This window comes from Melospiza georgiana, chromosome 4, assembly GCF_028018845.1.
Source record: "Melospiza georgiana isolate bMelGeo1 chromosome 4, bMelGeo1.pri, whole genome shotgun sequence".
Classification (NCBI taxonomy): Eukaryota; Metazoa; Chordata; class Aves; order Passeriformes; family Passerellidae; genus Melospiza; species Melospiza georgiana.
Genome location: NC_080433.1, coordinates 18,958,897 through 19,060,934, shown reverse-complemented (window position 1 = coordinate 19,060,934; position 102,038 = coordinate 18,958,897). Strand labels below are relative to the sequence as shown.

Sequence of the window (102,038 nt, the reverse complement as noted above, 5' to 3'; positions counted from 1 at the left end):
CGGAGCAGCCGGGGCAGCCCGAGGAGATCCCGGCTCGGAGCTCTCCGGTGCCGGCTCCGGGAGGAGCTCGGGGGCTGCGGACAGCCCGCCTGCCCGTGCCTCCCCTCCTCGCTCCGGGCAGAGCCAGCCGCCCGCCTCCTGTCCCCTCCCAGCTGTGACAGCAACGCCGAGCAGCCGCCTCCCCCAGCCCCGTTAGAGCCGTCCTGCTGGGAAAGCCGCGGGAACTGGGCAGAGCAACGGGGGCAGGCTCGCACCCCTCAAATGGCTGTGGTGGAAGCTGTGAACCACAAATGTGAAGGAGTGAGGGATACTGGTCCAGTATCAGTACACTGGTATGTGTACACACACACACACACACACACACACACACATATATATATACACATATATGTATGTATGTGCTACAGAAGGATGTGAAACAGTTCTGGGCGGAAGAAGCAGATTGAAAGATGGGGACAGAAGCATGACCAAGGCATCACCAGTTAGCCAAATTCTTGTAATTACCGTCCTCCTTATGCCACCGCCAATGTCATTAAGTGTCACTAGGATTAACTTGGTTCCCTAGGTCTTTCTGATTAATTGACTTGCCCAATTAAGCAGGCCACAATTAAAAGGAAGATACTGTCATAAAAGCCTTAATTGTCTAACTTTTTTCCTGCTGAGCAGTTCTGAGTGCTCAATACCCCATTAAGAAACCCATCATCCAGTTTCCTCAGCAGTGGGGTTTGGGTTTTTCTCTTTTTTTTGGTAACATTAGCATCCATTTGCTGTGAGCTTCATTTCAGACAGCTCCAACACTGAGTGGGCATTTTGTTTCACAAAGCCCATGCACAACTTTACTTTGCAGAGCTATAGACCAGAGTAGGTGGTTTTTAGCAGATGGAGTTTTTCATAGAAGGTGATTGGTAAAGAAAAAAAGAAACAAACCTTGCACAATATTTTGTTACTGTGTAAAGAAAAGCCAGATTCTGCAAATACTTGGCCACATGCTTTGCTTTAACTGTATAGACAGTGCCAATCTTCATTTGGATGAATATATTTTTGCATATTGGTGATGCTGAAGTGACAGCTCGTTTCTATCTTCATCTCCACAGTAGTGCTGCTACAAATGTCAAGTGTCTGTCCCCCAGCAATCCAGGCAGGAAATAAATCCCAAATAAGAATTCCTTCAGGACCCACACAAGCTATTTGTGGTGCAGAGCTGTTCCTGGTCCCCTCAGCAGTGCAGTCACACCAGCATTGCCCCAGCATGATGGACAGGATGCAGTGGGAAGAGCAAGCAGTGACAGGGAGCAGGGGATGTGAGAAACATCATCATGCTCTGAGCTCTGAGTTTTGCTGAAAACACCCATGGGACAAGGGACCTGGGGGTACCAGAGCAATTGATACGGCTTTGGCCAGCAATCTGGGCCTGCTGAGGGCACACTCTTTGTGGGACACATGCATAAAGCAAAGACCACATTTTCTACTCTTTTATTATTTCACCAAAATTGAAATTATTTAGGCTAGAAGATAATATTACCCTTTTGGAAATAAAAACTGTACTTCAAAAGAAAATTAACACCTTTTCCCTCCAGCTGAGGGCTCAGGAAATTGTCATCAGGTCTTTGAACAGTTAGGAAAAATATAAATGAAAATGTGGCAGCTTTTATTTTTAAAATGCAAGATGAACAAGCTGGGCCCTCTTTACACAGCAGGTCCAAGTTTTCTCCTTTACATATCACATCCCTCCTTAGAACAATGGATAGTTCCTTTAAATCCTGAGGGGGGGGGGAAAGTTTTAAAATTGTTTAAGGCGGGATTGAAAACTGGTCTGAAGGAATTTTCTTTCTGGGTATTAAAAACACATAGTCATGGGGACTAAAGGTATTATTTCTTCAGAATGAATATATTTCAACTTACTGCTTCAGGTACTGAAATTCTGATGAATGCAGTCAGATCCCAGCAGTACTAAAGTGGCCCTGGATCTCAGCTGGCCAGATGCTGCAGACACAGCAGCCAGGGCTGGCACTGCCAGGCCTTTGGATCAGGCACAGGGAGATGCAGCAGCTGCATTTCAGGCTGAGAGAGGCTGCATGGCAGCAACAGCCTGTGCCTGCAAGACACTGCAACTCTGGGCCAGATGCAACCAGCACTGGGCTCCTGCCATGTCCTCCTGAGGCTGTTTTGGTGAATGGATACAAATAATTCCTGTATCAAATGAATTGTTCATCACAGTCTTAACAAGCAGTTTCAGAGTCCATAAGGCCAGACTTTCCATTGAAGGAATGGGCTAGGAGAGCACAGAGAGCTGAGCCCAGTGTGGCCCTGTGTGTTCTGGTGGGAATTTCCTTTGAGTGCAAAGGAAAGCAGGTGCTGCTTCTGCCAGGCACCCATCTCCTACGGGCTGCAGCCACTTCCAATCTCTGCACATCCTTCTGGCAGCTCTCCTCAAGGCTAAGGAAAAAGGGCTGCTGTAACCTTGTCCCCAGTTAGTTAAAACTTGCTCTAGTCCCACTGTGAATCACAGGTTGCCAAGGCTCAGAAGATTGCTGGTTTTTTTTACAAAGAGCTGCAGTGAGGGGAGAATTGACCTGAACAGAGCAACCCCACCTCTGGGGCTGCCATCCCAGCATTGCTCCTCCCTCCTCCCCTTTGAAACCCCAAGTGGGAAGCTGTAACCAGACCTGTGTATGGCTCCTGACTCTCTCCTGAAGTTTTATAAATGACACATTCATAAATCTGTACATGATAAATTAGGCTAATGACCTCTCCATGCAGGCTGCAATGCTTGCCCAAATTAACACATATCTAAATGCAGGAAGTGAAATTCAAATTTAAGGGGGAAGCACAGGGCCCCATCATCACAGGGCTGCACAGGTAAAAGGTAAAGCCCACAAAGGCTGGATCTCTGATGGGATTATGGAGCAGACAGGCTGTCAGCAAACATCACTCCCGTTCCAGGCCCCAGGAAGCTGGAGAAGGGATGAGCATGCAGGAGCAGGGAGATGACTCACACTGAGGGGAGTCAGGCTCCCTGCAGAGCTGCTTGTTGGCACTGCAAATCCACATCCAGAGAGAATTCCTCATCCACCAGGAAACTGTGGACAGGTGCTGCCAAGCTCCAGCTGTTTCCCATTAGCATTGGCTCAGGGGTGGGGTGGCTATAAATGGCCCAGGGCAGGGGGGAGTCTGTCTGTGGGGTATCTGGTCACTCCCTGGGGCACCCTCTGCTTTTACAGTTGTATGTAGCATGGAATTTTTTTTTCTCCCTATTGGTTGAGAAATTTAATGTAGAAGAGAGTGAGTGGAGGCTGTGTGTGTTATTCTTTAGTATGTGTTTCCCTGTGTGATGGGAATAAGGGATGGTGGAGCTCTCTTGGAAATTTACTGGCAAAGGTAGTGGCTTCTGATTTGTACCTGATTTATGCCAATAAGGCAAAAAGTAAAAATCTGTTTTTACTGGAGCAGTAGTGGAATGGCTTTGAACCTGGTAATTCTGGGGTGTTCTTCACTAACCAATGCTGTCTGGTTACTCTGATGAATGACCAAGGTTTCTGTGTGTGTGGGATTGCAGAGTGTGGTCAGCAGAACTCATGCCTTGACGAAGAAGGCAAGAAGATAGTTTATGTGTAAATAATGCTGTCTTTGTGTCTTTAACAAAACAGGCCAGTATCAGCTCGACCTGCTCTGTTTCATGTGCTAACATGGATGACTGGGACAACAACAATGAGTTCATCCAGCGGCTGGACTTTTCCAGCTGTGGTGAGGAGAGTGAAGAAAGAAGTGTAAATGAGGAGGACTCCCTGAGCCTGAGCCCCCCCAGAAGCTCAGAGTTCCAGAAATGGCAAGAGAGCAGTCCTCTGCCAAAAACCCCTCAGAGAAAGCTTAGTGAGATTTTCCTAGGCAGAACAAAAGCCTGGATGAGTCCCACCCTGAAGTCTTCCCCATCTGTGAGCAAGAGCTGGAGTAAACCTGAGACACCACTGCACATCACCTGGAAAAAGCTGCAGCTCTGTGACACCCCACACACTCCTAAGGTAATGGCAGGTCTGGGGTGCCTCTGTGGGAGAGAAATGCATCTCCCTTCAAGAGGCTCATGGTTTGGGGGCAGCTTGGAGGTGGGCAGCTGCACTTGCTGTTCTGTTCAGCACATTTCTGGATGCTAATGGGTTTTGTGTTGGAAATTGGAAATGGTGTTATGGCTGGGATGTGTACTTCACCTGGCAGGAGTGGTCAGCTCCAGCCAGCTTGTTGTCCAGTGTCACAGTGTTCCTTTTTGTGTGAAAGAGTTGCTCAGTGGATCTGAAGAAAGCAGGGCTTTGTTCTCAAGGCAGCAAATCTCTTATGGAAAAGGTAGCAAACCAATGGGAGCTGCCCCTCTTCACCTGTGTCACTGTCCTGAACTACAACTTAGCTACTGAGCCAGTTTCTTGTGAGAATGATCTCAGCCCCTGTTTTATACCTAACTTTTTGGAGAGAGTAGAATACAACTGCTTTTTGTCTTGAGTAAGCACAGGTGGAGACTTGGCACCAGCTTCTCTGTTCCCAGATGATTTCTGGTGTGTGCATGGCTCCAAGCAGTCCAGGCCTGCAGTGAAGTGTGGCTGTTGCTCTTCTCTCAATGTTCCTGCTCTGCTGATTGTTTGCTCCTTTGCTTAAGTGGCACACAGAAGATCTGTGTTTAATGCTTCTGAGCTAGGCTTTGACTTCTGTCCTCCTCCAAAAACCTGATTGTGTGGAGAGAAGGATGAACCTCTGGCCTCATATGATTGACTGTGTGGCAATCATACCTGAGGAATGGCATGCCACACTCTAGGGGAAAGCATCTAAAGGACATTCCTCAAAAAATTTCCTGCAGTGACCCCCTATAAGAAATCTCCCTAAATCTCAGCTTAACATAGGTGAGAAGTTGTCCTTGCTTTGGATGGAGTTAATTTTGTCCTAGTAACTGGTACTGCATTGTGATTTTGGGCCTAAGGACAGAGTTGCTGAAACATGGTTGTTGCTGAGTGGCGTTTACCCAAAGTCAAGGACTTTTCAGCTTCCCATGTTCTGCCAGTGAGCAGAAGCACCTGCAGCTGTGTGGCTCCAAAGCCAGGACAGCTGCCAGGAACAATCCAGAGGAAAGTTCATGCCATAGGATGTGATGCTCAACATATAAACAGAAGGAAATTAGCCAGGAGGGGCTGATTAGGGCCCAGGGATGGGCTGGACATCAGTCAGCAGGTGGTGAGCAATTGTGAATCACCTGTCTATCTTGGGTTTTATTTCTCTTTTCATAGCAATAATAATGATTATATTTTATTTTACTAATTAAATTGTTATGTTCCCAACCCACAGGCTTTACTTGTATTTCACTATTTCTGCTCCCCATCCCACTGAGGGAAGCATTGTAGTTGTGAGCAAAGGGTTCAAAAGCAGAGGGCTTAGTGGCTTGCTGGGGTTAAACCACAATAGAGGTGTATAAAAATATTTCCCAGAGCAGATGGGCTGCAGGTAGTGAAGGCTGCTTTCAGGGTGTGCATTGTGTACATGTTGGCTGGATGATTCAAAACATGCTGCTTGTAGTTTGTGATCTTGTAGCCCATAAGCAATCACATGAAATCAACCGATTATTTTCCTTTCTCTCCTGGGATAAAGGTCTTGTTTTCCAAGCATGCTGCAAAAGATGGGCTCCAAAGGGCCTAAATCTGCCTGTAGACAAATCTGGGAGCGTTGGCCTTAGAACATTTGAAAGTGATAGAAAGGATGGGAGAGCAGAGCCCAGTCTAAAACTGCAGGCAGAGCCACCAGATGTGAGTGGAGATGTGGCTCCAGGATTGTTATAGTGAGACCACTGTGGGATTGAAAATATATGAGTGCCTTGATCTTCAGCAGGGAGACTTCTGTGTTCTTAAAGGGCTTTTAACTAGAAGAAAACATGATGTTAAATAATCCTTTAGACTGTAAACCACTCTCTTGAAGCTGAAACAAATCAAAACCAAACATACATTTTTAAAAAGCTGATGCTTACTGGAGGAGTCAAATCAGAGTGAGTAGATTTTTGTCTTCAGCTCAAGACTGCAGAATATACTTTGTATGGACCAGTGAGTAAAACACAATAGCCTGTGCTCTGTGGCAAGGGGAACTATAGAAGATCCAGAGCTTCTTTCTGAATTTATATTTCTGAAACTGGTTTTTACTCATGAGGAGAAATGGGTTCATTTTGCTTTGCTATTAAAAAATATTTCTAGCAACTTCCCCTATCCTAATGCTGCCAAGTGCTGGGAAATCTGGCTGGTGTTCTAGCTCATCTCCTGACAAACCTGTCCTGGCTGAACAGACGCAATGGTCCACGCCTGGCAGAACTAGGTCTTCCATGTTAATGGAACATATGATGCAATTTCTACCTCTCTGTAGGAGGGAAAGGGGAGCAGCTGGCTCCTCTTGAGGACTGTGATTGCCAAAATGGCTCTGCAGGCATCGCCCAAGTGAGCAGGGAATAGACTATGAAAGGGCTTAACAAAGAATGGAATGCTTTGTGGAAAATGAAAACTGTGGGGACTAAACTAGGGACACAGGGATTTAATGGTTCAGCTCTGCCAAGGAAGGGAGCTGAGTTCTCCTTAAGTTACAGGAGAACAAGAATTTTATTCTGAAATAGCAACAAAAAAATGTCCTGGTTTATTTACCACTTATTTTTCTCTCTCTCAACACAGAGCCTGTTGTCGAAGACAGCTTTTCCTTCATCGGCCACAAAGGTCCCGGCCAAAGGCCTCCGGCACCTGAGGCTCACTCCCCGCGCTGACCTTGAGGACTCCTCCCACGCTTCCCTTGTCAACATTAACCCCTTCACACCCGAGTCCTATCGACAAACGCTCTTCCATCCCAATGGCAAGAGGAAGGCTGCAGGAGAGCTGTGAGTGAGCTCCTCTTGGGCAGCAGGCTGAAATCAGGCTGCTGGAAGGGGATAAGCAATGGAGATGTTCAGCATCTGGAATTATTTACTGACAATGAATCACCTGCTTCTGTAGTGTTCATTGGTGTAGAGTAAATGTTAGCAGAGGGATAAAGGTAACAGAAGTATAAATAAAAATCAGTCATTGCCTCTGTTCACAAAGGTAAGTGGGGAATCAACAGCTCTCTTTGGTGCTGTGGCTGCAGCTTCAGCAGGAATAAGGAGGAGAATGATGCCTCTGGACTGTGCCACTCTGTCCTCTGGGCAGTGCTGAAATTCCTTTGTGGAGGCCTCCCAAATGGGAACAAAGAATTCCCAACCTGGGACTGCAGTCTTTAAGAGCTCAACTAAAAACTTGTCTATCAACTCTATAAAATACATGATCGGACTGTGAAGCAAGGTTTGGAGGCTCATTTAAAATATATTTTAATTTCAAACCCAGCTGCATTGCTGCACTGAAATGATACAGTAGACTTTCCTAATCTTCTTTTATAGGAATGATCCTCATCCAGGAAGCCAGATTAAAAAGGAGCTCCCTACCAAGGTGAGTGTCTGTGCATTTTCCTCCCACAGAGTGGATAAGGTGTTTGTGAAAGCTTGGTGTTTGATGGAATTTATTCTGTTATTGGAGTAGAAACCATGGCACCATGCCAGATGATAAATACCTATGACAGAAAAGGTCTAAGCTGAATGTTTTGTTAACATTTGTTTGATATGACGAACTTGGAGAAGGTGGAGTTGTTTGTAACTGCAATAGCCAGGTTTATGGAAGGACAACGGTACCCTCTAGCCGAGGAGACTGGGACTGCAGGCAGATGGTCTCCCTGGAAAAACTGCACCTGCAGAGCAAATCTGCTACTAGGCAACATCCGGGCTGCCACAGTTATTGTTTTACCTAGAAGAAAGCCTCACGTAACCTGTGAATTACTGGAATATCATTCTGCTTGATTTCTAATGAGATGTATGTATGTAATATAGGTATAAAATTGTGTACTAGGAGGTATTTGTACTGCCAAGCTTTTAACCTAGTGTAAAATACAGCTGCCTTATGAAATGCAATCTGTTGGGAAGGGCTGCTGCTTCATGTGAGCCACATTTTACTGGCTGTGAGGACCAACTCTTACCTCCTCGTCTGTACCATAAACTGCAGCAATCACAGCAGTTTCTGTGGGAGCCACTGAGCAACATGAGCTGCTGTCCCTGTAAGGGATGGAGAAAAATCACTTAGACCACTCTTGTTGTTCACTTCATGCTCCAGTGCTTTTCTGTACTTACTTTCCCTGCCAGTAGGCATCACTCTCCCAGCAGTACCAGCAGTTCCTAGATCCCTAGTGGCCATTATTGTAGCAATAATTATGTTCCAGCAGTTCTGCCAGCTTTCAACTCTTTGTGGAAAAGTGTCTCTGGGTGAGATATCAGTGGGAATGCAAACAAATACACTGAGAGCAGCTAATCTGCCATTAGCCAACAGCTGGTGCTTCAAACCTGCAGAGCCTGAGCTGGTACAGAATGGCCTTGGCTGCAGGCAACCTCAGCCGCCAGGGCAGAGCTGCTCTTGCATAGCTGGGCTCACACAGAGCCAGCACACCAAGCTTCTCTCCTGAGCTCAAAATAGGCTCTCAAGTCCTGTCTTTAGGCCAACACCTTGTTATTGCCTACTGTTCATCCCTGAGTGACTCCATCAGCTGTAAGAACTGATCTGGGTTGTCAGGAGAAGGGATTTCATGGCAGTGACCCAAGGAGGTTTAGGCATATACACCCAACTAGACTAAATTTCTCCTTAACAATTTCTACCTCTATGGCTAACAACTCATGATTATATAAAACCAACCAGCCTTGCAACTTGGCCAACCCAGGGAAGGTGGCCTTAAAGAGGTCACAAAAAACACAAGTGGAAGGTGATTTCATGAACTGAAAATTTCTGTTTCAAGAACTGGCCACACACCTGCACCTAAGCCTGGATGAGCACCCAGAATGGGAGAGGGAGCAATGTGGGTGCTCAGTGACAGTGAGTGTTGCACACATCTATTGAGGCTTTCAGCTCCTGCTTGTCTCTGCTGTTTTTGCCATTTTGCAGAGATACACTCTGAAGGCGAGCAATATGGTTTCCCGCTACAAGAAGGAGTTCCTGGAACTAGAAAAAATCGGTGTGGGGGAATTTGGCTCTGTTTACAAGTGCATCAAACGCCTTGATGGATGTGTTTATGCCATCAAACGCTCCAAAAGGCCTCTGGCAGGATCCTCAGATGAGTGAGTGTGCTTGCTGGAATCTGCCAGTTGAAATGATGGGCATGTTCTTGAGAGGTGTGATGGGAAGGAGGGAGTGTGGATCTAAAAGTATCTGATGGGTGCCATGAGCAAGAATTGGCTACTGCTGCACACAAGTAACAGCTGGGAGAGTGGGAGAAGGTACCATACACAACTATTGGATGTAAATGTCTGGGGAAGGAAGAAGTTGCATGCACTGCAAAGTGAGGATACCTGAACACCTTGGGCCCATCCAGACAGTTTCTTTACAATAACTGTCAAGAGGTTTATTTGACAGACATACTGCTGTCCCTGCCTTGTGTATGGCCAGCACTACTCTTATCTGTATTGACCAGCTTGTGGTGTCCTGTAGCTAAAGCAGAGTCTTTGAAGCTGCTCTGCCTTTGCCTCTAACAAAAGACTTGCTCAGCAATTCTTTCCTTTAGCAGCTGCTCAGGGCATTTGGGCAAGGGCAGGTTTTGCCAGTCTGTCTGTCAAAACCTGAGAGAAAGGGGGAACAGAGGGGTTCAGGACTTTGACAGGGCTCCTCTCCTGGAGCCAGGTATCCTCTGTCACCTCGGCTGTTTCCCTGTGTCCCCCAGGCAGCTGGCCCTGCGGGAGGTGTATGCCCACGCCGTGCTGGGGCACCACCCCCACGTCGTGCGCTACTACTCGGCCTGGGCGGAGGACGACCACATGATAATCCAGAATGAGCACTGCAATGGTAAGGGTGCGCTGAGCTCAAGGCTGAGATCCCAGCATGGGCAAAGCTCCCTTCTTCTGTACCTTAATGTGGGTGTTGTGGCTTCCAACAAAGCAAACTGCCCTGGGGCTGCATTTCTGTGGAGAATCCAGTAAGGGCACGTAATATTTAGGTGAAGCTCTGAGTGATGCTAATGTTTAAGAAGCAGTGAAATGTTCTATTTCTGGGGTTTGAAAACTGTTTCTCTGTTTTAACTGGCCTGGAAAAGCCAGACTGATGCTTAGGGTTGTGCTGGGACTGTCCAGGTAACACCTGATATGAGTGACCCAAGAGCTGCTCACTTAAGGGCCATGTATCTTGGCAAAACTTCCTCTTAATGGAGGTGGGTGGTGACTAGATGAAGGCACCTTGAATCCTGACTAGAAAAAAGGGGCTTATAGCTGCAGAGGAATGGAGTAAATGATGAGGCGAAGTACAAATGGGGTGCTGCAGGCAGGGTGGTAAACTCCTACTGAAGTTTGCCCTTGGCAATACCACTACTTGAGAGAAATGGGGAAAGATGCCTTTAGCTACCAGAGTTGCTGAAAGCAAATATGTAATGCTCATCTTTTGACTGCAGCTGTAGTCTTGAGGCTTAATGAACAGTGGTGCCAGCTGTTTGGAGTACTGCTCTAAAATCTGGTGGAGGCAAACACAAAATGTGCTCGTTGCTGCAGCATCGGTGTATTGCTTGTGTTCTGGTGGCTGAACATCTGAGGCTGATGGAGATGGAGGCTATGATACTTCTTCCTCTGAAATATCCATAGTGTCTCAATGGAGACCCACAAAACTGTGTTGAATGTTAATGATTTTCAGTCAAAAATTTGCTAGTGGGAACTTAATTTCCTTGTTCCACCACTCCTACACCTGCTTTCTGCATCCAAGCACAGGAGAAGCAATTAATTTTTCTGTTGTTCACTTGCAGCAGCACCAGCATCGCTAACAGGTCAGCCTTCCTGGTAGGATGTAGAGCTGTAGGATGGGGCAGAACTGCAGCTGGCATCCTTGCTGGGCATTCCAGGGCAGTGGGGAGGCTGAAGCCAAGTGGTGATGGCCAAGTTTGCTCACTAGAGCACACAGAGCTGCTGGGGTTGGGGTTTGTCACTAGCCAGCCTCTTGTTCTGGACAGCTGAGCTGTTTCCAACATGCTGTTCCATAAACCCTCTGTCAGGTCTCAGACTGACTGCTTTCCCCTAGGTGGGAGTCTCCAGGATGCACTGCTGGAAAATGCAAAGCTTGGGCAGTATTTCCCAGAAGCAGAGCTGAAGGAAATATTGCTGCAAGTCTCCATGGGACTAAAATACATCCACAACTCTGGCCTTGTGCACCTGGATATCAAACCTAGTAAGTGTAGTGCCCTCCTCCTTTGTGGAGGGTTTTCCTAGTGATCCCTCAGGGGTAGGAGATGTAATAAAACCTTCTGAGTGGACTGACTGTAGTGCTCCAAAGAAAAGAGGACCTTGCCCTTGTCTTGTGTATGGTGTTTTGTTTTTTTTTTTATTTTTATTTTGATTTATGCCACTACTGCTGCTCTAAAACTGAGATTTTTCTGATAGCTGGCAGCATTTTACTCGTGTCTCATGACCTCTGTAATCCTAGCTCATGGGAATCACCTTCATACTGATGGAGCAAGTAGGGCTGCCAGGGAAGATGGGCACTTCCTTATTTACTGTCTTGTTGCACAACACTTGCCTTTTGTGTGTTTAACAACCTTGGGGGGATTAAGGTCCTGCAAAAATAGTAATAAGGTTTAACAAAATAATAAAAAGTAAAATAATATAAAAAAATAACAAGTGACAAAGTTTCCTCTCTGCAGGATGGTCACCTCCAGGGCAATGCTTCCCCTTGTCACAGAGTTAATATTTTTAGAGGGAACTCTTTTTTTTCCTGCTGAAATTATGCTTCTCCCATGGAGGGCAGGGGGAGGGGAAAGCTGATTTCACTGGGATATTTTATGCACATGATAAAATTGTCTCATGCCAGCTGTGTGGCTGGATGTGAGCCGGGCAGAAAGCTGACTGCTGGGTGGGAAGCAAGTGCATGATTGCTCTGGCTGCAAAGCTTAACTACTCTGACAGGTGGGATTTTGACCAAGTTGTCAGGCTGCTGCATTGCTAAACTTCTCTGTCTTGCAGGTAATATCTTCATCTGTCACAAGCTGGCAGTTTCAGGCCCTGCTGGGCAGGAGGAGAGTGACAGTGAAGATGAGTTCTCTCCTGGTGTGGTGTATAAGATTGGTAGGTTTTAGCCTACTTTACAGCTGGCCTAAGATTAGGGCTGCCTGAGACTGCTGTGTCCTGTGGCTGAAGGGACTTGCACACAGAACTGATAGGATGGTCATGAATGCCCCAATTACTCACCAGGATTAATTCCTCTAAGAAGACAAGTCACAGAAAATTCATGTGCTTGTTTCCAAGTGCAGATTCCTGAGTTAGGAGCAGGCTTGCTCTCTTACTCTGTATTTCTCTGTTGCTGCCTATAAAGTGCAGACTTTTATTGGAGAATCATCTCAGTTTGCTTCATTGCATTTCAGCTGCTTGCTCTTTGTCTCAGGTGACCTTGGACATGTGACATCAATAACAAACCCTCAGGTGGAGGAAGGAGACAGACGCTTTTTGGCCAATGAAATTTTGCAAGAGGTAAAATTGCTAGAGCTGGGTAGTGGGGAGAGATCAACTGTAAAGCAGTCATTAGTCTAGCTTGTTCCTCACCTTATCTCCTCTGACTTGTTCCTCACCTTATCTCCTCTTTCTTCTGTCTGGTCTGGCTGTGAAATCTGTGAAATTAGCACTTTATCATGAACAATAGTGGCGTGAGTCTTATCATGTAAATACTTAGTATGTAAATACTTCATAAGTAGCTGTCATTGGATTCTTGCAACTATTTCCCTTGAGGCATCAGTGAGACAAAACCTTTATCAGTTTTAAGACATTTGATTTGCCTATCCAGCGGAGATGAAACTACTGGATGTGATTATTGAGCAATATATTTACCCAGACAGATGCCTTGTAAAACAAACATTGAACAAATAGTGGTGGGAGGCACAACAGACCTCTTAAACTGACTGTGGTTTTGACACTCTGGCCAACAAATGAAAAGGGAATTGGAGTTGAACAACCAGCTTGGATGTGTTATTCAGTTCAGGTATTTAAGGGACAGTGTCTGTGGTGCAAGTGGGTTTAGGAATTGTTGGGCCAATGTGTCAGATGCAGCTTTCAGTCTGAGTTGGGCATGGGTGGCTTACTGGTGGAGGCTGGAGGCACACACGTGTTAGGCCATCCTCTGGAGTCACTGCAGTGATCCCAATGTGGCCTGCAAGGTCCTTATGGCTGGCTGAGATCCAACGTGCTGGTGGTTAGTGGCACTGCCTGCTGCAGGTGTTTTCATCCTGAAGAGCAGCAAGCAGCTCACTGGAGGCAGTGCTACATACACACACACTTGCTTGGCTGTTTCTTTTTGGGCTCATTCCCCAACTCACCTTTGCTTAGTGCAGCAAGGTGTTCCTTTCTAATGCCCTTCCTTCTCTCTGCAGCAATACTGCTACCTGCCCAAGGCGGACATCTTTGCCCTGGCCCTCACGGTGGCTCTGGCAGCTGGGACAGCACCACTGCCCCACAACGGGGCCCTGTGGCACCACATCCGCAAGGGCAACGTCCCACCCATCCCCCAGAAGCTTCCCCACCGTTTTCTGGAGCTCCTCAAGGTGAGGCAGTACTCCTGACAGGATGGTGGCTTTTGCAGCTGGCATGTGACAGGAATGTTAGACTCTGAGCTCCTTTGTCTTCCAGCTCATGATCCACCCTGACCCAGCACAGAGACCTTCTGCCACGGCTCTCACCAAGCACCCTGTTCTCCGTCCTTCCTCTGGAAAAGCTGTGCAGCTCCAGGAGCAGCTCAATATGGAGAAATGCAAGACTGCCATGCTGGAGAGGTAGGGCTGGCTTGGGCATGAAGGGGAGAAGGTTTGGGCACAACCATGCTGGTCACCAGCTTTGAGTGGAGGGTGGTAGTGCTGGGAGAACGCACGTGCAGAAATCCCCAGCCTGTTCCTGTGCCTGGAGCTGGGGGGATGATGGGGGTGTAAAACAGGGACTTGCAGTGCCCAGGCAGCAGCTGTGCTTCAGCTCTGGCTTGGAGGAGCTGGCTGAGTTGTAACAGTGAACTCTGCACTTCCTGCAACCACTGGTGGTGCAAAATGCTGATACAACCTGCAGCAGTGGGCAGATGAGGAATTGATAATGCACTGAGAGAGTGGGCTAAGCATAGAAGGAAGAGAAACATCAGGTGGTGGCACTTTCCCTTGTTCCCTCTCACTGCTGTTGGCAGCAGTGTTTTGGGGGGCTGGGATCTTATCTAAAAACTGCCCCACAACCCCTCTAAGTGCAGTGCTCAGCTGGGGAGGAGGTTTTCTGCATAGACAGAAGAGTGAATGCTCTGGAAGAACAGCAAGTACCAGAAAGGGAAGAAAGGCAATGGAAAAGAAGCATTTGCCATTATTTAGGTATTATATATTTATGAGATGACATTGATCTAAGTTTCAGCACTCACAACTATCTGAAACAATGAGAGAAAAACTGAGCCAGGTGTTCCCCATACTGGTGCCAGTGTGTTGCTGACCTGATACATGGTTTTCTTCTGGAAAATCTTAAGAGCTCCTACCTTTTCAAACAGACACTCTAGAGACAGCTACAGTAATCTTCATGTTACCCTCTGGGCTGAGAAACTGCCTCTTTCCAGCAGTGCTGGAGTACTACAGTAACCCTCTTGTGCAAGATTGTTCATAGCTTGCTTCTGTAGCTGCTGGGGGTTCATGCCCATGACATGACATGGTTTTCTTCCTTTCCTCTTCCCTCATCTCCCCCCTGCAGGGAACTTAAAGCAGCTCGCCTTGCCCAGAGCCTCATGAAGGACCAAGCCTTAGGAAGTGCCAAGTTACAAGAGTCTGAAACCTCTTCTAAGCAGAAGAGCAAGCGTCTGGTGGGAGGGAAGAGCTGTCGCTCCTTTAGCTTTACTCTGGGTTTCTGAATTTCTGTGGTGTCCAAAGACTGCTAAATGGCCCTGTGAAAGCAGAGGGTCTGCACAGACCAATGCCCCATATTCTCTCCCTATTTCTTTTTTTCTTTTGTTCCCCTATTAGTTATGATGAGATGGCTGAGAAAATGACTGACTTACAAGTGTTGGATAATGGGATTTAAGGTTGTCCTCGGTCTTTTACTTGTTTAATTTCTTGTGTAATGGGCCTTGCTAATAGACTCAGTGTAACTCTGCCATGACAAAAGAATGACACTTTCTCTACTCACTTCCCTCTTTCTTGAGTTGAGCCCTGTTATTGGTGATTTTCTTGTCTTAACACTTGGGCTGATTGTATTTTTAGAGGGATGGTGATGGCTGTGCAGGGAGACAGCAGCTACAGCTGGCCCCTTCTAGGAGCAAGCAGGCAGAGACTATGGCAGCCAGTTTTAGCTACACATCAGGAGCCAGGCTGGTTACACACAGCTGTCCTGGGGGCTCAGGATGCAGCTGAGTGGTGTTTCACTGAGGGGGGACACAGAGTCATAGGAAATACTTTGACTTAAGGAGTGGGAGTTGAAGAAAACCATTCATTGATATTTTTGTAACTGAGTGTGCTCCAACAGACTAGTCCCTGATACGCGACTCGTTTTCTGTCAATCGGGGAGAATTCCTTGTTCGCCTGGGGGAGACAGCTGCAGAGTGTTGGTAGCTGGGTCGGTCTTTACCCAATTCCCCTGCAGTACCTCGCAGGTGCTGCAGCTGCTTGCCTGTGAACTGCAGCCTTTCAGCAAAGATGGGGCAATTAGAGCTTTTACCGCTTTTTGGAGTTGTCCTTGTTGATGGCTGTATGTATTTTGTATTTGAGGTCTCATACACCCTTCCCACTCTCCCCGCTAAATGTAACTGTGGGGGTCCCTGTCGCTTGTTTGTGTTGGACAGAGCGCTGCACTGCTATGAAGGGAGCGCTTGGTAACTCGCTCATTTCCAGCTTTTACTGGTTTGTTTGACGATGTTGCACACGCTGGCTTTTAACTGTTCGATCCTATCGTTTCGTGCGAATAAAGCTTTTATCATTTTTTAACCGATGACGGAGTGATGCAATTTTGTTGGTTATTTTTTTTCCGTTCTGCGACCTCGGGGTCCCCCGAGGGCCGGGGCTGCAGACGCTGCCCGGCTCTGAGGCGTTTCCGCCCGGAACCCGCGGCCCGACCCCTTCCTGTTCCGGCGGCCGGGGCGCAGCGCGGCGGGAGCGGCGCGGGGTCGGGGCTCTGTGGGGTGCTGCTTCAGCCCTGCTTTTCCCTCCAGGTGCGAGCCCGGCGGCAGCATGTGGCGGCGACCGGCGTGGCAGGTAGGGCCGTGCGGGGCCGTGGGGCTCGGGGCGGCGGGGGAGCGGCGGCTGCGGCCCCTGGAGCGGCTCTCCGGACACGGAACAGCGCTCCGGGAAGGGGGAAGGGGAGGGGCGGACAGAGCCCAGCGCCCGGAGCCCTCGGCCGGCCGTGCCCGCTGGGCCGGGGCCCCGGCGCTGGGTCTGCCCTTGGGGAGAAAGTGTGAGCTCTGGAACCACCTGCTCGGGGAAATGAGCCCTTTTTCCAGTTTCTGCACGTGGATCTCTGGCAGAAGTGCTTCTAGGCTTTTTCCCCCTCCTTCTAGCATGGAATATTTGCAGTTCCAGTACAGCTTTCCCACTTACGATACTGAGAATTTTGTCCTCGACTTGCCTTGGGAACAAGGGTGTTAGTGCATCCGCTGCTCATTCCAGTGGATGGATGTACTTTTGGGGCACACCTTTGGTTAATCTCCGAAATGGAGCAGAACTCAGACCTGTTTGTTTCCAAAGGCTAAAGCTCAAACAACTAAACCCTCACTCTCCTACAAACCTCCTCCCCTCTTATTTACATGTTATAGAAAAGCAGTAGTTACCACACGTACCAAAAATAACTGCTGGAGGTGTACCTTTGGGCCACACTTTTTTTCTAGGCACTCTTTAACTTTGATTTAACCAGATGTTCTTTAAGTAATCTTACTTGCTTCATTTGGCTGAACAGATTTCTTTCCTCAGGTCCCCCATTAGTTACCTGGCAAAGAACTTACTTGCAGAGCCTTTGCAAGTGCTCAGAAGACGAGATATAAAGGCTTGTGAATGCTGTTCCTGGTTTGTGTCTTGGAAACTCACATTTCTCTGTTCCTTCAGGTGCTACGCCAGTTTGTAAGACATGACTCTGACACGGTTAACTCACTGGTACTTGAGAGATGTAAGTACCCCTGAGATGCAATTTAGTTGTTAGTCATGGTGTTTATCTCAGTTTTAGGAGATCTGGAATAGGGCAGGAGAGAAGCAAGTAGGAACGGTGGCTCCTCAGTGTGGCACCTAAGATTGTGTTGTTTCAAGCACAGAGACTCTTGAGTGGCTTCCTGCCTGGTCTCTGTCAGCTGAAGCAGCACTTTAGGGGGGAAAAGAAGAAAGCCCTGACCAAGACTGCCACTCTATAGGGCAGGTAGTTGTGCTTTATCTGTGGCAGTGGTTTGGCCCTGCTGTTGGCATGGTTTCTAGACCTGCCTTCAGGTGTCTTGTGTGCTTATTTCTCGGACTCCTGAGTCCCTGGGGCCCTTGTGTGTGTGCTGCTGCCCCAGCAGGGTTTGCTGCAGGTGTACTTCAGCCTTCACTATTCGCTCCACATGCTCATTGTGCACAAGGGATACTTCCCTGACCTCTTCCAGTTGTCCTTGAACGTGGAGAAGGGATAGACTCTGTCTGCCTAGGCCTGGTAATGGTGTAAAAACTGACTCTCATTCAAAGGATGGAGTGCAGCAATGCAACTTTGTTTCAAAGGTACTGCTGTGCACTGTGTTTTGTTGGTATGAAACAAAAGTCACATCAATGCAGTTTAGTCTCAAGTGATACATGGACGTGAAAGAGATGGAACAGAAAGAATAAGGAACCTTTGGCTTTTTAAATCAGTTAGTTCACAGTGATAATGACAGTACAGACACAGTCAACTATCTGCTGGGGTCTGAAAAAGCCAAATGTCACAAGAGCTTAAAAAGTGCTCAGGAGGTGCACAAGTTGTGATCCTGGCCCTTGAGAAAAGGTGCTGACTGAGGGCTTGCCATGTTTAGAATCATCATAATTCACCTGTGTGTTTGCTCTCTCTTGTTTCAGCCATGAATCGTGTTCAGCTGCTTGGTCGGGTTGGACAGGACCCTATCATGAGGCAAGTGGAAGGAAAAAATCCTGTTACCATATTTTCCCTTGCAACCAATGAGATGTGGCGGACAGGAGATAGTGAAGTGGGCCAGGGAGGTGAGTCTGCACAGCAACGTGTCCCAGGTCATTTGCACTGGCAAATCTGGGGTGCAGGAAGGCTCCTTTGAGCTCAGCAGAGATGCTGGGGCATTTGTGTGTGTCTCACCGATGGGGAAAAATTAATGGCATGAGCACTGTCTTACAGAAAAAGCAATGTCTTGGTTTGAACTGTGCTTCTGCACAAGAATTTGTTTGGCTATGGATGACTGGAACATTTAGTTCTGGAGTGAAGTGGGAGATGGCGTGCTAGTAAACTTCTGTTTTCAAATAATTTCTCATAATTTGAGAATACTGATGTGTTGAAACTAATTTCTGAGTCTTGTGTCACAAAGAGGATTTGGCATCCAGCTCTGTTACTTCTGTGTACCGCAGGTGATGTCAGTCAGAAGACGACATGGCACAGGATCTCTGTCTTCAGACCTGGCCTCAGGGATGTCACCTATCAGTATGTGAGGAAGGGGTAAGTGAATAACAAATGTGGGTGAGGATTTAATGCCTTAATAATGCGTTACTGTAATAATTATGGTGACCAGGAACTGTAATAAGATACAGGTGGCATAAAACAAGTTAGCAGAGCAGCTGCAAACAACTGATAGAAAAGTCTCTGTACTTTGAATCAGATCCTGAATTCAGCCTTTTCATCAGGAAGTGTAGTGATAAGACAATGAGTCATGGGCTCCAAGTGAAAGAGGGGAAATTTAGGTTGGATATATGGATGTAAACCTTACTGTCAAGGTAGTGAGGCCCTGGCACAGGTTGCCCAGAGAAGGTGTGGATGCCCCATCCCTGGAAGTGTTCAGAGTCAGGCTGGATGGGGCTTTGAGCAGCCTGATCTAGTGGATGGTATTCCTGCCCATGGCCAGGGGTTTGGAACATGTGGTCCTTAGGATCCCATTTTAAATTCAATCCCAAATGGATTACAGAGTGGAAAACAGCAGCACAGTTCTCTCACCAAAATCAAATTCTTGTCTTTTTTCAGCTCTCGGATCTTTGTTGAAGGAAAGATAGATTATGGTGAATACACAGATAAGAACAATGTGAGGCGACAGGCCACAACAATTATAGCAGGTAAGGAGTGAAGCACCAAGGTGCCTTTTGCTCTTTTAAAATGAAAAGAGGGTGGAGAACCTCTGAAATGAAGCTTGGTTTGTCTTCATTCTCAGTATCCACACTCAGGGATTTAGAGAGAATGGATAGTGTGTACCAGCAGATTTCCTCTGGCACTGCTTGTGAACACACAGAAAATGAGAGTATCCAGTTGCAAACTGTTGGTGTCATTGGCTTACCCCACAGAATGGTTAAGGAGTGGACTTGTGCCTTGACACACAACAAAGAAAAACTAGGAAACTCAACTTCTTCCTTGAGCCTTTAAATAGCCGGAGCATCCTGCAGCATCTTTATTGTGGATAGAGCTGCTCCTGTGTTGCTTTTGAATGAGGGATAAATTAATTGGGTAATAGAGCAAACATTTCTGTTACACAAGTATGTCTAAAAAAATAGGACAGGGGAAAAAAAGGAAAAACAACAGTCATGTAACAGTCATATTCCTGGATGTTTTTCTGCAGCCTCTTTAAAAGCTAGCAGTGCAATAAATTACTGGAAGGGAGAAGCAATTCTCTTTTTTAATTAGTATTCTTCTAATGGTTTCTTGTTCAAGAGGCCCAGCCTCAAGGCACTTTAGAAATTCCTTAGGTTTGATGAAGTAGGAGCTTCCCATAGTCCTGCAGGCTGTTGACATGGTATATTGTATAGTATGTAGTGCAGAGTGAATATGACAGAGGAAAAGGGAAATAAGCTGTAACCGATGGAGATTGTAGTCAAAGAATTAAACCATTATTTAAAAATGTTTTTAGTGTCTTTCACTGTTCAGCAGCTTTTCATCAGCTTTAGCACACTTGTTTCATGGTACATATGGCACCTTGAATTGTCTGCTTTCAGGGGAGATAGAGAGGGAACCTTGTATTTGACACTGTTTTATTAACTATTATTCTGTTCCAAAATCCACATCTTAGCAATTTATTTTAACACAAATACCTGTGCTTTGTGAAGGCTTGCAACAAGGCAAAACAATGCTCAAGATTAATTTTTTTAAATTTCTTTTCAGATAATGTGATTTTTCTGAGTGATGGCTCGGTGAGAGAAAAAGTGTGATGTCCTTAGTGCTTGGATCCAGGCCATTTCATTCCTTTGGTTTTTCTGTGCTTCATAATTCTGTAGTCACATATATTACTGTAGTTCCTTTAAGAAATAAATAAAATGTTTGTTACCTAGAGCTTATTTCTGTGTGTTTTGTTCTCCCATGTGCTTTCTCTCTGTTATCATCTTTTGGATTACTTTCTTTTTTTCTTCTTAAAAGAAGTACCCCAGGCATCTATATCAGTTCTTGAGCTGATGAATATATAAATAGGGAGTCACTCTTTGCATCCAGCCAATTTCAAACCTTCTGTCCTTGTCTGCCCTAATCTCCCTCCTGTCCTGTGGGGCCTGCCAGCCTGATCCCCTCTCACTTTTCACATCCCTCTGTTCTGTAAGTGTCATTCCCTGTTTTCCCTTCTCTAAGCCAGCTGGACAGTGAGTTGAAAGCAGAGCCATTGGCTTTGATTAGTGCTCAGCTGATCTCTGTCACAGACGCGGAGAAGGCTTCCTGTGCATTTGCATCTGCCCCTCTGCTGATCATAGGCATTGTCTGTCTCCAAACCCTGCTTAGGTCTTGTTTGTTGTGGTGTTTGCTGTAGGATGACATCAGCATTCCCATCCCGTCCCTCGACAGGGTGCTGTGCCCGTGCTTTGCCGTCAGGAGGAGCTGCAGGAGCGGCTGCCTTGGCTGCGCCTTCGGGAGTCGCGTGGAAAACACAAAAACATTCCGGGTCCGGGATTCGTAGGGTGGGAGTGGCCCTTGTGTCACTGCGTTTTGTTGTCACAGTGAGAGTTACTGTGTTATTGGCAAGAAGTTGCTCAACTAAAAGGTGTTTAATTCTACTACACAAAAAAGAGAAGGGGAAATTCCCACTGTAATACAACATGATGGAGCAGGGAAAGAAAAATATTAGAAGTGACAAATTCCTGCCTTCAGAGCTGGTGGGATTTTGTACCTCATCTCTCTCTGATCCCAGTGCAGAGCACATTAATGTCTGCAGCTCTTTCCCCTACAAAATGCTGGGGGGTTTTAATGCCCTGGGCACATTTTCTGACAAAAACTTCAGCATCTATTTCTGGTTGATGTTAAAGCTCTGACAAATATCTGAGCCCCTGTCACTGGCATACTGGGGTGTCAGATGTATTGCAAAGTCTTAGCTACTTCAGTGGGTTGTTATCCACGGGAGAATGTCTTTTTAAATATAAATCCTGACTTTAATTCCTTTAACTACTTGTTTAATCTGAGCCTGTTGTACTGCTGTGAGAATTGTGATGGTGCTTTTGCACAGTAGTGATCCAAGTAATTTGTGCACAAATTTTTCCTGATTGTCTTGAGCTTTGTGCTAGGAGGCCTAGAGCAGGTGTGCTGAGCTTCTGTTCACTCAGTGGTCACTCCATTTGCACTCTGCTGTGGTGGTGGAGCTCAGGGCAGTGCCTGTTTTGGGTCTGGGAGCTGCATTTCTCCTCCAGGCTCAGAGCAGAAGGGGCAGCAAGGATTCCCTTCACCACCACAATGGAGTGGCCAGAACTGCCAGAACTCTGCAGCTGCTGAATGGCTCCTGCTATCTCTGCCCCTGGCTCAAGCTGGAGACAGCAGAGCTAGCACAAGGTATTAGGATTAGGTGCCAGCAAGGAAAAATATTTACTCAAGAACTCAGAGTTTTCTTGCCCTTCCAGTTCTATTTAAAGTAGCTAGTACACTTTAAAGATTGCCCTGCTACAAAGAACACACACTGGCTTTGAGCACACACTGGAGGCAGTGTGCTGAATGTTCAGCACAGCTTGGCAGCAGGGCAGGCCTTCCCAAATGATTCTGCATTGCCCTAGTTACAGCAAAAATAACCCGTGGCAAAGGCTTGCTGTTCATCTTGTGTCTGCTCTGCCACTCTGGGGCAAAGTTAATCTGTAACTAAGTCATTTCACTTGTGAGAAAATCCTGTGAGAAATCAGCATTCCTATAGCATCTGCTTGGTTTCAGGGGTTTTTTTTTTTATGGATAGGTATTTGTTCTGTGAGGAAATGGAATGGGAATGGCATCACCTGAGTGAAATACAGTGATTCCTGGTTTGTAACTAGGCAATGAGTGTTTTCCCACAGTGTGCCCTAGAAAATGGCATTCTGCTTTTTCTTGTCAGTGTTAGCATCTTGTGTAAACCTGATGAGGCAAACCCTGGCTGCTTGCATCAACCAGGATATTTAGAAGCGTTTGACCTTAACAAGGAATTTATTTTATGTACTTATGGAGATAATTACAAAAGATAAATATGGGTGACTTTTTTTTTAAAATGTCAGCATGTTCACCAAGTATTTAGAGCGTTTCTGAGCAGCTCTGAGGCAGAGCTGTTCTGGTCTGCAAGGCAGCTCCATGGCACTCAGTTATTTCTGTCAGCCTGCTGTAAGGTGTAGGAACATTCTCTGCTTGTTTTTGTGGTTGGTTGGAGGAACACACCACATTATTGTGCCTGTGTCACACAGCAAAGAACCCTTTCAACTTTATTTCTCATTACTCTGCAGTAATTGCTCTGCCCACAGAAATTAGGAGGCATGAAGAAGTAGGAGAAGATGCTTCAGCCAAGGAAATCAAGTCCCACTTCACCAAAACAGCCCTCTTGCTCTCCTCCTGTGTGTTCTGTGGGTTGGAGGCACTGTGTCTGTTCCCAAACACAGCTCACACTTCAGTTCAAGGCCAGCAGTGCCTGTGGGGACCTGGTCAAAGCCCCTGCAGAGGGGCAGTGATTGCAAAGGCAGGAAAGCTGAATTTGAGCTTAGAGAAACCCCTGGGCACAACAGCAAGGAAGATTCTGGTAAAGGGAACCTGTATTTCTGTCAGTGTACCGATTATGTGGGTTTAGTAACAGGCTGTCTGCAGGGCTGGCTATCCCACTTTTTCATGTGTCAGAAAAGGAATGAAATGCCAGGATTGTGGGAAGAAAACTTTACTATTCTCAAACTCACCTTCTATTTTTAACTCTGAAATTTCTGTGGTGGAAGCCTTTTTGCCAAGTAGTTGAGCGTGTCTAAATGTACAAACTAAGGCTTGGTGTGTTTATCTTGGCAGTGGTGAGCTTCTCAGCACAGCAGTGTGATTTAAATCTCATTTACACAAGAAATTTGCTTTGTTAGTGCGAGTAAAGTCTTTGCACAACACACAAAGAAATAACTTTCACAGGGCTTCTCCTGAGACATCCTCTTGTGGGGAATGTGTGTCAGTGTGTGTGAGATTTTTCTTCTGCTTGTTGCTTGGTCCCATGTAAAAAGTTCAGCTCATTACCATGTCACAAAAATCTCCAGTAACTTCTGTGATTAGAAATTGGCTGCTGGTTTATTCTTTGTATTCTTAGACCTGAAATTTGTGTCCTGCACTCTTTAAGAGGTGCTGAGTCTGTTGAAGAAATCTCTAGCTGTGGCTGTTTTCTGTTGCTTTAAAAGGGTAAGATTTTTAAGGGTAGCTGGTCACAAACCTGGCAGTTTTCATCCTGTGGGCTCTGTTGCTGTTTGCTCTTTTCTTGCTGGTTGGTTTCTCAAACTGATTTGAACAGAGAGGCTGTAGAAAATGGATGGTTATCTTGATCCTGGTTGTCACAAGTCAGAAAAATGTCACCTGTAAATATTTAATGAACCTTTGTGCAGCTGATCTGATCAAGAACTGAGTAATGATGTGGTTGCAGGAGTTGTGGCTTCTGTGACCCGGATCTGCAAGGAGAGCACCTTTCCTTTGCCAGCTTTGTATTTTTCCTTGCTTTGTTCTTTGATGCTTTAAGTGATGTTTGCTTGGAGCTCTGCCTTAGCAGCCTCCTCTTTCTTAGTTGGTTTGGTTTTCTATGTTTTCTGTGTGGAAAGGGAACAGAATTCTCAGTAAACAAAAGCTGAGCTCTTCTCTTTCCTATATGTGCAGACAATAACTCCCCACCCTTTTATGTTCTTGTAGATTTTTGGTCGATTTTTGCACTCTCCTCCTGTACTGCAGGGTGAGTTCAAACCCACTTCAAAAGAGTGGGGTGAGGAAAGGATCTTAGACAAAAAAAGAAATCAAAAATGCTCTCAGAATTACATGACCTGGAACTTAATAGTATATTATAGCTGTTCTAAGAGAAAAGTAATGAAGCATGGAGAAACAGCCTTGTTTTTCAGCAGGCTGGTAACCAATGGAGTCCACCATTCAAGTCCTCCAGGGAGTATGGGATAAAGTTAGGATAGCTGTGTCTGTATCATGTTCTTGTAGGTTTGAAGGTGCTTTCCCCAGTGCCTGACTGCTGGTGTAGTGTCAGTCTGTGGGCAGCAGCATGTGACACACTGTGTTGTATCAGCACACTGAATAATTAATATTCTCTGGAAAGGATTAGTTTCCTCCACTTTTGTCTCTTCCTTCTTGGTGCCCTGTGTGTGCTGCCAGCAGAACCTTGCTATTTCAGATGTCCTTTCCCAAGAAGATCTGGTGCTGCAGCACAATCACATCAGTGTGGTCTCTGTGCTGTTGGCAGCCACCATGCACAGCAAATTGGTCACATTTCCTTACACAGTCTTGGGTCATTGTTTCAGAGATGTTGAAGCTCAAAACTTACATGTAGCCTTGAAGACTAATTTTAATAATGTGTCAGTGACTGGGCAGGATGCCCAGTTAGCAATATCATGTTTTATATTTATATTATAGCCCCAGAAACGGATAGTTTTGTGTGTCAAAATATTTCAGTGGCCAAAGAAGTCTTGCAGCACACTTATGAATTCTCAGCAGCTCTGTGTCTCACAGCAGCAGCTGTGCCTCAGTACCAATGATAGAGAGAGAGCTCCTGGGGAAGAGCAGAGGGGAGAGGGAGAAGCTTTACATGGTGCAGGAAGAGTGGAAACCCCTGGGAAAAGCAGCGTGCTGTTTACCCAGGGTGCCTCAGTTTGTGTGAGGGATTTACCCAAGGGGGAAGGACAGAAGTGTGTGCCTGTGCAACTTCTTCCTTAAATAAATATTTCTGCCTGAGAAATGTGTTAGGGTGAGAAAGTTCAGCCCAGTACTCAAACACCAGCCCTTGGGAGCCCCTTGTTCTCATCATGCTCAGCAAAGGAAGCTGCACTCACCCAGTCAGGACCACCCTCTTCTAAGGGGACCTTCATTCTTTTGGTTTACAAGGCAAACATGGGTCTCCCTTTAGACTTCTCATATGGGCAAAACATTCATTAATGCCCCAGCCCCAAGAAATTATCTAGTCCCAGCAGTGATTTTAGAAGGTGCTAATATCAGCCAGCAGGGTGATGGACAGCCTTTTGTTAAAGGGATTATCACAAGGCCTCAAAAGCTTTGAAAGGAAGAACACATCCAATGAAAACACGGAGGCTCCTGGACCAGGAACTGACCTTTACAGATTTCACAATCTGCATCTCTGGACTGGCACAATGGAATTGCTTTGATAACAGTGCCTGGCAGTACAAACAAGAAGTTTGTACCTCTGGTTGGGCTTGCCAAAGTGGAAGGTAGCAATTCAGGTAATTTGGCTTTTCATTGCTGCTGAAGGCAAATATCAGACTGACTTCTTTCACAATAACTAACTTAAAATAACTAATTTTTGCAGGTGATCTTAGATAGTGTAACTTCTGTTACACTTTTTTCCCCTCTAATCAAATTCCAGCAGTTTAATAAACTCTAAAGCTACAAACCTGGTGAAATCACCATAATTTTTCCTATTTTTGTTGCTGTTGTGCCTATTAAGAGCTGGGCAATCCTTCTGGCCTTGTTTTCCTCAGAGGGTTATTCTGGGCTCTGCAGAGCGAGGGCTGGATGAGGTGCTGCCTCTGTGAGTGGGTGGAAGTGGCTGCCACAGAGGTGATGTCTCAGGGGAGCTCTAGGAGAGCAGGAACACGCCAGGAATTCCAGTTCTGCTCTAGCACAGAGGTGATGTTTCAGGGGAGCTCTAGGAGAGAGGGAACACGCCAGGAATTCCAGTTCTGCTCTAGCACAGAGGTGATGTCTCAGGGGAGCTCTAGGAGAGAGGGAACACGCCAGGAATTCCAGTTCTGCTGTGCCACAGAGGTGATGTTTCAGGGGAGCTCTAGGAGAGCAGGAACACGCCAGGAATTCCAGTTCTGTTCCTCAGAATTCTGTTTCAGTTCTTGTCCTTCGCAGACAAGCCCTGAGCAATGCCCAGCTTTTTAAACCCTAAACATTTGGCAACTTGCCACTTTTGAAGAACAATGGACTGTCAGTCTTTCCCCGGCTTGGCAGCAACACAAGTCTCAAAATACCACCATTTCCCCTTGCCTGGGATTATTTTTGCCGCCGGTTGATGAGCGCTCTGGGACCGGTCTGAGGCAGGCACCAGCGGCCTCGGTGCGGCTGCCCAGAGCTGTGGAGTTGTGGTTATCGGAAGGTGCGTTCAGACCTGTCCACACCGAACGGGCACCCCGGGCAGCCCAGCCCTATCCTGTCCCGTCCCGTCCCCTCTGTCCGGGCCCCGCTGTCCCGGTGCCCCCGCGGGTCCCTCCCTGAGGGCGGCCCGGGGCGGGGCGCGGGGCGGGGCGGCGCGCGCCGGCCGCAGTCTTGTCGCTGTCCCATTGGTCGCCGCTCCCGCCGCTCCGCCGCGCTATTGGTCGGATGCGCCACGCCCACGTTCGCGGCCGCGGCCGCTCGGAGACCCGCGCGCCCATTGGCCGGCGCCCGGCTCTGCTCGCTCCCGATTGGTGGGCGGGGCGGCGGGGGCGGGCGCGGGTGACCCGCCCGGCCACGCCCGCGCGCGGCCGCCGGCGGAGGGGACGCGCCGGGGCGGGGGCGAGCGCGCGGCTCCGCGGCCCGGGGCAGCGTCCGGACCGACAGACAGACCGACCGAGAGACAGACAGACCGACCGACGGGCCGGCGCGGGTGCCTGCGGCCGCCATGGAGGTGTGCGAGAGCGGCGGGGAGCAGCCGCCGCTGCTGCACTGGGACCGCAAGCTGAGCGAGCTGTGCGAGCCCGCGGACCCCGAGACGCTGCTGAGCCGCACGGTGAGGAGCGGCGGGGGCGGGCGGCGGCGGGAGGCCGGGGGTGGGGTGGCTGGGACGCGTCCCGGGGGCCGTGGCGGGGTTCCTCGGGCTCCCCGTGCGTGCCCGGCGGGCGCCGGGGTCGGCACCGGGCGGGTCTGGCCAACAGGTGCTCCCCGCGCCCCTCGCCGTGACTGCACCCCCGGGCAGGCCTCGGGGTCCCCTGTGCGCCTGGGGGGGGTCTCAGCTCCCTTCCCTGCGGGCCTGGCTCCCGGTAACCGGGGTCCCGCAGCCCCCGCTCCGTCCGGCCGGGGCTCCCTCGGCTCCCTCGGCGTTGCCGCTGCTTCTCCCGGGCGGCCGCTCGGGAACCGCCGGCCGTGTCTTCCCCTCCAGGACCAGACTGTCCCGGCTCCATCCCGCTCCCCGAGCGCAGGAAGGAAGTGACACAAGTTTCGATGTTTTTGTTGTTTGTTTTTTTGGCTGGAATCCCCATATTTTGGCTTGCGTAAAACGCATAGTTAGGACAGTGGAAATGTGTCTGTTGGCTCGCTGTTCCTCAGGAGGCTTCTCGCAAGCAAAGCGATTTAAAACCTCTGTCGGTGTAAATCCCGAGTGGAAGTGTGCCGGAGCACCTCGGGACAGCGGCACGGAATTCTCCCCCGCACGCTCGGTGTGGCTGTCGGGCATGTGCTGGGATGGGGATCCAGAGGGACACGGAGGTGGGGACATCCACAGGGGATGTGGCAGGCAGTGCCCCGGGGATGGCGCCTGGCAGGGGCTGACACGGGCTCCGCGTCTCTTCCATCATCCCAAGAGGGTGATGTGCAAACGCAGCCCCGAGCGAGGCACCCGGAGCAGCGGGGATCCCGCAGCACTGCCCCGTGCTGATCTTGGCGCTGGTCGTGTAAGGCAAACAAGGAAAATCTTATTTGTGGTGTGTGGCAGTGCGGCTGATCCGGGATCGTGTCCGTCTCAAGCTCCAAGCCTCGTCCCAGCAGGAAGCGAGCCTGCTGCACGCCTGACGGGTCTTAAAACAGTGTTTGGCTTCTTTGTCTTTGAAAGTCTTGGGCTTTCTTGCGCAATGTGTGTCTTCTGGTAGATCCGGGGAAAGGCAATCCTGTTATGGTGGCTTGGGCTTTTAAAAGAGCCAGCAGGAGCACTTAGAAATAGAAAGCTCTTCCTTCAAACAGCTGTTTTCTTGTGGCTTTTTCTTCTTTATCAACAAGAATGTTGTGAATGACATGAGAGGCTCTTAGGAGAGTGTTTCCCTTCAGATTTTAAAGTTGTGCTGGCATACTTCCTCTTGCTCTGTTTGGATCCTTGTGATGAGAATGGAGTTGCCACTCTAACTTTTGTTTTCTTACTCAGTGTTCTCATGTCTTCTTTAATTGGTGCTTTGAAGGAGATCTTACACTTGGGCTAGAAATAGTGGCTGCAGTGGCATGGATATGTCTTTCCTGCCCTATTTCAAGGAGCCTGAGAATTAAGTGTGTCTTGATAAAGAAAACATCCTGTTTGTCTGGTAGTTGGAAATGGGATGCTTTTCCCTTTTCTGTTTTCAAGTTTTATTGGGGATTTTCAACTTTGAATGCTCTGATGATGAGCATTTTGTAAGGGGCAGTGTGTAGCTGGTTCTGCAAAATATTGGGCTGTGATGACTTTTGTTGGGAGTAACACTGACACTGATTTGTTTGTGTTTGCTGTCTTGCTGATTTGGTCTTTTTAGAAGTTTAGGATTTCTTCAGAGACCCTCCTGAAACCAGATAAAAAGCATTAAATCAATTTCTCTTTTTGGTTCTTGGAATTCTTCTGAAAGAAATTTCAGGAAAAAAAAAGTCCAACTAAATGCTATAAGGTAGGTGTAGTGAGGTATTGCAGTCTTTAAAGAAGAAAAGAGTGTTTATGAAATTGACATTCTTTAGAGTGAAAAATTTCTTTTGTGAATGTGCCCTGCCATGTGGACGAGAATACCATGAAACACAAGGTCTCTATTTACCTCTGGCCAAAACTTCACAGAATCATTTGAAAAACCCAAAACAAACAAACAAGCTCACTGGATGAAACATCTGTTCTTCTCCTTGGCTGTGTGCTTTCTGGGAGGACTGGTTTGACCTCGTTATTCTGCTGTTTGCAAACTTGCTGCAGGGTTTTTCTGGAAAGATTGGGATGATGATGAGACCATTCCCGTGCCCCCTGTGCAGGAGTGCCCATGTCCTGTGCTGGCTGTCACCCTCATAGCCAAGGAACATGGGTTCTACAGCATCTTCTGCTCCCCTCACACTTCTCAGGTGCCCCCTTAGCTGGATGTGTAGGTCTGCATCCAAGAAAACTTGGGAAAAGTCTCTGGGACAGTCAGGGCAGCCCTGGGAGCTAGAGTGGCAGGGATGATGATGATGATTGAGGGGAGAGCTTACCAGCAGGAAGAAGGGTCAGTGTCATTCCACCAGTGTGTACAGTCTGGTGAGGGTGAGAATTTTGTGCCAACTGCCTTTTGTGTATTTTGAGTTGAAATTTAACCTTTCTATGACCAAAAAGGCTGCCCCTGGCTCTTGTTGATTTGACACTAGCAGACAAGTGTGAAAGTATGCATACACTTAAAAACTTGACCTCTATTTTAAACTGTTCCAGCCTGCCTTAATTACCAGGGCTGAAATCCAAGCTCCTGGGGATTTACATTTCTCTTTAACAGCTGATGATTTCACCAGTGCCTGGAGCTGTGTGAGGAGCCCTTCCCTCACCCCACTGGTGCTGTCAGTGACACCATCAGCTGTACCTGGAGAAAGTGGGGCCTCCAGGAGCTCAGCTCTGCTATTGGCAGGCAGCAATCCTGGAGGTTAAAGTCTCATTAAAGTCCTCACCTGGATGCCAGATAGCTTTATAGCAGTTATTTTTCCAGAGTGGTTTCCCATGGAAGCAAAGGCTGAAAGGCTTCCCAGAGGCGTGTTCATGGTATGTGTCACATGTCTGCATTATATAATCTTCAGCTGTGCTCCAGCTTGTTGTGACTGTGTTGGTAGTACCATGTGCTGGCACTGTGCAAGGCAGTGTTGTTGTTATTATTATTATTAGTGTTATTATTGTTATTTTGTGCTTTTTTGTGGTGGTTGAACAGAAGGGAAACACAACAGCTGCCACTGCCCAAGGGGAGCAGCGGTGTGGCCAGGTGGCAAAACCTCCAGCTTCTTGCTGCTGCTGTTAATTTCCATAGCACACAGGTGGGCCTGGAGTGGGAGAGCTCTGCTGGGGCTCCCCTGGATTTGATTGTCCATGTGGTTGGACATGGCCCAGCTGGGACCCTGTCTTCTGTGACAAGTGCCACATCTGATGCAGATGGATAAGTCTGACAAACACGCCATGAAATGCCAGCTACCTGTCCCATGGCTGGATGGGGGCTTAAAGGCAGGTGGTTCTTGGACATTTAAAACCTCCTTATGTAATATTGAGGAGGCAGTTTTATTTCCCCCCTCCCCCCTTTTCATGGCTATTTTAACCCATGGGCAGCTGCTTCCAGATGGTAGCAAAATGCAGCAGAATGCAAGCATGGATGTGATCATGGCATGGCACATGTAGAACTGCAGCTGCCCTACAGGTATGGGGGCACAGCAGGTGGCTCAGATGTTTAGGACTAAATTCCTAGATGTCATGTCCTGGGTGTTTGGATGAGTGGTTAACTGGAAGGTGACTTCAAGTGCCAAGTGGCCCAAATGGGTTATTTGGTAAAGAGCCTGCCTGTTGAACTTGGAACTCATGAAAGCATTGAAATTAGTGAGATGTCACATTGCATTGAAATTAGTGAGATGTCACATTGCTGCTGCTGTTGCCTGGGAGGTGTCTGAGCCCTGTGATCCTGTTTCCATGTCACTGGGGATGCTGTGGGCAGCTCAGCCCTGGCTCAGGGGTGCAGTGTGGGCTGGAATGAGAGGAGGAGGTTTCCCAGGCTGCAGCTAGCAAGTTTCTGTCTCCCTGTGAAAGCAAAGCCAGAGGTGAAGGTTAATGGTCGGGGTTGTGATTGCCATCTAAGATGAGCTGGGGAAACTCTGAGCTGGCCTTTCCTCCCCATCTCAAACCCTTGAACCTCAGGGAGCTGGCCTGGTGACTCATTTCCTCTACCACACAAACGATGGCTGCTGCTGCTTCGTGTGTCTAATGACTTCTGCAGGAAAGCTGCTTCTGGATCAGCTGCCAGGGAGTGCCTCGAGCTTTTGGAGCAGGGCAGTCGTTATTTTAATGGATGGCAGGGCTTGGTTTTTGCAGTCTGTGTGTATTTAATTGAAAGCTGTGGTTGCTGCAGCGAGTGTGGATGTGGAGCTGGCTGTATCTTATTGTGTGGTGGCTGCATGTAGCTCTCTGGTGTCAGTATACTTGGATCCAATTTATGTTTCATTTTGGTAGGGGGAGAACGACTTCATTTATTTGCACGTGGGGTTTGGTCTGTTGCCCACAAACCATAAAGCTGAAATCCCTCATTCTTTCTTCTCTATACACCTGCAGCTGGCTTCATGTAAAATATTTATACAGCCAGTACTTGTAAAGATTTTTCCAAAATTGCAGTGAGGAGGGGAAATGAGAAAGTGAGATTTTTAAACAGTTGTATACAGAGCTCATACAAAGCAGTAGTGTTAAAATTTTGTCAACGACTTTCCATATCAATAAAAAAGTCAACATCACAACTGCTGAACAGCAAAATTAGTTGTACATGGTGCCTTGCACTGAAAACCATTTCTCCTCCTCATTTTCTTCCCAAATTTAAATAAGAAAGCCGTTCCAGTTTGCCAAGAGACATGTCACTTACTTGTAATGGGTCTAACTGATCTACAGTTCCCCTAAAAGCTGATGTAAACATAAGTAGGAGACCCTGAAACTTTACCCTGCTGTTTTCTGACAGTTAAAATTAGAAAAATGGGGGTATTGAGTTGCTGGCTGTAACTGTATAGTGAAGTGCTTGATCTGCAGTGAAGACAGGAGCTGGAAAAAATGTCTGTCCTGGGACCAACTTTGAAGCGTGGTAGATAGGAATGAGCCAGCATAATGTACAAACCCACTATTTATTCTTTTTCCTAATGGACGTGACTGTTGTGCTCTGTGCTCTGTAAATGTTTCCTTTGGAAAGGCAGTCCTTACACATGGAGCAGGTTGTGCACGATAGCAGGGCTGAAGGAATTTCACTTATGGTGTTACCAGACAGGGCTTTCCTGTGTCTGGAGCTGTTCAGCTTATCTGCAGGGCTGGTGGGAACTTGTGCTCTTTGCAGGTCTTTGTTTGCCATGTGAAGAGCCCCTTCTTAGCTAGGGCTGAGTGAATTTCCCCTTTCGTGGGATGGGGACTAATTTTTTATTGAAGCTGTCTTGCTTTTTTGGGATTATCTGTGTCTGTAGAGCAGGCCAGTGTGTGCTGTGCCTTGCTGGCTACTCCTCCCTCCACAGAGCTGCGAGCTCTGTGTTGCTGTGGGCTCGTTTTCTCTTGGTCACTGTGGGCTCATTTTCTCACTGTGTCACTGTGGCTCGTTTTCTCTTGGTCACTGTGGGCTCATTTTCTCACTGTGTCACTGTGGGCTCGTTTTCTCTTGGTCCCTCAGCTCACAAGGGACCAAGCAGCTCTGAGATACCTGGTTGTTGCTTTGAGGACACTTTGAAAGTAGCCCCTGTCTCTGACCAGGCAAGTTTTACTGCTGGCTTTGCACTTGCAGACAGGTGCTGCATTTTTGTGCTTTTTTGTATCCAAATATTGGTTATCAGACTTGCTGTCCCTACTGCTGTTTGCCCACCTTCCTCCCTGCATTCCCAAAAGCTGTTTTCCACTCTCTTCATAATACTTGGTTTAAACATCCATCATCTCTGTATCCTCTGTCTTTGGCTGCTTCTCTCGCTTCTGGAGAAGGATCATTTTGTGGGTGAGATTAGCAGTTACTGATAGGTGAAACTGCTGTCAGACACAGAGTGTCTGACCTGGCCTGGTGGCATTTGTCACAGGCTGTCTTGGCTGCCAACCTGAGCTTACAAGGTATCCCCTTTAACTCCTCTGATTCCCTAGAGCATCTTGCCCTTTTTCCAAGAGAAACAGGTTCCTGGTGGATCCCTGAAGGGTGCTCTAACAGCAGAACTCTTATTCTGTGTTTTCGGGAGGGCACATTCTTTTGTGCTGTTGCTCCCTATTCATCTCTTTGAATCATGGAAATGCCTTCTGGCTGTGTTTTTTTTGTGGGTGACAAGACCTGACAGTGCAGTTCTGCACCTGGATGTAACCACAGGCTGTTGTGGCAGCTGTCTGCGAGCTCGTCCTGTTTTGAAATGACGTTTTTTGCCAGAAGTGAGCTTTCAGGTTGTTCAGTTCCCTGACACAGCTTGCCCTGTAGCAGCCCAGGTACTGATGCTGATGTGAAAGGGCAGCTAGGAATATTTGGCTGGGGAAGGGGTAGTGGAACTGCATTTTGGGCTAAAGGAATGTGCAGTGGGAATAGTCAGAGTAGATTTATGAGTTGTGCTCAGATGCAAGCCTGATGTGCATGTGTGTATTTATGTGATACCAGCAGACTCTGATTTAGATGTCACTGGAAAGAACAGGGTTTGCCTGGAAGAGATATTTGTTCAAGGGTCAGTAGGAAAAAGGGTTGTTTGAGAAGGATGTGGGTATGTAGCAGAAAAACAGACAGACCTGATTTTCAAGGAAGCACTGATGTTGGATTGGTCCATGGCCCCATCACCCCTCCATGATGTCAAGTCCTGGTGAAAAGTGGAGACTGCCTTGGATGCTAAATTATTTTTATTTCATAAAAGCAAAAGGAATGGCATGCAAAGAATAAGCTTGGCTTAGGGCCACAATTTTGCTGGCAAATATGTTGCCCTTTCACCTCTCTGAAGTGAGTAATAGGCAGTAGAGAAGACAAGTGAAAAATTAAAATGGTGGGGTTTAACAAGGCATAGCTGAGGTGCACATTCAGTCTGAGATGCTGAGCTTCTCAGAGCAGGGACTTTCTCCTCATCCTCTGTCTGCAGGCTGTCAGACCCAGATCACAACTGCAGGAAAGAAAGTCACTGGATTGAGTGGAGTGCTCAATGTGTGCAGGAAGGATACACATATTCTACCAAATAATGAGCATTCCCTCTCCTGAGGGTGAGTAGGGAAGCAGAGAAGGCAATGTGGGAAAATAAAGTGTGGTTAAATGGGATAGACTTTAATTGCTAGAACTGTCCCCATAGGTGCCATCCATCCAAATGTGGAGCTGAATATTGCCAGTGACCTCTCTGTATCTTGGAAACTACTACCTTCTATTTTTTTGCCATCTGCTGCTAACTGGCTTTCAATCTTCTGTATGTGATCTGGCTCTGCTGTGGCGACAGGCAAAAATTTAATGGAAGAACGTGACACCCACTTCATCTCTCTCCTCTATGCCAAAGAAAAACATTCCTCTGCAGCTGTGCTGGGGCTGGCTTTGTCCTTTCATGCAATCTGTCAGTCATATGGGGTGAGAAATAGAGACCAGGCTTCTCTAATAACCCCTCAGGGAGCTTTGGGTGTCTTAGGGAGCTCCAGGCCTCCTTCCTTGCCAGACTGGATGTGTCCTGAGCAGCAATGCAGGGCGCAAATTGGTGGAAGCTCCTCTCCTGTAGTGCAGGGGCAAGGAGCAATGTTCCTGATGGGCTTTAGTGGCTCAGTTGGAGCTGGGCTTACTGCAATCCTGCAGCTCTGCTGGGGTCAGCCCAGGCTGTTTGGTGACTTGCAGCACTTGCTGCAGCTCACGTTGCCTGCAGAGGTAGGGAGTGTGCATTTGTGGGTGAGATGGGCTGATCTCCAGAAGACAGGAGGAAAGCCATTTGCTCTTTTTTCTGCACTAAGGATGTTGAGTGCTGCCCCTGATTTTGGATGGGAGCAGAGTCCGCAGCTGTGGCAAAATTCTTTGAAGCTCATGGTGACTTGTGAAGCAAGAGAAGCATCTTTCAGTTGCTATGCTTAGGAGTACCTGGTTTAATTTCTCTTCTCCAAAGTTTGGATGCTATGATGTAAATGTCTGTAGAAAAGAGTGGAAAAAGAGTTACCACAGCATGGCAGGAGGGCGAGAGGAAATGAACACCAGCAGAAGTGAGAGAGGTTCAGACTGGAAAGGAAAAAGGGCTTCACAGTGAGGATGACTGAGCACTGGAGTGAGAGCTGCCCAGGGAGACTGCACCACCTCCTTCCTTGGAAGTTTTAAGACCTGACTGACTGAGTAAGCTGGTCTTAGCTTAGTGCTGCCCCTGTTTGGGCAGAAGGGTAGGCTGGAGATGACCTGAGCCCCATTCCAGCTGGACCTGTGCTGTGGTTCGTTTTACAGCATCTGCACTCAAGGCACTGACCTGCTCAGATGGAGACAGGGCACTGCTGGGCAGCAGACTGGTTTGTTTCAAGGCTCTTTGTCTATGCTACCTCATACCTGTGTTATTTCCTTTCTGTGCATAACCCTGAAACTGTGGGTGTGGGAGAAGACCACATGGATGGTCTACATGGATTAGCTCATGTGAGTAGCATGGAGGAGGTTTTGTAGACCTAAAACCTGAAAAATACCCAACCAAAAAAACCCCCAAACTCCAGTCCTTGAATGCCAAGCAGATCTCTGTTCCTTCATCCCCAGCAAATTCTGTGCACAAGAGAATGCTTATTCCAAGGCTGCTTTTTTCTCCAGTCTTAGGAAAAAAATAGTTTCTTTTGTTGGTTTCTGTAATCCACCTGCAATGTTTTGGTTTTGTGGGGGTTATCTGAAGACGTGTGTTCTCATTTATGGAGCCTCTGGTACCCACAGGAGAGATTTGTGTAGGTGTAGAACCAAAACTCAGGAGCAGCAGAGAACTGATCCTGTCCTGGATTTTCTCACCACTGCTGGAGCAGTGATGGCAGGGTTCCTTAGAAAGCCTGGGGTGTTACAGACATGGTGATGCCTTCAGGAGGGGCCAAGACTGAGAGCTTAGAACTAAGGTTGCAGTATTTCCTGCAGCCAGACACCTGGCTTTCTGGGATCTGTCCTGGCTAGCAGAGGATGAAGACTGAAGGAAAATATGATGTCTGAACTCTCCACTTTCATAACTGCTAATATGAGGCAGCGGCTGACTTTGTGCAAAACATCTGTGTTTCTCATCATGGGTGTGATTGGCCTCGTCACCAGCACGGATGGTGTGTCTTGTTGGAGCTCCTTGGTGCTGCAGCTCCCTTTCCTCCTCCTCTGCTGGCTGTGTGACTCAGGCCTGGCAGTGCTGGGGCTTTCAGACAGGCTGGGAAGATGTATTTTTTTAGAAAAAGGGCATAAAGCAGAAGGGTTCTTTTTAGAAAAAGAAAAGCAAAGCAGACTGGCCCTGCCTACATACGGCTCTAATGCCTTGTGTGCTCCCTGGTGGAATGCCACAGGGACTGAGGGCTCTCTGGGGATGCCCATTATGGCTGGCTGAGAGCCATCTGCACTTCCTCTCACTGGGAAGCATCTCCCCCTTGCCTCTCCAGATGGAGAGAGTGCCATCCACACGATCCAGTGCCTGCTTGCCTGGCTGACCCCTTCCCTCATGGCACTCCTGCAGGGAGGCTCACTGGGAGAGGGCAGAGGCTGGCAGCTGCAGGGGGCTCCAGATGTGCATGGGTGCTGCTGCAGGGGGGCTCCAGATGTGTGTGTGCAGCTGCAGGGGGCTCCAGATGTGCATGGGTGCTGCTGCAGGGGGCTCCAGATGTGTGTGTGCTGCTGCAGGGGGCTCCAGATGTGCATGGGTGCTGCTGCAGGGGGCTCCAGATGTGCGTGGGTGCTGCTCCCTCGGGATCTGCAGCTCTCTCTGCTGGAAGGCACGGCTCAGGCACGACTGCCTGCAGGAGCAGGCATGGCAGGAATGAGCTTTGGCACTCACTGCTTTTAAGGCATGAGCTTTCTGGATGCAGAATTTGTCTCCTCCTTGAGCCTTAGTGCTTTTGCAGCTCTTTTTCAATTCAGCTCGTTTGCTTCTCATGGCTTTCAGTGGATGGTGTTGCTTGCCAGAAGGATTAAAAGAGAAAAAGTAGTATTTCTTAAGGGAGAAGAAATAGTATTTTTTAAAAGAGAAGTAGTATTTTTTAAAAGAGAAGAAGTAGTATTTTGTACTTGCCCAGGGTGACTTGTGACTTCTCACTTGGCTGGACTAATTCAGAGCAAAATTTCAGCTAAATGTCCATCAGAAAAGTGCTTTGGGGAGTCTGCTCTGTAACTTGGGAATGTTTCCTTATTGCCATTGCTTGTTTGTTGGGTTGTTAGAAATATGTTAGAAAAACCACAGGGAGAAGATGAACTTAATTTATGTTGCTGGTTTTTTTTCTCAACTACAAACACTGCCAGATCAAAATGAACACGAAAAGTGTCACTGGCTTTCAAAAATGTGCAGTAGTTAAAATCTTGATTACTTTTCTGAAAAGTTTAAAGCCGTTTTGTGTCCAGAACAAGCTTCTTAGCTTTAATTTAGCTTTGTTTTTTAGCTTTAATGAAAAAGAATCTTGCTTGGGAGAGCTTGCTGGCAGGATTAATTGGGGATGGGAAAAAACCCTACTATGTTTTAAGATGTGGTTTCAGTGCTCAAGGGGGACATGGTGTGGTGGCTGGGATGGAGCCACTGGAGCTATGAGGAAATTGTTTCAAATACACAGGCATTTGAGGGGGAAAAGGGAGCTTGGAAATGTAAGCAAGAAACAAGAGTCTGCAGAACCTTGCATTGCTGAAGAGGCGTCTGAAGCAGTTATTGAGTGCAGAAAGCTGTGAAGTCTGGGTGTAAAGGAGACTGGGCTGTGGCTGGGGATGGCAAATTAACAGTGCTGCTGCTGTTGTGGTGATCAAAGTGTTGAAAAGTATGGTTTGGGGAGATTGTTAAAAACCTGGCTCTTGCAGGTGTCAGTATGTCACAGTTTGGCTGAGGAGTTTTCAGTTCTTGACACCTGGATGTCTGAAAGAGGCTAATTTGGGAGATTTCCAAGGACAGCTGCAAAAGTAAGTGGTTGAAGTAGCAGGTTTGTGAGAAATTATTGCAGACATTAAATATGTATTGCTTTAAAGGTGGACAGGTGTTTGGAGGAGTTTGAGGAAATGATGTGATCAGAACAGTTTATATTAAGCTAACATTACTATTCTTGAGGCATCTTTCTCAGTTTCATGTGATGTATGTAATGTCATTTTCAGTAATTGTACCCGAATAGAGTGTCTGAAAACTTTGATTTCAGCTGTGGTTCTCATAACACAGAGATAATGAATATTTCTGTACTTGCAGCGTGATCCCTTCAGAGCTTTGTGCTTAGATTAAAATTATCATAAAGGGGATTATGAATCTTAAGCTATATTATGCTGTGCCTTTTTTAAACTGCTAATGTCCTCTGGTAGTACCTTTTCTCTTTTTGTCTAATCTAATGCTTATAGGCTAGAGAAGGGTAAAAATGAATTGTTGTGAGGTAGAGAAACTGATGATGATCAACAAAGAATATCCAAGGGGAAAACACAATGTTGGCAAGTGTAAGGGTAGAAAGGTGTCTACCTTTCTAAATGGTGTCATGTGAAAATTAGCCACTGTCAGTTATCAGGTTACAAAATGCCTTGGAACCAATAAATGTAGATAACTGGAAATCCAGATAGGCTGGAAGGTCCCAGAGGGGAAGTTTGGCTTGTTGACATTGATTTTTGTTGGGTCATGACATTATGAGGAAATACCTGAAAATATTCAATTAATAGAGTAAAGGGGAGGAGATTAAAACTATGCACTGGAGATCCTGGTACCAAAGATATGTAAAAATACTTGGAATCTTTTATTATTCCACTATTACAGAGTGCAATAATACAGATAGGATTTAACCCTAGTAGAATTTAAGGGAAAGCAGATATAGTTGGACAAACCTGGTTACATTCTTTGAGATGCAAAAAAAATGATAGTAAATGGAGAAATTTTGCAAGCAATTGGCTATTTATTTCATTGTATTGGCTGAAAGATTGTACCACAAAGTGTGTGGAATTAAAGGACTGACTCAAAGTATTGCTAACGGAGAATTGGTGTCAGAGGTTAGATTTATTGGGTTCTGCAAAAAGGTGCCAGAGAGGAGGCTTCTCAAGGTTTTCAGCCATGGTCTGGAAGCAAAGTTATGTGAGCAGGAACAAAAATATGTGTCTGCCTATGGGACAGGTGAATACATATTGGAAATCAAGACTTAACAAAAGAAGTGCTAAAATATGCTTGAGTTAAGGAAAATGCTCATTCCTCAGTCTTTGAGGCACACCCATGTTCTCTTCTGGCAGTTATATTTCAACAAATTATCAGATCCTATATAAGGATACCTCATGGAAACAGTGGAAGGGAAGATGGAACATGGAACAGGGAAGATTAGGAAGGTTTCATAGTCCTTTCTAGCTTGGAATGCTGTAAAACTTTATTGCTGGGTCTCTTGATTCTGGATACTTCAAGGCAGAACATACATCACATGCATCACAGCATTTGGCCATTTTCCTGAACTGTTGATTTCAGGGAAGTCTAAGTAAGTGCTTTAATTGCTTCAAACTGGTTTTGAACTGCTTGTGTTTATCATGACACCTCTTGGCACATATAAAGGAGGCAAATATGCAAGGCAGATGGAGAAGGATAAGATTTCTGCTAGAAAAAAGATGTTAGTCCCAAAATACAGGGCCACTTTTATGTATGTTCACTCTTGAAGCTGAGTACCAAAGGTGGCCATGATTGGTGTCAGCGTGCCAAGGGGCTTCAACCCTGACAAGGCAAGGGCAGAGAGGAAGCAGAAAGCAAGGCAGTTAGGGTGAGCTATGAGGGAGAAGGGAATGTCTGAGAACATGGGATAAATATACAGATAAAAAAAGCAAAGTTTGTAGCTTTCATTTTAAAGGTATAAGTAATGGAAAGGGGTGGTTGATATGGTACCAAGGTTTACCCCAGTGTTTACCAGTAGAAGATTGTTCTTGTCTCTCTGCCTCTGTGCATCACTCTACATGCCTGTACTTTTCTACACCATTGTGGGGGGGATAGAATGTGAGAAAATAAAGATAGTGCAGAAGGGATTCTCACCCCTGAGGAGTTACAGCTGTAGTAATTACCAAAGATTCGGGACAGACCTGCCCTTAACAGGCCACAGCTGTGTCCAGTAAGAGGTGTGCTACAAAAGATTGGGTTAGCTGGTTGAGAAGGGAGCTGCAGTTTGTTGGTTGGTGCTGTGAAGAGAGTTGAAATTTGTTGGTTGTGCTGTGAGATGAGATGGAGTTTGTTGGCTGGGCTGTGAAGAAGAAAGAGTCAATGCTATGCGGAGCTGCATATGAGAAATCACTAAGAAGGTATGGAACTTTTACAATAAGATCACAACACACCATCAGCTGGAACAAGCTTAAAATCCCTTGGCTGTGGCAGCCTTACCTCATTAGTGCCTGTCCAGAACTTCTGCAGCATTTTAACCAGCCTGGAGGTCTCTGTGTGATCCAGGGTCAGTCTCCTCATAGTTTATAGGGAAATAGTCTTTAATTTTGACATGCAAGTTGAAACAGGAGGAGAAGGGGGCCTGGGACATTTGGGAAGGGTTAATAATTTGTCTCCCTTGGCATCTCTGTATTTAGGCAGCTGGCAGACAGAAGTTACTGCCTTAAACTGCTTCCATGGCACAGCATAACCTTTTGTAGTGGTAATGCTGTTTTGGTTTTTCTCTGGAATATGCTAGAAGCAAAAATATTTTGTTCTAGTATAGTGTGGACAGCAGATGTGGTTTGAAAGTGTCCAAAAGCTGTATTGAAAACACAGCAATGACCAAGAGAGTGCCCATCTTCTCTAAAGCAGTGTTGCTTCTCCTTGTGGCACGAAGTCCAGTGTGCCTGTGGTGGTGGTGTGTGGGGGAATGCTGCTGCACTCGTGGAGTGGCCCCTTCTTGACCTGCTCAGCATGGAGTGCCTGCTGGAGAATGTCTGGCAAGGAATGGAGCTCCTCAGCCTGATGATCCTGTCAGGCTGGTCAGGCTCCAGCAGGAGAGGCTGAAGCTACGTGCTGCTGGGAGTCACCTCCAGAGCCTGTCTGGGGATGGGGTAAATGAGCAGTGCTGATTGTTCAGCACCACTTAATTTGTGGGGCAGGTTCTCCTCCTGTGACCACCTTCATCATTCTGCTGTGCAAAGGTAACCCGTGGCAGTGGAGCCACAGGACAGGACATGCCTGGCTTTTCAGATACTGCCAGAGGGCCTTGCAGGGGTCTCTCTTGGCTTACATGTCCTCTCTTGATTGAGCCCTTTCCAGCAGGTGTCCCAAAAATCCTCAGTTCTGCGAGATCTCCAACAAGGGGTGTGGTGTTTCAGGCAGGTAGGCTGCATTCCATCAGTTCAGTCAAGCAACAGGGAAAAAGGGGAGTCAGGATTCTGTGGAGATGGTAGGAAGTGAGTGAGCAAATGCCTGAGAAAACCTGGGCCAAGCAGGGGTGTGAAGAAGTGTGGAGGCAGATGGGGTGAGGAAATGTGATGAGTTGTGTGCAGCCCAGGCTGTGACATCAGAGGTCTGCACTGCGTGCCAAGGAGAGGTGGCTGTGCTGGTGCTGGGAAGCAGCTCTTTGACCAGCTCAGTCAACCGGCAGATGCTGCACTGTGTGTGAGCTTTGAGGCAGCACTGTGACAATCTGAAATGTGTCTGGGTGAGGCTTTGCTTCAGAGCTCTCTCATTAAGCAGAGATATTTGACACATCTTGGTCTGGAACTGTGCTCACACAGGAGCTGATCTTCCCTCTGGAGTTTGGAGGGGAGGGGGTAGAAGCAGCCCTGAGGTTACACATGGCCTGGTGCTGTTTCATAGCAGCAGGAAGGAGGTTGAGATTTTTTGTCTCTAAACACAATATCAAGAATTTCTCTGAAGTACAAGGGCACAATTAATATAACCAGCACTTTCAGGTTCCTCACTGTGCTTATTTGCCACACAGAGACACTTAAACCCTCTTTTGTTAGCTTAGCCAGGGACCAAGCAAAGACCAGGCTCCTTCAGCCCTCCTGTATTTTCCCCTGATTTGGTGTGAGGAGTGGTGCCTGTGGTTGCATTGCTCCTTTGGTCTTGTTCTTGGAATCTCCCTGCCAGCCCGGCTGTTTCCAGTCAGTGACGCAGCGCTTCAGGGAGCGGAGCCAAGGCAAACAGGGATGTTCCCACTCAGGGAGGGAGCAGGGAGCCTTAGGACCTCATGGGCACTGTAACTGCAGACAGTGCATTCAAATGCTTCAGGTCACTGGTAACCTCTCAGAGTCTCCTTTTTAACAAATTGTCTTTGTGACCTGGTTCCCTTATATCCTTGTGCTCCTTTGAAAACCAAACAGGAAAATAAGGTTGGGAAGGAGAGGGTTTTTCCATCTCTCTCTGGCAGGAAGGAAAAAAAAAAAGTTATAAAATGTCAATATTTACAATAGTTTTATGTGAGAAACATCTTTGCCTCATTTAGGTCTTTTCACTATAGCCCAGTGCACAGTTTCTCACACCTCCCTGAGGTGGGCAGGCTCATATGAAAGGGCACAAGTGTAACCACAACAGGGAGTAAAAAGGATTTCCATTATCTCACTGGAAAAGGGTATGGCCAGAGGATCTGTTGAGGGGATCCAGGGAAGGGGCAGAGAGATGTGGAAGAGCTGAGAAATGTGTGCTTTTTCAGCCAACTCCTGCCCTAGAAACCATACAGAGTAGGAAGGTGTCACTTCTGCTCCTTGCCTTGCTGGTAGGTGCTGGTGGTCTTGTGGAGCTCTTATTGTTAGGTTTTTGTGTATCTAACTCAGACCTGCCAGCTCCTGCTGAGTATGTTCAAGAGAAGAACCTCTTCCCTTTCCAGATTAAGCTTTGGGGAGCTCTTCAGGAGGTTCAGACTGAGGGACAGGGCACAGACTGACCAACAGTCAGTTTGACAGAATTTGGGAGGAAAAATTAGCAAGAAGCTCTCTTAGCTTAAATCTTTAATAAAGACTGGGTGCACCAGGAAGAGATTTAAGAAAGCAGAAACTGTCTGTAATTTCACTTAAAACAAGAGTTATCACTAGAGGAGACAGGTTCCTCTTATTCCATGTTTTAGTATATGCATGATGAACCTGTGACTTAGCAGCAGAATGTTTATCTGCAGGCTGTGCTTTGTTATCTTTGCCTGGCAGACATGATGCAGTTGTGTGTATTGATGCCCCTGTGAGGAGCTGGGTCTGCTGGTCAGGGGTACCTCTGGGAAGTCTGGGGTGCTTGCTTTGGTCAAAGGCTGACTGATAAAGTGAAGTACAAGCTAGCTCAGCCACTTTGGTTTGGATTCTGGCTGGGCTTGGAGGGGTTTAAAGACAGGGAAAGAAAAAGAAGACAAAATGTGCCTTTACCAGGAAGTCATGCAAACCTCAGAAGATCCAAATTTGATTCCCTCTTCAGCAGGGGAAGGCGTGTACTCAGCCTTAGCAAGAAACTGTCATCTGTCCACTGGTGTGTTGTTTTTCTTGGAGGTGTGCAGTATTTTGGAGACAGTTTCTGTATTTTGGGAAAAGAGTGGGAGTGCACCATCCAAAGCAGAATATATCAGAATGTGGCACTGGCACATTAGCTAAATAATGTTTAGCTAATGTAGCTTAAGTAACTTAAAGACATTTAAGTGTGGATGTTTTGCTTGGTTAGGATTATGCATGACCACAAGGAAGGTAAAGATCTTGCTCATTAATGCAGTGGGAATTTGCTAGATGGGAGCATATGTGAAGGAGAAAACATGAAAGTGTGAAACATTTTGAAATATATTCTTGTATGTGTAGTGCTTAAAATTTGACTTGATAACTCTGTAAGAATGAAATAATTTCTGTTATGAGTTTCTGATAGTTTTTGGTCCCACAGTGGTCTTGGGCAGCAGGGGAAGTGCTCTCCTCTGGAACCTGAGATGTGCAGGGCTCCTCCTGCTCCTTACACTTGGCACAGGTGCTGCTTTGCACCCCAGACACAGATTTGGGATCTTGTGGGAGGGCTGGAGCACCAAGAGCACTGCAGCAAGTGGCATCCCAGGCCTCTCAGGCTGTGTAAATAGGGAGGGAGGGGTTTGTACCTCTGAGTACATCTGTGCTGTGGGTGGATACAGGCTCAGCTGCAGGAGGGTGGCTCAGAGAATGTTTTACTGCTGCTGTCACAACTATATATGGAAAACCAGAAAAAAAACAAAACCAAACCCACTGCAGCGGTCAGGCCAAAAGAACTTCAGCTGAATTTTATTTTCCAATTGCTAAAGCATGGCTGGATTGTTTCTGTAGTAAGAAACAAAGTCAGGTACTTTGTGTCTGGTGGATGGCAGATGGCCCAGAGATGAGTGGAATGCTCAGTTTGGGGCTGATCTGTTGCCTTCATGAAGTATGTGGCTACCTAGAGTAATCATTTTTTGGTGGGATTTGGGAACATTACCTGCCAGAAGCAGATGCTCCCTTCAGTAGGAAGGGTTGAATAGTCCTGTGTGCGTGCTGTGACAAAACTGTGCGCAGGTTTTGGAGGAAGCAGCGTTGCTAGTGCCCTCCCAGAGCTTGCAGTGGCAGTCCTGTCAGTACAGCCTGCAGGATTTTGTGATTTATGGGAACTCTGACACCTCCAGCCGTTTGGTGACTCAGAGCTGGGGAGAGTAGCCTGTGAAATCTAGTCGGCACTGAAATTGTGTTGTTGCAACATTATAAGAGACAGTGTGTCCTGGTCAGGATGCACCATAGCCTGAGGCATTTCAAGTTAATCCATGAGATCATAAACATAGAGAACCACACAAACCACACATTCTTGTCTAGGAAAGAGCTGTTCACCCTGGAGATAGTACAGCTACTCAGTGCAAACTTGGACAAGATGTCCAGATCAATCTGCGTTTTTTTCTCATGTCCTATGACCGTGGCATGACAATTTAGTGAAATTGGACTTCAAAGTGCATCTTCACACAAAGAAATTTTGTGAAGCTTTTGATAGAGCTCAAATTGCTCATTCCATGAATTTAAGAAGAATTCTTAAAGATGTCTGTTGTCTCTACCATCTTGGGGCTGAAGACAGAGAATCTCTTTTCCAGACTTATACATATAGGGATAGGTAGGTTTGCAGATCCCTTACAGGAATACTCAAGTTTTTGTTGCATTTTCAATGCCAAATGCTGCTCTAGTTTGAGGAGGTCACTTCTTGCACTACTTGATCTGGAAAATAGATGCTAACATGCCTCACTCAGTTTTATGGAATAATTCTAGAAAATGAAGAGTTGCTCGTATTGTTGGCAAAGATCTGCTGCAAGAATATCAAGAATATGTGGTTGGGGATTTTTTGGGGTTTTTTTTGTTTTTTTTTTTTTTTGTTTTTTGGGGTTTGTCTTTTTTTGTTTGGTTTGGTTTGGTTTTTTGTTTTTAATGGAAGTGCATTTCTCACTTCAGTGAAGTTCTGTGCACCTGACCTCAGCCAGAATGGTCTAATTTTTGCAATTAAATCACCAAATTCTGTCATTTGTAACACCTGTAAAGGGAGCAGTGCTCTGTGCAACCTACATCATAATGTCTCATTTTATAAAGAATTACACACACCAGATGATGCAGGAAGAATGTATGATTTTTTTATCAGGGCACTGTAAGGTTCTGCATGAAAACACTGAATGATTTACATACTTCTACATTCTCTTATGTTTCCAAGAAGAAATAGGCTGTGAGGTGAGCTGCTGCTGTAAACAATGCAGTTCTGAGAGCTGGAGAGAAAAAAGAAATCCAAATTTTGCTTGAGCTGTACAGGGCTGAGTGCTTGGGCTGCTGCTGATCTGAAGTTGTGGAATCTCGCTGATCTCTTACATGAGGAAATCCTGATTGACCAAACAGGTAGAAATAAAGCAGAAATCACCCATGGGAGGGAGAGCAAGAAATGAACCACTGGTTAGGTGTTCTGGCTGTTCACTTCAGAGCTGCTGGCATAACTAAACCTGGAGTAGCTCCCTTGTACTGCTCTGCCAAGGTGGTCTCTGTTAGCTTGAATAACCCACAAATCCATCTTGGTGGAACTGGGTTGGAGCAGCAGGTGTGGAGTGAAGCTGAGAGAACAGTGACCTCTGGGAAGGATGGTGTCTTCTGTTGAATATGAGGAATAAACCAAAAAGTTTCTGGCAGAAGGGCACGTATCTCTGCATGTTATGGCTGTTAAACATTTTTATCTCAGAATTCCAGTAACACAGCAACACTAGGGTTTTCTTGGTGGTGGCCTTTTGCATGGTCTGCTGATGCTGTGGGAGGCTGACAAGAGGCTGAACTGCACCTTTTGGTGAAACAGATAGAATGGAAAGTCAGGCTATAAGAAATTGCATATTTATGAACTCCTTCTGCATTTGCAGTCTGTTGTGATGGCTTCAGATTGAGTTTTGCAGTTGAAATGTGCCTCTTTGTTGTGCTCAGCCTGAGTTTTAATGACAGAGCTGGCGTAGCAGAGTAGTTTGCATGTGACTTTGCCAGGACTTGCACAGTTTTCAAGATGTGCTCTCATCCATTGGATATGAGCAGCATTTAGACTCTTGAGCTGTTAAAGATAGGTTGCCAAAGTATGTTTCATAGCTTGATATTGTTATAACACTCCTTCCTGCATGTGGGTTTTCAGGCACGTCGAGGTTTTCTGAAATGTGTTCTTTCAGCTTTGTTCACACTGGTTTGTGTCGTCTGAGATCCCTGCTTTCTTCAGTGCTATCAACAGAGCAAAATGGTTTCTCAGAGTTTGGAAAAACCCAAGTGTTATCCAAAAATGAGGATAAGATAAAGTTGTGGTCATTTATGCTGAAGAGCATCCCTTCAAAGTCTAGGAACAGTCAGAGGAGCATTCCATCACAATAGAGACTGCCTTATAATTGCTCCCCTTCCCCATCCACTTAAAAGCAGAACTTGGGAAAGAAATAAGAAAGACCAAAAAGAAGCCGACCCCAAAACGCACCCAGCCAGGGCAGTCTGAGACGGTGGAAGCAGAGGCATGCAATTAAAAAAAGCTGCGTGCGCCGGCCCCAGACATTCCTGCAGCTGCAGGCTCCTGGCGCGGTGTCCGGGTGGGCTGGATCGCTGCCAGCCCTGCCTCGGCAGGGACTCAGCATGGGGGACAGGCGGGGGTTTCTGCTTTCCCAACAGGACCATGGGCTGCTCCTGCCTCTGCTCAGAAATGTCTCACTGGCCGTGTTTATGTGCCTTGCGCTGGAGGAAGAAAGAGCCTCAGAAATGCGTGTGGAAGCAGATGGAGCACAGCTCCCCTCCAGCAGAGCCCACCTCTGCTCTCCCCGCACAGTCCCCGCTCTGTGGGGCCGGGTTCCCAACAAATGGCTCTGTGTTCCCTTGGAGCAGGAGGGACAGGACAGGCCTTTGAGACCCTGCGACCACCGAGCCTGTGTGTGTGCATAACTTTTAACCAAACCCCGCTGGATCCATGTGGTTTCACTCTGCCCGAGGGATGATGTAAATCCAGGGAGGGGTTAGCACATCGGTTACTGGTAGAGTTAAATATAAAGGCTGAGAGCATGGCTGGGATGGTGGTGGGGTGGATTGTGGGGATGCTCTCGCCTCTTTCCAAGGACAACAACTCTGTGTTTGTGCTTTGGGCTGAGGCAGGCCTGGAGCTGCTCTGGGCACACACTTGGCCTGTCTTTGCACAGGGCTGCTTTTCCATGCTGCTGCCAAAGTTGTCCCTTTGGTGTCTCTGCTGGGGACTGTCATGGGAAGAGGTGCCTTATGCCCCAGTGTTTCAGCTTAACCCTACCCAGGAAGGTGAGTTAGGCACCTTGTCCCGTCCTGAGAACATGAGGGCAGGGGTGAAGGCCTGCTCCTGCCATCAGGAGAGTGATAGTCCTGCAGGTGTGTGGCACGTTGTTGTCTTAAACCAGGGCTGTTCTTCTGGACATTTTTCTAGAACTTGTTTATCTGAGTTTTTGGGCAGTGACTAAAGGGTTCGGATATCTTGGGGTTTGATAGGTATCTGATATAAAAAGCACAGCTCCCCTCCAGAACAGCCCACCTCTGCTCTCCCCGCACAGTCCCCGCTCTGTGAGGGCGCATTCCCAACAAATGGCTCTGTGTTCCCGTGGAGCAGGAGGGACAGGGAAGGCCTTTGAGACCCTGCGACCACCGAGCCTGTGTGTGTGCATAACTTTTAACCAAACCCCGCTGGATCCATGTGGTTTCACTCTACCCGAGGGATGATGTGAATCCAGGGAGGGGTTAGCACATCGGTTACTGGTAGAGTTAAATATAAAGGCTGAGAGCATGGCTGGGATGGTGGTGGGGTGGATTGTGGGGATGGTCTCGCCTCTTTCCAAGGACAACAACTCTGTGTTTGTGCTTTGGGCTGAGGCAGGCCTGGAGCTGCTCTGGGCACACACTTGGCCTGTCTTTGCACAGGGCTGCTTTTCCATGCTGCTGCCAAAGTTGTCCCTTTGGTGTCTCTGCTGGGGACTGTCATGGGAAGAGGTGCCTTATGCCCCAGTGTTTCAGCTTAACCCTACCCAGGAAGGTGAGTTAGGCACCTTGTCCCTTCCTGAGACCAGGAGTGACAGGGGTGAAGGCCTGCTCCTGCCATCAGGAGTGTGATAGTCCTGCAGGTGTGTGGCACGATGTTATCTTAAACCAGGGCTGTTCTTCTGGACATTTTTCTAGAACTTGTTTATCTGAGTTTTTGGGCAGTGACTACAGGGTTCAGGTATCCTGGGGCTAGATAGGTATCTGATACAAAAAACACCTGGAGTGTTCTGGGTGGCTGTTGGTGAAATATTGTCCCTTTCCCCACCATCCCCAGGACTCTTCCCCATCACAGGCTCACAAATGTGCTCTTGTGCCACCACTGGCAGAGGCTGAATGACCACAGGACCTTTTTGCTGCTAGAGGTTATCTTGCTGAGGATAAAGCTTGTGTGTGTCAGTAGAGGTGGCTTGCTGCTGGTCTTCCTGCACCAGTTTCACAAGTGTGCTCTTGTTTTTGGAAAGAAAAGACTCATTGCCATGGGAATTTGAGTGTTGAAGGACAAGATGTGGAGCTGTGCACATTCCTCTTCTGTTCTCCAGTTGTGTGTGTGGTTCTTGTGTATTCTTGTCTTATCACTGAAGGCTTCAGAAGGTTGGTGTTGTGGTTCTTCTAAGTTCTGGTAGGGACCCTCTTTGTAGTCCTCCTTTGATGCTGGATTTTCTTCCTAAACAAAACACCAACTTCAGAGGGTTCCAGAAGAACACCTGAATATGTGCATGGACATCTTTTGGCAGTGAGAGATTTCACTGCCCTTGGCTGGGTCTGTAGCTCATTTGCTTGTTGGCCCAGTTGCCCCTCTTGGAGGTGCAGAGTTGTGGTGTTGTCTGGTAATACACTGCATTGCCTGACAACACTGTGATGTGGTGTGAAAATCCTGTCCAGCTTTTATTCCTCTAGGTACAGCACTGTGTGTAGATCCTCTATCTTATCAACAGAAAAGCCAGGAATACAAATTTCTGCACATCCAAAAAGGCTGATTCTCAGCCTGTATCCTTGTTTACTGCTTGAACTTTTAAGAATGGGTTTACACCAGGATCAGGCAAATCATCTGCTTGAATAAGAATGGCTAGAGCACTAAACCTTTAAAAGCATATCAGATTGTTGCTGCTTTCATTTAATATTTTCATTTTAGTTAGGGAATATGCAGTTTGAATTGTTATTAGCATGGGAATCTGGTTTAAATCTCTTTCCATGTTCTGTCCTGACCTTTTCTGGCTGGTTTAACAAATCCTGTGAATAGGGGTGTAGGTCTAACTGCAGCTACATGCCCCAGAGATTGAAGTACTGTAGCCAGGATGGGGAGATTGATGATGTCTTCTACTCCTTCCTCCCCATCCCACCCACCTGATAGCTTGTAGAATTGCACATATGGGAATTATGCTAAAAGCTGGATGGTCCATTTAAATTTGTATTATCTCCATCCGTTTGCAGGCTTTTCTGGGTGTGCCTGGCTGTCCCCATAAACCTCAAACTGGAGGCTTGTGTAACAGAACCCTTTGATGGAACAGAACTATTAGGTCTTTCTGTAAAATGGTCTACTGTGTTCCTTTTACAAAAATTATACCCTACTGGACCTTTTTAAATGTTACTAGATATTTTTATTGCATTATTGGAAAAATAAAGATAGCTTAGTGGGGAAAAGAGGGGCAGCTGCTTTTTCCAAAAGAGTTATTTCTCTCTACTGTCCTGTGCTTGGGTTCCCATGCTTGTTACAACACAGGAGCAATTCAGCTTCCAGGAACCCCAAAAATACTGAGTTCTTCTCCTTTGGCATTAGTGCCAGCCATGCTCATTTTGACTTGCCAAAGACCAGATCTTCCAAAGCCCTCTGAAGCCACAACTTGTTGGTAGAACAGAGCAGTGCTTTTAATTCCCTTGCTGTTTTTGCACACCCAACACTTTTCTGGGGATGTTTCTGGACTCTGCAAACTCAAACATATTTCACGTTCTTTAGTTTCCTTTGTTAGACTTTGCAGCTCTTGCAACTAGAAAAAAAAATTAAAAATAGAGGTATAGAGAAGAAGATGCTCAGCAATTCTGAAAATCTGATAGTTTTAGTTTTGGCATGTCTTGAGTCTTTGTATTGTTATTGCACAAGATGTGATTTTTGTGAGCCTTGATTTATAAAATCTTCTAGTTTGTAAAACTTCAGTCTCTGGAGAAGAACAGAAGCTGCTGAAGGGTCTGGAGTACAGATCTGAGGAGTGGCTGAGGTTGCTGGGTTGCTTAGCCTAGAGAAAAGGAGGCTCAGGGGAGACCTTAGTGATCTCTACAACTACCTGAAAGGAGGTTGGGTCAGTGTGTTCTTCCAGGTAACAAGCAATAGGAAATGGCCTGAAGGCGTACCAGAGTAGGTTTAGATTGGATAATATGATAAAAAAAAATTGTGGAAGGGGCTGTCTAGTATTGCAACAGTCTGTTCAGGGAAGTGGTTGAGATTCTGTCTACACATAAACATTATGAATGTGAAGCTGTCTTGGTTAGAAGGACGTTGGAATGCTTTACACAGGAACCATTTGTTCTTGTATGTTAGTTTAATGAATTAAAACTTGTGTGGCTTTGATGTGCCTTTTTTTTGACAGAAGCAGAAGACACTCTGTGCTGACCTGCTGAACGCCAGGTACCACTTTCAGTTCACTGGGGCAACATCAGTTCAGTGCTTGATCTCCTGGCACACTGATGCCTGTCCTGGCAGCTTGGCTTGGTTTCATTTCATGATGCTGAATAGAAGTGGTGTGAAGTCAGTCCTGTCATCTGCAGCCAGCTCCAACCCCCACAGGAAGCAGCAGTTTTAGGATCACTTCTGTTTCTTCTTTTTTCCTTCTTTTAGTTAAAGAACCTTCCTGATACCACACATTTGTCAGTGTCCCTTATGCAACAGCTTTCTGTGTAAAATCCGCTGCAAGTTTCAAATTCCTCAAGAGTCCCATGGTGTTCTGGTCTCCCTCCCTCCCAGCCCAGATGGTCTGTGGCAGATGCTCATCTGAAATGTTAGAAAAATGATCTATATTTAATGCACACAGACACACAAGCCCCCACACACATACACATGTATATAAATCTATGTATATACTGTCCTAGCTGGCTCTGGAGTTACACATTGCTGATAAGCAGTACGAGGTTCCCCTGATTATTTTTCTGGCTCTGTACCTGTGTTTCCCTAGAGCCAAACAGACTCATTTAGCTCTGGGAGAGTTTTCCTCCCTCTGCGTCTCTCTGCTTGAGCTGTGTAATGCCAGGGGCTGTGCTGGGTTGGTCCCTGGCAGTGGGGTCTCATGGGCCATGTGCCACAGGTGCCTTACAGGGTTCATGGAAGAAATCACAACACCTGAAATTGCTGAAGGCACATTTTCATTTCTGAGCTCCTGAGCTTGCACTTTACTTCTGGGTAGCCTCAGAACCTAAAGTACTGTATGTGGCATTGGTGAGGTGACATCTTGAATCTGGTATTTGCCCTTACTACAGGAAAGACTCTGAGGTGCTGGAGCAAGTCTAGAGAAGAGCAACAGAGGTGGTGAAGGATCTGGAGCACAAATCTTATGAGGAGCAGCTGAGGAAGCTGGGGTTGTTTAGTCTAGAGAAAAGGAGGGGCAGGGTGACCTTCTTGCTCTCTGTACTGTACTTCAGCTATCTGAAAGGAAGTCACAGCAATGTGGGTTGGGTCTCTTCTCCCAAGGGCAAGTGGAAATGGCCTCAAGTTGCCCTAATGGAGGTTTTATATTGGGTAATAGGAAAATTTTCTTTACTGACAGGATTGTCAAGCACTAGAACAGGCTGTCTAGGGATGGGATTGGGTCACCATTCCCAGGGATTTTTAAAAGATGTGCAGATGTGGCATTTAAAGACCAGGTTCAGTGTTGGACTTGTCAGTGCTGGGTTGGACTTGATGATCTCAAAGGTATTTAATAACCTAAGCAATTGCAAGTGCTTGTGTGTGTGTGTCTCGCACCTGGCCTTTGGGCAGTGTCCAGTGCTGTGCCCTGCAACAAGGGGCTTTCTCTATCTCCCAGCTGGCTTTGGTTTTCTTATGATCCTGATAATTTTGGCATTGAATGTGATGCAATCTTCCATGCCACTACCCTTGAGATCCCTCCCTTGTGACTGGAGAGTCTCTTCCTTACTGCCCATGGGTGCGTGGAATGAAGAGGCAAAGGGCACCTTTGCCTCAGGGGAGGAGAGGCCCAGGCTGGCCCAGGTGCTGTGTGATGGCAGCTCCTGCCCAGCCCTCCAACCACCAGGCCATACTTCTTTCCTTAGAAGAAGGAAAATATGTTGGTCAAGTCTGGAAAAACCACATTTTCCACCCTGCTCCCCCTGCTTCTAAACTGTGGGGTAATGGTTGCACAAGCAGGGGCTGAGGGGCCCCTGGAGGCACTGCCTGGGTGCTGGGACAGGCCCCATGTCCATCCCCAGGCACACCCCCAGGCTGGGCCTCCCCTCCTGCTCCCCCATTTGGGCACCCAGCCGCCTCTGAATAGCTGGAATGGATCCTGGCTGTGGCTGGCAGGGGTCTGAGCTGGCCGGGACAGCGGGAATGAGCCGTGGAATGAGCGGAGGGACAGCGGGAATGAGCCGTGACGTGTGCCTGTGCTTACGCAATGTCTGATACTGCCCTGCGCCGTCTCTGTCCCCAGCACGCTGGCAGGCTCCTTCTGCAGCCTCAGGAGAGGCATCTTCCACGCTGTACAGCTCACTCACTCGCTCAATATATCCAATTAATTAAATTTCAGTGCCACAAGTGAAAGCGGCTTTGTTTGTGCATTAGGGTTTGGGGAGGATGCTGTGCAGGGCTCTGTGTGTGTGTGCTGGCTGGAGCACCTTCTGCTGGCATTAATCTTGTAATTAATCTTTAAAACTGGATCACACTCCTCCTTTCCTTAAATGCTCCCTCACCTTTTATTCTGTCAGCTGGTTGCTTTTAAAGCTTTTCTGTATCAAACTAAAAAAGCTTTAAAACCTTTTTTAAAAAAAAGCTTATGTCTAATGTAAAATAAGAGCACAAGTAACCTTGTTCTAGCTACGTTTGAACAGGGTTGCACATTACACACTTGTGTTTGTGCTCTTTGTCAGATTTAAAGCAAGAATAAAGTTACTTGCCTTTGATTTCTCTGCTATAGGCAGGCTTCTGCTGCTGCAAACTTGGCACTTGGAAAGGATGATAGGCCCTGAAAGAGATGCCCGGACACATGCAGCTTTACTAACTAGAAGACTTAAACAAGATTTTGAAGTGAGCAGCTGCTAAGTGACTTGTTTTGAAGCAGATCCCTTCACCTGGACGCTCCCTTTTAATTTCCCCATGCGCTTCAGCATTCCTCTCGCTTAGGCTCATGGTGAATCTGCTGTCAGCACTGAAAGTGGCCATCTATTGGATGTGGAAATCAAATGTGGACTCTGAAAATTGTAACAGTGCTCTGTGCTTGTGACTCCTTGCAGTTTGTCACAACCACTTGCGTGTGGTGTGGTGTGTCCGCAGCTGCCATTCCGATCCTGAGGAGCACATTAGTTTCAGAAGGATAGGGGAGAGTTTGCATGTGTGTGTTTGCATTTCAGTCTTTTTGATAGAGAAACCCCGAAGTCCAGTGCAAGCTTGCCCAGTTTTTACTCCTCTGAGACCCTCTCCCAGCTCACTATTGAGATGGGGCTCTTGCAGTGATGACAAGTAGCAGGGGCTCCCCCTCCCAGCTAGCAGCCCTCTGGTGTGGGGAGGAAAGCTGACTCACTTGTGCAGCAGAGCTGGAGAACCCAGCCTTAAAAATAAACAGGGGAAAAGGCTTTCAGTGGGCTGGTGCTGTGGGATGTGCTGGCCACCTGGAGTTTGCTGAGTGCCGTGCTTGGAGCGGGATTGTGAGTGGGGAGTTGTGTGTGACATGAGCAACCTTTGGTCTCAAACCTGCCTTCCTGAACTGTGTTCCCCAGCTGCCTTCCTGATAAGCATATCAGGTTATCTGGAATACAGGAATGCAAAGCTGCCATCAGCAGGTTTCCCAGCTCTGGCTTTGCATCAGTTTCTCCAGAACACATTCTAGTAAACAGCCTTGTTTGGCTGCCAGAGGGCCAAAGGAAACAATTATGATGAATTATTTTAACCTTATGTAAATCAAGGGCTATAAAACTTCCCCAGATTGTTTGAATTCCTGCATATCTTTTTAGGGCAACCTCTAGTCTTCAATTAAGAATGGTTTGGGTCAAAGAATTCACACTGTTCCTTCATAATTGATTGTTCTCCCTTTTTTTAATATTGTGAGCCACAATGAATGGATCTGTCTTCAGATGGTAAACTGAGCTGTGAGCTGGTAGAGCCATCCTATGAAGTCTTATTCCCTGTTTTATTACTTAGGAACATTCATGTTCTACATTTGTTTCCTCTTTGATAAGCTGAATACGTTGGTTTCTTCTTTTCTTATTTGCTTTTATTTTGAGGCAAGATTTCCCTTTCTATAATGATTCTTACGATTCTCTGAACTTTCTCCAGTTGTTCAACTTCCTTTTTTTATGAAATTTAGTGGCATAGGAGTGGAGCCTGGCTGTGGCCAGTAGCAGCTGCATGCACCATGAGCACAGAGCAATTTGTGCATCACACCTCTTTGTCTCCTGAAGTCTTCAAACTCTGGTTTTTCAGGGAGCACAGACTTGTGCAGCAGTTTGTGTGATTGGGGTGAGGCTGCAGTACAGAGCTGTAGCTGGGGTGTTGGGCTTTACAGGCACACTACTTTTAAATATGAAAGAAATTTCTCATTTAAGAAACAAGTACAAAGAAAAGAAGTCCTGAATAAATAAAAAGGGCAAAAATTTCTGCAGTACCTCCCTGCTGTTGTTTGGGTGCTGGCCCCACAGCATGGGATGGCCATGCAGGAGTCCCCAGTGCTTGGCTGCACTTGGAACTGAGTGAAACCCCAGCACTGGCTGAGAGGCTGAACCTGAAATACAGCAGGGATCTCGTGCGTTTGGAGCATGAGCACACATCTGCAGGAGTTCCTCCCCAGGACCCAGTGCTTGTGGTACCCGTCCCACAGATGTTCCTCAGCCATGTCCTTGAGTCCTGGGGCCTTGGCTTCTGGTTGTCATCACCCAAGTGTGACTTGGAGCCTTTGGTTTGCACCATTAGACACTCTTATTTTTATTTTTTCAATTTACCTTCAGCTTTACTTAAGACATGTCTCTTGTTTATGGCTGCTTACCAAGTTCTCTGTGTTTTGGTTTGGTGACCTGACCTTTTTGTTGCTTGCTGCCCCTGCTGATACTGCATTATCTGCAGCCTTCAGTGGTGGTGGCTTTTCCTCTCAGGTTACAGTATTAGTCTGGGGCCAAGAACTGATCCCTGTGGGAACCCACTGAAAACTTGTGGCACAATCAGCTCATTTGTGTTTCACATCTGGGCATTTCTGATTTCCCTTTCCCCACCGAATGGGGCCTGCTGACTTCATTTCACTCTGGCTTTGTTTGTATAGCACCAAGTCAATTGCCTTACAAGGAGTATTAAGCTTAATAATATTATTTCAGAATGGGAGAAAATTTAAGAAGCTTATCAGTTATTGTGGAATTGTAAACATAAATTAGATTTCTCTTCCTTTTGAAAGTTCTTGGGCTATTCACTACTCTCTTCCCTTTTCCATCTCTTCCCTTCCTCAGAAATGAACAGTAGGTAGGTTAACTTGCTGTTGCTTTAGTTGCCTTGTTTACATTTAAATATTTTTGTATTATTTCTTACAGTCATATTAATATTGTCTCTTACTGAAAATAGTTTCAAGAACTCCTTAGAAGCTCTATTTAGAATTTTCAGATGGAAGTTTTCTAGATCTACTAATTAAAATGGCCAACTCTGAGTAGCTGTTTTTATATTCTCTTCCATTATTGTTGGAATAAAAGTCATTTCATTACCATCCTGTGGGATGGCTGTATCATCTGGTCTTATATAAAAAGCAGTAATTCAGAACCGCCCCCTCCCAGGAATATTCAATTAAACATTTTGATCTTCTTTTTTTTCCCCCTCAATAACTGCAGCCAAGCAGTGGCCTGATCTATAATTAACATTCTTCTGGATCCTGACAAACTCAGAAGCAATCTTTCTCCCTCTGAATTGCATTTTCTATTAACTCTTTCTTGTTTTCTAGATTCTGATTTATATTAATTCTCAGTAATTTTTCCTTTCTCTCAGTAGCTCAAATATATAATATTTATGTTCCCATGGTAAGCAGGTTTGTTTTCCCTGTGTGGTTTTCTCTTCCCCTGCCATGGTGAGGTGGCAGTGGTTTTGCCTTTCAGGTGGGGAGGAACAAATGAGAGAAAGCCCAGAGCAGTCACGAGAGTAAACACTGTAATACACTCAGATTTAAATGGCAGTGCACAAAAGTCAATGACACTTGGCAGAAATACACAGCTGGGGATGGAGGAAGTTCTGGCACAATCTTAATATGCTGCTTATCTGTCACTGGTTTATTTTATTCCTTTCCAGGAGCTGTGACTTTGACTTTTCCTGTTGTTTTCCTTCTGCTCCCTTGCTTTTCTGGCTCTGCTCCTTCACAGTCTTTGCCTGCAGTTTGCAGCTTCATTTCCAGTTCTGCTGCTCCTCTTTATGTCCTGCAAGGGGATGGATGAGTAGCTTGGCCTCAGTTTCACCTGCTTGGGAGCAAAGGCCTGGAAATGGAAGGTACAGAGAGGAGCTGGAGATGAAGGAGAGGGGTGCTCTGAGTGGGAGAGAGTTAAAAAAAAAGAAGTGAAGTGTCAGGTCACAGACAAATAAATTATGGCAAAACTGGTTTAAAAGTCTCGTTTGTATTCCCAGGACTCCTGAGGAGAAAGAGCCACCATACCTCTTGCTAGATAACCTGTTCCACAAGTCCCTGCATCTCTGGAAGGAAGCAGAGAGGAAAAACAAGCACAGAAGTTTGTTTTTATTTAAGACCTGGTCTTAGGATACAGATGTTTCCATCTACTGCTATCTTGGGTCCTGAACCCTGGTCCAGTACCACTCATGGTTTATTTGTTTATTTTTTATCGAACTGAGTGAAGTAATGTTTACTGGCTCTGGGACAAAAGGCTTGTCATAGGAAATTGGAATACCAGCTCTCAAATGTGGGGTATCTTAAAATGATTTTTCCAGACACATGCTTGTAAGTGTATATTTATTTTATCTTTTTCATATCCTGTCTTCTTTTTTTTTTCCTTTCTGCAGATTTCAGCAGGGCTTCAAAACAAACTCTGTCTGCCTTTGACATGAGTTAAAAACAAGTGACCCACCCACTCTCTTGTTGTGACATAAGATGAAATGTGTCTTCCCTCAGAGGAAGGGTCCCAAAGTACCAGTGCTGATGGAAGCACTGGTCCATACAAAATGAGGTGTCAAAACCATTTCTGTGGGTTCCTGTGTGGATTTCTGCAGAGTTGAAGCTCTACAGGTGCAATGTGGGTGTCCTGAAGTATCCATCTCATGGTGCAGAGAACCACTGGGGGTGGCTTTAAAAGGCAGGGATTTTTGCTGTGGGATGCATTTGGTGGGGCTGGCTCATCTGAAGCAGCTCCAGTGTCATGGCTTCAAAAACCATGTTCTCTTTCAGGGTAGGGATGTTCTTCGTGTTGTCATCACCAACTACTGTCACACTGCTCTTCGTGAGCTTGCTGGGGCAGCAGCAGGTTTGACATTAGACTTGCTGCAAGCTGGGAATGTTTTGTCAGTCAGGGATGGGATGATAGCAGCTGTTGATGAGGTCCTAGCTCTGGTGCATCCACGGTGTCTGGGCTTAGTGCAGCTCAGGGGAAGGGTGAGAGGTAAGTCACATCAAACCTCAGGATGTTTCTGCTGAAAGCAAGGCAGAGAACTTGTTTGGAAAGGTATTCTTCAATGTGATTGTTTGTTTGACTGTCTAGTGAGGTCACTGGAAGAGTATTAGACACACAACCAACTTTTTTAGTGCACAGTACTTAATGTGTAAGCCTCAGTGACAGCAGCACTGAACACAAAGTCCTGCCAGTGTGTTCCTCCTTCTGCCCTGATAGCAGCTATCTGTGTGATAGACACAGGTCCTGCTGGGCAGGGTCTGAACCCTCTGGCAGCTCAGGTCGTTGCTAGCCAAAGGCTGCTGATCCTTGAGCTCTGCAAGGGTTGGGCAGCTCATCCCCCTGGGTAGGGCAATATGGCCTGTTGATTTCTTTACATTTGTTTCACAGAAGCACTGCATTTTTTATTCTCTCCACTGTGCTCAGGCACCTGTTTCTTGAGTTCAAGAAAGGGTTATATGTTTGTGTTGTTTTATTTTTTTTTACTATAAACACATCTGCAATGTCAACCATTATGTGTATGAATTTTTGGTAGTTTTTATAAAAGCTAATTCATATTTTCCATAATCAACTTAAGGTGTCTGCAATTAGGCACTTGATAGTCTGACTCTTTAAAGCTGAAGAGTGCCTAAATAAACATTGAGGAGTTTAAATTTGTGTCTTTTCATGCCTCAGCTTCTGTTCTTGAAAACAAACAAACAAACAATGCAACAGAACACTCCCCAACCAGTACTGTAAATCTGTAAAACAAAGACTACTAACTCTTTTGAAATAACATGCCCAATCTCTCCTTAAACTACCAATGCTGATCATAAAGCCTTACTTATTTTATGGTAACAGACAGCTTTAATTAAAGGGCAGGATTTTGATGGGTAGCGTGTAGGTTTGCAGCCAGCATTAGGAAGAAGAAGGAATGATGGCTCCTGCAGGCTGGAACCCTGCCATTTAAACTTTGCAACCATTAAAGAAGAAACACTTTTGAAGGAAAGCATCAGGATTTTTATTTTAAATGTCAAGTGTCTTGTCAGTCAGGACTAGCAAGCACTGCTGATAGAGCAGAAGTTTTTCCTACCTACACCAGTCAGACTAGTGAAAGATCCTCCTTTGGAAGATACTAATTTGGTCCTCAGGGAAGAGGCTGCTGAGAACACTTTAAACATGAAACACCTGAACTGGAAAGCATCTGTGTTCTGCAGGAGGTCCCCTGCACTAATGGGAACCTAGATGTGAAATTATGATTTTTCTGAGGTTCCCTAGCAGTATTAGTGGTTATCTTTTCCTGCTTCCTGATATAATTCTAAGTCCGCTGGGAGTTGGACTTGATGATCTTTATGGGTTCTTTCCAACTTGAGATATCCTGTGATCTCTAAGATGCATGCAGGACTAGTGGATTCTGTTTAAAATACAGGAACTGTGCTGGCTGTGCCCTTTACAAAGGGCTCATCTGTACCCATCAACAAGGGATGCTGTTGCAGGGGGCCTGAGATGTATTTTCTTTGCTTTCATCCCCTCCCATTTCCATGTTGAGGGAAGATGTTAAGTGAAGCCAAGTGCAGTGTGCCCAAGTGGTGTAAAACTCTCCCATATTGTTAAGATCTATCTCCTCTCAAGAAGGAACTGGAGCAACCATGTTCTTTTAAAAATGGCTTTAAGTTGAACCAGCTGTGCAGAGCAAAATGTGTTATCCCTGCTGCTGAGCTCTTGGGCAGCAAAGAGGGCCATAAATGTCCACCAATGAATTCTAAAATTTGTATGCAATCTGAAAACTTTCTTCACTGTTTATTTTTTGGCTTAACCCTGTAAGTTCCACAGAAGACACTAGTTTGATGTGAAACTTGCAGTCAATCCAAGTTCCTTCCATAGAGCCTGGAGGTGTAGCTGGGGTGTAACCAAGCAAATTAATATTATCTCACAGCAAATAGTATTTGACTGATGCTGTATGGCTGGAGCATGGGGAAAAAAAAAAACCCAAACAAACCAACCAAACATACCTTTCTTCACCACACAGCTTTTAATACATAACTGGTCCCTTTAGGTATCTTGTGTGGGTGCTAAAAATCATTGGAGACCCCAGTGGGTAAGTTTTGTAAGCTGCGCTCCCCTCCCTGTGTGGTGTGAGCCACGCTGGCTGGAGGTGGCAAGGAGAGGCGTGTCCCTACTCTTGGTGGCTTGTGAGATGCAGATGGGTCAGTCAGGCCTGTCCTGCAGCTCTGCAGTCACTGGGGTAAGGAACTGTGACCCTGCTGCTCACTGGGTCAGGGGAAGGGCATGGAGACAAATAATGGAGAGGTTCAGTGTTCTGTGCTTCTGCTGCTCAAACTGGTAAAAATTATAAGGCATTGGGGGGGTGGGGAAAGAGCTGAGAGGAAAAAACAGCTGCATCTGACCTGAGAGCCTAATCCAAATGCTTACTTGCAACACAGAATTAGTAATGTACTGTGAGGTCTCAGTCAGGGACTCACATGGGGGAGCCTTCTTGAAGGGATTCCAGCTCACTGACTCACTGCTCTTGCCCCAGTGACTCACTCCTCTGGCTTTGGCTTCTTGGGAAGGGGGTGGGAAACAGCAAAACATGCACCCAGCCTGGTGAAAAAACCCAAGAGCTGTGCACTGGGAGAAGGGCAAGGGCGTGTGAGAAGGATTTTCCTATTTTGCATGACTCCCAAGAGGCTTGGGCTGGGAAGGAGCAATAGCATCCTTTTCTCTTCTTGTAGACAGTGGACTTAAAGGGCTGAACTTGAGGGTTGTTTCTCACCCTTGCCTCTGCTGCACAAGGGCTTCTTTCTTTCTTTCTTTGATTTTTGTCTTTCTTTCTTTTAACCCATATTTAGTCCTCTCTGAGTTTCATTTAGGTTTTAGTTATCTTTTTAAATACAAGATATTTTTTTTGATGAGAGTTGTTAAAGAAAAAAGTGAAAGAATATTTTGGAAGGCAGGCAAAGGAGTAAGCATGGTTCTTGGAAAATCCCCCTGATAAGTTAAAAAAATGCATGTCTGCTTTGCTGGTTGTGGGGTGGAAATATTTGAGTGTTTGCAATGGAAATGTGTGCATACATGTGTACATAATGGGGTGGATTATAAGATTTGCTCAGCATGAACTTCAGCATTTCCAACTGTGTAACCTGAGCAAGTTGGGAAGATGTGCAGATTTAATTACCATGTAAATCTATTAGCTCTGAATTTCCTGGCATTTGTTTTGCTTATGACACAAGCTGTATGCTATTCACTTAGTGGATTTTTTAAAATCTGTCCACGTTTTTTTTTTTTTAGTGTTTAAAGTGAGTAAATGCTGGTGTGAGAGTCCAAACAATTGTGTCTGCTCTTACAGTGGAACTCATTGTTGGTTTCAAATACCAGTTTTGTGGTCTTCATATTCTCCCCCAAATGAGGGAATTTCAGTATAGTTACTGAGTAGGCATTACATGATTTTACAGTATAATAAAGACATAAAACCCAGGCTTTTTGTACTTACAGGTGAACGGTGAGATTTTTTTTTTATGAGTGGCTGTTGTGTACCTGGGGGGTGACAGATCCCTTCAGGATGGGGAGATTTTGGGGTGAGCCAGGAGGGAGCCACTAACTCCCAGGAGGGTGATATCTTGAATTTATGGGTGTTTATAACCATGGCATGTTGCATGGTTGCCTTGCTCTGGTCTGCTGGGAGAGCTGGGCTTGTTTTGCAGTGTGCAAAAGGTGCTGTCACTGCAGCTCCCCTCTGGCATGGCTCTGCTGGAAAAGGTGGGATTGTGCTCCTACAGCTGGTGTGTGACACTTGCAGCTGGTGCAGTGCATTTTCCAGGCTCAGCAAAGCCTGCTACTTGCTTAAAAATTTAAATATAATTGGGAAACGTCATTCTGGGCTCTTGACTTCTCTGCATTCCTCTTTTAATGAGTTCTTAGAAAGTCAGTTTTCTGAAGATGACTTCAATTTTAGGCATGGTAACATCATCTTCGAACAACCAACTGGGCTAGTGCTGCTCTCATCTGGCTTCAGGTCAGCTGGTGGAGAAGCCAGCACTGCCATGCACCTAGCAAAACCTGAGTGCTTTGCTTCACAGACCTTCATTTGATCAGACAAGAAGTAAAAAAGCCCCTGGTGCCTGAGGCAGCTGGAGAAAAGGGCCTTTGTGTGGCAGGAAGGGGCAGATGCTGTGCAGAGCTGCCGCCCGCGGCACAGCTGGTGCGCAGCCAAATGCTCCTTTCCAAGAGCTGCCCAAAAATCCCCTGTGCACCCGGATGTGGGAGCTTTCCTGTGTTTGCTCACTGCAGCAGCATGGCTGGAGGTGTTTGTGTTCCCAAAAACACCCAGGATGTAGCCATGAGCCAGTGTCCAGGCAGATGAGTGCTGAAACTCCTCAGGGCTGCCTTTCCTTCCTGTGTGTAAACAGGAGTGCTGCTGTTTTGTTTTTCTTTTCAGGGTTCTGGGGGAAAGGGAGGTGGAAGATAAGGTTACATCTGTCCTAAATCCCTGACTTTTTACTGAGGTTAAAATCCTGGCTGAACACATCTCTTTGCTATGTGGTGAGAACAGTTTAATAATTCAAACAGACTCCTTGTACTAACACATGTCTGCAATTAGTGCTGGGGCTGCCAGTGGGGTGTGAGGATAGCAGGAATCTGGCAGCTGAGCTGTCTACAGAGGTATTAACAACAAAAAGGGAAAAGAAGAAAAACAAAAGGCAGATTCTCAGTGCAAGTGCTCTTTCCTCTGTTTTTAAAATTTTTGTAAAGGTGAACTCTCTGGGTCAAAGACGCACAGCTGAAAGCTGTAGACAAATAATTTCTTTCTTTTGCAAGCAAATTTATATACAAGTTCTAAGGGTCAAAGTCTCAGTTTCCTTCCCAAATTGCCCTTTTGTGTTCCTGAGCACAGGAGAGGTTGCTACTGTGTCAAAATTGAGGGTTGGTTATTCTGGGGCTTTCCAGCTATGGAAGTGGTTGATGACTGCTGAGGTGCATGTGGAAACAGAGAGAGGAGGAGGAGAAGGGGTGGCAGTGGGAGAATGTGCTTTGAAAAGAGAAGGAACAGCTTAGGTGGAGGTGGAAGTTTTGGGGAGCAGGAGGTCTGGCTGCCCCCGGGTGGTTTCTGCTTTAGCTGCTGCTCAGATGCCTTTTCTTCTTTAGTTCTCTAAGCAAACATTCAATGAGACAATTGTTTTATTTGGGACAAAAAGTGATCTAGCTTTAAGCATTCACTGTAGTAGTGTTTAACATGTGAAAAATTCCTGTAAATCAAGGAGCCCATGATTTTTTTAAATCAGGGAAGTCCACATGCCTAAAATTGTCTGTTTGATGAGTTCCATAGCTGCACAGTCTGACCTGTGTCAGTCTCTATTGGCCAGTGTACAATGTTACATCACAGACCATTAAAAATAAACTTGATACTTATAACGAAACTAAAAAATCATTTTAGAAACCAGCCATTTATTTGCTCTCAGATAATTCTATTATAAATGCATATTCTTTTCTTGCTCACAGCTTGCTGCTTTGCAGCTGCATGTGAAAAGGAGAAAGCACAAATATTGACAAATGTGTTTAACATCCTTCCCCACCCTGAGGTCCTCTTTCTCTCTGGTTTTCTGAAATTGAATGTTTGTTTCCTCCTTTGCTTTTCCTGAAGTGGTTTGAGTAAAATTCCCCATTCAGAAAGGAGAAAAAATAAATAAAATCTGATGGGCCTAACTTCAGTCAAATGGAAAAGTAAAATAACATTTGATAAGATTTTATTCCATATCAAAGTAGTAATAGGCAGAAGGCTAATAAAAATCACTATTTGTGAATTTGCCAGAAATAGCTGAGTAGCCTGTGACCATGTTTCTTTAATCTGAGTCTGTTAAGTTATAACATCTAAATAGTCAGACTAAGTCAACACATAGGTATGGTGTTTTCAAGGATGACATCCCGAAATTGGATGATGCTGGTGGTGAAGCAGCTGCATGTGGAACCATGGTACAAATACTGCAGCAGCCATATTCCAGCATCTGCTACTCATCAGTCAGAGTAATGCATGCAAGAATTAGAAAGAAGGAAATGCTCCAGCTTTAGGAAGATATGTAAACAAATATAATTGACTCTTGCATTGCTCCAAATGAAAAGAAATGTGTAGACTGGGGGGAAAAGCATTGTCCCTAAGAAAGGCACTGCTTCTTTATAGGTTCATCATTGACTTCTTTTATGGATGGGGAGTGTTTCTGTGCCTTTTTTACACATTAATGGTGCCTGCCCTGTTTTATTCAGTGTCTTTATTGATGTACCAGGATGTTCAGCTACTCTTGTGCATCCTTTTTCTTTTCTGTTTGCATAGTGGGGTGTTGTAGTTTATATCCTTATGGGGAAGCACCTGGTTGTGAAGTGCTAGAGAGTCCTTGGGTACGAAAATTAAAATAAATGAGGCTTTCTAAGGTGGTCATGACCCTCTTGCAGAGTCCTCTAAGAGTTTGTTAGTGTTATGACTTACAGTAGGTAAATATGAGCTACAAATCTGTTTTGCCATTTGTAAAGGCTTTTCTTGATCTGGTTTGTTATTCCAGCATAGCAGCTGTGGTCCTCTGTTTATTGCCTTGTATTCAGTCAATATTTTCTTTTCCTCATTGTCGGTCAGAATTGACTCAAGACTTAGTGATTTTGAGAAAAGGCACAGTTAGCATTTGGAGGAGGTGCTTGAACATCCAGGAGCTCTGTGAGAGCCAGCTGTGCTCAGGGTTTTCAGCATGAAGCTTCAAGGCCACAGGTGCTGCTGGAGCTGTGAAATGTGAGGGTGTGAGCACACTGCTTCCTTTGTGGGTTTGCACAATATTGACTTGTTTAATTCTCAATTTAGCCTACAGGAAGCTGAATCTTGAATTTCAGTGTTTGTTTCTGCAGGAGAGAGCACGATGAAGAGCCAAGATCAATACTGCTTGCAAAAACTAAACAGATCAAACAAACTTGGACTTTTATAGTATCATGCCTGAGCTGACAAAGATTCCTATATAAGATGGTAGATAATGGCTCATTGTTCAGAAAATCTCATTACAATTCACTGTGCAAGTATTTTTATCTAAAAATAGAATTCTTTTTTGTCAATGAGATGAACAGGAATGATTTGTTGCTGTGCAGATTTTTCATCTGTCAAAGATATAGTTTTCTGACATTGGAAAGAAGATGAAGAGACAAAGTTTTTGGCTGTTGATGGGAACTGCATTGGAGTTTGGAGGAAATAGATTGCAAGGTTTGGTTTGTATTCATTTTGAATAATAAACAAACATGGAATTACTCTGCTGCATACAGATCTAACGTGCTGCTGGTGTGAGGAATTCAGTGCAATAGACAAAGTGGTAATTAGTACTGGCTGTCATGAGCTTTAGCTCTGGGGCCTAGAAGCTGGATATGGGCTCTAGGTGGAATGCTACTTCTAAAATAGATACATAAATCAACCAGGAAACTCATTTTGTAGCAAATGTGTTAATTGCTTGGCTGTGGATGTGCATGGACCCGTTTTCCTGGAGCGCACGGAGTGTTCTGCACAGCTAAACCAGTCATATGTGGTGTCAGTCTGTGCTGGAATGTGTTTCATTTTTCTTCTGTGCTTCAGTGAACATTAACCCCCTACATTCTATTCCATAGACAATATGTTCTGGTGATAGATCCTGCAGGATCTTTCACTCTGAGGGAGATGTGCTTTCCCATTTTTTACAGTGTGGTGCACTGTAGTGAGTACCTTTGTGGTGGCAGGAGGAGACTGCTTCAGGACATGAGTACCATGCTTCCATTTTTGTTGCACTTCAATGAGAGCCTCTTCTGTTGCAATGCATGCCTCTGAGAGGACTTTTGTTCTAGCTGTAGCTCTTCAGCTTGAAGCAGTGGTTGGAGGAGGAGGTTGTTAGACAGGGCTGGTAGATCCTGCTGCTGACTGGCACGGATGACCAGGGCACATACAGAATTGTTCTCATCTGTTCCCCCCTGGGGTTGGCATGACAGACAGGCAAGGAGATAAAACTTTCCCCTGCTTTTTTGTCTCCACAGCACTTCACAGAGTTCCTGGATGAATTTTCACCTGATGTCCTAGGCCAGCTGTTGAATGATCCCTTCTTGTCTGAGAAGAATGAAATCATGGAGGTGGAACTGTCTCCAGCATCGCCAGCACCCCTCATCCAGGCTGAGCACAGCTATTCCCTCTGTGGGGACTCCCGACCCCAGTCTCCCCTGACCCACATCTCCACTGATGACAACTTCAATGAAGGTACAGCACACTGAGTCCCTGTTCTTTTGTTGGGATGATGCAGTAATGAAATGCTCCTGGTGGAACTGTGGCTGTGGAAAATGGTGATGCATAGAAATTGATGAAAACCCATAGCATTTTTAACAGCTACCTGTAGTTCAGCAGTTATGAACATCTGGAGGAGAAAAAGGGGAAAGGCAAGAATGGTGGGAGGAGGAGATCCAACCTTGTTCTGGTGTGAATTGGTTGGTGGAGGAGCAAGACCATGAGTATCTGGTAACTACAAGGAATAATTACCATGCCAGACTTTGACTCCTAAAAATTGGTTTATCTTCACAATTAGCTTTACAGTACAAATCAGTGGAGTATTAAGCTGCATTAGAATAAAAGGGAGAGAGATTAGTGTTTTTGGCTAAGCATTGACCAGCTAAACTGTTTGTGAAGATCCACCAGACAGGTCTTCAAAGGCTGACAGTTTTATAGTCCAGAATGTTCGGTTGGAGCAAGATGAAATCTTTTAGAGATTTGACAAGAGGACAACTAATAAAACCTGTGAGAAGGATTTTTCAGTGTGAGACAGGATTTTTGGAAATAATTGGGAAATACAATCTACAGAAAGTTTTCAATTTTTCTATTTCCTAGCTGTTTTATAGGAATATTTTTAAATTGACACACACAGGAGATATTAATTGTGGAAGGGAAAGCAAGCACAAGGAACATCAGAAACCAAGCTTTTCTGGAAGTTAAGTTAGGGAGAGGTTTCAAATTAGGCTAAAAGTGAGGGGAGTTTCCTTTGGGGAAAATTCCTGAAGAAATTCATACTGCTGAGACCACTGTAATAGAGCTGTAGTCAAATGATGTTTTAAAAAGCCAAGAAACATTAACAAGTGGGTTTAAAAATAGAAAATGAATGGAAAACATTTCATCTTATGTTCACTCTGCAGAGTGTTTCATAAGAGAGGAGGAGGAGTTGTTCTTGGTGTTTGGGATTTTATTTAATCCTAACCCCAGAATCATGCTCATGAGTTTTCTGCACCTGTTGACTTCAAAAGAGTGAAGCTCAGAGAACTACTTAAGGAAATTGCAGTATTAGAGTGAACCTGGCTGTCTGATAGATATTCAAAAGCATCACCCTGATGATTTTCCATTCCTTGAATCTGTGAGAGAAGGAAAACAGGATTTTGTGGATGGCAGTACTGCAGGGCTTGAAAGCATCTCTGTTGTTAGACAGTGAAGGTACACAGTGCTCCTGATAACTCCAGTGGAGGCCAGTCCCCTGGGTGGGGTAAGGGCACAGATACTGGGGGCAGCAGTGACCTTTTGGGGACCAGAAATTCAGAGTGTGGAGGGGGAGGTCTGAATGCTCCAATCCTCTGCTGCTGGGGAGCTGGGAGGGCTTTTGTGGAGTGGCAGGAGCTGAGACATATATGGAATATCCCAAAACTTTGCGTTTTCCAAATACCCATCCCAATGGGCAAATTGGTGAGGTCTTGCAGTGTTTTCATGATTTTTCCCTGGTGAGGGATGGGTTTTGAGCTTCAGCATGAAGGTAGGCTGAGAAAAAGGCCAGCCTTGCTCACTACATGGGTTTAAGCCTTATGGTGTCTGTTTCCATCTTTTGTTTCCCCCCCTGTTGCAATAGGACATGAAATGAGCGACGCTCACATGCTGAGATGCTTAAGGCAAAAAAGGCACGTTCATTTCTGGAGTTCAATATTTTTAGAATTCTAAAAGTAACCAAGGATTAGAGGATGAAATTGCTACCTCTCCAGCCACACTGGTCAAAACAACAGTCCATCAATTCTCTTCTCCAGAAAGGAATGCAAAAAAATCATTATCTACATGAAAAGTGCATGAGAACTTCCATTAAAAAATGTAAACATCAAAAAGCTTAGAAAAACTTTAAAAGAACAGAGCAACACCCCCCCCCCTGCCCCAAGTCTTCCAGCACCTTGTTTAAAATGTTATTTAGTGTTTCCTCTCAGCCAATGTTATTTAATGTTTCATTTCAGCCATTATGGTGGAGTGATTGGTTGCTCTGATTCCATTTTCCTGCCCACTCCTGCAGGGGAATGAGTAATTTCTGCTGGGAGCTGTTTCTTGCTGGCCTCTGCTTGGCCATTACCGTAATTTCTGCAGCTGCTGAATTGACCTATTCCTGTAATTGTAAATTTTATCTAAAGTTTTTCTAAAAAGAGCTAGAACTGTAAAACTTAGGAAACTCATAAGTTTGGGTTTAACTTTTCCAAGAAGTCCTGTTAAGTTCAAGGTGAGCACACATTTAAGTGTCCATAAAGTCAAGGTCCAAACACTGGCTTTCCCCACTTTCTCTTCTGACCTCACTGTATTGAGGCCATTTCCCCAGTTTTGTACAGAATGACTTTTTTGAATACTTGCAGCCTGTTGCTAGTGTGGGCTCTCTGAAGATATCAGTTTTAAAGCACATGTGTACAAGACATCTGACATTTAATACATTATTTGGTTTCTTCCCATGTTGAGAATCTATTCTTAGATTCAGTTTTGCATAAAAGATACTAAAATTACTACTTTAAAACCTTTGCATAAAAAGTTTTAAAGATACTGGAGGGAGAGAGATTTCCAGGCTTGACCTGCCTGCTTGCAGCTGGCTGATCACTTTTGTTTGCCTGAAGTGATGAATAAGGTATATGGGGAGGGCTTCAGGCTGCAGCATGAAAAAGGAGGCTGTGTCCTGTGTACAAACTGTCCACACCAGCTGCACTGCCACCTCTCTCCCACCAGGTTTCTGCCTTCTAAGTTTGGGCCCTGGGATTTCTGAAATAACTGCAGAGTGTCTGTGGAGAAGGACAGTGGGTAGCTGTGGAGTGGAAAATGCTCTTGAAAGGACATGAAGAAGCTGGGAGGGCAGACTGGGAATAGGGCTGATGGGTAAGGGAGATCTCATTGCAGCCTTTTGAGGCACAGAGTAATTTCTGACTGCTGTAAAGAAGCAAGGAAAGAAGCCTGATTTTCTATTGTGGTTGGGGCAGGTTTGTCTTGAGTTTTGCAGTCTCTGTAGCCTTTTAGAAAGGGAGGGCTGTGGGTCAGACAGCCAGGAGCAAGGCAAGACCCAAGTTTCAGCAGGCACTATGGTTATTCTTGTGACTAACAGGCTCAAGAGTGTAGGCTCTTTCCCTGCCCTCCTGTGCTTGATCTTGTTAGCTGTGGGCACAGACCTTGGGGTTGTGGCTGTCCCTTGTTTGGGGCATGTGAGATGCATGCGTGACAGAGCCTACAGCATCTCTTTGGGGCTCCTCATCCTCTGAGACCAGTTCAAGTGCTGGGGGTGTGTTGTGGTGGGTGTGTGTTTGATTTTCCTGGTGTTTTTCACTTTGTGAGCCTGGCAGGGCAGAGCCAATGGGCAGCTGGCTATTCACTTGGATGCTGTGTCTCAGATTGTGCCCAAATTGCTGGGTGCATTCCTTCCCCAGTCCCTGCAGGGCTCTGCTTTTGGGGCTGGTCTGGGTCCCCACCTGCCCCTCCTGTTGGTGCTTTCCTGCTCAGGAATGCTTTGAAGTTACTTTTGGATTTGAAGAGGCTTGTCTTGGCTGAAGGTTTGACAGACTGATTGCTGAAATGGTGTGTTTGTGTTTTACTCCTAGCTGTGCCAAAACTGGGGCTGGCCCCAGACTGTAACCTGTATTGTAACTGGGTTTTTTACTGCTGAGGTTATGATTTTCTGTAATGTGCTTTTAAAACTCAAATTTTCTTTTTCAACTTTTAAACTTCAAGTCCATCTCCAAACGGGGTTTGAAAAAGAAAAACGCAAACAAATAAGAAACCCAAACGAACCAAACAAAATCCCCAACACCATGGCTCCCACTTTTCTCCCTTCAACAATAAATCCATCCCTCATCTCAGGCAGGGCTGTGAAAAACCCTTGCTTAGGTATGGAGGTCACAAGCAGTAATCAGTGTCATGTGCTGTTTCTGCATAGAGGCACCTCTGGGCTTGAGGCCCAGGTTGGTGTTCATGTGGTTTTTTGTGTCCATGTATATGCACGCATTTAATATATATGTGTATATGTGAGTCATAAGAGTTTTATTATTTGTATTAGGTTGTATTACATATCATAATTTATTTTCTATATATAGAGAGGTAAAATGCCCTGCTACTGCCTGTTTTTGTCCAAATACTGAATTGATGTAATGTGAACAATGAAAATGGGAATCGCTGCTGCCCTGACTTTAAAGAAAACAGAAATGAAAGAAGAAATTCACTTATGCTTTCAAAAGTTATTGTCAAAACCATACTGGTAATTTTTTAGAGCATATTCCTGCAGCTTGTTTTCTGTGTCATTTTTTTTTTTGTTTTGTGTGTTTATTTAGGAAATGAGAAAGCCATTTAGTGGGAGTGGTCTGTGTTTGTATTGATTTTTATGTGGAAAGGTAGCAGTCAATCCTTGTCACCGTCTGCAGTGTTAAAGTCATAGAAACATGGAATACTCTGTGTTGGAAGGGACCCATCAGGACCATCAAGTCCAGTTCCTGGCCCTGCACAGGGCACCCCAAGAAATCACACCATGTGCCTGAAAGCATTACTCTGTATGAGTACAACTAAATTCATACCAGAGTATGAGAAGATTTTTGAATTTCTGTATATCCAGGGTCCACAGTCTCAACAGATCACTCTGCATCAACCCTGTAACTCCTACTTGAGCAGCAGCATGTCTGAAAAATGCTAGTTTTGATTTAGAGGTGGGCGTTTACTTATGGTTACTGTTAATTGTCAGCTTTATTTGCAGTCTGGCCTCCAGTTCCACACAGATGAGATCTCAGTATAGCCTTTGTTTCTTTTACAGAACCATCTGCTCTCTGAAGCTTCTTTTCCTAGGTGTTTGTAGGCTGTGATTAAGTTCTCTCTTGACTGCTGCTTGGATACAGTCTAAATGAACTGCACTTCCTTGGTGTTTCCCCCTGGGTGGAATCTTCTGGACCTTCACCTATTGCTGTGCCTTTCTCAATACAGGGACCTTGGCAATTTCTTTTTCAAACTCTTTGTCAAGTGACGACAGGAACTGATTTCCCAGGAATTGTTTCCCTGATGATGCATGTTATAGGAATACTCCTCCCACTTCCAGTCTTGCTGTTTGTCAAACCAGTGATCTCATTTTTTCTGTAGTGTTGCACTGACAGCTTGTACTCACTTAGTTATGTACTGTGAACATCATGTCCATTTTCATGTGTGTTGAGACCATAATATAGATCTGCCTTCACAGCATCTATGTGGGGTGTGAGGAGAAAAACTGGTTTAACTTGACCACAGTGCTTCTGTGGATAACTTTCTCATACCTGAAAAGAAAAAAATCATAATCTTATATAGGACATTTAATGTTATCCAACTGTAAGGCTGTAAATCCAGCTACCACCTCAGTCTGTGCCTGGCTCCCATGTATATAAGGGTGATATGTTTTTGTTTCTATCTTAGTAACTTAGATAGTGTTGCACATTATCTGTGGGTTTTACATGGGCTCCGTGCTGGTCAAAGAGGGGATGCTGGTATGAACGCTGATCATTTGTTACAAAAAAAGCTATTTCTGCTATGCATTGTAATTACTGTGTATTACTGCTGCTTATCTTTGCCCCTTTATTGAATTTTCCCTTCCTGGCGCTTTAGAAAGGACCCCAATGTTTGGTAGTCAAACAGTGTCCCTTTTGTCACAGCCCTTCTGAGGGCTCCGGTTTCGTTATTTGCGGTGGGAGCGTGTGCGCGCCGGGAGGGGGAAATGCCATCTGAAAAATCTGTAAGAGGAGCTGTTTGTGGATGAATGTGGGCTCTCACCTCCCAAAGGGGAGAGGGGGAGAGGTAGAGGCGTTGGAGTTCAGCATTTCAGGCAGAATAAACAGGGCTTGTGTCTGACAGGGAGTGTTATGTGAGCCCAGAGCTGGGCACTGAGAACCATCCAAACCCAGGGCAGTGAGAAGGAAGCAGTTATTTCTCCAATGCATATTTCTCTAAAGCTGGGGACACTGAACTTCCTTCCCTGCAAGTGGCACGTCCAGCAGCATGCCCAAAATGTATGCATCAGAAGCCCTTTTGGGCTCATGGTGCAGAAGTGCTTCTCTGACAGATCAAGCAGACATTTTGCCTAAAAACAACTTGTGAGCCTCTTCCAGGAGGTGCTTTCCCTTGGCAGTTAGCTGGCTCCCAGCTGGCAGCTGTTCTGTGGTGGTGACACCCCTAGGTCCCACTGTATAGAGGTACTCCCCTCAGAGGGAGGATTCAGGTGAAGAATTGTGCAAAGGCCAGATTTGCACACAGGGACCCTTGGTGCAGTTTAAGCACCCTCTGCACCAAGGTGTGTCATTAACATGTGGTGAGTTGAGCCTGAGACTGCACATGGTTATTTCAGAAGCCAGGTGGGCTGTGCATGCAGGCCTGTGGTGCATGGTGACAGTGTAAGGTCTGCCAAAAGGAATTAGTTGAAACCCTATTGTTCAAATCGGTAACACAGCTGAAAAGGGAGGTTATTTAAGTGCACTTGGCTGGAGAACACTTTGACTCATTAGGGAACTTCCTGCATTACCCTGTTCAGAGATGACTTTTCTGATACCTGTGCAGAGCACTTTGACTGATAGTCTGTGGTCACCTTAAATTTTCAGTTTTGTTTTTCTCCAAGTTACTTTATCCATTGCTTGAACTTTAGTATTTATTATTGCTTGAACTTTACCAAGGAGGCAAAAGCTGCCTCTTCATTCTGGTGATACAGATAAGGATATAGCCCTTAATGATTCTAGAGGTCTTTTTTGCACACTGGTTTGAAATGTATTCAGTGCATGTATCTGTTCTCTGTGATGGAGATCTGTAATGCTGGTATGGGCTTTTATCCCCCTCAAAGATTGGGTTCAGTGATACACCCTTCCTGTGGGTTGTTTACATAGCGGTGCTATCTCACTTTTTACTGCAGGGGAAAAAAGGGTGAAAGTCAGGTTGATTTTCTGGGTACTTGGATTCTCTGTACTTGAGAGATGCAGAGTGCATCTCTCATTTATTTAAAAATGAACAATAAATGCACATGCAACTTACTTATCCACAATAAGTGTTTCTGTAAACTCTAATGAAAAGTGCTGAAAAGAATGTGGGGAGCAAGGGACACCATTTTATTTATTTTTGTAAGTTTTTCTGTACATCTATCAGAAAGGGTGGAATTTAGTCAGTGTTGGAGAAGATCTACTTTTTCACAGGAAAGGAAGTGGTATGTTGGGCAAGATTGAATAATTAGTTGGATAGAAATAAAAAAAGAAAGCAAAACCTTCTGGGAACTCTAATATTAGAAAAACTGTACTGTTGAGGTAAGCATTTTTCACCTTGTTTTCCACTTTGCTTACCCTGCCTTTCTATAACATGTCCATGGAACAAGAAGAGAAACAAAATTTTGCAGTTCTTCTGAGAGATATGAATATCCTAGAAAGCTGTACATGGTCTTATTAAGAGACTATGAAGAATTTTTAAAATATGTGTATAAATACAGATATATAAAAAAGGTCTTTTATATAATGGTATCTATTAATTCTGACATGTAAAACCACAGCTGTTGTTGGTTGTGTGTTTTTCATGTGTACCTAAATCACACACAGTGATTACAGCTGCAGCTGTGGTGCTTGGGGGAGCACATTTCTGTTGACAATCATCATCACAGTGTGTGAGGTGTGCAGTGGAAGATGTGTGCTAAACAAGTCTGCAGGAGAAGAGGCACAGGCTTGATGACAGAAGAAGCACACAAAAGCTTTCTGAAGAAATGTAATTTTAATCTTGGACACAGGAGATCTTAGGTGCATGTGTCACAAACCCTGGGTGGCTGTGATGGATGGGTTTTTTGGATGGCTGAGTTGAAACTCTGGTGTTTAACTTGCAGCAGTGGTAGGTGCTCACAGCCCAACCTGAAAGCATGCTGGATTTTGATCAAGTGTAGTAACAGGGCTAAATAATCTGAAAAATCCAATTCCAGTTGTCTCCAGCTGGCCATTTGAAATTACTAGTTACTTTTTGGTCTTAGTCTCCCCATGTCTCACTTGAATTTTCAGCTCCAGTGTGAAAATTAATTCAGATTGTGCAGTGTTTCCCTAGGAGAAAATTAAATAGCCATGTGGCAACAAAATTTGGATTGTATTTGGTAAAGGAGAGGTGAGGCTGTGCAGGAGCCAGTGCGAAGAACAAAACATAGAATATCTTCTCAGTTAGTGAAGCACGATGCATTCTGCTTGTTGGATAAAACATGGGTTCTGTAGAGAAACTGTTTGGTCATGTAATTAAATCATTCCTATTTTTAGGTGTATTGGATGTGCAAAAGGACACAGAGTTAAACATTCACAGGTATTTCTTAATACTTGGGTGCTTTGCAGCCTGAATGTTCAGTTCACCTGTGCAATTTACCAGCAGTAGGGAATTAACAGGTAGGAGTGTTAGCTGGGATTTTGCCAAGTACTGTGTGGACTCCCTAAATTACATGTTCCATGTGCCAAAATGCCTAGCATTCATGGACTTGGGAAAATATAGGTAAAGGGGAATGCTACTCATCTAAACAGTCATTGCATGATGGAGTTCTGAGGTTTGTAGAAAATTTCAGCTGGGGAGGGAACTGACAGCCAGGATCACTTACTCAACAGTGAGCTGTTTTGAAGCCTGAGAAGAGATTTTTCAAGAGGGCCAAAGTGACAATACTTAGGATGTGTATTTTCTTAGCCATTTGGAGAGCCAAATCTCTTGTTTAGGCTGTCTTGTCTCAATATCTGGATGAGTTGCAGCATATTTTGTTTCACCTTTGAGGGTGCAGTGTTGCCCTATTCGTGTTTGTCTAGAATTCATACCATCATGAAGATCATCCTCTCAGCTTCTTGTTTTGGACTGTGGCTCAAGAGTTCACAAGTACCTCATGGATCATGTCAAATATACACATAAACACCTCTAACTCCTTTACACTAGTTATTTACTCTTACCACAGCACATCTTGCTTGATTTGGTTTGGAGAAGACACCTTTTACTCCAGTGGGTCTCTTGAGCCAGCTCCTGTTGTCCTTTTCATTCCAGTATTTCACATGCACCTTCTTTCTTATTCTCATTATTCTGTGAAACCTCTCTTGTGATTCTCTGAAATACTCTTATCTTGGAGGGTGTGCCATACCTCTCTGCATGACCACCCATCTATTAGCCTGCTCCATTTCCCCTCTTTGCCTAAGTTTTTCTCATTTTGTGTTACATTCTCAAGGGCTTTGGGAGAAGGGTTGCCACTGCTAGTGCAGTGCTTGGCAGAGTAAACTAAGATGCTAGGGAACTATTATAAGCGTAAACTAAGAACGATTTTCAGATAATTTCAACCTGTTATTCTCAGGAAGAGGAGAAAGGAGAGTGGGAAATAAATCCCTTGGAGCAGAGAAGGGTTGTTGGTGACTTCAGAAGCTAGAATGTGTCAAAACAAAGTTACTTGTAGCACAACACTCCCTGATCCAGGTAGGGAATGTGTAACTTCGAAACTTGGAAGAGAGGATGGGGGGGGAGGAGAGTATCAAGGTGAGATTTAGGAGAGTATCAAGGTGAGATTTGAGCAGTCCCCCATCCCTTCCTTTCAGGATTGTTCATCTGGAATGACAGCTGTCACCATGCATTGTCAGAGAAGTGCCAGATGCAGTTGTTGAGAATGATCTCAGTGCAAAGCGCAGCGTGTTGCTGTCCTGGAAACCTCTGTAACCCTGCAGACTGGTTAGACTGGCTTAAAGCCTGCAATAACTCTGAGCAGTTTATGCAGATCTAAGTGGTGATGGCAGGGATGTCAGGTTAATCAGCAGAGTTGGCTTCCAGAGGAGTAAAATGAGGGATTCCAGAGGAGTGAAGTGACCAGCCAAAGGCCAGTATATCTTGGTGTCTTAGAGCAGCTGAATATTTATGATGAGTCAGGGGATTAGAGGTGATAAACATCATAAAGTGCAGCCTTAGAGGACGTGCCCTGTTGTGCTGGTCACCCATGGCTGGATTGCCCTTCTACTTTCATGATGATACAAATTTAAGAAAAATAAGGGCTAATTACTGGCTTCATTAATAGCTCTAATTTCTCCATAGCCTTCACAATGGTGCTGCCCCAGGGGTACCTCGACCCAGAGGGGCAAGAGGCAGCGGAGAGAGGCTCTGCCCAAGGTGATGTGGGGCCAGTTTTGACTCAAGTTATCCAAACAGGCATTTGGAAGTTGCATTTGCCAAGGGATTCTGGATTTCCAGGCAGGTACCACTTTAAAGGTTATACCTAAACAGTGCATACACAGCAAGCTGGGAGGGAGCTGCTGCTTTTGTGTTGTGACTGGGAGGGTTGAAAAAGAGCAATGTCCTCTCTCCTGAGTTAATATTTAGGCAAGCCTACCTATTTTTTTCCCCATAAATACTTCTATTTTTGCATTTCCCAGGAAGCTTTGGGAGCATGTTCTCCAGAAGTTTAAATATGGTGTTTAGCCCTTGCAGTTAACCTGGCAGAGTGCTGGCCTTGCTGTTCTTGAGCTTCTGATTACAGGATACATATTTTTCATTTTTAATTCCTTGGTGTGTCTTTACTCAAATTACCTCCTTCCTTGCCAGTGGTGGAGGTTAGGTCCCACCACAAAGTAATTACCAGCACTGGAGATGCACATTTTCCTCCCTTCCTCCAGGCACCCCGCTTCTGCCCAGTGCCTGTGTGCTCTGCGTGTGTGTGTGTGGTCTTAATAGCAAGGACACACAGGCTGTAAGCCCACTCTTGTTTTTGTTACCTGTTTGCAGCTGAGCTCTGTTGAGATCTCACCAGCTCCATACACTCAGCTGTGAATGAAGGGTTTTGTGCAGCCTTGCAGAGTGCTGGTGGCACAGCCACAGCCCCGTGGCTGCCTCCCAGGATGCTGGTGCAGCACCCAGTTAATTTAGAGCTCTGTTGCTTTTACCAGCCCTACAGTGTGTGTTTTTGCTCTCTCTTTTAATTTCTTATGTGCAGTAAAGAATCTGCTTGAAGGCAGTAGAAAGCTTTGAAAGAAAGATCATCACTCTTCTTCCTTTTGTGTATATTTGCTTTCAGATTCCAGCTGCTCTGTTTAATGGATATGCCTCTCACAACCACTGCTCAGTCATGGCAGAGGGCTGTGCCACATGCAGCTGGGATGCAGTGCCCCTGGTATAGGATATTCTCCTGCAAGAGAAAAGACTAAACTCTTTCAGTTGGGAAAAGGAAGTTTTCTAAGGCAGAATTGCAATTTTCAAAATTGCATTTGATTATTTTGTATTTTAAAGGGGGTTGTTAAGAGCCTTGTGGAATTGTTTCAAAGGTCGAGTCTTTCTAAGTAGTGCTCTATTATACTTCAGACCTGTGACGGTGTTCCCAGGGGTCTCAGGATGAGGGAAGAGATGAGGATCTGACTCCATGTTTCAGAAGGCTTGATTTATTATTTGATTATATATATATTACATTAAAACTATACTAAAAGAATAGAAGGAAAGGTTTCATCAGAAGGCTAGCTAAGCTAAGAATAGAAAAAAATGATAATAAAGGTTTGTGGCTCGGACAGAGAGCTTGAGCCAGCTGGGCTGTGATTGGCCATTAATTACAAACAACTCTGAGACCAATCACAGATGCACCTGTTGCATTCCACAGCAGCAGATAATCAATGTTTACATTTTGTTCCTGAGGCCTCTCAGCTTCTCAGGAGCAAAAATCCTAAGGAAAGGATTTTTATGAAAAGATGCCTGTGACACAGATCTGGGAAAATATGTCCTTTTTCAGCAAGTAAAACAGTGAATGGAAATGGGGAGCTAAACTTACCCTGCCAGGCTTCTTCCAGTTCTTGACAATGCTGGGCAAACCCTTCAGCTTTGTCTAGAAAAGAGTTGCATGTCTTTCTCTTGACTAGGGAGCTTTCAGTAAGTGGAGTTAGGGGATAATTCTGCTGACATGTGATGCACCTTTCATTGCTGCCAGATCAAAAATGCATCCTGAACTGTCACTTCCCAGAGGCTCTGTGGAGGGAATCAGCCTGATCACCATGGCACTGGTGCTCCTGTGAAATCATCAAAGCCTGTATCCTCTTTTGCACATACTAAAGGAATCCTTGGGGGGAAAAAAATGAAGTTAAGGGTGTGACAAATACTTTGTTTTAAAGAGTATAATCCCACCATTTGAGCTATTTGCTGCCTTCAAGCAGTAGAAGAAGCAGAAGTCTGGCTAAAGGCTATCTCTAGAATGAGGAATAGAACTGAGTCAGCAGGCATTTGGCTGTTTAGGACAGGGCTCTCTGGCTGCTTTACCCAGAGCTTGTTTAGTCTTGTTCTGCTACGCATTAGCAGCTTTCAGCAATGCACAGTGATTAGTGCTCTGTGTCTTTCCTCGCTGCTCCTCTGTGTATCCTGGGGCTAGGATTAGGTTACAGCCTGAAATGGCATGGTTGTCTGCATTGACCGAAAGCTGAATAGTAAGGGCAGAGTTTTGTTGATAGACTAAAATGTCTTCTGTGTTTGTTTCCCTTCTCTGGAAGAGGAGTGACATTATTTTCATTTGTAGTCTTTCTGTTTCTGGTCTAAACATGTGGTGTCCAATTTCCTTCCCTGGCAGGTGACCTGGAAAATGAGGAATGGTGTCTGGCTACAGAGTTTACTCCAGCTGCAATAAAGACAGAGCCAGGGCTGTGTGAGACATCAGGCCTTGCTCCCTCAGTCAGTCTCACCGTCACGGCCACGTCGCTGGAGGGGGAACAGCCTGAGCTCCACACAGATGCCCTGGTACTGCACACTCTGCTCTCTCTGTACTCTTAGCTTCTCCTAAGGCTGTTATTACCAGTGGGGGCTCCTTGGTGCCAGAGCTTGGCAGTTCAGGGTGCACACTGCAGTCTGTTCTAAGGGATTTTAATGTTTGCTGGCGTCCCACTATTGCTGGAAGAGCATGTTGTCTGCATCTTTAACTCTTAATGTTTGAATATACAACTATGCTAGCCCCAAAGCCTGGGGCTCCTGGGTTTCTACAAATATTTGAATAGTTTCTAATGAACCAGTTGTGCCTGAACTGCCTAACCCACTTGCTCTATGAAGCCTGTGACAAGCTAAGTGTCTTTAATAAGACCTTGCTTTAATGCTGCCGTGCCTTCCCCTGAGCAGAACAAGACTCCTTGTTTGGATGGAGAGTTTCCCTGTTTGCCTGCAAAGTTACTTTTGTGAAGTTTTGACATTTCAGGCTGCTGCTACTTCCGGACCCAGCAGCCTCACAAGGAGCTTTGTGATGCTTTTCTCACCACAGCTGGAGCAGCCAGTGGACATTCTTAAGAGCTCAGTTTGGCTGTGGGTGGGTTAAGGAGAGTGAACTGCAGCAGCTGGTGGCTCACCAGGCTCCCCAGCCAGCAGAGGAAGAAGCATGGCTGTTGTCAGCCCCCAGCATGCAATGTCAGTCCAGGCTGGAGGCAGTTGATACATGCTGAAAATGAATTTTTCCACTTGGATGTGGATCAGAAATAGGTGCAACAGAAATTATTTTATGAGAAACTGAAAAAAGCTAAGCACAAGTTTCCTATAATTTTCTCCTGGCTTGAATGTGCTGTTCCCAGGACACAGTCCTGCTGTAGCTTGGGATGCTGTGATTTGCAGACTATGGGGGCCTGCTGGTGGCTCACTGCTGTTGCATGGATTGGTTACACCGGTTACGGAGAGATTTTGGCTGCAGTTAGCCTGCTGGTGTGGCAGCCTGGCCTCCTCAGGCCTGGCACTGCAGCACACAGACAGGCTCTGGGCAGAGCTTGGCAGCCTGGTGCCCAGCCTGGTCAGTGGGGCAGGCCACGTGTGTTCCCAGCTTCAGTCAGCAGTGACTGCCTCTTTACCTGCTCCTCAGCACTGTGGAAGGAGCTTGGGTCCCAAAACATGGTGCTCAGTGACTGGACCTTGTTCTTGCTCCCAGATGACAATGGCCTTTAGGATGCTGTCCCTGACTCCCAGGGCTGTTCCTGTCCTTGCTCAAATAGAGCCTGCAGTCCAGCAAATCCTAGCAGCAGCTCTGTTGCTAAGAGAAGTAATTGGAGTGGGTTACATGTTAGCTTTCAGTCTGAAATGTCATCTCTGAGGCGTAATCTTTTATTTTAGCTAAATATAGCAGTAAGAAAAGCCATAGTGGGAGTAGTCAGGGCAATATTCTCTGTAGCCTGGTTTAGCAAACTGTGTGAAACAGTTAAAGCTTTGCCTGTGGCAGAGCAGGAGGAGAGGAAACATCTCCATTTATGGAGAAGTAATCCTTGTACCCTTCTATCAAGACTAAGATGTGTGCTCCAGGTTTTCATGCTGTTAATTTCTCTTTTCTAGATGAAACCACTGACCCAGAAAGTTCTTCCAGAGATTAAATTGGAGCCCCATGAAGTGGATCAGTTCCTGAACCTCTCTTCTAAGGAAGGTCTGTTAAATACCAAATGAAAATGTAGGGCTAGATGTCCAGCAAGTACAATAAATGTACTTTACCCTGATTAAATATTTGGATTTCTTGTTCACCATGTCAGATTTTAGGCTGAAGCTACATTTTATAGGGATTCAACTCAGGCTATTGAAGAGCCAGAGTCTCTCTGATCTTTTATGTGAAGTTTTTTTCTTTCTTTTTCCCCCCCCCCCCTTTTTCATCACAAAGAAAATTATCCCTTTTTCTGTGTAGGATATCAATAGTTGTACTGAAGGAAGCTTGAATTATTCAAGTAAGGATTATTTAGGATAGAAAAGAAATCAATTTGAGGAGACTTAGTTAAGATATAAGAAACTTCACTGTTAACCTCTGATGCAAAAGCTGGATGTGAGTTTATATGAAAACAAAAGTTAGGTGAATCTGTTTGTAGCATATTAGTTTTAGGAACAATCATTATCTCTTTGTACTTGCACTCTAATGTGAAAGGAGGAGCAAAGATCCCTACCCTGAAAGCTAAACACAAAGCCGTGAAAATTTGGAAGAGCCAAATATTTGGTGTGAGATCTGAGCAGATAACTGCATTTCAGTTAGAAACACTTGATATTCTGTTAGTGAATTAATTTCTGTGAGTAAGTAGCACTGCTCCAGGGAGAGAAGCAAATGATGCAGCAGGTGGATAAAAGGATATCTCAACCCAGGTGTAATTTGTTTGCTCACTTTGTGGGATTAAGGGCCTTTCTGTTTTTTAAATATGTTTCTTCTTCTGGCAACTGCAAGAGCAGTGAGATAAAAAGAGTACTGTAGAATTTTTTTTGACTATTTTTCTTCCATCCTCCCTTACCACCCATTTGATCTTTTCAACTCAAATTTACAAAGCATAATGGAAGTGGAAGGTGGCAGATCAGCCCTGCATCTTCCTACTTCAAAATTAAATTGCTGTAAATTTAGCTCAGAGAAAGAGTGACTTCGTTATGGCTGTTTTGAGCATCTGCTAAATTGTCCATTTAGTAAGAGTGGGTGAGACATGCCCTGTTTCTCTTGGTCCAGCCCCATTTGATCATAAGCAGCACTTTGGCTGACAATCCTAGAGCAGGTTCTTTTGGCTGCAGCTGAGGTTATCTTGGGGCCCTGGATAGACACTGTGAGAGAGGTTCCTGTGGTGGATGCCTGTGCTGCTCCTGCTCCATCAGTGCACTGAAACCTTTGCTGTCACTGGGTTGTCAGTCACTCCCCAGCTGTGCCAGATCATGTCCTTAGGAGGCCTTGCTCTCCTTCCTGATCATGTAACTCCTTGGATGTGATCCCTTCCCTTGCAAATACTGGCAGATTGTTTAATCCATGGCAAAGTTAGAAAATGCTATTGTTTCTGGAGAGAAAGTATGCTGGCTCAGAGCCCTTCTGTTAATATGGTTTCCCAGGAACAGGGAAACTTGTGCTTTACATTATACATGAACCTCAAAGCATTTGAAGAAGGAGCTGAAGTGTAGGTAGAAGTGACTGGAGCATATGCACAGAGCCCTGTTTTGTCTGTCAAACCTAAAGATAGCTGCTGCATTTCATTCCTTCTTTGGAGACCTGCATGCTCCAAACCTCTTCCAAGTTGCCACTTCTGCCTGATCCATTTTTCAGCAGACACTCCAAGTCCTGGGAGCTGTGTGGTGGTGGCAGTCTGAATGGACACCTTTAACCCTTGTGTTGCTTTGTGTCTGTGTTGCCCTGTAGCAGTGGATCCCCTGCATTTGCCTCCCACCCCTCCGAGCAGCCACGGCAGTGACTCTGAGGGAGGGCAGAGCCCGGCGCGGTCGCTGCCTCCCTCCAGCCCCGTGCAGCTCCAGGCCACGGCCAAGGTCGCGTCGCGCGCAGCCTCGATGCTCTCCAACTCCCCTCTCCTGACTGCACCACACGTGAGTTGAGCTGCTCTCTCCTCCACCGTTTATCTTTGTGTCTTTTTTATTTTTTTCACTTTTTAAATTACTGGTTTTGACAGAGATTTCCTCACTTTCTGTTGTTGTTTCGATGAATTAATCTCTGGTCAAAACTGCAGATCCGGTAATTCTTGCTCACTGGTCTGTTCTGTTCCACAGGGAACAGTGTGTGCCTCTCCTCCAGGTTGAGACAAGGTTCACCAGTGTTATTAGGTTTATCCCATCATGGACTGTGTTTTGCCTTAGGGCCCAGCCCTGCTGGGTTGACCTGTCTCTAGTAGATGTGCATCTGTCCTCTTGTCATGTCATTAGCAGGTGGTGATCTTCAGGGTGGGAATTTCAGTAGTGTTTCTCATGTGTATCTATCCCTGTTTGAGCCAAAGGCAGTTATACTGTTGCCCTCAGAGCTGGGCCAAGAACAACTGTTTTGAGGAAATCCTGTCCCAAAGGTTTGAACTCAGAATGGAAGTTACCTGAAAGGTCTTCCACACATTCCCAGTTGCAGGAGGCTGTTCTAGTATAACAGATATAATCCTGTCTGGAGTGGGAGACCTGCTGCCTCTCCTCTCTAACAACCCTTTCTTCTAAGATTGTGTGCACTTACTGTTTTATTTTATTTCATTTCTATGACCCTTGAAGAAATTACAGGGGACTGGCCCCCTCATCCTGACAGAGGAAGAGAAGAGGACACTGATAGCAGAGGGCTACCCAATCCCTACCAAACTGCCCCTGACAAAAGCAGAGGAGAAAGTCCTAAAGAAAATCCGCAGGAAAATCAAAAACAAGGTAAATGTTAGTTAGCTTTGCTGGCTGGGTCCTGCTTGTCCTTCATTTTAGAAAATTCTGCAGTAATGATCCGTGGTACTGTTGAATGCTGAAAGTTGTCTTTTAACAAAATGCGTTTCTTTGTTCCTGAACACATCCATCAAATTGTCTGTCAGTGTGAGTGTGCCTCAGTGTAGGTATTTACCTGACCCCGTTAACAATAGAGTATTTAGCAGGCAGGGTATCAAGTTGCTGTGGCTTGGCTCCATTTAAAAATCAGAACAATCCTACCCTTTTGGTGGGCAAAGAGCTCTGTATTCTTTGCATGATGAGGAAGGTGTTCTTTTCTGTTTCCTGTTTTAAAATATGACACTGTATTTCAGTGCACTGGTCTTCTGATCACTGAATTCAGTGACTTGTAAAGTTGATACCAAGGATGCCAAATTCCCTGCAAGTTTGGGTTTTTTTCCTTCTGCCATTAAGATTATAGTGATAGGGAAGAATGCAATTTTTTTCAGACCTGGCCAACTCACTTATTCTAGAGGATTTTAGCACATATTTCATGGTTACTATATTCTGCTACTGGTTTTAGCAGATAGAGGTGTAAATTTGGGCACACTAAATTGAAATTTCGTCTTGTACTGTGTTTTCTCAAAATTTTCAGAAGTGATGTTGTGCATTTCATGCACCACTTACATAGAATCAGTCATTTATATTAAGGAGAAATCTGGAGGTCCTTTGGTCAAAGCCTGGCTTGGAAAGCAGGGTCAGCTCAGAGTAGGTTGCTCATGGTCTTGTCCAGTCACATTTTACTGCTGCAAAGGATGATGAGTCCCCTGTGTCTCTGGGCACCATGTTCCCATATTAGGACACTCCTGTGGTAAAAACAAATAAATAGAATCCCTAATGTGTGATGGGAATTTCCTTTGCTGCAGCTTGTATTTGTTGCCTCTTGCCATTTGCTGTGTGCCTCTGAGAGCTCTGACATCATCTTTGCTGCACGAGATAGTTGAAAACAGCAATAAATCAGATTCCCTCCTTGGCCTTCTCTTCTTCAATCTGAACAAGCCCATCTTTTTCTTCCTTTCCTGAAATGTCATGTGCTGTGGCATGCTTCATATAGCAGAGCCCTGACCCTGGGCCTGCTTCTGTACATCCAGAGGATTTGTTTCTGAGCCATGGGCTGCACTGCTCTACTCAGCTGGGGTTTTGCAGCCACCAAGCAGAGGGGCAAGAACCCATCCTCTGGACCTGCTAACTGCAATCTCCTTGATCCACATTTGGCTGGCTGCTTTTCCAGCAGGGGAACACTGCTGGCAGTTGTTTGACTTGTTCATCAGGACCCCATGCCCTTGTCTGCAAAGCTGCTTTCTAATACATTCATGGGCTTTTTTCCCTCCTGGATGCAAGACATCATGCTGGGATCATCTTTTGGTATTTGTCCTGGGATATTCTCTCCAGATGAATCTGATTTCTTTTTTAAGGTTAGCAGGGGATGATCTTTTTTTGTGTGATTGAAAGGAGGAGCCTTGCTTCAGAATGTGGAAATAGATCGAGTCAGTGCTTTGCTTGCCAGGAATAGAAATGAGAACAAGACAGATGCTGGAATCCAATAACACTGGGGCTTTTTACCAGTTTATTAATTCATCTCTGATGCTTTTGTTTTCTGTACAAATATTTGGTGTTTTCCATCCTTTTTCCTTAGATCTCTGCCCAGGAAAGTAGAAGAAAAAAGAAAGAATACATGGACAGTCTGGAAAAAAAGTAAGCCAGCCTCCTTCCTGTTTGAAGCAGGCCAATAGCACTAGCTGTGGGACTGGGGAGGGATCCAGCTGTGGCTGCTGGGACAGTTCCATGCACAGAGTGCCAGCTGCCATCTCGTGGCAGTGACTGAGAAAAGGCCCTGCTCCTGGCAGCTGCTTCTCGGGGTCAGGACCATGCTAATGTGCCAGCAAACACTTCACACCTTAAATTAGGCGAGACCCAGCTGCATTGGCCTTCACCTCAGGAGACTGTGTTGGCCAGTGGACAGGCAGTGTTCAGGGAAAGATGGATCCAGAGTGAGTGAGCTCTGTATTCCAGTGCAGATGAAAACAGAAATAGGAAGTGGGTGAGTCAGGACTGCCTGGGAAAATAAGCAGGACTAAGGAAAATAGCATGTGACCCATGGACTTCCCTTAGCAAGCAGGAGCCAAACCCCCAGTTAGTGATTTATATCCCAAATTTATCTTTCTTCCAGGAGATGAATATTCTAGTATTACTCTTATGCAATTCACCAGATGGTTCTGTTAAAACTCTTGTACCATCTTTGGTGATATCCTTGATGTAATTTCCATTTTTTTCTTGTCTCTTTATAGCTCTGTCTTGCTTCCTCAGAGTTACTCTTCTGAAATTCCACCTCATGCATACCAGATATCAAGGATATTTTCTTTTCCCTTTTTTCTTCTTGAAGCTATTCAGGATGGTTCTGTTTGTTTTCTTAGGAGTCACATATTTTACTTGAACCTCTTACATGTTATATGACAGTGTCCTTTAGTTTGGGGATTTCAGGGGTGGTTTGGAAATGGGTAGTGTCTTGGGACAGTCTTGAGCACTCTCCTTAATCTCATGGCTTATTAGCCTTTATAAACTTGAAATTTGAGGCTCTGATTTCAGAAGCATGGCATTTGCCAGACAGCTAATGCAACTTTTGCTTTGTGTTTCGTGCAATGAAGTGTGATTAAATATTGCAACTAAGGTTCATTGGTGTAATTGTTTCTTTAAATGCAGGCAAGATCATGGAGCTCTTAGTGAAAGCAAGTTTGGCTTGTTTTACAATCACTTGAACAAATAACTGATGTTTTAATATTTCTCTTTCATTGTGCTGTCACCAGAGTTGAGACCTGCTCAAATGAAAACAGTGAGCTGCGTAAGAAGGTTGAAGTCCTGGAGAACACTAACAGGTAAGGTATGGATATCATCAAACAAAGCTTGGTAGCAGGATATCACCATGAAAAGTGAAAATCTGGAGGTTAAGAGATCAACTGAAATGGGAACAATAGCTGTGTCTGATAGGGTTCATGTCAGAGAAAGATGTGGAATGCCAGTTACTGTGACTGCAGGGATATAAAGCATGGAGGTTTTGATGTCATGTCTTAAACTGCCTCCCCAGCCTGTGGTGTGCTTGAGAAACCTTGTAGCACTCTTCTCTGAGTTCCTCCACTGCCCAAGGGAATGTAATTAGCAGTACAAAACAAAACAAAAAAACCCCTACAGTCCAGCTCTCCCAATTGTCTTTATTTAGTGAAATTTTGCCAGGAAGCCTTAATTTGAGACATGACACTTCCAGAATTAACAGTGCTGAAACTCAAGAGTCATTATTACTTCCTTATGCACTACTAGATGTCATTGCAATTACTGTGTACCCTTCTAACTATCTCACACCCCAGAATTTCCTTCATTTGGAGGAGGAAATCATCTTCTTGCTTCTTCATTTCTGAAAAAAGAGGTGACTCCATGGTGGCTTTTTCAAAGGACACATGGCAGAAGATGTTGAATAGCTAAGCTTTTAATTTGATGTTAGCTGAGAGAGTGCAGTGTCAATCCTGGCTTATGCTCTGTGGCAAATTCCAGTGAGTAGGTACCAGATGAGCTCACCCTCAGCACTTCCCAGTTAGAGGCATTTGCAGTGGTGCCTGAATATTACCAAGGAGCATGATGGTGACACTGATGTGTGGGGGGAAGCTGGATTTTGAAGATAAGACCCAGGATCATGGAAAACGGCCCTAGAGCTGATCTGGCAGCCAGTGCATTGCTAATTGAGTGGCATGTGTTGTTTCTAATCTCTGGATCCAATCTCTAATTTCATGAAGCCAGACCCTGTAGCACTGTGGCTTGTTGCAGAGTGTCTCCCACACACTGCTCATGCAGAAAGACATCTGCTGCTTGCTTGAGGAGAGCCAAGCCATTCCTGTGCCTCTTATATCATCCTCCAGGGTTTGACATAAAAGAACCAGCAGCTATTCTGTAGGTGTGGAGTAGGGATGTCTCACCCAGAATCTGTCCCAGAAGGTACTGAAGCCAACTTCTCTTAAGAAAATGTGCAGCTATAGATTATCCCCTTGGGGATAACATGTTATCAACCTGCTGTTGTTCTCCCCAGTTAAAATAAATTTGGCCAGCTGTTTTCATCTCTAAGCTACTGAGGATTCACTCAAGTTTTGTTGTCCATCCTTTCAGAAAGGACCTTTGGCATCTTACCTAATATTTGATTATCTTAATTCTTTCATGCTGAATGCTCTAAAAAGTTTTAGGCAAGTGGTATGATCTCTAAATCCTTCATGCTTTCCCCATGTGGGATGAGTTGCATTGTTTCCTTCCCTCTGCAGTAGCATTGATATTGATCTGTAATCTCATGCAGAGAAGCAGATGTTCATCCTTCTGCACTGAAATTCTTGTAACTCATGGCAATGCTGTTTTGGCTATTTAGATATCAACTGTGTCTAAAATCTGCTAAGGCTTATGTGTGAAGTGCTGAGAAATTTGTTAAAGTGCCTGCTTTCATCAAACCTCAGTTTTGTAACATATCATATTATAAAGTTTTTCACCTTAACTCCAAAAGGCCACTTTTCCTCTTTACTGTATAATTGTGCAACTGTGTCATGCAGAGAATGGTTCCAGGCCCTGGTTTAATGTACATTATCCACATCCTACAGTGAATTCAAAATGTCTCATTTTCTCATTGGTACACAGAGCTTTGGCATGACATCCAGAAACTGTTCACATGTTTCAGAACTTGTCTTCACAGCATCCTATAGCTGGAACTTTCATCTCCTACATACAGTCAGGAATCTAAGGAATCTATTTGGAGCAGTGGTGGTCAAAATTATTTAGTGTCAGTTTGGTTTGTCAGATATCCAATTTTATATGTTTAGGACTTTTTTTCTCAAAGTACTTAGCTCAGTTATGCACACATGTATCTTATTTAATATGCCCAAAGCAGACCCCTAGTTGACTTTAGCTGTAACTTTGAGTATTCATTTCAGTAAAAAATGAAGACATTATTGAACATATTATCTAAAATTAGATCAAAGCTCTTCTCCCATTGTGAAAGACTGTAAGAGGGGAAGAAAGATAACAGGAAAAAAGGATTATGTGTTAAAATGATGCTTTCAACTGTAGATGTAGACAAAGTTGGATTTTTACCTTGTTGAAAAGTTGGGCTACAGTTGCTTACCTAGAAGTTAATGAACATGTATTACTGTCAGTCACTATCATGTTTGTGTAGTCTAGCTGGATTGAGAGGAACTGAAGAGCAATTTCCAAAACATACAACTATTGAACAGCAGTTTCCTTTCAGTATGTGCAATCAGATTTTAAGAGTATGTTAATCTATATATAGAAAACATTTGCATAGATACATACCTAAGACTTAAGGGAGACCCTGCTTGCATTTCAAAATCTGGCTCCAAACCATGGAAACACGAGGTTTTTTTTTCTGATAAAAGTTTTCCTTCGTTACTCTCAGTAACATGAAAAAAATTAGAAGATTCTTCCTTGAAAGCCAGCCTTAGCCTGAAAATCTGGGTTTGAAGAGATGTAATGTCAAAGGTGCAGGTGTGGTCAAAAAAAATGTATCCAGGAGCCTCTCTTGGCATTCACACATCTTAAAAGACAAGGCAGGAGGCTGGCGATCAAGATGCCAGAGTTTTTAATTCTCATTACTCTGAGTGGGTGAGTGCAGCATTTTTGTCAGCTTTAGTATTAGAACAGTAGCATATGTTACCTCTCCTCATTTGTGTGACTCAATCCCTTAAAAGAAACCCATCCAAGTTCCTTCCTAGGCAGTTTTCTCAAAACTAAGGAGGCACATTATTCCATTCTTACCTGTTTTGTCTTATTGCCACAAGTGAGCCATTGGTTTGAGTAGCATCTAAGCTCTCTCAGAAAGCAAAGGGTGTGAGAAGAAGCTGTGTTGGGTATTGAACTAAGTTGTCCCAGCCACCAGGAAGGCTTGACCCACTCACATTTTGGCACTGAGACCAAAGGCAGAACCTGCCAGTGATCCAGAGGATTGCAAACATTCTCTGACCACCAGTGTTGTCTACCTGGGAGCCTGTGTGGGCTTAAAGACAATTTTGAAACATCTGGTTCTGGGTATCATGTGTTGAGAATTGCTTTTGCTTCTCACTTTTGTTGATTCTGTATTTGTAAGTATCTTGATGATCTCTTTTCCTGGAGAAATGATAGACATAGGATGCAGTGCATGTGTGGATGAGAGTGTCACACATGGACAATGAATGCAGGTGGATGCCAGAGTTGCTCCCATGGAGTAACAGCAGCCAGCTGTGCTGGTCTGCACTAACAAGCACCTTAAAGGCAATGCCTTGTAAATAAAAATAGGATATTCTTCCATTTCTTCAATTCCCAGTCACCTAAAGATCAAGTTGCACATCAGCCTGATCCACCAAAGGCTTATCAGCACCAAAGCTGCCAGACTTCACTGATTTGATCAGTTGTTTATTCATTTGAGACCGATAAAGTCATTTTAGCAAATTGTTTTCAAGGAGTAAAGGATATAGGTTGAAGTTGCAATGAGATATCTTGCATCCTACTTCAGGCCATCCTTACAATAGCTTGGCAGCCCTGCAGTAACTCCTTACTTACTTACTTACTAGGTTTTTATGCTGAAACAGCTTTTATGAAAAAATTAGTGGAGATTTTCTTTGTAATTCAAATGAGGGAAGATTGTGGATTTAAGTGGTCTTTTAGTTAAAACTTTACTTTGGAATTTGTCCCCTTTGCTACAAATGGGACAGGCAGAGAAGAAATCTCTGTAGAATTAAAAGACAGAATATTTTTCTCTCTCCTTATCAGAGTTGGGTTTTGTTCCTCACACAATAGGAATAATCCTCTAAAAAGTTTTGATTAGGATAAAGTGTTTGGTGTCCCCTAGAAGATGTCATTTGTTGTTTTTTTGTTTGTTTGCATCAATGTTGGATTTTAAAGAGAAATGCTGACTTGAGGAAGTCTCCCAGGTGGTTCTGTAGTGACAGGTTTTCTCTCCTTAATTAAAGTATCACTGGAAGCAGAAGGGAAGGCTTAATTTGCTCCATACTTTGGTAGTAAAAAGGCCTTTTCTGAAGATGAATATTTGTGAATATGAACCAAAACTAAGACATCACTGGCAGACTGAGTTTGCTGGCAGCATGTGGAAGGAAGTGCAGGAGTCTTCAGGCACTTTACAGCTTTCCTCTGAGGTGCTTCCATTGGCAGGGAAAAGTGTGAAAGCTCACTCACACCTCCTACAGAATTGACCCTCTAATTGAATATCCCTGGGAAACGTGTCAGACACAGTGAAAATAATCCCTGTGGGTGCAAACCCCCTTAGCATGCTGTCTTGGCATTGCATTTTCTCCTGTTAGGACTTAGCCATAGGCAGTGTATTCCACTAAAAGCATTTGTGGCCTTTCTGCTGGTATTTAGAGGGAGCATCAGAGATCTGCTCCTTTTGCCTCTCCTGGTCCAGATCACCCTTGCAGCTGTCCAGTCACAAGCTTTTGCATCAAAATCTCCTTTTGACCTCAGAATCCAGTTTTCCACCATTCCAGGTTCAAACAGAGAATAAATGCACCAAGGAGTGTCTCATTTTGGCAGTGGCTGGATAAACTGATGTCATCTCTGATCAAACTTGTTTCTTGTTCTTGCCTCGGTTCTTGCTCACAGTTTGCAAGTGCACCTGTATCCTGTCAGCTCCAAACACTGAGTCCTTGTCTGTAGAGAAGGAAACAGTAGCTCTGCTCAAACAGATAAGTGACTGGGGGAAGAAAGACATTTTATGTGGAGGAATTTGGTAAATAAGGTGGAGGATGAATCTTCCTCTGTCTGTAGAAGACCTCAGAATACCTGCCTAATTACACTTTCCAAAGAGGCTGTTTTGTAATCAGCTCTCTGGGCCCACTCTGCCCAACAGGTTTTTTAAATTGAGCATGAAAAGGCAGAGATGAACAAACTGAGGAGAATTGCCTCTTCTCTGTTGATTTCCTCACCAGCCATTAGCTGTTTTCTCACTGACGCCTCCACAAAAAGTGGCAGGAACGATCAGCATTTCAAGGCTGCTGCTGCCAGCCCCCAAGCTGAGGAGGAGGAGAGCTCCTTCCTCCAGTGAGTCAGGCCTGAAATTGGGGAAAGATTTAGTCTTCCAAAATAGCACAGAAAGTTGAGGGTTGGAAGGTCGTTGCTGTCTAACCCAGCTGGTGGCACGAGGTGGGAATACTGCAGGAAAGGTGTTCTGTGCCAGGAAATGATGTGCACAGGTCTGTGCCATGCAGTGGATGGCAGGAGGAACTGGGGAGAGATGCCAGAGGGAGCAGGGAATTAGGGATGGTCTCATTTAGGTGGTGGACACTGTTTGTATCTCTTCATTTGCCTGTGGTCTCTGTTTTACTGAATAAAGGATTGCATTGGGCATATTGCTCTCTTTTTTAAATACTGAGTTGCAGAGTAAGCCATGCTCTCAAGAGCATTCAAGATATCCTTTCTTAACAAGGGGAGAAGGATCTGCTGGCCCAGATAAATCTGTGCTGTGAGAATGCCTTGTGCTCGTTTCAGAATGTATTCCTGAAGTCCTTGAATTCATTAAACCCTAATTAGCAGTGAGCATTGATGATTAAAAAAATCTATGAAAATAGGCAGACCAGTGTATATTGAGCTGTGAAGGCACCTCTGGGTCTGTCCTACAATTAGCTTTTAGCCAGTTTGGTCTTAAAATACTCCTTCTATTTTCTCTGACATCCTGACCTTGCCTCTTGCTTTAGCTTTTGACGTAACAGCCTCCAAAACTGTCTGGAGTTTCTGTGGGGTATCCTCCACATTAGATTGTGAAACTTACAGGAGAAGTGAAAAGTAAACTTGGGAGCAAATAGAAAATGTAGCATCTTGATACAAAATTGTGCTGTATTTGTGTTGAGGACAGGCATTTGGGTTGCTGATAGATTGTTAAAGAGACTTATTGGAAAATCCTGTACCAATCATACTTTGAGATCATTTCCCATTTAAATTACTGTGTTCTGACTGTAGAAATTGATGCTTCAGCAGAAAAAGTACAAAAACCCCAAAAAATAGTGAGAAAGGCCTTTCTGGTCTGGGACTGTTGAATCCAGCCCCAAGAGGATTGTCATTGTCGCTGGGACCTCTGAAAGACACAATCAGAGGAGCCACCTGAAGCATCTGCAATTTTTGTCAACTCTGCAGGATTTAACAAATAGCATTAAAGTGTTTTATTTAATAAATGAATGTCATAAGTCTGTGCCTATGTCTGGTTTTAAGTTCTTCTCTTTAAAAGTCAGCCAGCATGTGTTCTAAACAACTAAATAGCAAGATTTTGGGAAAAGGGGGTTTTGATAACCAACTGGATTATCAACTAGAGCAGTTGAAATTTTGGATTTCAACTGGATTATCAACTAGAGCAGTTTGAAAATTGACTGAGCAGTTATAAACTCGATTTTGCACCTTTAAAAATAACGGCAAAACTCCAGCTGAATTCATGACATTATATGTGCAACTGGTCACTTGCATGCAGAGCAGTTTCAGTTGTTAATGTGCCATTTTGTATAGAAACACTGAAAATACAATTTTTATTTATAAGAACTTACTGAAAGTACTAAAGAAGTAATTGATCAGGGACATAAGCTGAGGGAAAAGCAAAAAATCTTGAACTTTTCAGTGCTAATACATGTAAAAACTTTGTAAAATTAAAAACATTCCTTGCTAGTAATTTTAAGGAGAAGACTTTAACCATCTCTACCTTATCCTAAATGCTGTGTTATTTCCATGTGTGGAATTTGGAACAAAAATCTATTTAACCAGCAAGCAGGTCAGTGTGTGTGATGCTTGTTTGTTGTCTTTGCCCTCCAGAACTCTTCTGCAGCAGCTGCAGAGACTCCAAGCCGTGGTTGCTGGCAAAGTGTCCCGCTCGTGTAAGGCAGCTAGCACACAAACAGGGACCTGTCTTATGGTGAGTATTCCTAAGGCTGGGGATTCTGAGGGAAGGAGCATCTCTTTCAAGGCACATCTCTTGTTCTGCAAAGCCTCCCCATGGCAAATTTGCAGCTTAGGGAACTCCTTATCATGATTTAACAATTTTGAGGGAGGTGAGACTTGTGATTGATGAAGATTAATGGTTGTGGGAAGGTACTGAGTTCTGGAGGAGACTGGGCCTGTGGTTTTGGTTGGGTGCTGCAGTGATGAAAGAAGGAGCAATGCTCTTCCAAGGGTCCCACTTTATTATTTCCTGCAGTATTATAAGGTGTAAATGGTGTCTAGGGTTGTAAAATGAAAACGAGGGTGACCTTTGAGGCTCGTACTTTTGATACTAATAAAAATAAACTTGCTCAACCAAATCAAAATATGACTGAGGCTGTAAATCTACCTCTATCCTATTTCAGTAGTAGTAGTCAAGATAAGAAAACGAGTAGAATGAAACATTTGCTTTTCCCTCCTTACACTCAGCTATCAAGTTCCCTTTATACCAAAAGTGCTGTAAATTGATGGAAATAATTTACAAGGCATGAGCTGTTCTCCCAGTCTAGCCTCACTGTCACTTGGAAGCAAAACTGGGGCCAGCAGCAGAAATAACTTTGGAAATCCTCAGAAGTGCCTGTAAAGCACACATGGCAGCTTTATCTGCATTTCAGCTTAGTGAGTAAAAAAGGCAACTGGTCAGAATGGTGCAGACATTGAAAACCAGCCCCAGCATTGAGATATGCCCTTTGAAGCACTGAATTGTCATTGTGTAGGTGCCTTTGCTAGGTGTGCAGAGGTGAGGATGGCCCCACATGGTTTGTTTTGATAGTGTCAGATCTCAGGTGCACTCACCTCTCCTGCCTCCTCCCTTTGCCAGATGGTGGTGCTGTGCTTTGCAGTAGTTTTTGGCAGCTTCTCTCAGAGCTATGGGCCATATCCTTCTGCTACAAAGATGGTGTTGCCCAGGCAGCATTCCTCACCAGAGTCCTACACAGATTCCATTGGTAAGTGACAGCTATTCCAGTCTTTCTCTTTCCTTGGTTGTATTTAAGCACTTGTTTTCCACACCCATTCCCAACCCCCTTCTCAAGCACCTCTTGTATTTCTGCTCCTTAAATGGCCATTTTTTAATGTATACCTCTGTTTTTCTAAGAAGGATAGCTTGTCTGATGCTGATGGCAGCAGACTTCATAAAAATGAGCAAAACTTTTTCCCCACTAGCCTGCTTGGTACTTCTGTTTAAAGACTTTTTTGTCTCTGTTTGCAGAACTAAAGTTAGTGGTCTGTGAAGGGTAGCAGGGTTTCTCCTTGGTAGCAGATGTTCATAATGTTAAAATGCACAAATTATTTCAGTGGCTGTTTTCTTTGCCAGTGTCACCAAAGAGTCCAAGGACTGAATGGAGAACTGTTAGTATTACATAACCATAATGAAACAATATATTATCAAAGTTATTATTTAATTTTATCCTTGTTTTTTGAATAATTTAGGGCTTTTTGATCCCTACCTAGACCATTCCTGTGGTTTCTTTCTTCAGCTCTCAAATTGCCCCACTTAATCACTATGAAAAGAAAAGGCCTTTGCAGCTTTGGCTCTGCCCTAACAGTTTCCATTTCCTGAAATGGCCAGGGTTGTTCTCTGAGCTGTGTGTTGCTCATCTCATTTTGCCTTCTCTCTTTGTATGCAGTGAGGTCAAGGAGCCTCCTAATTTATGAAGAGCCTCAACAGCTGGAGGAGCCATCCAGCGCGATCTCCTTCGCAGATCGCAGTGACCGACAAACAGACAGCTCCAAGTTCACAGCACTGTCCCTGGAGGCTGTGCCAGGGACACAGCAGGATGAAATCATGCAGTTCACAATAGCCAACGAGACCAGGCTAGAGAAATCAGTGCTGCTGGGCCTGCAGCAGCACAGGTGAGTGCAGGGTAGGCTGCTTTTCATGTGGATGTTCTTTGTCATGTGTCACTCTTGTTCATGCCTGAAGGACAGAGGTTAGGCTAGTACTAACACTTCATGTGCTGGGCACCATGAAGCATGAAGGAGGAGTTTGGCTTTTATCTGGAGAGCCTATAGGCAAAGTCACTGTTGCTCTGGCGAAGTGGTTGCAAGAGAATTGTAGTAATACATCTACCAAATTCAGTACTTCTGCCAGAAACCTAACCCCTGTAAGCCTGTTAGTTGGGCCTACTCCCTTCTTTAAAGCACTTACTTGTGTGCTTCCCAAAGGAATAAGCTTTTGGCAGTTGTATGGAAGTGTGAGGTTGTGATTCACTGGAATTTCAATGAGGTTAGGGCATGAAGAGCTGGAGTTTCTCACAGCAGTGATTTTACTGAAGCATTACTGCTGCAAGTTTGCAGGACTCAGTCTCAGGAGACAGACATGTACAATTATCTGACTACTTAAGTTCTCACACTGAATTCCCTCACTTTCAGCATAAATGTAAGGGATTTTTTTTGTTTGCTTTTTATTTTTAGCATAAATGTTTGCTTTTTATTTTTAGCATATGCTTTCATCTGCTGCACCTTTGCTTGCCTAGAGCCAAAGAGATGACTACTTTAGGTTAATTCAGTATGTTACCAGACCCAGCTAACTGACCAATACCTTGCTGGTAAATACTGAATGGATCTTTAGCATTAGCAAAATCAAGCAGGATATGTACTTTAAAACTTACTGTTAGCATTAACCTTTGGTTTTTTGTTCCCTACAGAGTCAACTCGGAACTAGAAGGAAATGAAACACTGAAGATAATTGAAATAGACAGAAGAGTCAATGCCACCTCTTAAAAATAAAAAAAGGCCTTTTTTCTTGACTTCCCTCCTTCCCACATATTTTCAACCAAAGTTCCCCTGACTTGTCATCCTCAGTGAACCAAAGTACAAAAGAGAGGGAGTTCAACTTCTGCATTGACTGATGGGGCTGTGACTACAGATGGGATCTCTTGTCTCTGTAACTCCCTTCCTCATGTGGCACACAGTCCCTGTCTCTGCTTTTGTCCCTTTCCTGTCTAACACTGCAAGGGCAGCACTGAATTATGATGGCAGATGATGCCAGCAGTGTGCCAGTGACTGTGCATGCACACAGCCTGATCTGAGCACAAAGACATTCTGGAGAAGGGTGAATTGTGCAAACCCAATGGGAGCATGTGGATGATGGTTTTCTTGGGAGAAGGTAATGGAGAGAGAGAGGAGATGCAGCATGATGGTGCTTAGAGTCTCACCACAGCTCTGTGCCTGCAGGTCTGCAGCCCTGGAGCCTTTTGGGGGATAGAGAAGCATATGTGCAGCCTGCTGCTGAGGGGACAAGAAAGGGCCCTGACACTGCTGAGCTCACAGCACAGGCAGGAGAGGGCTGGTCCATGATGCTGCTGGATTGTCCTCCCCATGCTCTTTCCCCTCTTCCCTGCAGTCTCTTCATCACTTAGCAGGATAGGCTTCTCTGTGAATTGAATGCAGTCCTGGTGGGCTTCCCTGCTTCCACCCTTGAGAAATTAAGCAAAGATTAGTCACTGTCTTACCACACACTGTGTGGGAGAATTACACTAGTTTAACTAAATCTGTTTAGAAAGCAGGTTTTGTTACATTTATGCAATAGTTTAGATGGATGCCCTTTAGTCTGCTGAAGGCTAATCTATTTATCTTAAGTCAGTTCCTTCCCAACAAACTAAATCAATGTAAGGCTTAAACCAGAAGTGCCTCCTGAGAGGAGTGTATGGATTTAATTTATTGGCTTCTAGCTGGTTGATGAAAATTCTTCTGTAGACCCCATCTCAGATTGTCTTGTGTTTTCCTTTCCTTGCCATCTTCCTGTTACTGTTGTAAATAGTATTTATTAGCTTTGAAACATTCTGTTCAGGTAGTTGCAATGAAGAGAACTGAGCTTTGCTAACCCTTCAAGTGATCTGAGCAGACCCTGAAATTGGACAAACATCACTGAATGCCCATTTCCTCCCCTTAAGCTTGAATTGCCCTAAAATAAAGCCAGGTGTCTTGTTTTCCTCTTACCTGCTTTTCCAGAGGTGTGGTCTGAGACCAACTGCTTTGGGTACAGATAGGCCAGTTCACACCTAGAGGTGGTGGATCCTGTATTAAGTGTTGTTTGCCAAGGCAGCCTCTGATCTGAGGAGCTGATTACATGGGCAGGAGACCTGTCAAAAGAGGAATGAGATGAGCACATGAGGGGGTAAAGTGACTGACCCAAGCTCAGGAAAAAGCCAAGAGCAGCATTCAGGTCTGATCCTGGTCCAGCCCTCTTCTCTGTGCTTTGTTCCTTCTTGTCCTATGATGTTCTTCAAGTGCCCTCTCTGTCTCTCTCTCAGTACCCTGGTCATGCCTTTGCCTGAGCTGTGCTTCTTGCAGTTTGTCCTTGCAGGGGCATCGTTGAACTCAGTCCAGAATTTGTGCAGGGTTTTATCTGGTTCCTGCAGAAGGGCACTCATGCTCCATTGAGGATGGATCTAATGTGAAAATCCCTAATTCAGCAGGCTAGCAGAGCTACTTAACAGTTTACCAGAAGAAGTCAATTAAAAAAAAAAAGTAATTTGAAGCTCTTTATTCTTTTATTTTTTTTCCTAATGATAAATAAGGGAAAAACTAACCTAGCCTTACAAATAATTTTTTACTATGTACAGTAGATATTTCTTGCAACTATTCTATTTTATAAAATATTGAATTTGTATTTTATTACAGCAGCTGTCACACCAGCTCCTTCCTTGTTCTTCATTCTCCTTAGACTTTCTTCCTTCAGCATCCTATTTCCCACCCTCAGGCCTGACTCAAAATCCAGTGAAATGAATGGAAGGGATTTGGTGGATTGAAGGGGACTATGGATCAGTCCTCCCTGTGCCATTTTAAGAGGGTGTTTCACATCAGTGACAGTGAAACAAGTGCCTGACTCCATGAGCTCCTTCTGGTGTGCAGATTTGCCCTTCTAGCTAATTCCCTATTCTTCTACCCAAGTGCCTTATTGTTTTACCTGAGGTGAGAATGAGAGGAGAAATGCTGTTGTAGTCTGCTTTGCAAGTTCCCATCTTGGCATGGGTCAGCCTCCACCATAAAGTCTGTTTCCCTTCACAGTGATCCTGCTGCATTCTCTGCATCATTCCAGTATCCATTAACAACTTTTGTATGTGTGTTTTTTTGTTTTTTTTTATGGTTTTAAGACAGTGGTCACTTGTGAGTGCCACAAGGGGTGGCTGCATTGCTCAGCCACTTGAGGTCAGCAAAATGACAGGAGAACATTGGGATTGACCCCAACTGGTCAGCGTAAGTGGCCAAGGTCATAGTGTAGAAAATTCCTTAATTTTTTTTTCCCAGAGCACCCTTGGTTTGCTGCCTTTGAGGGCAGCCAAGTGGTTGAATGTTTTGCACAAGAGGCCCCAGGGTGTGAAGCCAACACCACTTTCCAGCCTTGCAGTCTGCAGTGTCAGCCTGAGCTCCTGCCCGTTGCCAGCTAAATGGATCACCTCCCATTCCAGATACAGCTAGTGACTCCTCTGTGTGAAAACCTAAGTGGAATTATTTCTCAGCTCTTAAAGGATAGATGGTTTTGCACAACCAAAATAGCTCCTCCTCTCTGAAGCCTACTGCACTGGCCACCATTAAAACTTTGCCCTTTTTTAGTTTAATTTGGGCATACTGGTTCAAATCTGGTTGGAAGATAGTCAATTGTGTTTTCATCCTGAGCATTTGAAACTGGCCATGGTCTAGGTCAGGCCTCTGTACTAATCCATCCAAGCCAGTTTGGCCATTCTGATTTCTTGTAAGTATTTGATAATCTATTACTATAATCTTAATTTGTGTACTCCTTTAAGTTATTTTTAGGTACTCTTTTTTAGGGAATCTCTTGACCTAGCACACACATTGCTTGGGGATTTATTGTATTACATGTTAGTTTAGAATAAGGAAAAGCTTTGCTTCACTGTGCTATCTTTGTGATCATTTTTCTTCAGGGGCCTTAATGGAACAGGTTTCTCTGCCAGGGGCCCAGGAATCCCCTGCCATCACCTACTCAGAGGCTGTGGTGTGGCAAGGACTCACGACCTCCAGAGGGGGTTTGTGTCCCTGTTCTGTGCCTAGCAGGGGACAGGAGAGGCAGGGCAAGGTGCCATTGCCCTGCCAGCCTCAGCATGCAGGGATGGGAATGCTGATGCACTGCAGCCCATGTGGAGAGGCAGCTTCTGTGCTCTGAGTTAGGGGCACAGGAGTAGTGAGGCATATCAGGGAGGATGCCAGTAAGTGCTTTTAGTCAGTTCAGCTCTATTACTTGAGGCCTTAGCCTTCAGCCAGTGTGGTTTTTCTGCTCATCAGTTACCTGGTGCTGTGGAATCAAAGGTCTGTGTTTGGACAGGGTAAGCAAGGCCTTGTGTACTACATAATTTTCATTTCCAGTAGAGGACTTAAATGATAAAGAGTCCTCAGCTGTAAGGTTAAGTTGCTCACCAGCACAATTTTATACACAGTAGTAAACTTACCTTTTGGCCTGTAGCTTTAGAGCATGTTTAGATCTGCTGGGTCTTCGCTTCTAGGGAGATAAGCTATGAAGGAATATAGGGCATTATTTTATATATATGTATATTTTAAAAGTCTGAATCACAGGGCATGTGACGTTTCTAACCTTGTTACTGGGGTGTAGATAGTGTTCAGTTCTTTTCCCCCCAGGCTATTTATATTTCTTTGCTGCACTTCTTTCATTTCATCTGCACCACTCAGTATTTTTCAGCAGCACAGACTGATGGATTAGGCTGAGGTTCTTAGGCCAGATCCCAGCTGATACAACCAGCATGGTGTTCACACACTGCTCTTGGAGGCTGCAGGTCTGATTTATACTGACAGGGGACCTCTTCCTCCACATCTCTCTGTGTCGCAGTGTATCTTAATGTGTTCTTGATTCTTCTAACATAGACCAAAAATTAATCTAAAAACTTTTTTATTCCTGCTAAAGAAACCAACCCACCTCTCCACTCCCATCCCTCCAAGCTATCAGTGGTGAATTCTGTCTAGACATTTTTAGAATGTAGGTCAAGTGAGTGAATGATGCTAATTGCTACGTTGGGAGGGATTTCCACTGAGTATTTGGGCTCTAGATTCTAGCTAATGCCAAGAGGCCATTGTTCAAAACCCACGCAGCTCAGAACAGAGGAATACAGAGTATTTTTATACTCCTGGTGACTAAAATATTTCTTTCTCCAGTCACTAATTAAAAAGGGAACATTTTGTGTTCTGAAGGTGAAATGATAGGTCAGTACTTTGTAGCTACTAAAGTTGTCCCAGCCTACATAACACTGTAGTGCTATGATGTGTTGCTGCTTTGCACCCTCTAGCATTATGGTTTGGCAACTTTGGGGGTTGCAAAGGGGTATGAACTGATGTATGTGTTAAGTAGGGTCTTTACAAAGAAAATGTAAGGATTCAGTTCATCTTGTAGCTTTCACATGGCCAATAAAGTGGCATTGAGCATTCAGAGAATTTGTTGAAGGTTAATCCTGATTAATACTGCATTGCTTAGGTGATCAGCATCCATTGGAGACTCCAGGATTGAGAGGCAAATTGCAATTTGGTTTCTCATTTTTATGTCAGGTCTTTTTCTGCTTTACCAAGGTGTGTGTGTATATGTATATATATATATATATATATATGAATCAAATTTCTGTATAGAAAAAAGTTCATCATGCAGGAAACTCATTTGTGATGCTGTTTGGATCTGATACTGAATGGAGTTTGGATATTCTTTATTAGCAGTAGTCTCTTATCTGCCGTACAACCAATCTCCAGATTCTTCCTCCAAGAGCTGCAACTAAAGAGGTGAGAACAGAACATGGGAAAGCTGGATTTGTAAACCTGTCTTACAGAAAGGGTGAAAGGAAAGGCAGGTGAAGGAACTCCTTGCATCACAGGGAAGCCTTCTAGCTCTTGATTCCATAAAGCCTAAATCAGCAGTGATAGTCTTTTTCATTAGTTCCTTGCTAGGTTTAGGTTCTCTCCTGTTCCCCTTGCTCTTTAATGCTATGCAGTCCTGTTTATACATACCTGACCTTTGTGTTATATCCCACTTTACCCTCTAAACAGCAGGTGAAAATCTTTCTGAGCCTTAGCAGTCCGTAATGCAGGGAGTGGAAGAGAGAGAGGGAGAAGCAGAGGCAGGTACTGAATTTTGTTAAACAGAACTCTGCTCATATCTGACTTTACCATAGTAGACTTCAATCAGTGGTGCTGATGTAGTGGCATCTTGCTTTCT

The 102,038-nt window shown here is 45.1% G+C and overlaps 3 protein-coding genes across 4 annotated transcripts; all 3 read left to right on the top strand.

The window, feature by feature from the left end:
* Nucleotides 1-3,080: 3,080 nt before the first annotated feature.
* Nucleotides 3,081-15,961, top strand: WEE2 (WEE2 oocyte meiosis inhibiting kinase). The gene is made up of 12 exons (XM_058022460.1): nt 3,081-3,090; nt 3,648-4,019; nt 6,681-6,880; nt 7,415-7,463; nt 8,997-9,169; nt 9,769-9,890; nt 11,106-11,252; nt 12,044-12,145; nt 12,462-12,547; nt 13,441-13,611; nt 13,697-13,839; nt 14,777-15,961. The coding sequence occupies exons 2-12, from the start codon at nt 3,687-3,689 to the stop codon at nt 14,931-14,933; spliced, it is 1,683 nt and encodes a 560-aa protein (XP_057878443.1). The 5' UTR covers nt 3,081-3,090; nt 3,648-3,686; the 3' UTR covers nt 14,934-15,961.
* A 207-nt stretch (nt 15,962-16,168) lies between these two features.
* Nucleotides 16,169-20,495, top strand: SSBP1 (single stranded DNA binding protein 1). The gene is made up of 6 exons (XM_058022461.1): nt 16,169-16,269; nt 17,113-17,173; nt 18,082-18,222; nt 18,598-18,685; nt 19,205-19,293; nt 20,330-20,495. Exons 1-6 carry the CDS (start codon nt 16,246-16,248, stop codon nt 20,374-20,376), a joined length of 450 nt encoding a protein of 149 aa, XP_057878444.1. The 5' UTR covers nt 16,169-16,245; the 3' UTR covers nt 20,377-20,495.
* A 6,669-nt stretch (nt 20,496-27,164) lies between these two features.
* CREB3L2 (cAMP responsive element binding protein 3 like 2) lies at nt 27,165-101,723 on the top strand. Of its 2 annotated transcripts, none has more exons than XM_058022683.1 (12): nt 27,165-27,326; nt 66,532-66,748; nt 79,302-79,468; nt 81,029-81,116; nt 82,842-83,020; nt 83,681-83,827; nt 85,512-85,570; nt 86,680-86,748; nt 93,701-93,800; nt 94,686-94,812; nt 95,494-95,719; nt 96,514-101,723. In XM_058022683.1, exons 1-12 carry the CDS (start codon nt 27,219-27,221, stop codon nt 96,587-96,589), a joined length of 1,563 nt encoding a protein of 520 aa, XP_057878666.1. In that variant the 5' UTR covers nt 27,165-27,218; the 3' UTR covers nt 96,590-101,723. The 2 variants fall into 2 exon arrangements, with proteins under 2 accessions (XP_057878666.1, XP_057878665.1); XM_058022682.1 differs by having other exon boundaries at nt 82,839-83,020.
* Nucleotides 101,724-102,038: the final 315 nt, after the last annotated feature.

What these genes read in the sequence shown, in the direction of transcription:
- SSBP1 (XM_058022461.1), top strand. Translation starts at nt 16,246, where the DNA reads ATGTGGCGGCGACCGGCGTGGCAG. An exon ending in GGCGGCGACCGGCGTGGCAG is followed by an intron (nt 16,270 to 17,112) that starts GTAGGGCCGTGC and finishes CTGTTCCTTCAG; the next exon opens with GTGCTACGCCAGTTTGTAAG. An exon ending in CTCACTGGTACTTGAGAGAT is followed by an intron (nt 17,174 to 18,081) that starts GTAAGTACCCCT and finishes CTCTTGTTTCAG; the next exon opens with CCATGAATCGTGTTCAGCTG.
- CREB3L2 (XM_058022682.1), top strand. Translation starts at nt 27,219, where the DNA reads ATGGAGGTGTGCGAGAGCGGCGGGGAGCAGCCGCCGCTGCTGCACTGG. An exon ending in AGCTCCACACAGATGCCCTG is followed by an intron (nt 79,469 to 81,028) that starts GTACTGCACACT and finishes TCTCTTTTCTAG; the next exon opens with ATGAAACCACTGACCCAGAA. An exon ending in CTCTCCTGACTGCACCACAC is followed by an intron (nt 83,021 to 83,680) that starts GTGAGTTGAGCT and finishes TGACCCTTGAAG; the next exon opens with AAATTACAGGGGACTGGCCC.
- WEE2 (XM_058022460.1), top strand. Translation starts at nt 3,687, where the DNA reads ATGGATGACTGGGACAACAACAATGAGTTCATCCAGCGGCTGGACTTT. An exon ending in AGGAAGGCTGCAGGAGAGCT is followed by an intron (nt 6,881 to 7,414) that starts GTGAGTGAGCTC and finishes CTTCTTTTATAG; the next exon opens with GAATGATCCTCATCCAGGAA. An exon ending in AAAAGGAGCTCCCTACCAAG is followed by an intron (nt 7,464 to 8,996) that starts GTGAGTGTCTGT and finishes GCCATTTTGCAG; the next exon opens with AGATACACTCTGAAGGCGAG.